This window comes from Loxodonta africana, chromosome 2 (genome assembly GCF_030014295.1).
Source record: "Loxodonta africana isolate mLoxAfr1 chromosome 2, mLoxAfr1.hap2, whole genome shotgun sequence".
Taxonomy (NCBI): domain Eukaryota; kingdom Metazoa; phylum Chordata; class Mammalia; order Proboscidea; family Elephantidae; genus Loxodonta; species Loxodonta africana.
The window spans coordinates 5021318-5165496 of NC_087343.1; positions in this window are offsets into that span (position 1 = coordinate 5021318).

The following is a 144179-nucleotide window of genomic DNA, read 5'->3' on the forward strand; positions in this document are numbered from 1 at the left end:
TTAATGCACTTCCGATCCAAATTCCAATGTCATATTTTAAGGGGATAGAGAAACAAATCACCAATTTCATATGGAAGGGAAAGAAGCCCCGGATAAGCAAAGCACTACTGAAAAAGAAGAAGAAAGTGGGAGGCCTCACCTTACCTGACTTCAGAACCTATTATACAGCCACAGTAGTCAAAACAGCCTGGTATTGGTACAACAACAGACACATAGACCAATGGAACAGAATTAAGAACCCAGACGTAGATCCATCCACGTATGAGCAGCTGATATTTGACAAAGGACCAGTGTCAATTAACTGGGGAAAAGATAGCCTTTTTAACAAATGGTGCTGGCATAACTGGATATCCATTTGCAAAAAAATGAAACAGGACCCATACCTCACACCATGCACAAAAACTAACTCCAAGTGGATCAAAGACCTAAACATAAAGACTAAAACGATAAAGATCATGGAAGAAAAAATTGGGACAACCCTAGGAGCCCTAATACAAGGTATAAACAGAATACAAAACATTAGCAAAAATGATGAAGAGAAACCCGATAACTGGGAGCTCCTAAAAATCAAACACCTATGCTCATCTAGAGACTTCTTCAAAAGAGTAAAAAGACCACCTACAGACTGGGAAAGAATTTTCAGCTATGACATCTCCGACCAGCACCTGATCTCTAAAATCTACATGATTCTGTCAAAACTCAACCACAAAAAGACAAACAACCCAATCAAGAAGTGGGCAAAGGATATGAACACACATTTCACTAAAGAAGATATTCAGGCAGCCAACAGATACATGAGAAAATGCTCTCGATCATTAGCCATTAGAGAAATGCAAATTAAAACTACGATGAGATTCCATCTCACACCAGCAAGGCTGGCATTAATCCAAAAAAGACAAAATAATAAATGTTGGAGAGGCTGCAGAGAGATTGGAACTCTCATACACTGCTGGTGGGAATGTAAAATGGTACAACCACTTTGGAAATCTATCTGGCGTTATCTTAAACAGTTAGAAATAGAACTACCATACAACCCAGAAATCCCACTCCTAGGAATATACCCTAGAGATACAAGAGCCTTCATACAAACAGATATATGCACACCCATGTTTATTGCAGCTCTGTTTACAATAGCAAAAAGCTGGAAGCAACCAAGGTGTCCATCAACGGATGAATGGGTAAATAAATTGTGGTATATTCACACAATGGAATACTACGCATCGATAAAGAACAGTGACGAATCTCTGAAACATTTCATAACATGGAGGAACCTGGAAGGCATTACGCTGAGTGAAATCAGTCAGAGGCAAAAGGACAAATATTGTATAAGACCACTATTATAAGATCTTGAGAAATAGTAAACCTGAGAAGAACACATACTTTTGTGGTTACGAGGGGGGGAGGGAGGGAGGGAGGGAGAGGGTTTTTTATTGATTAATCAGTAGATAAGAACTGCTTTAGGTGAAGGGAAAGACAACACTCAATACATGGAAGGTCAGCTCAATTGGACTGGACCAAAAGCAAAGAAGTTTCCGGGATAAAATGAATGCTTCAAAGGTCAGGGGAGCAAGCGCGGGGGTCTGGGGAACATGGTTTGCGGGGACTTCTAAGTCAATTGGCAAAATAATTCTATTATGAAATCATTCTGCATCCCACTTTGAAATGTGGCATCTGGGGTCTTAAATGCTAACAAGCGGCCATCTAAGATGCAGCAATTGGTCTCAACCCACCTGGAGCAAAGGAAAATGAAGAACACCAAGGCCACACGACAACTAAGAGCCCAAGAGACAGAAAGGGCCACATGAACCAGAGACCTACATCATCCTGAGACCAGAAGAACTAGTTGGTGCCCGGCCACAATCGATGACTGCCCTGACAGGGAGCACAACAGAGGACCCCTGAGGGAGCAGGAGATCAGTGGGATACAGACCCCAAATTCTCATAAAAAGACCAAACTTAATGGTCTGACTGAGACTGGAGGAATCCCGGCGGCCATGCTCCCCAGACCTTCAGTTGACACAGGACAGGAACCATCCCCGAAGACAACTCATGAGAAATGAAAGGGACTGGTCAGCGGGTGGGAGAGAGACGCTGATGAAGAGTGAGCTAATTATATCAGGTGGACACTTGAGATTGTGTTGGCAACTCTTGTCTGGAGGGGGGATGGGAGGATAGAGAGAGAGGGAAGCCGGCAAAATTGTCAAGAAAGGAGAGACTGAAAGGGCTGACTCAAGAGGGGGAGAGCAAGTGGGAGTAGGGAGTGAGATGTATGTAAACTTACATGTGACAGACTGATTGGATTTGTAAACGTTCACTTGAAGCTTAATAAAAGTTATTAAAAAAAAAAAAAAAGTTTGAAATAGAAATACCACATGATTCAGCAATCCCACTCCTAGGAAGATATCCTAGAGAAATAAGAGTCATCACACCAATAGACGTATGCACACTTATGTTCACTGCAGCATTGTTCACAGTAGCAAAAAGATGGAAACAACCTAGACGCCCTTCAACAGACGATTGGATAAACAAACTGTGGTATGTACACAGAATGGAGTATTACAGAATGATAAAGAACAACGATGAATCTGTGAAGCATCTCATAACATGGATGAATCTAGAGGACATCATGCTGAGTGAAATAAGTCAATCAAAAAAGGACACATATTGTATGAGACCACTACCGTAAAAACTCATGAAAAGGTTTATGCACAAAAAGAAACAATTTTTGATGGTTAAGAGGGAGGGGAGGGGTGGGGATGGAAAAACACTAAATTGACAATAGTTAAGTGCTAACTTTGGTGAAGGGTAAGACAGTACACTATACTGGGGAAGCCAACACAACCTGTACAAGGCAAGGTCATGGTAGCTTCACAGACACAGCCAAACTCCCTGAGGGACTGAACTGCTGGGCTGGAGACTATGGGAACCATGGTCTCAAGGAACATCTAGCTCAACTGGCATAACACAGTTTATAAAGAATATGTTCTACATTCTACTTTGGTGAGTAGTGTCTGGGGTCTTAAAAGCCTGTGAGTGGCCATATAAAATACTCCACTGGTCTCACCCCTTCTGGAACAAGGGAGAATGAAGAAAACTAAAGATACAAGGGAAAGATTAGTCTAAAAGACTAGTGGACCACATCTACCACGGCCTCCACCAGACTGAGTCCAGTAAAACTAGATGGTGCCCAGCTACAAACACTGACTGCTCTGACAGGGATCTCAGTAGAGAATCCCACACCGAGCTGGAGAAAAATGTAGAACAAAATTCTAACTCAGAAAGAAAGACCAGACTTGCTGACCTGAAAGACACTGGAGAAACTCTGAGAGTATGGCCCCTGGACACACTTTCAGCTCAGTAATGAAGTCACTCCTGAGGTTTACCCTTTGGCCAAGGATTGGAAGAGGCCCATAAAACGAAACAAGACTAAGGGGGCACATCAGCCTGGGGACAAGGACTGGAAGGCAAGAGGGATCAGGAAGGCCAGTAATAGGGAACCCAAGGTTAAGAATGGAGAGTGTTGACATGTCGTGGGGTTGTTAACCAATGTCATAAAACAGTGTGTGTACTAACTGTTTAATGAGAAACTAGTTTGTTCTGTAAACCTTCATGTAAAGTACAATTTAAAAAAAGAAAGAAATCAAAAGACTCATCGCATTGGGTAAATATGCTGCAAAAGACCTCTTTAAAGTGTTGAAAAGCAAAGACGTCACCCTGAATACTAAGGTGCACCTGACCTGAGCCATGGTGTTTTCAATATGCGTGTGAAAGCTGGACAATGAATAAGGAAGATAGCAGAAGAACTGATGCCTTTGAATTGTGGCTTCGGCAAAGAGTATTGAATATACTATGGACTGCCAAAAGAAGGAACAAAATCTGTCTTGGAAGAAGTACAGCCAGAATCCTCCTTAGAAGCAAGGATGGCGAGACTATGTCTTACATTCTTCGGACATGTTGTCAGGAGAGATCAGTCCCTGGAGAAGGACGTCTTGCTTGGTAAAGTACAGGATCAACAAAAAAGAGAAAGACCCTTAAGGAGATGGATTGACACAGTGGCTATAACAATGGATTCAAGCATAGCAATGATTGTGGGCATGGTGCAGGAACCCAAAAAAACCCAGTGCCCTCGAGTCGATTCCGACTCATAGCAACCCTATAGGACGGAGCAGAACTGCCCCATAGAGTTTCCAAGGTGCATCTGGCGGATTCGACAGGACCAGGAAGTATTTTGCTCTGTTGTTCATAGAGTCACTATAAGTCAGGACTAACTCAACGGCACCTAACAGCACCAATAACAATGTATTATTTAACTAATATTCCCGGAATATTATTTTTTCTCAACTGAGGCTTCAGTGAACATTAAATAAACCAGTAAAACCAGTCGCTGTTGAGTTGCCCCAACTCATGGCAACCCCATGTGTGTCAGAGTAGAACTGTGCTCCAAAGGGTTTGCAATGACTTATCTTGTGGAAGTAGATTGCCAAGCCTTTCTTCCGAGGCATCCCTGGGGAGACTCAAACTCCCAACAGGCTTCCGAGCATGTTAATTATTTGTATCACCCAGGGACTCTGACTGTTGAATGGAAAGATGAAAAGCACTCCTTTGTACATGTCCAGACAGCTCGTGTCTCCTGCTGCCAGCTGAGCCCAGCCCTGCAGTGGCTGAATGCAGGATCACACCCCTCTGCACAGAGGGGTCGAGGTCTAGTCTTGTCAGCAGGGCTAGGATGGTTTTAGAATTCAGTGTGGACTCCGTCATTAGGCTTGATGGAGGATGATTGAAGCCACGCACTGAAAGTTGCCCAGTGTTTCTGAAAATGTTTTAGCTTAATAAAAGGTAAGGCAGGTCCACTCAGATGCCCACCTCAGTGAAGACATGCCCTCCACTCAGATGCCCACCTCAGGGAAGACAAGGCCTCCACTCAGATGCCCACCTCAATGAAGACACAGCCTCCACTCAGATGCCCACCTCAGTGAAGACATGCCCTCCACTCAGATGCCCACCTCAATGAAGACACAGCCTCCACTCAGATGCCCACCTCAATGAAGACACAGCCTCCACTCAGAGGACCACCTCAGGGAAGACACAGCCTCCACTCCACGGGGCCTCTGAATTTTACTTCCTTGGGAACACACCAGCAACAAGCAAATGAAGTACTTTGCCATGTTATTACCCACCTACAAGTTAAAAGGTAGAAAAGCAAATACCAAGTAGGATATGTTTACTCTGAAACGGCTACACGTAGCCCTTCCTGGTAATAGAGGGTGGCGTTTGTTCTCTAGTAACTGTCTACAGAAAATTCCAGCAGGAGCTTGGTAAACTCTACCTTGCCCTGCATTCTCAGATGCGGAATAACCTAAAGGGAGTCTCTAGTGAAGCGTGATGGTCTGAAAGGAAGCAGCACTGGGCGGGACAATGCAGTTTTCCTTTCGACAACATCAAAAATTAGCTGTGTTGATCAGTCAGTGGCTGAGCCAAGGGTCCTTCCTGGGCTTTGATTCCTTGTGGGCGTGGAAAGGAGGAACGTGTCTTTCCCACCCGATCTGCACAGGTGTTGTAGAGACAACGTCAGGTCAACATTGAAAAATAAAAAGCATGATAAATCTGCTGTATTATCAAAAGTGAAGGAGTCTGGGTAGCACACATGGCTAAGTGCTGGGCTACTAACCTAAAGTTTGGTGGTTCAAACCCACCTAGAGGTGCCCAGAAGACAGGCCTGGCAACTTGCATCTGAAATGTAACAGCCTTGAAAGCCTTGTGGAGCTCCGTTCTACTCTTGCACACATGGGGTCACCAGAAGTTGGGGTAAACCAGATGGCAACCACAACAACATTAAGACTGAAACTGCCAGGTACCACGTTTGTATCCAAATGCAGTGTTCATCCCTGTCTCGGAAGTTCTGTAGTGAAAGGCTTGAGATTTTTAAAATGGGGTCTCTTTAGAATCCCTACAAGAAATCTGCACTGAGGGACTTCTGGGGAAAATGCGGGCACTTCGTTCAGCCTTTATGACTTCAGCACACCCACATGTCTCCAAAATTATCCGCAGGGACTCATGTGATTTATTGATAAATAAGGTTAATGGCAGGCAATTTCCAGTGACCACAGGGTATCATAAAATGCAATTCCCGTGAATTCAGACCCACCTCGGGAGGTCATGCAAATTTGTGCTGATTTGTTCAAAGGCGGATTTTGAGGAACCTGAAATTTCAGCCTGAGCCTTGCTAAGCCTAACTGGAGAGCCTGTGTGTTTGTGCACTTATGTAACAGCAGTACACAGAACAAATTTTCAAAGAACTAAGAGAGCAGAACTAGTCAAGGCTCATATAATTGAGATGCTGGAGCCCTGGTGGCATAGTCATTAACAACTCGGCTGCTAAACAAAAGGTCGGCAGTTTGAATCTACCAGCCGCCATTTGGAAGCCCTATGGGGCAGTTCTACTCAGTCCTACAAGGTAGCTGTGAGTCGGAATCGACTCAATGGCAAGAAGTTTGTCTTTTTTGTTGCTTTTTTTTTTTTTAGTTCCTTCAATTAGGAAGAGGGTGATTGCGGCCCTCACCTTCTCTGTGAGCTGCCGCTATGCGTCGAGGGTTTCTCAGTGGTGCAAACAGTTATTGCACTCGTCTGCTAACAGAAAGGTTAGAAGCTTGAGTCCACCTAGAGGCACCTTGGAAGAAAGGCCTGGTGATCAACTTCAGAAAAATCAGCCATCCAAAGCGCTGTGGAGCACAGTTCTACTCTGATACACACAGGGTTGCCATGAGTGAGAGTCAATTCGATGGCAACTCTTTCTTTTATTTCTTGGTGGGGACTAGTTTGTGTAAGGTGAGGACTTCGTCGTTGCTTTCAATGCTTTGCATGTGAGAGAGAAATCAAATGGTGCTTGAGGGGCGAAGATAACTTTTAAGCAAATTGTGTGAATGTTTATTCATCTGAAACGGTCATATGACAATACTGAGAAGACAATTCTGGCTTCAAAAGGGCAAAAGCAGGTAGCAAATCACGGCAGCCGCAGAAGAACTTCAACTTGTCTGTTGCCCTTCTTTCTTTTGTCCCAGATTAATATCTGATACAGGTGTGGAGACCCGACATTTCCAGTCAGGTGTGCACGGTCGCTTCACTATTCTCTTTCCTGTTTTGTGTTTATCAACTTTAAAAGAGTAGAGCAAAGACCAAGAGGAAGAAGGCAAAGGAGAAGCCATCATGATGGCAAATGTTGGCACAGACGCCGATGCAGGTCAAGGCAGGAATGTCACAGGAGGCTGGGTTTTTCTTGCTCCTCTGAGGTTGGTGCCATGAACGTTGCCAACTGGCAAATATATCCACCTCCAGCGGCCCACTATCAGGATGTCATTCAAAAATACAGACTCCTAGGTCACAGCACAGACATACTGACCCAATATATCCTAGAATCCGGTGCAGGAATCTTCATTTTTTTAAAAGTTGGCTCTAAAGATGAACTATATTTAAAAACCACCGTAGAAGCACTTCCAGGGTAGCCCACGAACTATGTCTACAGTGATGCTGTTGTTGTTAGCTGACATTAAGTCAGCCCCTGACTCATGGTGGCCCCATGCACAGTGAAACAAAACACTGCCTAGTCCTGTGCCATCCCCATGGTCAGTTGTAGATAAAGCCATTGTGACCCATAGGGTTTTCATTGATTTTTAGAGGTAGACCACCAGGCCTATTTTAGTAGACCACTGGTCTATTTTAGTCTGGAAGTTCCATTGAAACCTGTTCAGCAACACAGCAACACGCAAGCCTCCTCTGACAGATGGGTGGTGCCCGTGCATGAGGTGTATTGGCCAGGAATTGAACCCTGGTCTCTTGCATGGAAGGCAAGAATCCTACTACTGAACCACCACTGCCCCCATGCCTAAAGTGGCTACATTACAAACGGCCATTTGATAGCTCTGCTCTAAGCCTGGCCTCCACCATTATGAGCAGATAGTATCAGCCTCTCAAGAGCCACCCAACAGAGCAGAGAGCTTCCCTGACTGAGAAGCAGCGCCCACACTCCCTGGACACATGGTTCAGCACATTCTTTAACCTCTCTGTACCTCAGTTGCTTCATCTATAAAAAGTTGGCACATTTACCTGTGTAACAGGGATATCGTGAGGAGAAGATTAGACAAAACTCCTTTAAAGTTCTAGAAAGGAACAATGTCACTTTGATGACTAAGGTGTGCCTGACCTGAACCACAGTATTTTCAGTCATCTCATATGCATTTGAAAGCTGAACAATGAGCAAGGAAGACAGAAGAATTGACACATTCAAAGAGTGGTGTTGATAAAGAATGCTGAACATACCATGGACTACCAGAAGAACTAACAAATCAGCCTTAGAAAAAACACAACCAGAATGCTCCTTAGAAATGAGGATGGTGAGACTTCAGCTCACTTACTTCGGACATGTCACCAGAGAAGAGCAATCGCTAGAAAAGAACAACATGTTTGGCAAAGTCGAGGGTATGTGAAAACGAGCGAAACCCTCCACGAGATGGATTGGCACAGTAGCAACAACAAAGAACTCAAACATACCAAGGATCACGGAGATGGCCTGAGACCGGGCAGTATTTCATTCTGTTATGCACAGGGTCACCACGAGTCGGGGCTGACTCTATGGCACCTACAACAGGAACAACAAATGAGACACCTGGCTGAACGAATGACTCCCACAGTGGATGCTTGGAAAAAGGTTAGCTGTCCTTCCCTCAACCAGAAAAAAGACCAAATAAACAATAGCGTATATGTACAGATTATCTCTCTATGGTCTTTTAGCTTTTAAGAGCTCTCTACAAATAACATTTGCATTCCTTTGTCTCCGGAGTAAGACATTACCTGTTTTTCTTGTATCACCTTTTCCAGACAATATGCCAAAGGTTCCTTTATTTTGCAGAATATCTTCCTAAGTTAGCCAGTCCTTTTCCTTCTGAACATCTAAAATCATCAAACAAAATATGTTTTGTTGGAAGTTAATTGAGTTTCCTTACATAAGGTGGCCCTGCTGTCGTGTTGCTTTTTCTGTTGTAGAAAAGGGTTACGTGACAGCTCTACAGAGGTCTGCAATCTAGATGCTTTATGAAGGAAGAGCACTTTAAAATGCTGGTCAGGAGGAACTCCGGTTAATTCGCAGCCCTTGATGCGTCCTTAAAGCTGCCGTTTCTCTGTCGGTGCCAATATGGAAATCTGCTTGTTTCCTCGGCTGTCTCTTCAGATCTCCTCAAGGGTAATGAAGTATGTGCCCAGTGGAATACTCTAAAACCCCACATTATTCTGATTTATACACTTTCCTTACATCAATTCACCAACCTAAGACCATCAAATTCATTGTAAGTGACAGAGTTAGATACCCAAGACACTTTTATCATCCTTTTGGGGAAAAAATTTGAAAATCTGTCAATTTTCAGTTTCTGTAAATAATCCGCAGAGCTGCAAATTATACTTATTTTTTTTCCAGACTTTTAGGGTTGACATCACTGAAGTGTCTAGATTCCTCCAACGTTCTCCTCTAAAACAGTACAGATATCTAGGTGTTGCTGCTTCACTGGCAGCCACACCATAATTTATGGTCTCACTTCTGGTTTAACACGATGTCCCAGACAAAGAAAGCTCTAATTTACAGCTACAAAAAGGCTTAACTGTGACTCCTTATTTTCCTGAGGATTTTGTTTAAAATATTGTCCTTTTGTAAAACCATCTGACCTTGGACAGTATTATACATTAGTCACCTTCACATGGGATTTGGGCCCTGCTTAGAATATGGCCTCAAAAACATCCCCTATCGATGTCTTCTGGATCCCAAAGACAACAGGAGCCCATCAGAAGAGTTTATGGGACTGCTGCTGCCCCGCGTGCCGATGTCTTCTTTGTTTCTAGGATATCAGATAAAAACCTCAAGTCTTCCTTAGGTGGACACAAGCACCTCCCTCTTAACTAAGTGGCTCGGTGGTAGAATTCTCACTCTCCACGTGGTAGAGCCAGGTTCCATTCCCGGCCAGTACACTTCATGTGTAGTCACCACCTGTCTATCGTGGAGGCTTGCTTGTTGCTAGGATACTGAACAGGTTTCAGCAGTGCTTCCAGACGAGGAAGAAAGGCCTGCCAATCTACTTCCAAAACTCAGCGAATGAAAACTGCATGGATCACAACAGCCTAATATGCAACCAATTATGGAAATGGTGCAGGGCTGGGTAGTATTTTGTCCTATTGTGTGTGGGGTCACCAGGAGTTGGGGGCTGACTTAATGACAGCTACCAACAATGATTGTGAGGATGGTGCCGGACCAGGTTCTGTTGTACATAGGGCTGCTATGAGGGGAAACAACTCAACAGCACCTAACAACATCACCATCAACAACAATCCAAAGCTGAACTGAAATATACATATAATTTACATAATTTAAAAAAGAAAATATATGTAAGTATAATTTAAAAAAGAAACAAAACCAGCCTCTCTCTTTTGTCATCCTTTCTCACCTGAGCTCAGTCCAGTCTCTTGTCTTCTCTCAGTATAAAATTCTCAGCAGAGGAAGCTCCCTTCCTTGGTTTCTACCAGCTGCTCATCGCTGGGACATCTGGTCTCTGCTTACACCAGATCACAGTGACAAGAGCGAGACGCTGACCCCCAGCTCTGCCTGGGCGCTTGTCTGGGCACTTCAGGTAATGAGGCAAGCGCCATTACCCTCTTCTCCAGCTTTAGCGACACGCTCGGAAATGTTAGGAAACTTTACTACAGGCGGCTCAAGGGCTGTTCCTTGTCTTGCATTGGGTTGAATATTGCATGTGCAAAAAAGAGAGGAATCAGTGTTAACAAACCCATAATCGTGATATAAACAAAAACCAAACTCATTGCCATGAAGTCGATTCTGACTCACTGCAACACTATAGGACGTAGTAGAAGCACCCCACAGAGTTTCCAGGGAGTGGCTGGTGGATTTGAACTGCTGACCTTTTGGTTAGCAGCCGAGCTCTTAACCACTGCACCACCAGGGCTTCTATCAAAATGTATACCACCTTCCTCCCAAAAAAACCCACTGCCAACCAGTCGATTCCAACTCATAGAGACCCCAGAGGACAGAGTAGAACCACCCCATTGGGTTTCCAAGGCTGTCATGTTTACAGAAGCGGACTGCCACATTTCTCCCACAGAGCTGCTGGTGAGTTCAAACTGCCAGCTTTCCAGTTGGCAGTCGAGTGTTTAACCACTGCTCCACCAGGGCTCCTGATGATGACACCAGTGGCTCCCAAACACCTATTTTTTGGAACCAGACTGAATTAGCTTTATAAGAAACACTTAGGGAGCTTGTTAAAATTACAAATTCCTGAGCCTGAACCTCAAACCTAGAAATTCTGACTTTTAACCTGGCAAGTGGCCCAGGAATCTATTTTTAACATAAATTCTTTGGTGATGCTGAAAGGAAGCCAGCTTGGGGAGCCCCCATACACATGGTGTGGTTTTCTGGGGGAATAGCCCAGTGGTGGTCACTGTTGGGTGTTACTCAGGACAGTCAGACCCCACAATGATAACTGTGGTTATTTCTGAGATGGGGAACTAGGGCAGGTTTCTTCACTTTGCTTTTCACATTTGTCTTTATTTCAGATTAATAATGAGCACTGGATATTTCATAATCAGAAAAAAAAAAGGTTGCAAAACAATAAGCTCAGGGTCTAAAAAAGGAATTCATAAAGGCTAAAATATAATAAAGAGACTAAAGCTTGACACACTTCAAGACAATGTAGACTTTGTACAAATTGGCTGTTGGGAGGGTATGTTAAAGAATTTGGTGTTTACGAGCCTGTTTACTGGAACATGTGCTGAGAAGATTTTATTTTATTTTAAAATGTAGGAGAGCCTTTCTTAACATTTTTTTATTCCTGAGGAAAAGTATTTGCCACAGAAACAACTCGTCAAAGAGCGATTCATATGGATATTGTACACACAGCCTACAAGCACCAAAAATACGCCCGGGCCAAGGCTGCAGGTCTTCTCAGAGATGAAACAATTCCTAAAGTGACTCGTATTCCCCTCTGTATGTCCAGGTCCACAGAGGAGACTCCTCCTACTGCTGAAGTGAACCATGGCCATGTGAACACTGTGGCCAAGGAAGAGTAAAGACAGCATGTGTGTCTCTGCCAGGCAGAAGCATTGAGGTGCTGGTGCAGCCGCCCCATTTCTCTCTCCTCCAGCTGTGATGACAGTGGAAGCACATGTAGAAGTGCAGGGGCCACATGATCCAAGCAAGTAGTCCAAAGACCTGAGACCCAGCAGGGAGGGAGGTGCCCTGGACAGGCACTGAGACCCCTGGTAGGCTTTGTCCATTGTCTTAGTTATCTAGTGATGCTATAATACAGAGACACTGTATCAAAAAAGAATTGGTCATTGTTCAACTATTTCAGGAAGTAGCATATGATCAATAACCAATAGTACTGAAGGAAGAAGACCAAGTTCCACTGAAGGCATCGGCAAAAAACAGGGCTCCAGAAATTGACAGAATACCAAAAGGGATATTTCAATAAACGGATGTAGCGCTGGAGGTGCTCTCTTGTCTATGCCAAGAAATTTGGAAGACAGCTACCTTGCCAACCGACTGGGAGAGGTCCATATCTGTGTCCATTCCAAAGAAAGGTGACCCAATAGAATGTGGAAATTATCATTAATATCACATGCAAGTAAAATTTTGCTGAAGATACTTAAAAAAATGGTTGCAGCAATACATTCACAAGGAACTGCCAGGAATTCAAGCCAGATTCAGAAGAGGATGTGGAAGGAGGGTTATCATTACTGATGTTAGATGGATCCTAGCTGAAAGCAGAGAATACCAGAAAAATGTTTTCCTGTGTTTTATTGACTATGCAAACGCATTCGACTATGCAGATCATAACAGATTATGAATAATATTGTGAAGAATGGGAATTCCAGAACACTTAATTGTGCTCATGAGAAACCTGTACATAGACCAAGAGGCAGTCATTCAAACAAAACAAAGGGATACCACATGGTTTAAAAATATGAAAGGTGTGCGTCAGGGTTGTATCCTTTCAGCATATTTATTCAATCTGTATGCTGAGCAAATATTCTGAGAACCTGGACTATATGAACAAGAATGTGGCATCAGGATTGGCAGAAGACTCGTTAAGAACTTACGATATGCAGATGTCACAACCTTGCTTGTAGAGAGTGAAGAAGACATTAAGCACTTACTAATGAAGATCAAAGGCCACAGCCTTCAGTATGGATTGCATCTCAACATAAAGAAAACAAAAATCTTGACAATTGGACCAATAAGCAACATCATGATCAAAGGAGAAAAGATTGAAGTTTTCAAGGATTTCGTTTTACTTGGATCCACAGTCAATGCCCACAGAAAGTCAAGAAATCAACTGACATATTGCATTAGGCAAATCTACTGCAAAAGACTGCTTTAAAGCCAAGATGTTACTTTGAGGACTAAGGTGCATCTTACCCAAGCCATGGTGTTTTCAATCACCTCATATGCATGTGAAAGCTGGACAATGAATAAGGAAGACTGAAGAAGAATTGATGCCTTTGAATTACGATGTTGGTGAAGAATATTGAATATACCATGGACTGCCAGAAGAAAGAACAAATCTGTCTTGGAAGAAGTGTGGCCAGAATGCTCCTTAGAAGCAAGGATGGGGAGACTTTGTCTTATAACCTTTGGACATATCAGGAAGGACTAGTCCCCGGAGAAGGATATCATGTTTGGTAAAGTAGAAGGTCAATGGAAAAGAGGAAGACCCTCAGCAAGATGAACTGACAAAGTGGCTGCAACAATGACTCAAACATAGCAAGGATTGTAATGATGGCATGGAACTGAGAAGTATTTTGTTCTGTTGTACATAGGGTTGCTATTAGTTGCAACTGAGTCGAGGGCACTTAACAACAACAGCAACAACAACAATAAAAGTGAAAACATGGCTGATGAATTTCTACTCTTCTCAGTAACTGTTTCTTCTTTTTTCTTTGTTAAAAATTGTTTCCCAAGAATTTGATGTGTATAAATTCAGTTCTTCAAACTAACATGGAAAAGGGTATGTTGCAAACGGCTTTTATCATTCATTAGATTATTTAACAAGCACTGTTGCTGCTGAAGTCATGAGTGGGGTGCTGTGGGGGATTCACAGTGGAACCTGGGCTGGATCTAACCAGGTCTACATGAGGACAGGCAACATGGACATAAATAAAGACAATCAAAGCCCATTGTTTAAGCGTTAACTGAGAAATATCTGTACTTACCTCATCCAACACCCTGATGTTGTTGTGGTTGTTCAGTTGGAAGCGAGAGGTCCAACAAGAAGCACATCACCTCCTGTTTCCTGGCAGCCGTAATTCCTGCAACATCTTCCTTACGTATTCTTTCTAGAATTTTCCATCTCCATTATGCCTGTGCGGCCACCATTTTGTTACTCAAATCATGTATAAGCCCTGTTTCCCCATAGCTCAGGGGGTCAGATCTGAGGAACTTCCTCCCAGCTCCTTGCTCTGTGCATTGCAATAAAGCTGCTTTCTCTTTCTCAAAGGCCAGTGTCCAGATAACTGGCAGGTCTGAGCATGCTGGACAGAAACCACCTTCTAGGGTTTGGCAACACCACCTGCCTGTCAATTTGTCCTACTGTGGTGGCTTGCATGTTACTGTAATACTGGAAGCCATGCCACCATGTTTCTAATATCAGTAGGGTCACCCAATGTGGACAGGTTTCAACAGAGCTTCCAGACTAAGACAGACTAGGAAGAAGGATCTGGCAATCTACTTCTGAAAAAATTGGCCAGTGAAAACCTTGTGAATAGCAGCTAAACACCCTGATACTCACCCAAAGTCTCCCGTTTTTCTAAAGCATAGGAACATATAGGAACAGTCACTTTCATTACTCATGCTACTATCCTATATTATGATTAAAAAAACAAAAACAGCTACCACTGAGTCAATTCTGACTTATAAAGATCACATGTGCATCAGAGTAGACATGTGCTCCGCAGAGCTTTCAATGTCTGTGATCTTTCAGAATTAGATTGCCAGGCCTTTCTTCAAAGGTGCTTCTGGGTGAATTCGAACCACCAACCTTTAGGTTAGTAGCCTAGCACTAACCATTTATGCCACCCAGGGACTTGTATATTATGATTAAAGTGATTTTTTTTTCCTGTTTAATTAAAATGAAAACTCAATTTAAAACATCTTTTCATACAGATTTTTAAGGTAAAATCAACTGCGGTTAGACCAGAAGTGTTTACCATTTTATTCTCAATAAAAGACTAGGTTTATAAAAAAAAAAAAAAGAGTTGAAGAAATTCAAGTTTTCCTTCTTCTTCATTGAGATGCACTTATGGTCCGCACAGTGAAAGACAACTATAAATTCACGGTATGCGTGGGCTAAAAGAGTCTTAAAAAGTGTCATTATTTATATCTTACTGTAATAAAGACATTGTCTGGGGAGAAGAAAAACAGCCTTAAGCTGTCAAACCTGGTTGGCATAATTATTAATGAAAAAAAAAATTGAGGTTTTCTTCCCGCTAAAACACAAAATGAATTTATCATTTCACACTCTCAGTTTCACAGAGTCCCCAGAACTTTTTTGTGCTGGAATAATCTGTCATTTAGTTATTGTCACCAAGCATGCCAGGGGCTCGAGACTCAAGGACTGGTCACGGAGGCTGTAAAAATATGCACGACTGAGGTGAGTCTCGTCACACTTTCTCAATGACAAATCCCTTTGGCCTTGAAGTGGCAGTGAATTGTATCCTGCAAAGTGATTTTCTTGCATCAGTATTTTTTTTTTCTTCTTTCCAAGTAGACGACAGAAGAAAATGGAAAAGCAACATCCAAAAGCTAGATGCTAAAGTGGGAGATGCCCCTTCATTCCATATGCGTGCAGTGGTATCTGCTCTGTGCCAGACATGGTGCACAGTCCCTGGAATATGAAGATCAATCAACAAATATGATAGAGACCCTTCCCTCAGGAAGCCCAGAGTCTAGAGGAACACATTGTGATTTAAGGCAACCACAAAGGCTGGTTGATGTTAACTGGCTGAGTTGTTTGCCTACTTGGCTGCCGACTGCTGCCATCACAGAAATACAGTAAGTGGTGGCTTGTAAGAACAGAATTTCATCTTGTCACAGTTCTGGAGGCTAAAAGTCCAAATCAGGCTCTCAGCTGTGCTGACTTCTGAGAGCCTCTCTCCTAGTTTCTGGTGTTTGCATGCAGTCCTTGGTGTTGCTTGGCTCCTTATTGCTCCTTGACATATACCTTCCCCCCGTGTATGTCTGTGTTTATTCTGTTCTTTTTATAACTCAGAAGTGATTAGGATCCACCCTACACACTGGTATGATCTATTAACATAACAAAAGAAAACCCATATTTCCAAGTGGGATCACATCCACAGGTACGGGAGCCAGGAATTCAGCACACATTTGGGGGAGACACAATTCAATCCATAACAGGTGGGCAAGGCTAGTGCACAGAACATGTTCCTTAAAAAAAATCCCACTGCCAAACTCGTTGTTGTCAAGTCAATTCCCACTCATAGTAGCCCTATAGGACAGAGTAGAGCTGCCCCATATGGTTTCCAAGGAGAACCTGGTGGATTCATACTGCCAACCCTTTGGTTAGCAGCCGAGCTCTTAACCACTAGGCCACCAGGGCTAGCACGGAGTCAGATTCCACCCTGAGTTTCTTTGACAACAGGGCAAAGAGCAAAGTGTGATCATTCACAAGAATACTTTTCAAGCATTTTTTGGCAGAAAATTCTGTTTTAATTTTTCCAATGATTTATTCCAAATAACCCCAAACTATGAAGTAGATTCAAGCCAAAATACCCCCTATTTAAATGACTGAACACCCTCCCTCCCTGCACATCCTTGTGTTTGAACTCATCAAAGTGGTTCCTGCCTGGGGTCTTTGCATTTATGATTCCTTTCCCTAGGGCGTCCTCACTGCAGGTATCCACCTTGCATGCTCTCTCTCTTCCTCCAGGAGTCTGCTCAGGTGACTTGCCACTCCCAGTTTCCCTTACACTGGGCCACTTTATTCCATAGCACTGGGACTCTTCCACATATTAGGTGTTCAGTCCAGTTACTACCATCGTTGGACTCAGGGCAAGAGTATATATGGCGGCCCACACACCATATGTGGGGATGATGTAAAGCAAACTAACAAAGAGTTCAATGGAGCATGCTCCTACCTGAACACAGGTAACTTCATAATGAGCCACTAAAAAAGAAAGCATGAAGCTGTTATTTCTAAATGATTGCAAGTCATCAGAACATCCCAGGCAACTGAAGTTAATGACCGTGGTTCACATCTAGAGTGTTCTGTTCATGGGTCAATGCTGCTGGCATTGGTAATAAAAGAACTTACACATATAATTTGTAAATTACAATATGTTCATTTTATATGATTTATTTTTCTAGTCTATTTTAATTTAATGTTAACATAACTGATGCTCTATAGACAGTAATAATCTAAGGGAAGAGACAATAAAATATTACTGTATTTAAAATGTACAAAAAGTGTGTTAAAGAAAACATAAATATTTTGAAAATTTTTAAAAATATTTTACAGATACTTAAAAAATGTCATTTCTATCCTCAATACCTAAAATTTCTCAAATGAAAAGGTAACAGTAAAAATTGTAACTGATGACTGAAAATTTTAAATAAAAAGTTAAGATTGTTAAGCTGAATTTCTTTAATTTTTGAAAATTTAATGAAAATTTATTAGATATTTTTATAAAAAATATAACTAGTATTCAATGTCCTTTTTGTTGCTAAATAAAAATGAGTCACATTTCTGAGTTCTCTGCTGTGTTAAGCTAACCACGTGAATTTAGCCTCAAGGCATATTTCGTTCACCTGCCAGCAAAGTTGTTCTGATGGAATTCTGTATTTGCTGCATCTCTTCTCCCTGAGCAATTATTAAAACGGGGGTGAATTTTTGGTGATAATTAGAGTGATTTCTGTGACTTGACATATGCTACATTGAAGTCATAATTTTTCTCTGGGGGAAAAGTAGTTTCTGACAATTCTTTATAATTTTATATTGCTATGGGTTTATTAATCTTTCCAGGTATACAAAACCAGAGCATTTCTTTTCTGTATACTTGTATCCATATTGTTCTGTTATCCGTAGTCTGATTTTCAATAGCATAAGCAAGACCTGTGGGCTAAAGTTCCTCTTTAGGGGCTCCTAGTACCTGGGATAAAGTTGACATCTCAGAAGAGCGGAGATTCTTCTCAGCTGTGGGGGAAAGAGCTGTGTGCAAGTGTGCAAAGGTGGAGAGGGGGTGGGGACACCCCTCCCATGGAATTTCATCCTGAGAATGACTGTCTGTAGTGGGTATTATCTACACAGAAACGCACTCAATACATCCCTCATGTAAAGACAGCATTTTAACCAAAAATGGGCAAGCAGTTATGTTTTGAAAGCATTTGGGAAATAGATATTTGGAAATGCTTTCATCCATGCGATTGGAATCACTGTGGTGGTATTGCTGAAGTGATGTATTACCTTTGAAAACATTTATATCTACACAGTTAAAAAATTGGAAACCAATTTCTTCCCTGTTTAGTTATCTTTGAAATGATGGCTTTCAGTGAACCTAAACCCATTTGTTAAAACATTAAAACACACACAGTCTGATTACTTTGTAAGGCAAATTGATTGACATTACACAAAGCTGAAATTTAATGGCCTCATTTTAGTAAAACTTTGACATAGTTGATGAGTGTTATAATTTAATAAGTTCAGACTTATTTTGTTTAGAACTGTATATTCCTATAAGATGTCATTTGAATGAAACTGGTAATACCCTAGAAAAATATAACTTTGAAAACCATATAAGAAGTGAAGAATCCAGAGAGTCCTCACCTTGAATTTGTATTTTAATCTATTATCAAATAAAACTGTGTGCTCAGTGGGCTTCGCCAGAGAATTATAACAATATTTTAGAAAAAATAAATGTTATACAAACTTCCACAGAATAGACAAAGACAGAACGCTTGCTGGCTAACTTTATGAGACCAGCGTGTCCTTGGTAGTGAAATCTAATAAGGTTATCACTAGAGACAAAAATTAGATACCAGTTTCACTCATGAACCTAAATGCAGTAATCTTAATAAATGTAAACAAAAGAAATCCAATAATACACCGAAGAGAATAAGCCATTATGGTGAAGCTGGGCTAATTTTGATAATGAAGAGTTGTTTTAACTTGTTAAAAAAATCAGTCAATACAAGGTGCTATGTTAATGCGATACAGATGAAACAACTCGTGATTTCTCAATAGATGCAGAAAAATTGTTTAATAAAGTTCAACAAATATTTAGGGTGTAAACACTTAGTGATGAAGGAATAAAAGAAACTTCCTAGTTTGATAAAGATTATTTACCACTTTGGAAAACTATTTGATATTATCTTTCTTGGCACAGTAGTTAAGACTTCAGCGGCTAACCAAAAGGTTGGCGGTTGGAATTCACCAGCTGCTCATTGAAAAACGTATGTGGCAGTTCTACTCTGTCCTATGGGGTCGCTGTGAGTCATAATCCACTCGATAGCAATGGGTTTTTGAGTTTGGTTTCTAAGTTTGAAATTTTGCAAACCTATGACCCAGCGAATCTAAGTACACAGCCTAAGGGAATATGGCCCCAGTGCATGCAGGGTCCAGTAAAAGAAGATTCATAGAAGCACAAAAGCAAAAAAAAACAAAGGAAAAAACCCAAAACTGGAAATAACCCAAACATTGCTTGTAGTAAAATGTGGGGCGTCTGTTACATGGACGCAGAACTCCTGGGGTGCAGGCAAAATTCTACTTCTTGACCAGGATGTTAGTGAACTGGGGGTTAACTGCAAAATAATTCGTTTAGCTGTACATTTGTGTGTAATAAATTCTTTCTTGTGTTGTATTTTATACAAAATAAAAGTTTGTGAAAAGTAGTATGACATGGGTAACTGCCAAAACAACAAGCGCAAAATGATGACACTCTCAGTCAGTCTAAAACTGGAAGTACTCACCACCTACAATCCGGGATATTCTAAAGTGGTGCCTTGGTGTTATTGTGTGCCCTCCAGTCAATTCTGACTCATAGAGACCCTATGGGACAGAGTAGAACTGCCCCATAGGGTTTCCAAGGAGCAGCTGGTGATTCCAACTGCGGACTTTTTGGTTAGCAGCCTGAGCTCTTAACTGTGATCTCAGTTGGAAGACCTGAGCTGCAAGAATGATGGATAAAACCACTGATCACCTTTTCCAGTGAATCTAAATAAACTTTGAATCCACGAAGAAATAACAATAAGAATCCAGGCCATTGAAATAAATCCCTAGAACTAGAAGACATATTAATAATTGCACCTAAATCAGGGCGATGTGACTCAAATGAAAGATTGTAAAGTTCTTATACTATCTACTAGGAAAGTGAAGATAGGGACTAATTTTAAATGTTGGTAAGTAAGCATTTTTAAATCATGTAGGGTTACTATGAAAGTGATAGGCATGATGAAGTATATTCTATACAAAAAGAGGAAAAGAGATGAAATAAGAAATAATGGAAAAACGAGAGAAAAAAAGGAGAAAAGGCAGGGAAATAGAAAGCACAGAATGAGATGGAAGATAAATGCAAAGATAGCACTAATTACAAAACAGGGATTAAAGTCTCCATTTAAAGGACTAAAATCATGAGATTAGATTAAAAAACCAATTCAATATTGGAAGCATATTAAAAGGATGGAGAAGCTGGTCCAGGCAAACATCCAACAGAATAATAAGGTGGCTAGATTAACATTAATCAACATAGAATTTAAGGGAAAGAGAGCCATGGCCAATGATAAAACGATCAATTAATAAAGAAAACATAGTAATTCTACACCTTCACTATTAACCTGAACCACTCTCTTAATTCCTGAAAATAGCCTGAACTAGAAGACCAAAACAGAACCCTGGTGGCACAATGCTTAAGAGCTCAGTTGCTAACCAAAAGGTTGGCAGTTCGAATCCATCAGCCACTCCTTAGAGACCCTATGGGGCAGCTCTACTCTGTCCTATAGGGCCTCTATGAGTAGAAATCTACTCGATGGCAATGATGCAAAACCCTGGTGGCATAGTAGTTAAGAGCTACAGCTGTTAATCAAAAAGTCGGCAGTTCGAATCCACCAGGCACTCCTTGGAAACTCTATGAAGCAGTTCTACTCTGTCATATAGGGTCGCTATGAGTCTGAATCGACTCGATGGCAGTGGGTTTTTTTTTGGAAAAGACCAAGTCCAGGCAGAGTGAGAGTTTTGCCAGTGATGGTGTAAAGGCAGCTTCTCTCTTGCACCCTATTGGGTTCAGCACGTAAATGAGTAAATGGGGCGAAAACAGGAAGTTTCTGCCCAAATGAGGCCTTCCAAGTGAGGTCTCTGTGGAGAAGATTTAGGGTGTTGCAGTGTCGACTCATAGGGTCACTATGAGTCGGAATCGACTTGGTGGCACTGGGTTTGGTTTTTGGTTTAGTGTTATAGGTCTAGCAATTGGACAATTGAATTGCTCAGAGGTCTTTTGGTTTATACAACACCCATTTCAGCAACTATTTACTGAACACCTCTTACGTTTTCTTTACGTTGATTGTAATCCATATGGAAGGCTGTGGTCTTTGACCTTCATCAGTAAGTGCTTCAAGTCCTCTTCACTTTCAGCAAGCAAGGTTGTGTTATCTGTATAACGCAGGTTATTAATAAGTCTTCCTCCAATCCTGATGCCCCATTCTTCTTCATATAGTCCAACTTCTTGGATTATTTGCTCAGCATACAGGTTGAATATGTATGGTGAAAGGATACAACCCTGAGGCACACCTTTCCTGACTTTAAAACAATCAGTATTCCCTTGTTCTGTCCGAACAACTGCCTCTTGATCTATGTACAGGTTCCTCATGAGCATAGTTATGTGTTCTGGAATTCCCATTCTTCCCAATGTTATCCATAATTTGTCGTGATCCACACAGCCAAATGCCTTTGCATAGTCAATAAAATATAGATAAACATCTTTCTGGTATTCTCTGCTTTCAGCCAAGGCCCATCGAACATCAGCAATGCTATCCCTCATTTGATGTCCTCGTCTGAATCTGGCTTGAATTTCTGGCAGCTCCCTGTTGATGTACTGCTGCAATAGCTTTTGAAGAATTGTCAGCAAAATTTTACTTGCGTGCGATATTAATGATATTGTTCAGTAATTTTTGCATTCTGTTGGGTCACCTTTCTCTGGAATGGGCTTAAACATGGATCTCTTCCAGTTGGCTGGCCAGGTAGCTGTCTTTCAAATTTCTTGGCAGAAATGAGTGAGCGCTTCCGGTGCTGCATCTGTTTGTTGAAACATCTCAATTCGTATTCCATCAGTTCCGGGAGCCTTGTTTTTTGCCAAGGCCTACGGTGCAGCTTGAACATCTTCCCTCAGTACCATCAGTTCTTTATCACGTTCTATGTCCTGAAATGGTTGAACGTCAACCAATTCTTTTTGGTACAGTGACTCTCTGTACTCCTTCCATCTTCTTTTGATGCTTCCTGCGTCGTTTAATATTTTCCCTGTAGAATCCTTTGATATTACAGCTCGAGGCTTGAATTTTGTCTTCAGTTCTTTCAGCTTGAGGACTGTCATGCATGTTCTTCCCTTTTGGTTTTCTATCTCCAGATGGAAAACCCGTCATTATAATACTTTGTCTTCTTGAGCTGCCCTTTGAAATCTTCTGCTCAGTTCTTTGACTTCATCATTTCTTCCTTTTGCTTTAGCTACTGGATATTCAAGAACAAGTTTCAGAGTCTCTTCTGACATCCATTTTGGTCTTTTTTTCCTTCCTGTCTTTTTAATGACCTCTTGCTTTCTTCACGCTTGATGTCCTTGATTTCATTCCACAACTCATCTGGTCTTCAGTCATTAGTGTTCAATGCATCAAATTTATTCTTGAGATGGTCTCTAAATTCAGGTGCGACATACTGAAGTTGTATTTGGCTCTCATGGACTTGTTCTAATTTTCTTCAGCTTCAACTTGAACTTGCATATGAGTAATTGATGGTTTGTTCCTCAGTTGGTCCTTGGCCTTGTTCTGACTGATGATACTGAGCTTTTCCATCGTCTCTTTCCACAGATATAGTCGATTTGATTCCTGTGTATTCCATCTGGTGAGGTCCATGTGTATTGTCACCATTCACATTGATGAAAAAAGGTATTTGCAGTGAAGAAGTCATTGGTCTTGCAAAATTCTATTATGTGGTCTCTGACATTTCTTTTATCACCAAGGCTGTATTTTCCAAATACCGTTCCTTCTTTTTTGTTTCCAAATTTGCATTCCAATCACCAGTAATTATCAACACATCTATACCTATATAAAAAACAAAAAACCATTTCCTTTAAGTTGATTCTGACTCATAGCAACCCTATAGGACACAGTAGAATTGTCCCATAAGGTTTCCAAGGAGCACCTGGTGGATTCAAACTGCTGACCTTTTGGGTAGCAGCCATAGCTCTTAACCACCGTGTCACCAGGACCCTATGTAGACATTAATTATCACACAACTACCTTGTGCTGTTTGCTATGGCAGCCTCTTAGTTTTCGTCTAGAATAAGACTTTCAGTCTCATGCATGTTACCCACATTTGAATATTTGTGCTCCATTTGCTTTGCACTGAGCATCCATGGTAGGAATGCAAACATACATTTATGTTATACGAAGCACACAATGTTTTAATTATGAGTTTCTCTGCTGCATAGTATTTAGAAATGGGTGCTCGAGTTCCCATAGCCTTGTTTATTTAAACAAGCATTCCCCTCAAGGGTATAGTTACAATAAATTATTCAGAGGTAGGGACCTGAATCCTTGCTTAATTAAAAGCTCTGGAAACATCAATTGGATCAGGAGTCATTTGAACACAGTCAGACACCCACACAGAGAAAGCAATTTATAAAGCAAACGGGGGAAGGATGCTTGGGAATTAGATTGCCTGCTTCTTGCTCAACCAGAACAAGCCACCAATGGTTTTGTAATCTCAGACCTTTCAAAAATAATCCAGGTAAGGTCAGAAAGTTCCTATCAGCAGTGGCACCAGGGGAAGGTAAGGTAACACATAATATTTCCCGTGTTAGAGTCTGCTGCTTCAAATTTGGATCATCCCGAGGACTTGCACTGCTGCCTGCGTGCTCCCCAGGTGGCACATTCACCAGCTTTCTGGGGAAAAAAGCAAGCAAATTTCAAAGATGCAAGAAGGACACACTAGTGGATTAGCACCAGCATTCTCTGAGCTTGTTATTGTTGTTAGATGCTGTCAAGTCAGGCCGCTACGCACAAAGCAATGAAATGTTGCCCAGTCCTGCACCAGGGTGATCAGCTGTGGATCGGACTGTTAAGATCCATAGGGTTTTCACTGGTTGATTTTCAGGAAGTCGATTGGCAGGCCTTTCTTCCTATCCTATCTTAGTTTGAAAACTCTGCTGAAACCTGTTCAGCATCATAGAAACAAGAAAGCCTCCACTGACAGACGGGTGGCAGCTGCTCCTGAGGTGTATTGGTCGGGAATTGAAGCCGGGTCTCCTGCATGGAAGGTGAGAATTCTACCACTGAACCGACCATGTCCTCAGCTTTATAAACAGCCCCCGTTGCTGTCGAATCGATTCCAACTCATAGCCACAAAGAATATTCATATTTCTGCCCTTCAAAATCCAGACAGTGCAAGTACTGATTCTGGGAGTTGAACACTCTCTAAGTGAGCAAAAGTGCTTCCAAGCTGACGCTTAAAAATACTTTTTGAAAGGGTGAGATCTTATGTGTCCTATGCCACCGATTTATCCTTATGATGTCCATGAACAACGTTCTCTTGTCTGTGGAAATAAGGAATTCCTGAGCAATCTGGGCAAAGAAACACACCAGATAAGGCTTCTGAAGGGCTGTCACCTCCTTTCAATGCTATCCCTCTATTTCTGAATGTTGTATGGAAACCTTTGAGAAACATTAAATATTTTGCCTTCTGAAACTGAGTTTTCTGTTTTTAGTAAAATGATGTCTTTTTGCTATGTGTGAGGTCACTAAGAACACCAATTTCCGGGTTTATCTATCAATGAGGAAAGCATGGGGCATTTGGATGGATCTTGGTTGAGCCCAAGTCATACCCAGACACATGATTTTACTGACAGCAACTTCACTTTCTTGTGATTTGCAGTTTTTTAGTAGGTTTGCATGGAGACACTCGCGAATACATGATCTCCTGGACCAGCTACCCTGGTTCTCTTCCATAACCAATTTGCCAGGTCAGAAACCCAAGGAGACTTCTCCCCAGCTCTTTGTGTATACTCCAGAGAGTGCTCGTCAGTGACCGGCAGCTCTAAAACATACAGCGTCACCATTTCTGCCAGTGGCACTGTCCTTCTTCAAGCCTGCAGGCTTTATTTCTCTTCCACATCATATTATGCTGCTGGCTGTAGAGTGTAATGGAGCAGGGATGGCTTTCAGGAACGTGACAATTTCTATAGCGTGTTTTTTTTATTATTATACTTTACTCAGACTTATCATTATTAACTGAAAGAAGGTTTTACAGATCTAATTGTTGATGGTTTTTTCTAAGATCTTCTCACATGATTTACTTTCAACAGAAGTTGAAGCCTAAACAACAATAAAAATCTGCCTTTTCAAGGTGCCAGCAAGTCAGAATTTCCAGTAAGGAACTGATCTAATGAATTAGCGGTGTCTTTTTTTTTTTTAATCTCTGTCAGTGTCCTTTCTATTCAGTGCTACTCACTTCTAGGACATACCCAGTTTGATTCAAGGAGATCCTGTGAGAGACACCACATCAAAGATGCAGTGAAACCCACGTGAAATTGTGCACTACAAATTGGTAAGTAAACACAATTAGGCTGTGGGTACCTTGCTTACTGTAAGCCAATGCATACAGTGCTTACCGGTTAATCCGACCCTGAGAGACAAGAATGTAAGACAGAAGTACCTTCAGCCACCAGGCTTCAGATAAATTGTTATGATCTAGCAACAGCAAGCGTCACTCTCCCAGGATAAGTCTCCACTTCTGAAAGGCTCTCTGGCTGCTGGTACAATACCATAGGACCAATGGCTCTGAAAGGAACCGGGATACACAGCACACTATTTACCTGGGAGGGTCTGGGGTAATTCATGGCTCAGTCCCCAAAGTCTGAGGTACGGGCTGCATTAGCGGGAGGAAAAGCATTCCACACATTCTCTGTTAACTTAAACCCATAGGTACCACTTGCTTGCGGAGACTTGGGGAGTTTCATGGTGTGCTCGATGCCCTCCACAAATAGGCACGAGAACACCATACCGTACCAGTTACCTTTGAAGAGATTCTCACTCACGGCAACCTCACGTGTGTCAAAGTAGAACTGTGCTCCATTGTGTTTTTGTTGTTTTTAAAATTAAAACAAAATTTCACTGTTGGAAATATACAAATAACCCATTTGATAAGTCAACAGTTTTCATTCCACAAGGTTATCAATGGCTGATTTTCCAGAAGAATATCACCAGACCTTCTGAGGCACCTCTGGGTGTACTTGAACCTCCAGCCTTTTAGTTAGCACTGAGCGCATTAACCGTTTGCAGGACCCGGGGACAATGGGCATAAGGATAAAAAAAAAAAAGGACCCTCAAAACACACCAATGACTTTATCTGAGGTTTTATAAATTAGGGTCATCCTCATCTAAAGTCACGGCTTAGTTTGAATTTTGATGATGTCTTTTTAGAAATAACACAACTAAAATCCACAAGCTTTTTAAAATATGAAGCAAAAGGAGCAAATAAGCCAGTAGGTGACTTTTCTACTGAGAGCACATGGGGTGCACTTCTATAGTCATTTTGGGAGCAAGGACTGTTAGGTGGCTGGCTTCACCCAGAATCTACAAAGAACTGGGAAAACTGGGCCCTTCAGAGCTGTGACATCTTATCATATTGGATGAGTCCATACCAGACAGCAACATTTTCCTGTTTCTTTTTACAAGTCAGCACAGATTCCTTCTTTCTGTCTTACAGCTGCTACAATGTTTTATAGTCCCCGGGTGGCTCAAGTAGTAGTAAGTGTTCTACTACTAACCAAAAGGTTGGTGGTTCAAACACACCTAGAGGTACCTCAGAAGCAAGGCCTGGTTATCTACTTCCAAAAAATCATAGCCTTGCAAACCCTATGGAGCGGTTCTACTCCGCACACATGGGGTGACCATGAATAGGAGCTGACTTAACAGCAACTAACAACGATACGATTATTTTATGATTCTATTTGCCTTTATGGTGTTCCTCCCTAGATTTGCATGTTGTCCTGAGTCCCCCCCCTTCCTCCCCATCTCCACTCCTTTCCTGCTGCACATTCTCACAGTGAGTGACCTGTTGCTATTCTAGGCTCTTCTGGCCCCTTCCCCACTTCCATCCCTACCCCACTGATGTCACCTCTGCACTCACACCTTGCTTTCTCTGTTCTACCTCCTTTCCCTTGGATTTGCTTCTTCCCACTGCAAACTCACGGGTTTCCACCATCACCAAACAAGAACGTTCCTTTCTTTGGACAAGTCAACCAATCGTGTGACAGCTATGAAATCCCACCCACCTTGGTTCTGTTTGCCTTCCAGGTTCCTGTGGAGCCAGGTAGCTGAAGGTTCTAGACGGTGGTGGATTCTGACATGCCTTGAAAGCACATATTTACACTAAAATTCTGTCTTCCATTTAAGTTGATGTTCTATTCATTCTGAGACTAAATTGCCGGATACTGACCATTCTCGAGCATGGTCCCCAAGCAACACTGTCCGGGAGCTCGCCCTGGGTGGACCCCTCCTCCTCCCCAGACATTGCTCCTTCATTCTGTGATCTGACAGAGCTCATGCTGCACCGTCTGTGCAGAAGTCCATGGCAGCATCCCATCATGGCTTCCCCTCCAAGCTCTGGGTCTTCTCTTGCCTTCTCTCCTCCATTGCTCTCTGTGGACCCATCTGCTCCTGCTCCGATATATAGGACTCAGCCAGTTACTTTTAGTTGCCAGCACCTGTTGGCAACTGGGTCAGGCTCACACAATAAAAACATTACTAAGATTACTTCTTTGATAAAAGTATTGATGTAAGTATAAGGGCTTACTTCTCATGTGCTAGGCACTGTTCTAAGTGCTTCATACACATCAACTCATGGACACATTTCTATAACCCTGTAAGATAGCCACTCTCATCATCATCACCCTCTTCCCCAGAGGAGGAAACCAAAGCTCAGAGAGGTTGCCTGGCCCAGGGCCACACAGTTAAAAGAGACGAATGTGGTTGTGGACCAGGCACTGGCACCACAGTTAGTGTGTGTGGACTCTCTACCATTCCGCCTCTTCTGCTAGGAGCTCGTGCTTGTAAAGATGGGAAGATGGTGACTAAGATTGGGGCACAGGTTTCCTTGGGGTGATGGCCCATCTGGCCTTGCCTCAATGCCCGTTGTCTAGCCTTTGCTCCCCTCACCTCCTCTAGATAGTCAGATGGACGTACGTGTCTGTGATGGACTTTGGACGCCTTGGTATGCTTTTCCTGTAGTATCACGTCCTCATGTTTTGGTGATCCGTAGAATTGAAGCATTCAAATTGTGGTGTTTGGTGAAGAACACCGAATATAACACAAACTACCAGAAGAATGAACAAATGAGTCTTAGAAGAAAAACAACCAAAATGCTCCTTGGAAGCAAGGATGGTGAGACTTCAGCTCCCCTACTTTGGACGTGTCATCAGGAGGGGCCAATCACTGGAGAGGACATCATGTTTGGTAAAGTAAAGGGTCAGAGAAAAAGAGAAAGACCCTCAGTGAGATGGACTGAAACAGTGGCTGCAACAATGGGCTCAAACATACCTACAATTGTGAGGGTGGTGAGGGACTGGGCAATGTTGTGTTCTGTTGTCCATAAGACCACCAGGAATTGGTACCCACTCAGTGGTAACTAACAACAATGTCACTTCTTTTGTCTTACTTTTTACCCAAATAACCTCGCTCACTCAGGCAGACATAAAAATGAGACCCCCCACAGGCTTATCAGCACCTCCTGGGGAACCATATGTAAGACTCATTCATGCACACCTACTCTGAGTCTCTGCCTGACAAGGAACCCCGTGTGCTCCAGCTTCATCCTGGGTCAGCCCATGGTGAGATATGCTAACATGCTGCTCTCTGACCACCCTATGTAGTACATCTCCCTGCCCTCCCACCCCCCAGGGCACTCTCTATCCTCCTGACCCTGATCTACGTTTCTTTTTTCCTAAAGAGAAGGGATTTTTGTCTGGTTTACTTATGATGAATCCAAGAGTCTAGAACCTTGGCACCTGGTAGGCACTCAATACATACTTGTGCTAATGTGTTAACAAATAAAAGTAACCCTCAAGTTTTCATTTTGAGAGGGACCATCTGAAAATTGGCTCTGAGTGGAGATTATAGGCATCGAGGCAGGCTGAGGGTGGAGGCAGGTGAGAAAGCAGGATGTGAAGGGGAATTGTGTACGTGTATTGCAGTGCCTGCCAAACCTTATAAGCCAATGGGCTAGTTCATTGCGGTAGGGGACAAATAATTTTGTTATAATGGGGTTTGTTTTCCCTCATTACTTCCTTTCTAAGTTCTTAAGGACTATTTTATAGTTTAGCCTAGCCTATTTCATCTTCATGAAAGAGCAGATATCTCACTTTCTCTGCAAGGTGTTAATAAAAGTACACCCCAGAAGTTCTGAGAGATGTTTTAGTGGCTCAATGGGCCAGGGTTGGGAATACTATTTCTAAAACTTACAAATGTGAACTCCAGTGCAGAACATGGTCTCATTTCTACGTCTACCTGAGTTAGCCTGGCTGTTTTGGGCAAAAAGTATGACAAAAGAAATGCTATTGGCCAAGACCTCTGAGATTATTTTAGGAAAGTTGTGAAGAAAGTGAAGAAAAGTGCATTTGTGTATAGAAAATCACCCATTCTCATATGAAGAAACACTGACACTAAAATATGAGATCCTTTACACAATATTTTTGAAATTTCTAGCCATCTCTGACTTTTACCAAATTCCTCCTTGTAGAACAGCTTTGAATGGAAAGGCTGCTGATGCAAAATGACTTTCTTACCCACCCTTTCTGCTCTCCGTTGTCCTAAAATTACTTTAGACTACCGATAATCCTTCCACAGTTGCCCAGATCAGAGTCAACTCTACTGGGATATACAATCCTGAAGAAGGTGGTATGAATCCGAAACATCCTCTGACAAGCAGACGGCATCAAGAACTTCTCCTGTTGTGCTTATTGTTACTTCATCATGAGAGGAAGTGGAATTGGGGGAAGAATAGATATAACACTTGGGTTTCTAAGGTATTTGGGAAAGCCTCTCTCTTCGAACTGGGCTTGTATCAGGTTTTACTGGACCCCTGTGGTCTGGGGGATATCATGCAGCTAATAAATAGTTCTATATTCTTTCAGTGAAAATGCCGACACCCTTCCTCACATAGCCCTTGTTGCATGCCATGCATTGCTATGAACACTTTATGTGAAATAACTTATTTAAATAACCCCAGAGAGCTTTCTCCCCTCAACACAAGAAACATGGGCCCTAAAAAAAATCATGTTTTCTTGGTCAAAATTGCTCCAAAGAATTCACATAGGGTTCTCGTCTTAATGGTGTTGGTTTCTCTCCATTCTGGCGAGCAAGCTCAAAGTCCTCCGCATGCGAATTTGTGCCACTGCTCACCTCCTCTGAGTTAGTTGCCGCAGGAGAGATGTGCCATGTAGTTGTAATTATCATTTACATCTACTGGAGGAAAAATCAACAGACTGAAATATAAATGTTTTCTCCTAAGCAGGCCATTTCAGAAATTGGGTTAACTTTTTATCTACTTGCCAATGTCAATCTTCTAAATAAAGGATTCTGCTGTTCTGTGACGGAGACATTTCAAAAATTGGGTTAGAGGTTGCAGGAGTAACATCAGAATGATGAGGGCAACCATTGCCCCTCAAGCAAAAAGGACGAACTAGAAGCAAAATTTGAGAAGAGAATATTGATCTTCTGATGTGCAGATGCTCACTGAAGTGCGGGCACAGATAAGCTGTCAGGTCTGCTTTCCTCATGAATGCCCTTCATCTCTCCTAATTCTGAGAAGGAAGGGCAAGTTTGGCTGCATGTGGGGAAGATGATGCAAATCCGCCCCAGGGCCACCATCTGGAGCATAAGAGGCTGACTGCGTGTAAACTGTAAACGTGTAACATGTAAACCACCATCGTGTGATTGTCCTAGGGGATCCCAATTCTTCAAAGATCTTGAGGATCAGCTGCTGATTCTTTAAAGGAAATGGCAGCAGTCTGTGGTGAACATTTCTGTCCCCTTCAAATTAACAGGATGAGTGAGAAACTGCAAACCAGAACTCCGTTAAAGATGAAGTTGCTGGTTGGAGCCGAGTTAATCCCAACTCATGGCGACCTTACATACAACAGAATGAAACATTGCCCAGTCCGGCATCATCCTCTTGACCACCATCATGTTCAAGTCCATTACAGCAGCTATTGTGCCAGACCGTCTCACCGAGGGTCTCCCCTGCCTTCATTAGCCCTCAACTTCACCAAACACGATGTCCCGTGGTGATTGACCACTACTGATGATGTGTCTAAAGCAAGTGAGTCAGACAACATTCTGTGGTGATCCACAGGATTCTCACTGGCTAATTTTCAGAAGTAGAGGTCCTTCTTCCTCATCTATCTGAACCTGGAAGCTACACTGAAACCAGCCCACCATTGGTGACCCTGATGGTATTTGAAATACCAGCGGCTTCCAGCATCACAGCAACACACAAGCCACCACAGTTCCATGGTAAAGATGTAGATCCAGGGTTAAAACAAATAAGCAAAACTCTTTGCCCCTTAAAACCTTCTCTCATTAAACCCAGAGACAACACTGAGTCTAAAAAGTGTAGTATGAAGTACCATGCTTCCAAACCATTGTCAACAATTCTCTCCTTGCAGTGGGCTGGGCACCCCTTTCATGAGGCTGTGATGCAGGTGTCTCTTGGTCAGGTATGCAGGGAAGAGAAAGTACATTTTTATTCGTTCAGTCACAAGGAGGCTGCATATCTGGCATAACAAAGAGAGAAACCAGGTCCTTTTTAATTAGAGGAAAAGCAGAAAGACTTTAATGTGGGAACGGTGTAGCCAAGGATATGTCATCATTGCTACTTAGGAGCCGTAATTGCTTTTCTCTTGAACCGCCTGCTGCTTCTAGAGTAGCAGTCGACTTAATTTAACATGAGACAATTTAGGATGCCATTTCTGTCACTGACTAGAGAGACACCACCTTAGGGACAAAGTCAGCTTTGCTTTTAAGAACCGCTTTTTTAATGAATCCAGTTTTTCTTTTCTTTTTTTGGCAATACGCGTCTCCATTCTTGCCATCATTTCTCTCACATTGTAGTTTGTATTCTGTTATCATTTAAGCCTCATTTACTCGCTCATCTTCATTAAGCATGAGCAGAGGCAGGGGTCCAGCTAGATTAATCTATATTTTTTTGAATCAGGTATCTGAGCATAAGGACTGTGAGGATGGCGCAGGACCAGGCAGTGTTTCATTCTCTTGTACATATGGTTGTTATGAGTCGGAACCAACTCGACAGCACCTAACAACAACAACACAACATCCATTCTTTTATTCCACAAAACTTTTTTGGAATGCCGCTTATGGGTCAAGGGTGGGGGTGAAGATGGACAGACAGAGCCTGCCCATGGCAAGGTCTGCAGTGGTGGAAACATAGAGTCACTCAAGGAGGCACAGGCTGACTCGTGGTTCAATGAAGATCATGTTGATACATTGAGAGTCGAGAAGGCTTGCACCTCAGCACGAGAGGTCGTTAAGTGCCTCCACAGGAGGCTGTTTTAGTGGAGCCCTGGAGGGGGATTCAAAGAGGCTGGCACAGAGCACTTGGGGTCCAGAGGATTAAGAGATGTTGGACTAAGACAGGGAGGCAAGAGGGACACGCCACACTCAGGAAACTGCATGTAGGTTTGTGTCTCTAAGCTACGAAGGACTGTCCAGGGCAGGAACAGCAAGTGGAGCAAGATGACAACAGGCCCTGTATCAGTCACTGGGGAGTTCCATCTTCATCTGGAGAATAATGAAATCCTGATGGAGAAGCTCATGTCAGTTTTGTTTGGAAACTTCCATTGCCATCAACCTGGGAGATGAACTGACATGAAGGTTGAGGGGATGAGCAGGAACGATATTTAACAACACAGAGAAGTAATTGGTTCTGAGCCTTGGTGGGGTCATCAGGGCAGGAGAGATCACCTGTACTTGAAGAAGGGATCAGCACTGGAGAGAGAACAGGTGAAGAGGTAAAGAGAGCAATCACCATTTCTCAGGTGGTTCCCAGGAAACAGCAAGCATTGAGGAAAACAGATTTTTGCCAAGATAATTCCTTTTAAGAGAAAGGTTAGGAGGAGTGCATGTTCTGTTATGTTAAAAAGATTTGGAGTGACTACAGAGGCTCATTAAGGAGCCCTGGTGGTGCAGCAGTTAAAGTACTAGGCTGCAAACCAAAAGATCTGCGGTTTGAACCCACCAGCTGTTCTGCGGGAGAAAGATGTGGCAGTCTGCTTCTGTAAAGATTGCTGTTGTTGGTAGGTGCCGTCGAGACAGTTCCAACTCACAAGAACCCTATGCACAACAGAACGAAACACTGCCTGGTCCCGGGCCATCCTCACAATTGTTGTTATGCTTGAGCCCATTGTTGCAGCCACTGTGTCAGTCCATCTCATTGAGGGTCTTCCTCTTTTCTGCTGACCCTCTACTTTATCAAGCATGATGTACTTCTCCGGGGACTGATTCCTCCTGACAACATGCCCAAAGTATGTGAGATGCAGTCTCACCATTCTTGCTACCAAGGAGCATTCTGGTTATACTTCTTCCAAGACAGATTTCTTTGTTCTTTTGGCAGTCCATGGTATAGTCAATATACTTGGCCAACACCAAAATTCAAGGGCGTCAATTCTTCTTTGATCTTCCTTATTCATTGTCCAACTTTCCCATGCATATGAGGTGATTGAAAACACCATGGCTTGGGTCAGGCACACCTTAGTCCTCAAGGTGACGTCTTTGCTTTTTAACACTTTGAAGAGGTCCTTTGCAGCAGATTTGCCCAATGCAATGCGTCTTTTAATTTCTTGACTGTTGCTTCCATGAGTGTTGATTGTGTAACCAAATAAAATGAAATCCTTGACAACTTCAATTTTTTCTCCATTTATTTTGATGTTGCTTATTGGTCCATTTGTGAGGATTTTTGTCTTCTTTATGTTGAGGTGTAATCTATATTGAAGGCTGTGCTCTTTGATCTTCATCAGTAAATGCTCCAAGTCCTTTTCACTTTCAGCAAACAAGGTTGTGTCATCTGCATAATGCAGGTTGTTAATGAGTCTTCCTCCAAACCTGATGTCCTGTTCTTCTTCATATAATCCAGCTTCTCAGAATATTTGTTCAGCATACAGATTGAATAAGTATGGTGAAAGGATACAACCCTGACGCACACCTTTCCTTACTTTAAACCATGCAGTATCCCCTTCTTCTGTTCAAACATCTACCTCTTGATCCATGTACAGATTCCTTACGAGCACAATTAAGTTCCAGAATTCTCATTCTCTGCACTGTTATTCATAATTTGTTATGATCCACACAGCTGAATGCCTTAGCATAGTCAATAAAACACAGGTAAACATCTTTCTGGTATTCTCTGCTTTCAGCCGTGATCCATCGGACATCAGCAATGATATCCCTGGTTCCACGTCCCCTTCTAAATGTGGCTTGAAATTCTGGTGGTTCCCTGTCTATATACTGCTGTAGCCGCTTTTGAATAGCCTTCAGCATAATTTTGCTTGCATGTGATATTAATGATATTGTTCAATAATTTCCACATTGGGCTGGATCACCTTTCTTGGGAATAGGCATAAATATGGATTTCTTCCAGTCAGTTGGCCAGGTAGCTGTCTTCCAAATTTCTTGCCATAGACGAGCGAGCACTTCCAGTGCTGCAGTCATTTGTTGGAACATCTCAATTGGTATTCTGTCAATTCCTGGAGACTTGTTTTTTGTCAATGCCTTCAGTGTATCTTGGACTTCTTCCTTCAGTACCATCGGTTCCTGATCATACATTACCTTCTGAAGTGGTTAAACTTTGACCAGTTTTTTTTTGGTACAGTGACTCTGTGTATTCCTTCCATTCTTTTGATGCTTCCTGCATTGTTTAATATTTTCCCTGTAGAATCATTCAGTTTTGCAACTCAAGGCTTGGATTTTTTCTTCAGTTCTTTCTGCATGAGAAATGCTGAGCATGTTCTTCCCTTTTGGTTTTGTATCTCCAGCTCTTTGCACGTTATCATAATAATGTACTTTGTCTTCTTGAGCTGCCCTTTGAAAACTACTGTTCAGCTCTTTTACTTCATCATTTTTTCCTTTTGCTTTAGCTACTTGACATTCAAGAGCAAGTTTCAGATGATTGTCCAATTAGCAATGACCAAAACCAGCCCATTTCACTCACTAATGCCTAGGATATCGATCTTTATTCCATTTCATTTTTGACAATTTCCAGTTTTCCCAGGTTCACACTTCGTATACTCCACGTTTCTATCATGAATGGATGTTTGCAGCTGTTTCTTCTCATTTTAAGTTATGCCACATCAGCAAATGAAGGTCCCGAAAGCTTGACTTCATCCACGTCATCAAAGTTGACTCTACTTTGAAGAGGCAGCTCTTTCCCTGTCGTCTTTTGAGTGCCTTCCAACCTGAGGGGCTCATCTTCCAGCACTATATCAGACAATGTTCCACTGCTGTTCATAAGGTTTACACTGGCTAATTCTTCTCAGAAGTAGACCTCTGGGTCATTCTTCCTAGTCTGTCTTATTCTGGAAGCTCAGCTGAAACCCGTCCTCCATGGGTGACCCTGCTGGTATTTGAATACCATTGGCATAGCTTCTAGCACAGCAGCAATACTCAAGTCTCCACAGTATGACAAACTGACAGATATGTGGAGGTCCCTAAAAATTACAACCTTGTAAACCTACAGGCAGTTCTACTCTGTCCTATAGGGTTGCTATAAGTCAGGAATGACTCCATGGCAATGGGGTTTTTTGGTTTAGAGAGGCTTAGAAGGCTGGCCCTGTATAGAAGTTCCAGGTGACAGAAAGTTCTCTGTCATCTCTGGGTCAAATCTCCCTCTACACAATGATATATGTGATTGCACTTAGGGCTAACCAGATTGTCCAGGATAACCTCCCGATCTCAAGATTTTTAACTTATTCACACCAGCAAAGTCCTTTTTGGCCAAATAAGGTAGCATTCACAAGTTCTGGAGACTAGAACATGGACATCCTTGGGGGACAATTTCAGGCCACTGCCATGACCTCTAGTCTCATCTCTTCCAAGTCATTTGGGCCCTCACTCGCAGCTCTGCCATCGCCTGCTCAGAGCACGTCTTTCACTACCGGGGCTATTTTCTGATGGCATTCTCTGCACCTGACATCAAACACTTTATCCAAGGAATGGCATGGACATGCAGAAAAGTGTTTACAGATGTTTGCAGATGCAATTGCTGACATTTGGGCTTTGAAGTTTTCATCAAACTTTCTCTCACTCTGCCCATTTCACTTTGTAATTGCACAGAACCTACAATTGCTTCTTCTCTCTTGTGCTTCTCAAACTTTCCTTCTCTGCTCATGCCCATTCCTGGTGGAACCCAAGGATCAGGTTTGTCAGTATTTTATGGCTCTGCTCTTCATCTTTAACAAGCAAGTCAGGGACATGAAGAGATGTAGACTCATAAATTATGAAAACTATAGGAAAAAAATCAATAGGCTCTTTCCTATTGTCTCTATCTTTGTGTCTGAGCTATAACTACAAATTCTTCTAAAGACCTTAGCCAGAATTAACTTCCTCACATGCATTTTTTTTAAAACAAATTGGTCCACTAGCACAGTAAAGCCAGTTGTGTGGTAAATTTGTAAAACTATAGAAACAATATTTCAATGCTTATTCCATCACAATGGTGCAGAGTACTGTATTGCTAAAAGTCTATATTCTGTTTTGTGTATTTTACAACCATTTGCAAGTGAGAATATGAGTTTTACTCGTAACAGCATGATCAGTTTTAATTTTTTTGTTTGTTTGCTTTTCTTTTATTCAAGGGGAGAGTCTCCTTGTTGAAGAAGTGGTGGTTCCGGGGTAGGATTTTTGCCTTCCAAGAGGGACACCTGGGTTTGGTTCCCAGCCGATGTACCTCATGTGCAGCCACCACCCATCTGTTAGTGGAGGCTTGCATGTTGCCATGATGTTGAACAGGTTTCAGTGGAGCTGCCAGACTAAAATGGAGTAGAAAGAAAGGATTGGCAATCTACTTATGAAAAGTAGCTAATGAACACTCTATAGATCACAATGATCTGATCCCCAACCAACCAAGGGGATGGCACAGGACTGGGCAGCATTTTGTTCTGTTGTGCATGGGGTCGCCATGAGTCAGGGGCCAACTTGACAACAGCTAATAACAACAACAAGTCCTTGCTGGGGTTGAGTATATCCTGCTCCCAAGTCTGAATTTCCTACTTCAGTCTCTCTCCAATTGAGGCTTGCTGCACACAGCTGTATCTTTTCTGTTACTTTTCTTGCTGAATTTCTGCTGCTTCTTGAATCCCCTACTCCACCCCACTTGTTTCAGGGATAGGACAGGTCTGGAGAAGGGGTATCAGAGTGGCACCCATCAGGGTGATTAACACCAAGACTGGGCATCTCTGACCAATGGGATGCCTGTATTTGCATGCATGAAATAACTGTGGGACAATCAACGAAGACATTCATGGGGAAAACTCTGTGCATCAAAATGCTGCGAGTGAGTCTGAGGACCCCCTTCCAGGGGGAAATGACATCATCTGCTTTGAAAGCTACGGCAAAAGGTTGAGACACGGAATTACAAGGCCTGCAGCAGCTGGAAGGGCCCAGGAGATGATTGTGTTTGAAAAATGATCCTAGTTTCTGAGGACATGCCCAAAGCACCAAATGAAAAATAAGGGGAAGGATACTAAGTTGATGGAGACAACTGGCTCTTTGCTATGTCGTGTGTACGATGTGATCTCTGCACGAAGGTGTTATTGTTGAGCTAGCATGCATCATTACACACAGTGCTTGTTAGTGGTAATAATTAGGCACAGCTTCCATAGTTTGCTCAAATCTCTCACAAATTGAAACATTACCATTGATTTTTAGATTTCTCTGGGCCCAGACTATGGTCCATAAATTCTGTATAGTTCTCCAGTCTTCAGCAGCAATGTCTTAGTCATCTAGTACTGCTATAACAAAAATACCACAAGTGGATGGCTTTTACAAAGAGAAATTTATTTTCTCACAGTCTCGTAGGTTACAAGTCTAAATTCAAGCATCAGCTCCAGGGGAAGGCTTTCTCTCTCTGTTGGCTCTGGAGGAAGATCCTTGTCCTCAACCTTCCCCTGGTCGAGGAGCTTCTCAGGCACAGGAACGCTGGGCCCAAAGGACGTGCTCTGCTCCCGGTGCTGCTTTCTTGGTGGTATGAGGTCCCCAACTCTCCGCTTGCTTCTCTTTCCTTTCATCTCATAAGAGATAAAAGATGGTGCAGGCCACACCCCAGGAAAACTCCCTTTACATTGGGTCAGGGATATGACCTGCGTTAAGGGTGGTGTTATAATCCTACCCTAATCCTCTTAACATAAAATTACAGTCACAGAATGGAGGACAACCACACGATACTGGGAATCATGGCCTAATGAAGTTGATACACACATTTGGGGGGGGGCATAATCCAATCTGTGACAAGCAATACTCATTATTAAAATATTTTGACAATGAAAAACAGCATTTAAAAATAATAGTTATTTTTAAGCAATACCAGTTTCTTAAATATTGACAAGAAAAAGAAAACTGGCAGAAGAATACAGATTTTCACCAATAGTTCTATTCATAGCAAGGCAGAGCATTATGAAGAAGACAAATCACAGTGTTACAAATAAATCCAATTGAATCTGTTGTTAGTTGCTGTCAACTCAGTTCTGACTCATGGCAACCTTATGTGTAATAGAAGGAAACGTCACCCGGTCCTGAGCTGTCTTCATGACTGTTGGTGTGTAGGAGTCCATTGTTGAGGCTATCGTGTCAATCCATCTCATCGAGGATTCCCCTCATTTTCTCAGACCCTCTACTTTACAAATATGGAAATAGAACTAAAATAAGATATAGCTTTAGTACACTAGGAAGAGGTATTGGGATGCTTGTACCTCTTTTGTTGGATTTTCTCCACGAGGGAATGGAGGAACATGCCAATGACCGTCTTCTGGCTTTAAAGAAAAACTGAAAAGTATTTCACCATTTCATACCAGAGCATATACTTAGCTAAGGCAAACAGAGGTGCAGACTTAGGGATTATGGGTTATATTTCACAGGATGTAGCAACAATTTCTGAAGCCTTTGTGTCCCTGATCCACAAAACACTTTCAAGGACAATTTTAATAAAAGAGAACAGAATACCAGTAAATGTTCTAGCATAAAGGTTCACATTAGATGTGAAAATTAAAAGAGAAAATTCTGTAGATGACCTCAAATTTTACTACTCTATCAGAACTAGAATATTACAGAACAGTGTTAGCTTCTCTTCAACTACAGGTAAAAAGAAACATTTTATGCATTTTTATTTTTCTGAGATTTTGTTCACCAGAAGTTGGGAGGCCTGAGTTTTCAAGGACGTGCACTAACACTCCATTATTTATCCCAGAGAGAGAGAGAGACCCAGTACACTCCAATCTTACAGTAGGTAAAGACAAAGAACAAATTTTGCAGCTGTAACACCATCTTGAAAAGCAAATTCCCAGATCAAAGGGTGTGGGATCTGCTTAAGGGCTTTTGCCTCAGAAAATCCATTATCTTCCAGAATCATTGCACCCATTTGCCCTTCCATTCCCATTCACTCCACCATGTTTACATACACTCTTGAATCTTTTGAACACCTGCCTTTGTTTCCAGCACAATGTACTTCCTATTTCCAAAAACACATCACTATATCTGGGCTGACACAGAGAAGTAGACAAACACATTTTACCTGAAAAATGGATTTCTATTTGACTTCAAAAACCACCAGGTAGAAGTTTGCCTCTGCAGTTTTCATTTCCTGATTAGATTTGGCCCAGGTCATTGCAAGAGTTGGTCTCCACTGAGCAAAAATAAGATGTGAATAGTTGGTAGCATTATTACAAATAAATAAAGAAATAACACAACCACTTCATGTGATAAGGATACATTTTTACATCTGATGCCATTGGTAAGGTGGGTGCAGCACAGCTCTCCCAATGTTGCCTTTCCTGAATCCCCACGGCAGGTCATCCCAAGCTGACATTGGCTGGAATGTGGAGCGTCAGTTACGTCTGCCACAATCATAGAACTGCACATGATCCATCTGGCCGTCCTTAGTGATGATGGCAGTCCTACCACTCTGTCATCCCTGGATAATGTCCAATGATGGGGCAGCCATCAGGCCATCAAGCTCCAACTGGCAGCCTCTGCCATCCTGCCAAGACTAATATTCGGCAACATCAGAATGCGACGTGGATAAAGTAAACCAGGCTCACAGAAAGTGCTACAAGTCTCTAACCCTCTGGCCCTTGGGATCTACTTTACTACTAATAGAAGTCAATGAGAGAAACGTATGTTTTGAAAAACAGCTAAATATTTCAGTTAATTAAATTTAAATGAAAGTTAGCAACAGAGTTCAGAAAACTTGAATGCCCATTTCTCCCCTATGGCATCCCTTTGCTCTGGCTTTTCTGTCCTCAGAATAAACACAAAAATGCAAAAATGCAAACCCTTGGAAAAAACGAGGGTGTTTTTGTGTTTTTGTTTTTGCAGGAAAAGTACTGCATTGGGAAAGTTATACAATCATAAGCTTGTTTTAGGTTCTCCTTCCCAACCTATCAGGAAAAAAAAAAGTGCTACTTCAATAGAAAAGAATGATCATTTTTTTCAACAATAATATCTCCATGTTAACAGGCACTCTGCTATAACAGTTATCTATGTGCAGAAATTTTAAGGACTGAGTAGTTGAAATACTGTTGGAAGTCAATTTTAGCACTTTGGCTTTAAGATGCAAACCAACCAAAAAACAAAACTAGTAGATATAAATTGTAAAGACAATGCCAAGTACGAATTTGGCTTCCATGTTGTTGTTGTTGTTGTTGTTGTTGTTGTTGTTGTTGCTAGGTGGCAACAAGTCAGTTCCCACTCGTAGCAACCCTACGCACAACAGAACGAAACACCGCCCGGTCCTGCGCCATCCTCTCAATTGTTGCTGTGCTCGAGCCCATTGTTGCAGCCACTGTGTCAATCCATCTCAGTGAGGGGCTGCCTCTTTTTCACTGACCCTCTACTTTACCAAGCATGATGTCCCTCTCCAGGGACTGGCCCCTCCTGATAACATGTCCAAAGTATGTGAAATAAAGTTTCGCCATTCTCACTTCTAAGGAGCATTCTGATTGCATTTCTTCCAAGACAGATTTGTTCCTTCTTTTGGAAGTCCATGGTATATTCGATATTCTTCGCCAACACCACAATTCAAAGGCATCAATTCTTCTTTCGTCTTCCTTATTCCTTGTTAAGCTTTCACAAACATATTAAAAACACCATGGCTTGGGTCAGGCGCACCTTAGTCCTCAAAGTGACATCTTTGCTTTTTAACACTTTCAAGAGGTCTTTTACAACAGATTTGCTCAATGCAATACATCGTTTGATTTCTTGACTGCTGCTTCCATGGGCATTGATTGTGGACCCAAAAAGAATGAAATTTTACTTGGGTTTTACTTTGGAAACATGTTGCCACATTTTTTCTGTTTTTCTGGACAATAATGAGGCCCTGTTTCAGGCTACAACCCCATGTGGAGCTAATATCTCTAGTCACCCTTAAGTTACTTGAGGTCAATGGATGCATCCTTTCAGAGCCAGGCTATTCCCCAGTGTTCCTCCAATGATGAAAATTCTTCTCCCGAAACTTGCCAATACGTTAACTTTCCTTCAAGACCACGATATTGTACCCACCAAGTAGAAATTCGTGCGCACATTTCTAAAGCCTTCCGACCATTTTTCCTTTGGTCATTCCATTGTAGACATTGCCAGAAGGAAGCCCCGAGGTTTCTATCTCTTAGGAACCTCTTTCTTCCTATTTTGATTTCACCATGTGAAAAACTGCCTTGATACGCCTTCAGTTTTCCACCAAAGCGCACACTGTACGTACTGACATGCTGACGTTTGGTGCCAATTTGACAGTCTCTTCAACCACTCACATCCTCGATGACTGACAGTTGAAATAATTACCTTTATACGTCTGAAGTTAAGACTGATAAGGGTGTTTGTTATCAGAGATTTACCTAGAGAGCCCACGGGTCATTTTTTAGGGATGGAGGCTAGATTTAACTAATAGCGCTTGAAGGATAATCCTTCTTGCATTTTATCCCTCAAAAAAATGTTCATACCTGATTGGAATATCCGATAATCAGAGTGGAATTTGCAAAACCAGAATAAGAAACTCAGAAATAAATGTTTAAAACAACAGAACTTGTACCGTCCTTGCAGTATGCAAACTAGCCTCCTGGGCTGGGCCATTTAGTAGGATTGATGGAATCCTAAAATAATGCTAGGTTTACAAGGTTCAATTCTATTTTTAATCCAAAGAGGAAAATGAGGTTTTAAAGAGAAGACCAGATTTCCCTTAAGCACTGACAGTAAGTTTCCACATCTTGCTATTCAAAATTGATGGCTTAATCCCAAATGCCTTAGGAAAAAAAAAAAAAATCTGACAGTAAAGCAGGGTAGGATCAAAGCTGGCCCTTATTCCTGAGCTTGAGAGTTGCAGAAGTCAGTCTCCCTGGGTGTTAATATTTCAAGTTTCAAGGACTGAGGATGCAGAAGGCCTGCCTGGAGAAGGAAGCTGGGGCATCTCTGGAGTCTCATTCCAAAGGATTCTGAAAGTTTTTGCAAGCAGCTGCCTCCACCATGAAGCTTTCCACCAGAGGGCAAAGGGACTGCATTCATTAAGCTTCAGAACAGGAACAAGTCCTGAAATGTTTCACAAAAACTTCTAGGTTTTGGAACTTAACAAAAACAGTTTTCAAATCCTATTCAACACTCAAATGGGGGGAAAATGAATAAATATATTAGCCTTGTGCTGGGTAACACTGAAAACAAAACAACACAAAACAAGCCTGAGCTGGTCTTGGGAGGACAGCTCTTCACCACTGTGAATGCCAGTCCCATAGAGAGCCATCTCAGAGCTTCTGAAATGCCTCCCTTATGTAGTAAGGCTGATCCACAGCCATTTATAAGATTGTTGTTGTTGTTAGTTACCACTGAGTCGATTCTGACTCATGTGACCCCATGTGACAGAGTAGAACTGCTCCATAGGGTTTTCTTGGCTGTAATCTTTACGGAAGCAACTCACCAGGCCATCTTATGAGACACTTCTGGGTGAGTTCGAACTGCCAACCTTTCCACTAGTGGTCAGGGCTTAACCATTGGCGCCGCCTAAGGAATCCTCGTTTATGAGATGTCTGATAAAATTTCCTTCTAGCTAACATCTTTAATAAATCTCTGCCAAGACTTCTATGTCATCATGATGGACATTGTAATGGCGTGGCATTTGTGATGGCCAGAGAAGTGCAACGTCCTCACCTCTGAGATTCCAGAGCTATCCTGGAGCTCAGTGGAGTGGTTACACAGGTGTTCAACTTTAAAAATTCAACATGACCCACAGGCTGTGGACGTAGGACCTGGGTGACAACTGCTTTTTCTCTTTCTTTGTAAAAATAGTCCTTTTATGGAAATAACAAGGAGCCCTCGTGGCAGTTGTTAAGCTCTTGGCTACTAGCCAAAAGGTTGGTGGTTTCTCCATGGGAGGAAGATGTGGCAGTCTGATTCCTTAAAGATTACACCCTTGGAAGTCCTGTGGGACAGTTCTGCTCTGTCCTGTAAGGTGGCTATGAGTTGGAATTAACAGCGAGTTTTATTAAAATCACACATGAGTAAATTAACATAGACTTTTATTTCAGTTGTGGTTTAATACATGCACACACATATATATCAAGTTATATACATATGATATTTTTATGTAAATGACATGCACCTTCTGCATTTGTTTGCCTACCTCTCCCTCTCCCTGGAAAAAAATTAGCATAGCGTGTTTACAAAAATACACCCCAGGGGAAAGGATTCACTGGCAAACAAATGTAGAAGGTGTGTGTCATTTGCATAAAAATATGGCACATATTGAAATGAAAAATGTTACACATATAAGTACATACATATCCATTTCAGCATTCTTCACATACAATTCAGTGCCATTGTGTTCATCATGTTGTTCAACCATCGCTATTGTTTCCAATTCTTTTCCATCACCCTTAAAAGAAGCTCATCGTCCCCTAAGCAATTACTCCTCCTCCCCTCTTCCTCCCACCCATCCCTTGTAATCAGTAGTAAATTTTGGTCTCTGTACATTTGCTTGTTCTGGATATTTCATATAAGCCAGATCATAAAATATTTGTCTTTTTGTGACTGACATTTCACTCAACATGATTTTTAAGGGTTCATCCACGTTGTGGCATGTGTCAATATTTCATGTCTCTTTATGGCTGAGTAATATTTCAATGTATGTATTCACCACGCTTTGTTTATCCATGCATCTGTTGATGGACACAGGTTTTTCCCACCTTTTGACTATTGTGAAAAGTGCTACAAATAAACTTTGGTGTACCTGTGTCTGTTTGTGTTCCTGCTTTCAATTATTTTGGCTATATACCTAGAAGTGGAATTTTTGGATTTATGGCAACTCTATACTAACTTTTCAAGGAACGGCCAGACTGTTTTCCACAGCACCATTTTACAATCCCACCAGCAATGGATGGGTGTTCCAAATTTTACACACCATTGCCAATTTTTCTCAGATCCGGTGTCCTCACTTGTAACTGAATGAAGACGGCAGACAGGGTGAATGATAATGAAGGAAGACTGGGTGTCACATCTTGAGAAGACAGTTTATAATAGAGATTAACACTCAAGCCAGATTGTTTATATTTTAACCCTCTCTCCACTACTTAGTTGCAGAAAACATAAGCAAGTTACTTAGTATTATGGATTAGATTGTGTCCCCAAAAAATATGTGTTGTAAATACTTAACTTCTATGCCTGCAGTTATAATTCCATTTGGACATGGGTTGTTTTGTTATGTTAATGAGTCAGGATTAGTGTAGGGTGCATCTTGAGTCAATCTCTTTTGAAATATAAAAGAGATTAAACAAGCAAGTTAGGAGACAGAGATGGGGGACGAGAGATGCCAAGCCATGTGAAGATTTCCCAGAAGAAGCCTGGAAGAGACAAAGACTTCCCTCCAGAGCAGACAGAGAGAGATGCCTTCCCCTAGAGCCAGCATGCTGATTTTGGACTTCTAGCCTCCTAAGCTGTGAGAAAATAAACTTCTGTCTGGTAAAGCCACTCATTTGTGGTATTTCTATTACAGCAGCACTAGAGAAATAAGTTTTCTTTGGTTCATGTCTTTCTTCAGTTTTGGGAACTATAGATTATGTTTGTATTCATTTAATGATCTCTTAAAATTTTAAAGTTACGTACATAAACGTGGAGACCTGGTGACAGTGGTTAAGAGCTAAGCTGCTAACCAAAAGATCAGCAGTTCGAATCCACCAGCCTCTCCTTGGAAACCCTATGGGTTAGTTCTACTCTGTCCTATAAGGTAGCTATGAGTCAGAAGTGACTCAACCACAACAGGTTTGGGTTTCTTTTTATAGTGATAAACTAACTACCTTCCAGCTCCTCACCAAGTTTTCTGATTAAAGTATATACAACAATGATTCCTTGAGTAACCTGCAACCATTCGTTTGTCCACTGAATACCTAGAGTAAGGGACCTCCTACAAATCTGCAGGAAAGAAGGTAGACATCGCAACAGAAAATGGGCTGACACTTTGAAAACAAGAAATTCCAAATGAACTACAAATATTTCAAGATGTACCCACCCTAAATTATGATCAGGAAGATGAAAATTAAAACTGCAGTGAAGTTTTAATATACCCACTAGAAGGGTTAAAAATAAAAAAAAGATGGAAGGTACCATGGGTTGGTGAGGGTATGGAACAACTGAAACTCTCGTAAAGTACTGATGGAAGTACAAACTGACATTAGCACTTGGAACTATCTACTAAAGTTGAAGACACATACGTTCTACAAAAAGCAATTCTACATCTAAGAATTAAGCACAAGTAAGCAACAGACCCCCCCCCCAAAGTGTCTGTCAGTTTGTCATACTTTGGGGGCTTGCGTGTTGGTTGCTGTGATGCTGGAAGCTATGCCACCGGTATTCAGACACCTGCAGGGTTACCAGTGGAGGGCAGGTTTCAGCTGAGCTTCCAGACTAAGACAGAGTAGGATAAAGGGCCTGGCAGTCTACTTCTGAAAAGAATTAACCAGTGAAAATCTTATGAATAGCAGTGGAATATTGTCTGATATAATGCTGGAAGATGAGCCCCCCAGGTTGGAAGGCACTCAAAGATGACTGGGGAAGAGCTGCCTCCTCAAAGTAGAGTCAACCTTAATGACATGGATGGAGCCAAGCTTTCAGGACCTTCATTTGCTGATGTGGCATGACTCAAAATGAGAAGAAACAGCTGCAAACATCCATTAATAATTGGAACCTGGAATGTACGAAGTATGAATCTAGAAAAATTGGAAATTGTCAAAAATGAAATGGAACACATGAACATTGATATCCTAGGCATTAGTGAGCTGAAATGGACTGGTATTTACCATTTTGAATCTGACAGTCATATAGTCTACTATGCCAGGAATGACACCTTGAAGAGGAATGGCTTTGCAGTCAACGTCAAAAAGAACATTCCAAGATCTATCCTGAAGTACAACGCTGTCAGTGATAGGGTAATATCCATGAGCCTACAAGGAAGACCAGTTAATACGACTATTATTTAAATTTACACACCAACACCTAAGGCCAAAGATGAAGAAATTAAAGATTTTTACCAGCTTCTGCAGCCTGAAATCGATCGAACATGCAATCAGGGTGCGCTGATAATTACTGGTGATTGGAATGTGAAACTTGGAAATGAAGGATCGGTAGTTGGAAAATATGGCCTTGGTGATAGAAATGACGCTGGAGATTGCATGATAGAATTTTGGAAGACCAATGACTTCTTCATTGTAAATGCCTTTTTTCACCAACATACATGGAGATTATACACATGGACCTCGCCAGATGGAGTACACAGGAATCAAATTGACTACATCCATGGAAAGAGCCAATGGAAAACTCAATGTCCTCAGTCAGAACAAGCCTTGGGGCCAACTGCAGAACAGACCATTAATTGCTCATATGCAAGTTCAAGTTGAAAGTGAAGAAAATTAGAGCATGTCCACAAGAGCCAAGGTATGACCTTGAGTATATCCCACCTGAATTTAGAGACCATTTCAAGAATAGATTTGACATGTTGAGCACTAATGAAGGAAGACCAGACTAGTTGTGGAATAACATCAAGGACGTACATGAAGAAAACAAGAGGTCATTAAAAAAAAAAAAAGAGAGAAAAGGCCTAAATGGATTCTGAAACTTGCTCTTGAACGTCCAGTAGCTAAAGCAAAGGGATAAAAATGAACAAGTAAAAGAACTGAACAGAAGATTTCAAAGGGCAATTCAAGAAGACAAAGTAAAGTATTATAATGACATGTGCAAAGAGCTGGAGATGGAAAACCAAAACAGAAGAACACACTCCTCATGTCAAGCTGAAAGAGCTGAAGAAAAAATTCAAGGGTTGAGTTGAAATAGTGAAGAATTCTATGTGGAAAATATTACATGATGCAAGAATCATCAAAAGAAGATGGAAGGAGGGAAACACAAAAAACCCAGGGACCTGGGGCGGAGCCAAGATGGCGGACTAGGCTACCTCGGATCCCTCTTACAACAAAGACACGGAAAAACAAGTGAATCGATCACATACATAACAATCTACGAACCCTGAACAACAAACACAGATTTAGAGACGGAGAACAAACTAATACGGGGAAGCAGCGATTCTTTCCAGAGCCTGGAGCCAGCGTACCAGTCAGCGGATTTTCTGGAAAAACTAGTTTCCCAGTGATGGCTCGGAGACAACAATCCATATCAAACCACTTAAAGAAGCAGACCATGACAGCTTCTCCAACCCCCCAAACAAAAGAATCAAAATCTTTCCCAAATGAAGATACAATCTTGGAATTATCAGATACAGAATATAAAAAACTACTTTACAGAATGCTTAATGATATCACAAATGAAATTAGGATAACTGCAGAAAAAGCCAAGGAACACACTGATAAAACTGTTGAAGAACTCAAAAAGATTATTCAAGAACATAGTGGAAAAATTAATAAGTTGCAAGAATCCATAGAGAGACAACATGTAGAAATCCAAAAGATTAACAATAAAATAACAGAATTAGACAACGCACTAGGAAGTCAGAGGAGCAGACTTGAGCAATTAGAATGCAGACTGGGACATCTGGAGGACCAGGGAATCAACTCCAACATAGCTGAAAAAAAATCAGATAAAAGAATTAAAAAAAATGAAGAAACCCTAAGAATTATGTGGGACTCTATCAAGAAGGATAACCTGCGGGTGATTGGAGTCCCAGAACAGGGAGAGGGGACAGAAAACACAGAGAAAATAGTTGAAGAACTCCTGACAGAAAACTTCCCTGACATCATGAAAGACGAAAGGATAGCTATCCAAGATGCTCATCGAGCCCCATTTAAGACTGATCCAAAAAGAAAAACACCAAGACATATTATCATCAAACTCACCAAAACCAAAGATAAACAGAAAATTTTAAAAGCAGCCAGGGAGAAAAGAAAGGTTTCCTTCAAGGGAGAATCAATAAGAATAAGTTCAGACTACTCAGCAGAAACCATGCAGGCAAGAAGGGAATGGGACGACATATACAGAACACTGAAGGAGAAAAACTGCCAGCCAAGGATCATATATCCAGCAAAACTCTCTCTGAAATATGAAGGTGAAATTAAGATATTTACAGACAAACACAAGTTTAGAGAATTTGCAAAAACCAAAGCTACAAGAAATACTAAAGGATATTGTTTGGTCAGAGAACCAATAATATCAGATATCAGCACAACACAAGGTCACAAAACAGATCATCCTGATATCAACTCAAATAGGGAAATCACAAAAACAAACAAATTAAGATTAATTAAAAAAAAAGTAAATACACATAACAGGGAATCATGGAAGTCAATAGGTAAAAGATCACAATAATCAAAAAGAGGGACTAAATACAGGAGGCATTGAACTGCCATATGGAGAGTGATACAAGGCGATATAGAACAATACAAGTTAGGTTTTTACTTAGAAAAATAGGGGTAAATAATAAGGTAACCACAAAATGTATAACAACTCTATAACTCAAGATAAAAACCAAGAAAAACGTAACAACTCAACTAACATAAAGTCAAGCACTATGAAAATGAGGATCTCACAATTTACTAAGAAAAACGCCTCAGCACAAAAAAGTATGTGGAAAAATGAAATTGTCAACAACACACATAAAAAGGCATCAAAATGACAACACTAAACACTTATTTATCTATAATTACCCTGAATGTAAATGGACTAAATGCACCAATAAAGAGACAGAGAGTCACAGACTGGATAAAGAAACACGATCCATCTATATGCTGCCTACAGGAGACACACCTTAGACTTAGAGACACAAACAAACTAAAACGCAAAGGATGGAAAAAAGTACATCAAGCAAACAATAAGCAAAAAAGAAGAGGAGTAGCAATATTAATTTCTGACAAAATAGACTTTAGACTTAAATCCACCACAAAGGATAAAGAAGGACACTATATAACGATAAAAGGGACAATTGATCAGGAAGACATAACCATATTAAATATTTATGCACGCAATGACAGGGCTGCAAGATACATAAATCAAATTTTAACGAATTGAAAAGAGAGATAGATACCTCCACAATTATAGTAGGAGACTTCAACACACCACTTTCGGAGAAGGACAGGACATCCAGTAAGAAGCTCAACAGAGACACGGAAGATCTAATTACAACAATCAACCAACTTGACCTCATTGACTTATACAGAACCCTCCACCCAACTGCTGCAAAGTATACTTTTTTTTCTAGCACACATGGAACATTCTCTAGAATAGACCACATGTTAGGTCATAAAATAAAGCTTTGCAGAATCCAAAACATCGAAATATTACAAAGCATCGTCTCAGACCACAAGGCAATAAAACTAGAAATCAATAACAGAAAAACTAGGGAAAAGAAATCAAATACTTGGAAACTGAACAATACCCTCCTGAAAAAAGACTGGGTTATAGAAGACATCAAGGAGGGTATAAGGAAATTCATAGAAAGCAACGAGAATGAAAATACTTCCTATCAAAACCTCTGGGACACAGCAAAAGCAGTGCTCAGAGGTCAATTTATATTGATAAATGCACACATACAAAAAGAAGAGCCAAAAGCAGAGAACTGTCCCTACAACTTGAACAAACAGAAAGCGAGCAACAAAAGAATCCATCAGACACCAGAAGAAAACAAATAATAAAAATTAGAGCTGAACTAAATGAATTAGAGAACAGAAAAACAATTGAAAGAATTAACAAAGCCAAAGGCTGGTTCTTCGAAAAAATTAACAAAATTGATAAACCATTGGCTAGACTGACTAAAGAAATACAGGAAAGGAAACAAATAACCTGAATAAGAAATGAGAAGGACCACATCACAACAGAACCAAATGAAATTAAAAGAACCATATCAGATTATTACGAAAAATTGTACTCTAACAAATTTGAAAACCTAGAAGAAATGGATAAATTCCTGGAAAAACACTACCTACCTAAACTAACACATTCAGAAGTAGAACAACTAAATAGACCCATAACAAAAAAAGAGATTGAAACGGTAATCAAAAAAACTCCCAACAAAAAAAAGCCCTGGCCCGGACGGCTTCACTGCAGAGTTCTACCAAACTTTCAGAGAAGAGTTAACACCACTACTACTAAAGGTTTTTCAAAGCATAGAAAATGGCGGAATACTACCCAACTCATTCTATGAAGCCACCATCTCCCTGATACCAAAACCAGGTAAAGACATTACAAAAAAAGAAAATTACAGACCTATATCCCTCATGAACATAGATGCAAAAATCCTCAACAAAATTCTAGCCAATAGAATTCAACAACATATCAAAAAAACAATTCACCACGATCAAGTGGGATTTATACCAGGTATGCAAGGTTTGGTTTAATATCAGAAAAACCATTAATGTAATCCACCGCATAAATAAAACAAAAGACAAAAACCACATGATCTTATCAATTGATGCAGAAAAGGCATTTGACAAAGTCCAACACCCATTTATGATAAAAACTCTCACCAAAATAGGAATTGAAGGAAAATTCCTCAACATAATAAAGGGCATCTATGCAAAGCCAACAGCCGATATCACTGTAAATGGAGAGAACCTGAAAGCATTTCCCTTGACAACGGGAACCAGACAAGGATGCCCTTTATCATTGCTCTTATTCAACATTGTGCTAGAAGTCCTATCCAGGGCAATTAGGCTAGACAAAGAAATAAAGGGCATCCGGATTGGCAAGGAGGAAGTAAAATTATCTCTATTTGCAGATGACATTATCTTATACACAGAAAACCCTAAGGAATCCTCCAGAAAACTACTAAAACTAATAGAAGAGTTTGGCAGAGTCTCAGGTTATCAAATAAACATACAAAAATCACTTGGATTCCTCTACATCAACAAAAAGAACATCAAAGTGGAAATAACCAAATCAATACCATTCACAGTAGCCCCCAAGAAGATAAAATACTTAGGAATAAATCTTACCAAGGATGTAAAAGACCTATACAAAGAAAACTACAAAGCTCTACTACAAGAAATTCAAAAGGACTTACTTAAGTGGAAAAACATACCTTGCTCATGGATAGGAAGACTTAACATAGTAAAAATGTCTATTCTACCAAAAGCCATCTATACATACAATGCACTTCCAATCCAAATTCCAATGTCATTTTTTAAGGTGATAGAGAAACAAATCACCAGTTTCATATGGAAGGGAAAGAAGCCTCGGATAAGCAAAGCATTATTGAAAAAGAAGAAGAAAGTGGGAGGCCTCACTCTACCTGATTTCAGAACCTATTATACAGCCACAGTAGTCAAAACAGCCTGGTACTGGTACAACAACAGACACATAGACCAATGGAACAGAATTGAGAACCCAGATATAAATCCATCCACGTATGAGCAGCTGATATTTGACAAAGGCCCAGGGTCAGTTAATTGGGGAAAAGATAGTCTTTTTAACAAATGGTGCTGGCATAACTGGATATCCATTTGCAAAAAAATGAAACAGGACCCATACTTCACACCATGAACAAAAACTAACTCCAAGTGGATCAAAGACCTAAACATAAAGACTAAAACGATAAAGATCATGGAAGAAAAAATAGGGACAACCCTAGGAGCCCTAATACAAGGCATAAACAGAATACAAAACATTACTAAAAATGACGAAGAGAAACCCGATAACTGGGAGCTCCTAAAAATCAAACACCTATGCTCATCTAAAGACTTCACCAAAAGAGTAAAAAGACCACGTACAGACTGGGAAAGAATTTTTCAGCTCTGACATCTCCAACCAGCGCCTAATCTCTAAAATCTACATGATTCTGTCAAAACTCAACCACAAAAAGACAAACAACCCAATCAAGAAATGGGCAAAGGATATGAACACACACTTCACTAAAGAAGATATTCAGGCAGCTAATAGATAACATGAGAAAATGCTCTCGATCATTAGCCATTAGAGAAATGCAGATTAAAACTACGATGAGATTCCATCTCACTCCAACAAGGCTGGCATTAATCCAAAATACACAAAATAATAAATGTTGGAGAGGCTACGGAGAGATTGGAACTCTTATACACTGCTGGTGGGAATGTAAAATTTCCACTTTGGAAATCTATCTGGCTTTATCTTAAACAGTTAGAATTACCGTACAACCCAGAAATCCCACTCCTCGGAATATACCCTAGAGAGAAACAAGAGCCTTCACACAAACAGATATATGCATACCCATGTTTATTGCAGCTCTGTTTACAATAGTAAAAAGCTGGAAGCAACCAAGGTGTCCAATGGACGAATGGGTAAATAAATTGTGGTATATTCACACAATGGAATACTACGCATCGATAAAGAATAGTGACGAATCTGTCAAACATTTCATAACATGGAGGAACCTGGAAGGCATTATGCTGAGCAAAATTAGTCAGAGGCAAAAGGACAAATATTGTATAAGACCACTATTATAAGATCTTGAGAAATAGTATAAACTGAGAAGAACACATACTTTTGTGGTTACGAGGGGGGGAGTGAGGGAGGGAGGGAGAGGTTTTTTTTACTGATTAATTAGGTGAAAAGAACTGCTTTAGGTGAAGGGAAGGACGGTACTGAATACATGGAAGGTCAGCTCAACTGGACTGGACTGGACCAAAAGCAAAGAAGCTTCCAGGATAAACTGAATACTTCAAAGGTCAGTGGAGCGAAGGGCGGGGCTTTGGGAACCATGGTTTAAGGGGACTTCTAAGTCAATTGGCAAAATAATTCTATTATGAAAACATTCTGCATCCCACTTTGAAATGTGGCATCTGGGGTCTTAAAAGCTAACAAGTGGCCATCTAAGATGCATCAACTGGTCTCAACCCACCTGGAGCAAAGGAGAATGAAGAACACCAAGGTCACACGACAACTAAGAGCCCAAGAGACAGAGAGGACCACATGAACCAGAGACCTACATTATCCTGAGAACAGAAGAACTAGTTGGTGCCCGGCCACAATCGATGACTGCCCTGACAGGGAGCATAATAGAGAACCCCTGAGAGAGCAGGAGATAAGTGGGATGCAGACCCCAAATTCTCATAAAAAGACCATACTTAATGGTCTGACTGTGACTAGAGGAATCCCGGCGGTCATGGTCCCCAAACCTTCTGTTGGCACAGGACGGGAACCATCCCCAAAGACAATTCATCAGACATGAAAGGGACTGGACAGTGGGTGGGAGAGAGATGCTGATGAAGAGTGAGCTAATATTAGGTGGACACTTGAGACTGTGTTGGCATCTCCTGTCTGGAGGGGGGATGGGAAGATAGAGAGAGTTGGAGGCTGCCAAAGTTTTCACGAAAGGAGAGACTGGAAGGGCCGACTCATTAGGGGGAGAGCGAGTGGGAGTAAGGAGTAAGATGTATATTAACTTATATGTGACAGACTGACTTGACTTGTAAACGTTCACTTGAAGCTCAATAAAAGTTAATTAAAAAAAAAAAAAAAAAAGAAGATGGAAGGAATACACATAGTCATTATAGCAAAAAGAATTTGTCAACGTTCAACCATTTCAAGAAGTAGCATATGACCAGGAGCCAATGGTACTGAAGGAAGAAGCCCAAGCTGCACTGAGGCCACAGGTCAAATACAAGGCTCCAGGAATTGACGGGATATCAGTTGAAATGTTTCAACAAACAGATGCAGCACTGGAAGTGCTCACTTACTTATGCCAAGAAATATGGAAGACAGTTTCCTGGCCAACTGACTGGAAGAGATCCATATTTATGCCTATTCCCAAGAAAGGTGATCCAGCTGAATGTGGAAATTATAGAACAATATCATTAATATGACATGCAAGTAAAATTTTGTTGAAGTGTATTTAAAAGCAGTGTGTAGACAGGGAGCTGCCAGAAATCCAGGCTGGATTCAGAAGAAGATGTGGAACCAGGGATATCATCGCTGATGTCAGAATGATCTTGGCTGAAGGCAGAGAATATCAGAAAGATGTTTACCTGTGTTTTATTGACTATGCTAAGGCATGCAACAGTGTGGATCATAATAAATTATGGATAACGTTGCAAAAAATCAGAATTCCAGAACACTTAATTGTGCTCATGAGGAATCTGTACATAGATCAAGAGGCAATTGTTCGGACAGAACAAGGGGATACTGAGTGGTTTAAAGTCAGGAAAAGTGTGTGTCAGGGTTGTATTCTTTCACTATACCTATTCAATCTGTATGCTGAGAAAATAATCTGAGAAGCTGGACTATATGAAGAAGAACAGGGCATCAGGATTGGAGGAAGATTCATTAACAGCCTTCAACATGCAGATGACACAACCTTGCTTGCTGAAAGTGAAGAGGACTTGAATCACTTACCGATGAAGCTCAAAGAGCACAGCCTTCAGTATGGATTACACCTCAACATAAAGAAAACAAATATCCTCACAACTGGACCAATGAGCAACATCATGATAAACAGGGAAAAGATTGAAGTTTTCAAGGTTTTCATTTCACTTGGATCCACAATCAACACCCATGGAAGCAGCAGTCAAGAAATCAGAAGACACATTGCACTGGGCAAATCTGGGGCAAGAGATCTCTTTAAAGTGCTGAAAAGCAAAAATGTCACCTTGAAGACTGAGGTGCACCTGTCAAGCCACAGTATTTTCAATTGCATCATATGCATTCAAAAGCTGGACAATGAATAAGGAAGACAGAAGAGTTGACGCCTTTGAATTGTGGTGTTGGCGAAGAATATTGGGTATACCATGGACTGCCAGAAGAGCAAACAAATCTGTCTTGAAAGAAGTGCGGCCAGAATGCTCCTTACAAGCAAGTATGGCAAGACTGCGTCTTACATACTTCGTACATGTTGTCAGGATGGATCAGTCCCTGGAGAAGGGCATCATGCTTGGTAAAGCAGAGGATCAGCAAAAAAAGAGGAAGACCCTCAACAAGACAAATTGACACAGTGGCTGCAACAATGGACTCAAGCATAACAACAATTGTGAGCGTGGCCCAGAACCAGGCAATGTTTCATTTTGTGGTGCATAGGGTCGCTATGAGTCAGAACTGACTCGATGGCACCTAACAACACAGCAAGAGACATGTACAAACTGCTTACAGCAGCAGTATTCACATTAGCACCAAATGAAAACAACCCAATTGTCCTTGAACAATGTATTGGGTAAATTATGATATATTCTCATAATGTTCCTATATAGCAATGAAAAGAAAAAAAAATCTATAATGGCACAGATGGATTTCACAAACACAGTGTTGAGTGAAATGAGCCAGACACAGAAGAATATATACTGGGCGATTCCACTGATGCAAAGTTCCAAAACAGGCAAAACGCACGTACAGCGTTAGAAGTAAGGGTACTAGTTAGTTCTGGGGAAGAGGGAGAGAATACCAGGGAAGGTCCAAGTGGTAGTGTGAGTGCTGGGAAGAGTCTGTAGTGACCTGGGTGGTAATTACATGGGTATTTGCTCTGTCATTGTTTGTAAAGCCCGGTGACTATTTTATGCAATTTTGTTCGTATATAAATGGAGGATGAGATAGCAGAATGGCTTCATTCATTCATCCATTCATTCATTCATTCAGCAAATATTTATTAAGCACCACTTATGTGACAAGGAGCCCTGGCGGTACAGTGGTTAAGCACTCAGCTTCTAACTGAAATGTCAGCAGTTCGATCCTACTAGCCTATTCTCAAGTGAAAGATGTGGGTGGCAGTCTGCTCCCATAAAGATCATAGCCTTGGGAACCCTATGGGGCAGTTCTACTCTGTCCTATAGGGTCACTGTGAATTGGAATCTATTTGATTGCAATGGGTGTTTTGGGGGAATTACATGGCACCACTGTGCTATGCACTGAGTTTAATATAGTCTATAAGATGGACAGACTTATCTCCTGTGTAGATCACAGAAGCGTATCTGTGAAGGGAGGAGGGAGAGAAAGAGCAGGAAGGGGATTTATTTAAGGTGGAAACAACGGGAAAATGTTTGCACGACTTTGAGAAGGAGCCGATAGCCAGGGATAAGCACACTATCTTGAATGGAAAGCTCTGAATTTAAAACAGAATATTCTACATAGTACCCCCCCCATAATATTGATTTTAATGGCCTCTCTCTTTTTTTTTTTATCTTTATAGGAATAAAAAATTTGAATTTGGGAGCAAAATATTCCCCATTGCTCTGTTGTTGCTTTTCCCCCACACCCTCAGCATAACCTGACGCCAACACAGGGTCATGCACACACACTCACACACAACACACTCACATGCACTCACACACTCATACATGCACATACACACACACCACACACACTCTCACATGCGCAGGCACTCACACACTCACGCACACACGCACGTACACTTGCTGAGAAGAAGGAAAAAAGTAATTAAAAGAGAAGGGAGAGCGAAGACTTCAGTGCTGGACTGGTATCGCGTAGAACACATTCACCTGCAAGACACAGACGCTGAACTAACAGTGGCTTAACAAGTTAGGATACCTTCTTTCTCATCCAACAAAGAATCTGGATGTATTTAGCTGCTGGTGTCAGTTCAGGGGCTCACTGATGAGAGCCACCCCCACAGCAGGAAACACTGCCACAGCTGCACTCACAGTGCCATATTCAAGGCACAAAGATGTGGGCGAGGGACAGCGCCATCTGTAGTGCCTCTTCTTCAAAAACCTCCCTTCAGTTACCTTCACATCTCATCCACCAGAACTGGGGCACGTGATCCCTCCTAGGTACAAAGGCCACCACCTGTCTGTCAGTTTGTGGCGCTGTGGTGGCTTGCACATTACTGTGATTCTGGAAGCTATGCCATGAGTATGTCAAATACCAGCAGAATTACCTACGATTTCAGCAGAGCTTCCAGGCTGAGACAGACTAGAAAGAAAGGCCTGGAGATCTACTTCCAAACCAGCTAATAAAAGCCGTATGAATCATAACAGAACATTGTCTGATACGGTGCTGGAGGATGAACCCCCTAGGCTGCAAGGCACTCAAAATGCACAGTGGCCACAACCATGGACTCCAGCATACCAACAACCGTGAATATGGTGTAGGACCAGGTGACGTTTCATTCTGCTGTGCGTAAGGTCACCATGAGTTGGCGTCAACTCAATGGCAACTAACAACAACAAGTACAAGGGAGGCTGAAGGAGTTCATATCTTACCTGGGATAGGGCACGTGGCTGATCCAAGCAACACCAGGTCATGCTAACGGGAAGAAGGCGGGGGTGGATAACGGGCACTTTCTGGTTCAGGACTCCTGCTACAACCTCCCCTGCTCTTCCAGCCTCCTTGCTCCTGCTCAACTAACCCACCTTTCCCAGGGGCTGTGGATGTTCCATTTTCCTGGAAAACTAGATGTTAAATGAGCTTGTTTACGTTGACCTGACGAAACAATTATTATGTATAAGAGAAACTTGCGACTGAATTCTTGAAATGCACTCCGTTTGCACATTTTAGAATGTTTACCTTTGAGTTACGAGAGAGGAGTCCAGTGTCAACTTGCAAAGTAGCTAATGCATTCCTTCATTACAGATGTTGTTGTTGTTAGGTGCTGTCGAGTCGGTTCCAACTCATAGCGACCCCATGTACAACAGAGTGAAACACTGCCCAGTCCTGCACCATCCTCACAATCGTTATGTTTTAGCCCATTGTTGCAGCCACTGTGTCAGCCCATCTTGTTGAGGGTCTTCCTCTTTTTTGCTGACCCTTTACTTTGCCAAGTATGAGGTCTTTTTCCAGGAACTGGTCCCTCCTGATAACATGTCCCAAGTATGTGAGATGAAGTCTTGTCATTCTTGCTTTTAAAGGGCATTCTGGCTGTACTTCTTTCAAGACAGATTTGTTTGTTCTTCTGCCAGTCCCTGGTACATGCAGTTATTATTACAGATATCTGTTGCCGTCGAGTCGATTCTGACTCATGGCAACCCTATAGGACAGAGTAGAACTGCCCCACAGAGTTTCCAAGGAGCGCCTGGTGGATTTGAACTGCTGACCTTTTGGTTAACAGCCATAGCACTTAAGCACTACGCCACCAGGGATTCCTATTATTATAGATAAGTGTCCATATTTAAGAGTCTATGCATTTTGTGAGTACAGTAGGTATTCCAGGTATTCCTTGTCCCATGAGTGTGTAAGGTTTACCAGCTGTCATTGCAAAAGTAGTTTAGCAATAAAGAAAAAGATAAAACAAGTAAAATTAAATCATCAGGGTAAACAGAAGTTATTCAAATAGGCTTACTTATATGAAAGGATATGAAATATCTTTAATCTTCTGACAGTCTTGGATTACTAATGAACAATATCTATTAATTCTCCTCTTAGTCAAGAAAGTATCGAACATAAAAATTGGCTTCTTAAAAATAGAATGAGTATATTTAGTGGCTCTGAATTATAAACCTGAAGATAACTTTTTTTTTTATCAGCAAAGGAAAAAAAACAGAGTCAGAAAAAGAAGTCTTGGTGATTTGTATTCCCATTCATTTTGTCATGTAATCAGAAAAAGTGAAAAATAAATAATAGCTTCCTACACATTTCTTTCCATAAAAGATATGTTTCCAAGGAAAGGACAATTCAAAGCTATAAATAATTAAGTACAGTATGCCTTCCCTTTGGTTTACACATGAGTAATGACTCTTGGGGCATGTGCACATATACAAATAGACATCCTAAATAACAGAAAATTGCTCTTTTCTTCTCATCACCCCATGTTATTGTATTTTCAATCAATAGTTAAATCATAGTCAGTCAAGAGATCATTATATCAGGCAATTTTGCCAAACTCACAAAGATATCTTAGATGTACCAGAGTTAAAGTGTTCATTTCCTGTGGATTGACTCATTTGCCTCCCAGACTTCTTTATCATATAGTGCTTTATAAAAATGTGTTCACTGAATACGTTTCTCAGAACTTAAATTATGCTATTCACATAGATTAAATCTGTAATAACACCTATTCTTCAGTTCCACTCCCTGATGCAAAGCTGGCTAGTCAAAGCCCTCAGAACACAGAGAGCCGTTCAAGGACGTTTCTGTGGAGAGATCAAGTGTCTATGTGCATCTATTTGCTTCCGGCAGCCTAATTTTTCTTGTTGGAAAGTTGCTACACTTAAATTTAGAGTAATTTTAATGTAAGTTCTGTTGAATATACGCCTGAACCATGATTATTTCCTCTAACCATGTTGTCGAAAAGGTATTGTTTGCAGGAAGAACATTAACAATAAAAATGACCAAAAAAAAAAAAAAGCCCACAAGAGAAACATGAAGGAATGTGTGGGGTCTTCATTGTGAAACTTTATGATATAATTAGCACTCGATAAGTTTGCAAGCTAGAACCCTTCAAATTCAAGACTTAAAATTTTTAAATATGTAAACATTTTCATGAACTATTACATCATTCTCATGTTCTTTCCATTACAGTAGTGGAAATCTTTTTTTTTCCCCCTCATGGAAATCATCGTATTTGAAATAAAAATGCATACATACCTACGAAAACAGGAAGTGAAAAAACAGAGATCGATCAAAGCCAACTATTATGCTAACATGCTAATGTTTATATAGGACAATTGAACCCATAAGCTTCATTTCATCACCCATAAGGTAGGGATAATATTACTTTCTTCATGTGTTTGTTAGATGATAGAATGAAATAAAGGAGAAAAAGTGTTATTCTCAGTTATACCTGAGAAGTGACACCATACAATAGGCACTTCTTAGCAGATCCCATTGATTGAATACAAATTGTGGTATTATAGGTAATTATACTTGTTTTCTTTATGAATGTTTAATAATTGATATGGATTACTCTTATAGTTGTAAAAGTTGACATACTTCCATTTTGAAATATAGATAAGTATAAGCCCTGTTCCTCTGTCTATGGCTCTGAATAAAAGATCTTTTGCTCATAAGAACAATAACCTACTCCAAAATGTGTAGTTGTCTGTCCAAAGCATATGTTTTGATTATAAAATACCTAATTCATTCTTAAACTTCATAAATTTCATAATAAGATGGCTAAACAGCTTCCACAAGAATGAATAAATCTGTTTTGGAAGAAGTGCAGCCATGTAAGCCTTAGAAGCAAGGATGGTGAGACTTTGTCTCATGTATTTTGGACACGTTATCAGGAAGGACTAGTCCCTGGAGAAGGACATCATACTTGGTAAAGTAGAGGGTCAGTGAAAAAGAGGAAGACCTTTATTGAGATGGACTGACACAGTGACTACAACAGTGGGCTAATACATAAAAACGATTGTGAGGATGGTGCAGGACCAGGCAGTGTTCTGTTATACAGAGTCACTATGAGTTGGAACCAATTCAACAGTGCCTGACAACAACAATTTGATTCTCCCAGTATTTCAAAAGTTACCTAAACTTCTTTGATTTTACAGCTGAGGACACTTCTGCCTACCTGAGCCCAGGAAAAAGAGACTGCCAAAAAATCCGGCAACCCCATGTCCTATTGAATAGAACTACTGCATAAGATTTTCTCTGTAATCTTTACGGAAGCAGGTTGTCAGGCCTCTCTTTGGTGGTGTCATTGGGTAAATTCAAACCACCAACCTTTTGGTTCACAGCCAATCGCAACCTGCCTGTGGCACCCAGGCTCCTAAGAACAACCATAGTGGTTAATGATGTGAGACCAGGAGCTAAAGCAACACATAAGATCCTGAGTAAGGTGCTTAATATCCTCGTATGTAAAGTTGACATAATTATTTATTTCATAGGTGTTTATGATCGTTAAATGATATCATCCACGTAATAAGTTCTACACATTGGCTGGCACATATTAAGGTCTCAATAAATAATGACTTCCCAAATGCTTCCTATGAAATTGATGTTAGCCAGGCACATGTCCTTCCTTTCACCCTGAGTCATATGCATCAAACATGAAATGGAATCAAAACAGCTAGTATGAAAACCACCACCCAGGGGTTGGCTGTGCAAGTAGTGAAACACAAGGTGTCTTCCTCCTCATGCTACCTGTATTCCTCTCCAGATTCCAGAGTAGTAAGGTATAGTGGTGTCCCTTCTATGTCAACAAGCAGACAACCCACTCTCATGGAAGGTGAAGAAAAGACACAAGTTGATCTGATTAATCAAGGCTAGCTCTAATCCTGAATTTGAAAGGATAAAATGGGAATCTTCAAGGATCACATGCAGTCCACACCGACTCTCCAGTTGGGAGAAGAGCCCAAGCGAGGGGTGAATAATGCATTTACCTTGATGGTTCTCTCTGCCCCTACATCTTGGAAACTCAACATGACACGTCATGTCATGTGAAGCCAGCACCCTGATAGAAATATGATGGAATCTCGGCATCTATGACATTCAGATATCTGAGTCTATTACTTCATTTTGCCTGGGTTCATCTCCCAGGGGGAGCCTCTCCTCGGAGCTCAAGTCTGATCATGGGCAAGCGCCAAGTCTCATTCCTCCTTCACCTGCACAAACTGGTCTTCAGACTGAGGTTTCTGTCTTGAGCCCTCCTCCATCCACTCATGGTGATAATATTGGACTGCACTTTACCTTGTTTTTCATCTCAGTTAGAGGTAATTGGATTGTTCTCATCACACCTTTCAAATCTGTGACAGTCTCTAGGGTGACCATAATAACACTTTGCCACTTATTTGAAAGCAATAATTCTTAATTTTCACAGATGAGAGAAAATAGATGGAACAGTTCTGCAAAACAGGCAAAAATGAAATCCCATCATATCCTAATTACAGGTAAAAAATTAATTAGGAAGGTGGCCAAGTGTTTTTTCCATGCCTTTTTAAATGTTTCAGCAAAGCTAACTTAAGAGGTCACCTTCAAGTATATAAAGATAATGACAAAAATCCTTGGGGAACAATGTAATTTTCAAAGTCATAAATAGATTTTTTTTTCCTTCGGTCTTCCTTATTCACTGTCCAGCTTTCACATGCAATCCTACATAAGAGGAAAAATCCTAGGAACTCTTTGTTTCTTGATAGACAGAGACTCTGCAGCCCCTCAAGCCTCCTCTCTTACCCTCTCTTCTTTGGTTGTCACCCTGTCTCATTTATATCATTCATGGAAGTTCAGCCCTTTCCCATCTCAGAACCTCTGTCTTTGCTGTACCCAGGATTGGGATTCTTTTCCCACACTCTTCTCATCTTCTTATCCCATGGACTGCAGTTTTAGCCTACCTCTACAGACACTTTCCCTGTCTACCCTGCCCAAGCAACCCTAACCTGCCCAATCCCTCCCTATCATCCCTCCATGTGTATTCCTTCACATCTTTGATGGCAAAAGGTTGACATCCTACATATTTTTGTTTTTATTGTTAGGTTCCAACTCGTAGTGACCCTATGCACAACAGAATGAAACACTGCCCGGTCCTGAGCCACCTTCGCAATCATTGTTATGCTCGAGCTCATTGTTGCAGCCACGGTGTCAGTCCACCTCCTTCAGGGTCTTCCTCTTTTCCGCTGACCCTGTACTCTGCCAAGCATGATGTCCTTCTCCAGGGACTGAACCCTCCTGACAACATGTCCAAAGTATGTAAGATGCAGTCTCGCCATCCTTGCCTCTAAGGAGCATTCTGGCCGCCCTTCTTCCAAGGCAGATTTGTTCGTTCTTTTGGCAGTCCATGGTATATTCAATATTCTTCGCCAACACCACAATTCAAAGGCGTCAATTCTTCTTCGGCCTTCCTTATTCATTGTCCAGCTTTCACATGCAATCCTACATATATATGTGTATATATATATGTGTGTGTGTATATATATATATAAATTCTATAATTACAATTACATACTTCTTCTCCTACAGCCAAATTTCCATTAGGTGAGTTTATTCCCCTCCCACATTTCAGCACCTAGAACAATGCCTAAGCCACGAATGACCAGCTGCCTTAGAGTCAGCTGACTCATGGAGACCGCGTGTACATCGGAGTAGAACTGTGTTCAGCAGGGCTTTTAATAGCTGATATTCCAGAAGTAGGTCACCAGACCTTTCTCCCAAGGTGCCTCAGGGTGGACACAAACCTCCAATCTTTCAGTTAGCAGCTTAGTGCTTAACTGTTTGCACCACCAAGTGGCCCCTGAACCATAGATAAAAAAACAAACCCGTTGCCGTCAGGTCAATGCCAACCCATAGTCACCCTATAGGAGAGAGTAGAACTGCCCATAGGGTTTCCAAGGAGTGGCTGGTGGATTTGAACTGCCAACCTTTCAGTTAGCAGCCGAACACCTAACCACGATGTCACCAGGGAACTACAGATAGTGGTTGATAAATGTTTGTGTAATGAAGGAATAAATGAATCACCAAGAAGACCACATGCTCACCATTTCCTGACGATTCTGAAGCAGCAATTCACATGAACTTATAGCCAAGCATGATGATGCATCTGGTAGCATTTATAGGATACAACGCTTTTTATACATAATTTATTTTATTTTTATCATTGTTGTAGAGAATATACACAGGAAAACATACACCAATTCAACAAATTCCACATGAGCAATTCAGTGACACTGATTACATTCTTCAAGTTGTGCAACCATTCTCACCTCCCTTGTCAGAGTTGTTTCTCCCCCATTAACATAAACTCACTGCCCTCTGAGTTTTTATCTAATCTTTCCAGTTGCTGTTGCCGATTTGGTCCCATATAGATAGATCTTAAAAAAGCACAAAGCTGAAAGCAGACGTTCTTCTCTAGTTAAGCTAAAATATTGTTTGGTTTTAAGAAAACTTCAGGCTTTAAACAAGTAAGTTGAAGACTGACCCCATTGTTGGATAACTTATTTCTTCAGGCCTGCCTTTCCTGCTTGTTTCTGTACTGCATGTAGGAGCTGGAGAGGGGCTCCTGGTCCAGGTTCCTGTCAAGGAGAGTAACCTGATCAGAGCCTGGTGCTGTGGGGAAACACAGAGGGCTTATAATCTGGAATTCGAGTCCATCTCCCTGGCCCGAAACTGTGATGGGCTGTGAGCACCTTCTTTTTCAGGCTTTATATCTAGAAAAATTTGGAGGCTGGAATAATTCTGGACTCATTGAGAGACTTGTCCAGCAAAGAACAAGACTGTAAGACTTGACCACATCCCACTCCTGACATCTCCCCAAGGCAAATCAGAGTTAGAGCATACGTTGCCTTCCCTCAGAGACTGTGGCCAACGGACCATCTCAAGCAGGCACTTAGCCAAGAGTCTCATCACTGATGGTGAGAAGCCTCGGGGGGTAACATTCCACTCCGCCACATTGCGCTGTGTGAGTAAGCAAGCCTCCCTTCTGCACTTTAGGGGCTAGATGACATCGTGTGCTTCATGCATCTGTAGCCAACAGCTGGGCCCAAACCGTCTGGTCAGATGCAGCTTATAGTAAAAATTTGTATTATATGGAGTGTAAATCGTAATTATGGATAGCATCAAATCATTGTATACGCACATGTGTGTATGAACACATGTCACGTATACATCCATGCACACACAAATGCATACAACAAATATTAGGAAAAACATTCTCTGCCTTCCACTGATGAATTTAGACTCATTAAACACGCATTAATCTAACTAAATGCTCTTTTTAATTTTCAGAATAAATTCCAAAGCTCTTTACAATTTTCAATACAGGCATTTTAGTTAGTAATGACAGTGCAAGCCCTGGAGCTCTGCTGACTAGGTTTGAATCCCAGGCCTCTTCCGTCTAGATGTGTGCTCTTAGGCAAGCACATATTTCTTCTCTGTGCCTCAGTTTCTTTTTCTTTAAAATAGGGATAACAATAATATTTACCTCATAAGGTTGTTTTAAGGCTAGAATGAGTTAATATTTATAAATTAAATAACTTGTTACACATAATAAACATCACAGATGATTGTTAAGCAAAGAAAATATCACGATTCTCAAATTGGGTACTATTACCCATATGCCTATCACCATCCATTGGTTCGCCATACTGTGGTGGTTCCTGTGTTTCTGTGATGCTGGAAGTTATGCCACCAGACTTTCAAATACTAGCAGGTTCACCCATGGCAGACAGGTTTCAGACTAAGTCAGCCTAGGAAGAAAGGCCTGGTGATTTCTACTTCTAAAAATCAGCCAGTGAAAGTCTTACAGATCATAATAGAATATTGCCCAATATAGTGCTGGAAGATAAGCCTCCTAGGTTGGAAGGTGTTCAAAATGCACAGTGGTCACAACAACAGACTTGAGCATACCAGTGATCATGAGGATGGCGCAGGACCGAGCAGCATTTCATTTTGTTGTACATGAGGTCACCATGAGTCATAGCTGACTCAACAGCAACTCACAACAACAAAACTAGCCAAGTGTACGTGGAAACATGCCTCGAGGTACCCAGCACCACAGGGAGCACACCAGACATCTTTCCGAAGTCTCTATTTCATTCCACAGTAAGTAACAGAAAACACTATTTTTATTTTTAAACAAACACAGGTGTATTACCAGTAGGCATTTTAAGATAAAATATGAGCTTCAAATAAACCAAGAGATTCATTTCCTGCAGCTAGGTCCTCAGGCTACACTGCAAAACACTCGTTCCTGCCCACAATGTCTTCCATTCTTTTCCTACAATTACCCAAATTCCAATCAGACCCTTGGCTTTCTGGAACCACTTCACACTCTTCGTGATTTTGTCACCTCTGCCAGTAATAACCATCATCTCCCAATACAGCTCCAACTTCAAAACCCACAATACGTTTTACTTGCTATGAGGGCTTTCTCTGGTATGTCATACGTAATCTCCACTGTTGTAAATCTTTCATGGTAGTTGGCATATACAGTATAATAACATCTGTATATGCACTCACACTTCCTGCTTCTCCTGTTAGACTGCAAGCTCCTTGAGTTCAAACATTCTTTTCACCATTTTTGTATCATCCTTCCCTCGCCCAAAGTGCCTAGTACAATGCCTTATATATAGTTCGTTTAATGTTTGTTGGAGTGACTATAGCCCACACCTGGGTTACCACAGGGCAATTAGCAATTTTTCATTTATTGTCACAATGACATCACTGGATAGACAAGTACATCTAACGGGTTATTGACTACAATTCCATGAAATTGCCAAGAACAAGAAGCTATAATTAGTTATCTGAACATAAACTAGTAATGCTCGGATAGACCCAGTCTGTGGTCCTCAGGGGGTCTGTTGGCTTGGCTCAGCATCTGCAAAAAAGAGTGATTTGATAAAGTAAGCAACACCTTTAATGAGCAACCTATTTACAAGCAGGTCTAGTTCATAACTGGGCATGAAAATGAAAACTAAACAGTCTCCCTGGGAGGCATATTGACAGGTAATTCCAGATTTAGCTGTGTCCTTGGAGATTCTACTATCCTCACTTTTGTTCCACTGACTTTGTTTGGAGTTAGTTGACATCAGGGTTTATAGGAAAGAACACAAGAACGTCAACTGGTTTTACAACCAATATTTCCTGAGTACGTGCACTATGTACTAAGCACTGAGATAGATAATGGGGAACCAAAAATAATCAAGATGGAACTTATTCTGAGTCAACAGTGAGATTTAGACAACTAAACTGACAAGTAAACACAGGGTGATGTATATTATTATAGTGGATGTACCATTTGCCAGGAGAATACATGGGAACTAGAATCAACAGGGAGCCCTGGTGGCACAGTGGTTAAGAGCTCGGCTGCTAAACAAAAGGTCAGCCATTCAAATCCACCAGTCACTCCTTAGAAACCGTATGGGGCAGCTCTACTCTGTCCTATAGGCTCGTTCTGAGTTGGAATCGACTCGGTGGCAATGGGTTTCTTTGTTTTTTAGAATCAATAGGACTTGGCTGTTGGTTGTAGGGTATAAGAGGAATCAAAGAGAAAGCCCAGGTGTTTGTCTTAGTCACTCAAGGAACACTAGAACAGCAGAGCATTGGGAGTAAAGTGGAGGATGAAGATGGTGCCTTTGATGTTGGACAGGTTGAGATTGGAGAGCTTTCAGGACATGCAAGTAAAAATGAACAACAAAAAGCTCAACAACAGGTCAGGAGCTGAGAGATCCACAATAAAGACACAGATTTCTTAGAAAGCAAATAATGGTAATTGAAACACCAGGAGCACTTGAGATAGGCATGAGAAAATACCTGCAGTGAGATGGCAATCAAAAAGAGGGCCTTGAGAAAACAGGCATTTAAGGGTCAAGAGCAAACAGAGTAAAGAGACAATCTCAAGAGGTAGGAAGAAAACCAAGTGTGAAATCGTGGAAATCAAGGGAGGCGTTTCAAGAAGAAAGGATTGATTATGCACAGCTAGCTTTTTTTTTTTTTTTTTTTAACACTACTCAGAGGCCAAGAATGATGGAGACAGCAAAGGGACCATTGGGTTTAGCCTCAAGAAGTCCATGGTGGCCTTGATGAATGAAATATCAGTGGAGTGATGGGGACAAAAGTCAAAAGGAGTGGGTGGATGAGTGACGGGGCATAAGCAAAATGGAGATGTCAAGTATAGACGGCTCTTCTCGGAAGCTTGAGTGTGAGGACAGACGTCTCATGGTCACTAGAGGGGGCCTTGAATACAAAGAAACAAAGAATTTTTAAAAAACAGTAATTGGTCCTTAAATATGTATTTAGGGACAATAACCAGTATTAAGGAGCCCTGGTGGTGCAACAGTTAAGTGCTCGGCTGCACCAGAAGGTCGGTGGTTAGCATAGGAGAAAGACCGGGAAATTTGTTCCTGTAAATATGACAGGCAAGAAAACTCCATGGGACAATTCTACTCTGTCACCTGAGGTTGCTATGATTCGAAAATGATTCGATGGCACCCAATAACAAAAAGGAATAGGAAGGAAAGGTGAAAAGGCAAGAGGAAGAGGGCGCAGTGCACAAAGTGAAGTTCCTGAGGAAACAGGAAGGAACTGGCCTCAAAGCATGGGGAGGAAGACGTTTAGGACATTGGATCAATAGGACTTAGTCACAGAATGCAGTGGCTCACAGAGAAGTAAAATACAAAATCAGAAAAGTGGACAAGTTCATTGAACCCAGATTTCTTAGCCTACTAACATATAAGAGGTCTGGTGCTATGAGGGAAAAGTGCACTCCAGAAGACTGGAAGCTTCATATTAAGACCTGGCTCTGCCTCTGACCTTCTAAGAGGTCTTGGAGAAATTACATCACCTTTTCCCCTCAATTTCCTCATCAGAAACAGGAGAGGTTAGACTGGCTGTTGTATATAGTCTCGCCTGATACTGGCTCCTTTTCACAGAAAGTCTAACCTTGGAATGGCTCTGGTCCAGCCTCTCCTGGTTCTTCCTTGTCCCTTCACCCTTGTTTGAGCAGATGTGGAATGTTGGCTGCAGAGCTGGAAACACCCAAAGGCTGGAAGGATGGATACTCTTTTTCTGCATCTGTTTCCTAGACGCAGGTGGGGATTCTGGACTTTCTTAGGTCTCAGAAGGTTGGGCCCTGATTTCCTAAAACTGATCCACTTAGTGGAGAAGTCAATCATCACACTAACTCCATGAAGTTGATGCAATTATAATCCTCATTTTTTACATAAAAGGAGATGGGGTACAGAGATATTAAATAACTTGTCCGAGATCACACCGTTTTTAAGAATTGCCACCAGAATCTGAGTTCACATCAAATGTGCCTTACTACCATCCACCATACCTATCTCTCGATATTTACAAAAGTGCTTGTAACTTCACCTAATGTGGGTCACAGGAGCAGAAAGCAGGGGGGCGGTGGTCAGGGAAGAAGTCTTGCCTTCCTCTGGAGATAGCACATCTGAGGTAGATCTATTAAGGGGAATGAACTGGGGAATCGGTCAGGGGCAGATCATGAAGAGTCATGTTTGACATGTTCACAAATTTTGATTCTATCCTACAGATCAGGGGAAGAAGAGTGAAAGGGTCATATTTGTCTTTAACGTCTCCCTGGCTCCGTGAGGTGGTTGATTTCAAAGAGGAAAGGCAGGCACCAAGAAGGCTCAATAGCAAGCTATTGCAAACATCAGGGTGAGAGGTAATGAGAAAACTTGCAGGTAGGTAGCATTGAGTGAGATAGAGAAACCTTTAAGGGTAAATTTGCAGACTTTTTTTTTATAGAGCTACTGGATGTAAGGAATAAAGAAATGCAAAAAAAAAAAAAATCAGGGTAACTCCCATCTTTCTGGCTTCATTAAATGGATGGGTGGCAATACTCCCAAAAGAGGTAGGAGGGAAAACAAAGTTGATGTGGGAATGTTGAGTTTACCATGGGTCTGTGGGAAGTCTTGATGGAGATATAAAACAGAGAGTTGGATAAACCATTCTGGAACTCAAGGATTCCATTGATGGAATTTGTTCCTATTCCCTGAAACTTGGCTCTTGTTCTTGACACATTGGTTTAGACCCTACTTGTTTTGCCCAACAAACTTCCCCCAGTCAGTGTTTAATAGTATTTCCATTTTCACGTACAAATATTTTCTCCACCAATTGTTCTAGTCTGGATGAATAGTTCTCAGTCTAGACCTGGTGATACCCAGGCATGAGCTCTGGACATACCCAACCAAGATGTCTCTAGGGTGCAGCCCAAATATGGGTACAAAATGAGTGCACTCTGCATCCACACCTAGAAGACACTGGTTTTGCCAGCATCTAAGTGGACTCAAACATACCAAAGAGCAGAGATGGCAGAGGACCAGGCAATGTTTTGTTCATTTCTTTCATTCGTATGTAAGGTTGTCACGAGGTGGAGCCAACTCGGTGGCAGCTAACAACAACAACAAAGTCCTGTTTCGCTAGGGGCCATGTATTTCTAATAGCAGGGGAGGGAGCTTCCTCCCTGAGCTTCTGCTTCATCTTCAGGTCTTCCAACAGCTAGCTGAACACTTCTTTCTTCCTCTTCCAAAGTTCAGTCACTCAACTCATGTGTTCTGTCTCATCAAAACTCGCTTGCCTTTTCTCATAGTAAAGCATACATGTTTGTTGGGCATGACCAGTTTTTCCAGATCCAATAGCTAGTTTGTCCTTCTCCTGGTTTCCTTCTATGACAGGAGTGTCTTGACTTCTCTTGGGGCTTCTTGCCCCACAAAAATACAGAAACCTGCAAACTGTGTGTGATTTGAGGCAGGGGATCACAGCTCTCCTGAGGCAAAGCCACCAACCAGTCTAAGAACTCATGGTCTACAGTCTTGCTTCTCAGGTATGGACAGATATCAGTAACATCATCTGAGAACTTGTTCACGATGTGGAGTCTCAGGGCCCGCTGCAGACCCACTGCGTTTTAACAAGGTCTCCAGGTGATTATATTCATATTACAGTTTGAGAATCACTGCTCAAAAAGTTTTACAGTAAGAAAAGTAGTTTATATACATAGTAATGTGCACAGTAGATGATTCCAATTCGGTCTTGTCCACAGAAAATTAAGCAATTCTAAACCTGGAAAACTCTTTAGAAGAAATTGGGAAATAAAAGGAAACTGTATCACCAATTTCTGTCACAAAGAATATAGATAGATAGACAGAGATAGATGATAGATAGAGATAGATAGATAGGTTAGACAGACAGGCAGGCAGGCAGGCAGGCAGGCAGGCAGGTGGGCAGGCGGGCGGGCGGGCGGGCGGGCAGACGGACAGACAGACAGACAGACGGATAGATAAATTGTGTCTTAGTTATCTAGTGCTGCTGTAACAGAAATACCACAAGTGAGTGGCTCCAACAAAGAGAAATGCATTCTTTCACAGTCTGTGAGGTTAGAAGTCCAAATTCAGATGCCAGTTCCAGGGGAAGGCTTTCTCTCTCTGTTGGCTCTAGGGGAAGATCCTCATCATCAATCTTCCCTGGACAAGGAGCTTCTCAGCACAGGGACCCCAGGGTCCAAAGGACACACTATTCATCTGGCTCTTGTTTCTCGGTGGTATGAGTTCCCCGCGTCTCTCTGCTTGCTTCTCTCTTTTATATCTCAAAAGAAATTGACTTAAGATACAACCTAATCTTGTAGATTGAATCCTACCTCATTAACATAACTGTGGCTAACCCGACCTCATTAACATTTTAGAGGTAGGATTTACAACACATAGGAATATCACATCAGATGACAAAATGGTAGACAATCACACAATACTGGGAATCATGGACTAGCCAAGTTGACACACATTTTTGGGGAGGACACAATTCAATCCATAACATTCCACACTTTGGCCCCCCAAAATTCATATCCTTGCCACATGCAAAACACATTCACACCATCATGATAGCAAGTCTTAAATCAACTCCAAGTCCAAAATCCAAAAATTCCTCTTTATCTGTGAAGTCAAGAATACAGGCTGTCTGCTTCAAAACTATGATGGTGGAATAGACAAAAGCTAGACATTTCCATTACAAATGGGAGAATTGGAGGGAAAGAAGGGATAATAGGCATCAAGTAAGCTGGAAGAACACAATACATTACCCATCAAGGCTTGAAAATAATCCTCTGCTCTCTGAGACCATTTAGGCATAGCCCTGCCCTCCAGACTCCAGGTGTCAGCCACGCTTTCTAGATCCTGAGTGGAGGCCCCTTAGCCCTGGGCTTCAGCTCCACTTCCCAGGCCCACCTGGAGGGCAACTCTGCTCCCAGTCCTGCAGCATCTTCACGATCGCCAGCATGTTCGAGTCCATCGTTGCAGATACTGTGCCAGTCCATTCACTAAGGGTCTCCCTTACCCTCATTGACCCTCTATTTCACCAGACGCGATGGCCTCCTCTAGCAGTTGGTCTCTCCTGATGACAAGTCCAAAACAAGTGATTCATAATTTTTCATTGGCTGATTTTTGGAAGCAGATCACCAGGACTTTCTCCGTAGTCCATCCTAGGCTGTGTCTTGGTCACTGTCATGGATTGAATTATGTCCCCCCGAAAATGTGTGTATCAACCTGATTAGGCCTTAATTCCAGTATTGTGTGACTGTCCTCCATTTTGTGATTGTAGTTTTATGTTAAGAGGATGAGGGTGGGATTCTAACACCATCCTTACTCAGTCCCCTCCCTGATCCAATGTGGAGGGAGTTTCTCTGGGGTGTGGCCTGCACCACCTTTTATCTCTCAAGAGATAAAAGGAAAGGCAAGCAAGCAGAGTTGGGAACCTCATGCCATCAAGAAAGAAGCATGACTAGATAACTAAGACAGATTTGGGTACCGAGAGTGAGGTGCTGCTCTAACAGAAACCTAAAACGTGGAAGCAGTTTTGAAACTGTGAATGAATTTGGAATAGAATTTGGACTTCAAGCCTAGTGGTACTTCTGTTATAGTAGTAACAGGCATTTAGTACTGTCACAACAGAAATACCACAAGTGGATGGCTTTAGCAAAGAGAAGTTTATTCTCTCACGGTCCAGTAGGCTAGAAGTCCAAATTCAGAGCATCGGCTCCAGCAGAAGGCTTTCTCTCTCTGCCAGCTCTGGAGGAAGGTCCTTGTCATCAGTCTTCCCTTGGTCTGGGAGCATCTCAGAGCAGGAACCTCAGGTCCAAAGTACACGCTCTGCTCCTCGCACTGCTTTCTTGGTAGTATGAGGTTCCCAACTCTCTGCTTGCTTCTCTTTCCTTTCATCTTTTGTAAGATAAAAGGTGGTGGAGGCCACACCCTAGGGAAATTCCCTTTACGTTGGATCAGGGATGTGACCTGGTAAAGGTGTTACAATTCAACCCTAATCCTCTTTAACATAAAGTTACAATCACAAAATGGAGGACAACCACAGAATACTAGGAATCATGGCCTAACCAAATTGATATTCCCTTTTTTGGAAGGACATAATTCAATCCATGACAGGCTGTAAGATCAACTGAAACCTGTCCACCATGGGTCACGCTGCTGGCATTTTAAATACTGGTGGCATATCTTCCAGCATCACAGCAATGCACAAGCCTTCTCAGTATGACAAACTGACAGGTGGGTGTTTGGCAGAAGCAAAAGAGGCTAGAATTCTTTATCTGTGGCCCTTGCTGACCTGGCGTCCTCTGCCCCTCCCCTTCCCATCTTTACAGTACCAGTATTCCCACTGGGCATCCTTCTCTATTAAAATATCCCTGGCTTTCCTATTAGAGGAGCAAAATCAAGGTTACCCAAATAGCTCCATTTACTGTTCCTTGAACTTCAAGCACTAAATGGGCAAAAAATGATGTTCCTTCAAAACAGTTCTGTATGTTCTGACCATATGATCCCAATTAATGTTTACGAACTTCACACACCAGATTAAAATCTGTATTTACTTCATTTTCTTGGGGTGAGATGACCTTAAAGGGTTTGACCTTCTCTGAACGTGGGCCCCAGCTGACAAAGCATGTTCATCACAGCACAAGATGAAGGAGACGCTTCTTTCCCCTTGAGCAGTTGAAATCTACAGCAGCCACTTGGTATATATACTTTAATTAGATATTTTTATTACTCTGTGCTCTGAGACTTTTTGTGAAGGGTACGTTTTTTAAGTCTAATGGTAAAAAAAATAGTGGTATTTCACTGTTTAAATTTACACAACAGAACACAGGTGCAGGACTTTTTCTATTTGGACTTCAGTGTCATGGCTGAAGGTGTCAAAGGTGGTTTTCAAGACTGAACGTTAGAGAGGTGGGTGGACAAAATAGGAGAAAAGACAGCAACCTTCATGTGACCTCTGAGTCACAATCGTTCTCCTGCATCCTTGTATCCAAAGCTCTGAAAGGCAGTGTGGGAGAGGAGGAACTCATGCGTTGAGAGTTGGCTACCAACTATTTGGTCCAGATTATGTAGGTAAATTCTGTGATTTCATTATTGAATTCCCCTGGACACAACAGGCTGTGGCATGCTACTTCCTTCTGTCTGTTCCAGCTTTCCTTCTTAGAAGGGACACTCAGTAAACACTCTCTTCCCAGGACACTGCCTTCATCCACGTACAAAAACCTCCATGACTGAGGACATTTCTCTACCTCTTGCTGAAAGTCTCCTCCCAACCATCTTGAGTGTAACCTTCATAGCCTCTCCAGCACCACGCACACACACATAGTCTGAAAGACACTCAGAGACATTCAAATGCTGGATGGAAATGCTTCATGCTTTAATAAACTTCAGAGTTCAGTGAAAAACATAGACATAGGTGAAAGTATTACCGTCTGTACAGTGTCGTTGTTGTTAGTTACTGTCAAGTCAGCTCCGACTTGTGCTGACTTTTTGCGTGACAGAACAAAACACTGTCCAGTCCGGCACCACTTTTATGATTGTTGGTACGTTTGAGTCCATCGTAGCAGCCATTGTGTCAATCCATCTCGTGGAGAGTTTTCCTCATTTTCACTAATGCCCTACTTTACCAAACATGATGCCTTTTCTAGCCATTGGTCTTTCCTGATGACTTGTCCAACATAAGTGAGATGAAGTCTCCCCAGCCTCAGTTCTAAGGAACATTCTGGTTGTATTTCTTCTAAGACTGATTTGTTCATTCTTTTGGCAGTCCACAGTATATTCTTTATTCTTCATCAACACCACAGTTCAAATGTGTCGATTCTTCTTCTGTTCTTCTTTTACATTGCCCAGCTTTCACATGTATTTGAGGTGGTCGAAAAGGCCATGACTTGAGTCAGGTGCACCTTAGTTATCAAAGTCACATCTTTGCTTTTTAACATTTTAAAGAGATCCTTTGCAGCTGATTTTCTCAGTGCAATACTGTTGTTCGTCTGAGTTGCAAGCTATGGGTTTTTACTTTCTTGGCTTGTGGATGTGTTTTTTCTTTTAAGGCAAATTTAATCATATTGAAAATATGAAGCTACAAGTGATTTGAAGAGGACAAAGGTGCTCAGAACTCGGTAAACACATGGATTTTTTGGTCTAAGACAGTCCCCAGAGAAAAAATGCTAAGGACCGTTTAACCGGGCAGCCCCAAACCCACAAGATATTTTCCAAACTCACACCTGCTTCCGTCCCATGTATGCCTACTATGAGTAACTTGTTTTTCTTTATTCTTATTTTAGCATTTCCTTCCCAAGTTCACTATTGTTTTTCCTCTACTACTTTCAGTAAATACACCCTGGGTTTCTGTACATATTCACCCCTGCCCACTCTACCTGTCTTCTTTGGGGAGTTACCTGTCATCTCTGAAGAACTGTTATTGTTGTTTCCTGTTTCATTTAATGCCAGCATAAGCTATTTCACGTGTTATGTAGTGCATTGTTGCTCAACAATGGAACACTGAGAGAGGTGGAAGCTAACTAGGCTCTGTATACCTACTTCAGAACAGGAAAAAAAAAACTGACAATAGCCTTGGAAGCTAAGAATTATCATTTATTGTATTCTGCTATTCATGAATGTATTCAGATGAAGAGTTGAAGGCAATTGCTGGGAAATTAACATAAACTGAGGTTTCCTACATTGTCTGCAGTTTGAAAGTAGTACTTTTTGGGACAGAAAGTCATAAGGCATTATTACTGCATGTTCCTTTTGGCTGAAATTAATTATTCACAGAACTACTTCCCGTCTCTTTGATGCTATCCTCCTGAGACAACAACTAATTCATTCTTCCTGCTTTCTTCTCCACTGGAGGCACATGCCCCTGGGACCTGGTGTTCTCCATATGTGTCTGCTGTTCTTCATAGATCTGAATTGTCAAACAGTTACTCAACGTCCTCAGCAACTCTAACAAACTGGCCAAAGGTTGAAAATATAAATGGGCAAAAAGCATGCTATGTGGACAACAAACGATAGAGAATGTGGTGATGTTAACCTCAATGGAAACACCAAAAATTACGAAACTGAATGGTAGCTGAGCAGCGATAACATAATGGCACACATACAGACGACCTGCATTTCTCAAGCATCACGACTAACTGGCTTGTCATTGTTAGCTGCCCTCGACTCATGGCGACCCTAGGTACAACAGACTGAAATGCTGCCCGGTCCTAAGCCATCCCTATAGTTGGTTGGGGAACAGACTGTTCTGATCCATAGGGTTTTCACTGGCTGATTTTCAGAAATAGATTATCAGATCTTTCTTCCTAGTCTGTCTTAGTCTGGAAACTCAGTTCAAACATGATTAGCATCATAGCAACTTACAAGCCTCCACTGACAGGTTGGCTAGGACCTGAACTCGGGTCTCCTGCATAGAAGGCGAGAATTCCACCACTGAACCACCAATGCCCAGTGGCTACTTGGCTATACTTAAGAAATATTGAGGGTTCAAAACATTTCTTCTCTCAGAATCTGTTGTCTGTCTGGAAACACTGGTCTAATCAACCAACTTACCACAAAGATCACTTCCATAGCATCGAAAATAAGAACACAGTCTTCATGGAATATTTCCAGCACAAAACACCATTGTGTGAGGGGGGGAAAAAGATCTTATTTTGGTCATGTCTTTTCTCCTACTAAAAAAGTAAAATTAGGTTTTACTCCTAGGTTTTAAATAGATGCAAAACCAAAGAAATTTCCTTAATTGCAGGCTAATAAGCCACATTAAAACCCCTTGCTGTTGAGTCAATTCCGACTCCCAGGGACCCTAAAGGATAAAGTAGAACTGCCCCATAGGGTTTCCAAAGAGCAGCTGATGGATCTGAACTGCCAGCCTTTGGTTACCAGCCATAGCTCTTAGCCACTAAGCCACCAGTGTTTCCAATAAGTCGCGCTGGGTTCAAACATTTAAAATTGTTTCCTCATATTCTAATTTTTCCTACATTTTAGCTCTGTATCATTGTGTTTACAAATTCTCAGGTTCCTACCAGCCCTTCTGAAATAAAATTCTTTCTAAAAGAGTGTAGCCTTTCTGTATTTAAATTAATGATTTAAAGCAGAGCCGATATACCAGGAAAGTGATGGTGGATTTTGTTACTGATGATATTTTATTTTTGGATTATACTAAAAGCTTTACTTTTAGTTTCCAAAGAGGGTAGGAAAACTATCTGGGTTAATTTTTACAAAAATGTTTTTAAAAGAAAAGTTTGTTCTGTAAAATTTTGGTCAGTTAAAAATAATCAAAACTCAACGAAATTTGAACATAAGGTTCATTGTAAGCAGTTGTTCATTTTGCATACAGGGAGACCATTATTTTGACTCCAGAAAAAGAAATGGATTGAAAAAGGTAGGTATAATGACATTTACAAAGAGAAGAAAAAAAAAAAACCCTTTGCCATCAAGCGTATTTCAACCTACAGGACAGAGCAGAACTAACCCCAGGGATTTCCAAGGAGCGGCTGGTGGAGTCAAACTGCCAACATTTTGCTTAGCAGCCGTAGCACTTAACCACCAGGTCACCGGGCTCCATGAAGAGAAGAAAAAAAAAAAAAAATGCCATCCAGTTGATAACGACTAAGACAGAGTAGAATTGCCCCATCGGGTTTCCAAGGAGTGGCTGGTGGATTTGAACTGCCAGCCTTTTGGTTAGCAACCAAGCTCTTAACCACTACATAACCAGGGTTTCCATGTAAAGGGAAGAGAAGGAAGAAATACAGAAGATCAACCACTGGTTAATGATTGCCAGTGATTGACTGAGCCCTTCAGTCCAACATGCTAAGGGATAAAAAAAAAATCAGGTCACAATATGGTCGCTGCCCCTCCACCCAGCCACATCTTTTCAGATTCAAATTTAGTAAGCCTGGCTTCCAACTGGAAAGAAAGGATTTGCAGCTTCAGATGGAAAAAAAGGCAGCTGGAGGAGTAATTCTGGTCAGAGATCTTTTTTAAGTGCATATTTGGTTCTGTAGGTAAGAAAAAACTTAAAATCAAAGCAAGATGTCTGTTATTAATTTTCCTATTCCACAGGTCTGACGTGGAGTATGTAAAGCATTACCTCTCCAGAACTTGAGGATAAACAGTTTATCTTATTAAGTAGATTAAATATGTCTTCCAGGGTATTGTTCCAACTATTAAGTTAGTTAACTTTTTTCATTCTTAATAATATAAACATCAATATAATTTTTTCCTACAAATGCTCAAAATTCGATTTATGTTCATCTTAATTAGTGAAAACGTAATACATGTATTCACCTCTGACCTGAAAAAAATACAAGAGGATTTAATCAAAATAAGATTCTTTCGAAGTCAAGCGTGTTTTAAAGAACTAAACAAACATTGTGTACATATTCTCTTTACTTGTAAAGGGCTGAGGGTCAGCAAGGGTATGCAATTTTAAAGCAGAGTCTCAATTGTGATCACGTACAGAGAAGAAATCTCTTCTCAAAGGCTGTTAAGGCTTCAGTCACTTTTTTGAGGACTTATCAGGCTGCACCACTTGCAGAGGCAATTCAACTACTCCAGTCTCTACATCGTCAGCCACCCCCTCAGGCCACTTGAACTTCTTCCCTGGGCGACCTTCACAGCCACAAACAGCCTGACCAGAAAGCTTGACATATGAAAAGAGCCCTTAAATAGCTGTAATCTCAGCCTCATATCATCTTAAATCAAGGACAGCCTCTCATATCCTACAATTAGAGTGTTCTAGTTTAAGCCCTCATGAAGCTTAATCAGACCATTTACTTTTCATGTGTCTGACCTGAAAAGGTTATTAAAAATGTAAATTACCAAGTTACCTAGAGTATTCCAGGTTCGTCCAAATCTCTAACTTCTTTTCTCACAGAGTAAATACTCTACAATACACACTTTATAAAAAAAGTAAAATAATGTTATGTGCGTAGGTTCAAGTATGAGGGTGGTTTTCTAAATTTTTTTTTTGCGCAATAACTACTAAAACAATAATAGAAATAAACTGTCTTAAAGCCACTTGTAATGACACCAATGAAATCAATCAACTGTCACCACTTGGAAAAAACATTTTTTGAATCGAGTGAAATAACTGGTCGTGATTAACGCTTGACGGGGGAAAAAACTTCAGATAATCTCCAAGTACTAAATTCATGTGGATTTAAAATAACAACAGAGTAGCTTATGGCAGACCTATATTCCTGATAAGAACTACTAAGAGGCCAATTAAATTTTAAAAATTCCATCTCCTAGAAGTCATCGGGAAAAGCCACACAGAAAGATTAGACATCTTACCTGATGAGATTTAGCACCAGAATGTTGGCCAATACTGGACATGGGGCAAGGGACAGAAGACCCTGCCATAGGGCTTGAGCAGAAGCTGCTACTAAAAGGCAAATAAGGCAACAGAAATGTTGGTAGTCTCATAAGACCGTAGAGATTAAAATTGGATGCAAGAGATGACAGAACTATCATGAGAAGGGAAGGGAAGAGAGCTCAATCCAATATTCCGCCAGTTTCATGCTCAAGAGAGTGAGACAAAGAATTCAAATGGAACTGAGTGTTTGGCAGTCTTGTGATGTTAAAGAAAGAAATGTTAGTTTTCGTAATTAGCTAGGAGAGAGTCACAGTGAACACTCCAGACTATCAAACAAGAAATTGGAGGGTTATACTTACGAGCAAGCATGAAGCACAGGAGACAAAGATTTTCAAAAACTACAACCTTGATTCAAGGCAGCTTAGTCCTTGACTGGTTCTCAGTAATCAGTCCCCATTCCATCTGCCTTAAGTAGAAATTAAACCCCCTCTAGAGGAAGAGAAGAGAAGCATCACCCAGAGGCTCTACAATTTTTCACTCACAATGTCCAGCATTACGAGGCATGTAAGAGACAAGACCAAGTGAATAAAAAGCAAGACATTAGAAAGAGACCCAAATATTATCAGATATTATAGGTATGAGGGAAACCCTGATAGCATAGTGGTTAAGAGCTACATCTGCTACCTAAAAGATGAGCAGTTCAAATCTACCAGACACTCCTTGGAAACTCTCTGGGGCAGTTCTACTCTGTTCTTTAGGATCACTATGAGTCAGAATCAACTCAGTGGCAATGGATATAGTTACTAGAAAAGGACTGTAAGATATTCTTGATTAAAATGATCAAGAAAATAGAAAAAAAGATGGAGAAAAATAGATGAAAAAATGATAATTTTGGAAAAAGAAATGTAATTTATAAAAAGAATCTATATTTTAGAACTAAAAAAAAAGTAAACTAGGAACTCAGTGAAAAGATTGAACAGCAGACGCAACAGAAAAGAGGACTTGTGGGTTATAAAATGAATCAATAAAAATAGTTAGACTGAAGCATACAGAGGGAAAGGTAGAGAAAATACAAAAACAAACATGAGACATGTGGGATACAGTACCATGATCTAACATAGAAATAACTGGAGTACCAGAAAGAGAAGAGAGACAGAATGGGGTAGGAGCAACATCTGAAAAGAAACAGCTGAGGGTTTTCCAAAACCGATGAAAGATACCAACCCGCAAACTCAAGAAGCTCTGAATCATCCAAGCAAAACAAACAGAAAGAAAACCACACCTTGACAAATCAGTGCAAAAAAGCTATTTAAAAAAAAGACCAAGAGAAAATCTAAAAGCAGCCTAGGCTGGTAGGGATTAAGAGGAGGTGGAATTGAAATAGAAAGGCTGAATTTTAAATAAATAGAATGGAAATCAGAAGACAGTGGAATCATGCTTTTCAAATGGGGAAAAAAAAAAAAAAACTGCCATCCTAGAATCGTATACCCAGCAAAAATCACCTTTTAAAATGAGGAGAAAAAAGAGATGTTTTCAGACAAAATAAAAGTGTGAGGAAATATTTCACCAGCAGACTGTATTGAAATAAATATTAAAGACAGTTCTGAGAGATGAAAAATAATGCTAGAGAGATATGCAGAAATACAAGAAGGAAAAAAAGAATAGAAAGAATAATGCATTGTTGTTGTTGTTAGGTGCCATCGAGTTTGTTCCGACTCAGAGTGGCCCTGTGTACAACAGAACAAAACACTGCCCAGTCCTACACCATCTTCACAATCATTGTTATGCTTGAGCCCGTCGTTGCAGCCACTGTGTCAATCCACCTCATTGAGGTTCTTTCTCTTTTTCTTTTTTTTATGAATTTTCTTTTTTTTAATGGTACTTTAGATGAAGGTTCACAGAAAAACTAGTTTCTCATCAAACATTGTTCTATGACCTTGGCTTTCAACCCCACAACACGTCAACACTCTCCCTTCTCAACCCTGGGTTCCCTATTACCAGCTTTCTTCTTCCCTCCTGCCTTCCAGTCTCTGCCCCACGGCTGGTACACCCCTTTAGTCTTTTGTTCCATGGGCTTGTTCAATCTTTGGCTAAAGGGTGAACCTCAGGAGTGACCTCATTACTGAGTTGAAAAGGGTGTCTGGGAACCATACTCTCGTGGTTTCTCTACTCTCTGTCAGGCCAGCGAGTCTGGTCTTTCTTTTTGTGTTAGAATTTTGTTCTACATTTCTCTCCAGCTCTGTCAAGGACCCTCTATTGTGATCCCTGTTAGAGCAGTCAGTGGTGGTAGCCGGGCACCATCTAGTTTTACTGTACTCAGTCTGGTGGAGGCCGTGGTAGATGTGGTCCTTGAGTTCTTTGGACCAATCTTTCCCTCGTGTCTTTAGTTTTCTTCATTCTTCCTTCCTCTGGAAGGGATGAGACCATTGAATATCCTAGATGGCTGCTCACAGGCTTTTAAGACCCCAGACGCTACTCTCCAAAGTAGAATGTAGAACATATTCTTTATAAGCTCTGTTATGCCAACTAAGCTAGATGTTCCCCGAGATCATGGTCCCCACAGCCTTCACCCCAGCAATTCAGTCCATCAGGGAGTTTGGATGTGTCTATGGAGCTACCATGACCTTTGTTTTACAGGTTGTGCTGGCTTCCCCAGTATTGTATATGGTCTTATCCGTCACCAAAGTTTCTACTTATCTATTGTCTATTAAGTGTTTTTCCATCTCCACCACTACCCTCCCTCATAACCATCAAAGATCATTTCTCTTTGTATGTAAACCTTTTCATGAGTTTTTACAGTAGCAGTCACATACAATATTTGTCCTTTTGTGACTGACATTTCACTCAGCATAATGTCCTCCAGATTCATCCATGTTATGAGATGCTTCACAGATTTATCATTGTTCTTTATTGTTGCATAATACTCCATTGTGTGTATGTACCACAGTTTGTTTATCCATTCATCTATTGAAGGGCATCTAGGTTGTTTCCATCTTTTTGTGTTTGTGAAAAATGCTGCAATGAACATGGGTGTGCATATGTCCTGTGACGGCTCTTATTTCTCTAGGATATATTCCTAGGAGTGGGATTGCTGGGTCATATGGTATTTCTATTTCTAGTTTTCTAAGGAAGTGCCATATCATTTTCCAAAATGGTTGTATCATTCTGCATTTCCACCAGCAGTGCATAAGAGTTCCAATCTCCTCGCAGCCTCTCCAACATCTGTTATTTTCTGTTTTATTGACTTGTGCCAGTAACGCCGGGGTGAGATGGTATCTCATTGTGGTTTTGATTTGCATTTAAAAAAAAATTTTTTATTTAATGGCTAGTGATGGTGAGCATTTCCTCATATGTCTGTTGGCCACTTGAATGTCTTCTTTGGTGAAGTGTCTGTTCATTTCCTTTGCCCAATTTTTAATTGGATTATTCGTCTCTTTGTTGTAGAGGTGTTGGATTTTCTTATAGATTTTAGAGATGAGACCTTTATTTGATTTTTAATAGCTAAATTTTTTTTCCCAGCCTGCAGGTTCTTTTTTTACTTTTTTGGTGAAGTCTTTTGATGAACATAACTGCCTAATTTATAGAAGATCCCAGTTATCTAGCTTATCCTCTGGAGCTTGTGTGTTGTTGATTATGGTTTGTATCTTGTTAATGCTGTGTATTAGGGCCTCTAGCATTAATCCTATTTTTTCTTCTATGAATTTTATAATTTTCACTTTATATTTAGCTCTCTGATCCATTCTGGGTTAGTTTTGGTATATGGTGTGAGGTATGCGTCCTGTTTCATTTTTTTTGCAGATGGACGTCAAGTTTTGCCAGCACCATTTGTTAAAAGGCTGTCTTTTTCCCATTTGATGGACTTTGGGCCCTTTTCAAAGATCAAGTGACCATAGGTGGATGGATTTACATCTGGGTTCAAAATTCTGTTCCATTAGGCAGTGTATCTATGGTTGTACCAGTACCAGGCCGTTTTGACGACCATAGCTATATAGTAGGTTCTGAGGTCAGATAGCGCGAGTCCCTCCTACTTTGTTCTCCTTCTTCAATAGTGTTTTACTTATCCTGGGCTTCTTTCCTTTCCACATAAAGTTAATGATAAGTTCTTCCAGGTTCCTCCTCTTTTCCACTGGCCCTCTACTTTACCAAGCATGATGTCCTTCTCCAGGGACTGGTCCCTCCTGACAACATGCCCAAAGTATATGAGACATATTCTTACTATCCTTGCTTCTAAGGAGCATTCTGGTTGTACTTCTTCCAGGACAGATTTGTTCATTCTTTTGGCAGTCCATGGTATATTTGATATTCTTTGCCAACATCACAATTCAAAGGCATCAATTCTTCTTCAGTCTTCCTTTTTCATTTTCCAGCTTTCACATGCATATGAGGTGATTGAAAACACTATGGCTTGGGTTTGGCACAACTTAATCTTCAAGGTGACATCTTTGCTTTTTAACACTTCAAAGAGGTCTTTTGCAGCAGATTTGTCCAATGCAATGCATCATTTGATTTCTTGACTGCTGAAAAAAAAAAAATTTTTTTTTTTTTGTTTGCTTCCATGGGTGTTGATTGTGGATCCAAGTAAAATGAAATCCTTGACAACTTCAATCTTTCCTCCATTTATCATGGTGTAAATGTGTGAGTAAACCTAAATTATTGTTAATAGTATAACATAAGAAGTAGCTATCTTTTCTGTTAAGGACCAGATAGTAAATACTTTACTCTTGCAAGCCATACAGCCTATGTTCTGACTACTCAACTGTGCTATTGTAGTGCAACATCAGCCATAAACACTACGTAAATGGCATGGCTGCATTCTAATAAAATTTTATTTACAAAAAAAGGTGGCAGGCTGAGTTTGGACCATGAGCTCTTTTTCCCCAACCCTGGCATAAAGTAAAAGCAGTAATGCCTTATGGGGTTTAAAATACATATAAAACAAAAATTTATGATACTAGCAAAACAGGAGGGAAGGGTTAATAGAGTTAAAGTGTCCTGAGATCCTAGCTTTGCTGAGGATGCTGTAAAATTAATAGATGTATTTTCAGCATATGTAGGGTCATGTGAAAGTCAGAAGACAGTGAAATGACACTTTTAAAAGAATGCAGCATCAGGATTGAAGGAGGACTAATTAACAACTTACATTATGCAGATGACACAACTTTGCCTGCTGAAAGTAAAGAGGGCTTGAAGCACTTACTGGTAAAGATCAAAGACTTCAGTACGGATTACATCTCAACATAAAGAATGAAAAATCTTCACAACTGGACCAATAAACAACATCACAAAAATTGGAGAATATATTGAAGTTGTCAAGGATTTCAGTTTTACTCAGATCCACAATCAAGGCTCATGGAACCAGCAGTCAAGAAAGCAAATTGACACACTGAATTGAGCAAATTGCTGCAGAAGATCTCTTTATAGTGATAAAAGGAAAGATGTCACTTTGACTACTAAGATGCACCTGACCCAAGCCATGAGGTTTTCAGCTGCCCCATATGCGGTTAGTCTTTCCTGCTGATGTGACCAAAGTAAGCGAGTCAAAGTCTCACCATCCTTGCTTCAAAGGAGCATTCTGGTTTTACTCTTCTAAGCCTGATTCCTCTGATCTTCTGGCAGTTCATGGCAATTATTACCTTATGTGTAATCATGGAATGCTATTACTCTATTTGCTTTCTCGCTTTTTAAGGTGTTTGCGTATTTTAAATAAGTACTTTTGGGGTAATGAACCACTGGAAATATCTACAAAGAAATGTTTTCCCTCACTGGCATCTTAAAGGAAAGAAAAACTTTGTTGTCTTAGTCACAAGTGGATGGCTTTAACAAAGAGAAATTTATTTCTTAACAGTAAAGTAGGCTAAAAGTCCAAATTCAGGGCATCAGTTCCAGGGGAAGGCTTTCTCTCTCTGTCAGTCTTCTCATCAATCTTCCCCCAGACTAGAGCTTCTCCACACAGGGACCCTGGGTCCAAAGGACATGTTCTGCTCCCGGCACTGCTTTCTTGGTGGTATGAGGTCACCCCTCTCTGTCCCCTTCCCTTTCCTTTTTATCTCTTGAGAGATAAAAGGTGGTGCAGGCCACACCCCAGGGAAATTCCCTTTACATTGGATCAGGAATATGACCTGGTTAAGGGTGTTACAATTCTACCCTAATTCTCTTTAACATAAAATTGCAATCACACAATGGAGGACAACCACACAATACCGGGAATCATGGCCTAACCAAGCTGACGGATATTCTGTGGGGACATAATTCAATCCATGATATCTGTAGAGAATGGTCAGGAGTCTGAGGAAAAGACAAACAACTGAAAATTAAATCAAGTGGTTTCATAGGATGATTTTTTTTTTTTAGATAATAGTAAGGTCCTATGAATCTAAAATTCTATGATTGTAAAAGTTTTGCTTCAGCGAGACCATCTGGACTCATGCCTAATGCATGGAAGTAAAATCAACGTACCTGGGCTTCAGGTGACGTTTAAGTGCTTTGAATGTCAACTTTCCGAACCATCTCAAACAGGAAAAATAAAATCAGCTGCTCTTTTGCTTACTAACATATTGTTTACAGAAAGACTCTGAACTCTTCAGATCAACTACTATAGTCTAGAAGTCTAAGAAAGTATCATTATTAAACAGAATGCTAACTTGTAAGTTATGTAAAGAGTTCCACCAAAGGACCTAAAAAGAGATAAAAACAAAATTTACCTGTCGAAGTACTTTATGAACCCAATGAGTTTTCCAGATTCATCAATGTCTGCATTACTAATGATGAAAATAAATTCAATATACTCTAATAAACAACTGATATTAGAATGATTTCCTCTGCTGCCACTCAATCCCGACCATGGTGAGCTAAGCAATAAAACCAAGATGTAAAACAGACACTGCCAATTGCACATTTTTATAACGGACAAATTATAAGCCTAGAAAATGACTGCCAAAACCATTAAGTAAAGGACAAAGGAGCTGGCCGAATTCAAAGAGAGCTTTGTCTCCCCCCTAAGGAAAAATTTCTGCTTATAAATTGATTTTTCAAAAATTACTAAAATTAACTAATAAAAAATGCACGTTCCTTTCCTAATACATCTATGAATAAGTTAGCTAAATATGAAATCTTTTGAAAAGATATTTTACAAATGTTAAAATTAGCCTTTGTAAACACTTGAAGTACTTTCAGAGTACTTTAAAAAATGATTTGACTAACATTATTCATTTTATGTGTCCAAGGAAGAAAAGAAAATGAAGATTAATGACTCAGCATTTTATTCCCAATAATAAACCTCACATGCTATGTCTCAGTGTCCTGGGCCTGCCACAACAAAATGCCACCAAGTGAGGAGCTTCATTGTTGTCAGGTGCCATCGAGTCGGTTCCAACTCTTAGCGACCCTATGACAACATAACAAAACACTGCCTGGTCTTGTGCCCTCTTCACAATCTTTGCTATGTTTGAGCCCATTGTTGCAGGCACTGTGACAATCCCCCTTGTGAAAGGTCTTCTTCTTTTCTGCTGACCATCTACCTTACCAAGCATGATGTCTTTCTCCAGGGACTGGTCCCTCCTGACCACAGGTCCAAAGTACTTGAAGCAAAGTTGCTTTATCTTTGTTGCTTCCAAGTACTCTGGCTGCACTTCTTCAAGCACAGTCTTGGTTGTTCTTCTGGCAGTCCATGATATATTCAATATTCTTCGCCAACACCATAATTCAAAGGCATCAATTCTTTTCAGTCTTCCTTATTCGTTGTCCAGCTTTCACATGCATATGAAGTGATTGAAAACACCATGGCTTGGATAAGGTGCACATTAGTACTCACTAATTCTCTGCCAGAGAGGAGACAGATAGATAGTGTCTTAGTAATCTAGTGCTGCTATAATAGAAACACCACATGCGGATGACTTTAACAAAGAGAAATTTATTCTCTCACAGTCCATAAGGCTAAGAAGTCCAAATTCAGGATGCCAGCTCCAGGGGAAGGTTTTCTCTCTCTGTCAGCTCTGGAGGAAGGTCCTTGTCATCAGTCTTCCCCTAGACTAGGAGTTTCTCTGCTCAGGAACCGTGGGTCTAAAGGATGAGCTCTTGGTGGTATGAGGTCCCCAACTTTCTGCTTGCTTCCATTTCCTTTTATCTCTTGTAAGATAAAAGATGGTGCAGGCTACACCCCAGGGAAACTCCCTTTACACTGGATCAGGGATGTGACCTGAGCAAGGGTGTTACATCCCACCCTAATCCTCTTTAACCACAGGCAGAGATTATGATTTATAACATATAGGAAGATCACAAAATGGAGGACTACCACACAGTACTGGGAATCATGGCCTAACCACGTTGACACATATTTTGGGCGGGATGCAATTCAATCCATGACAAAGGTCATGATGTCTGTAAACTCCTTTCATTCTCCCTTCCTCTGTCTTTCCTGTGTTTTAGCATGTTCTTCCAGGTGACAGAAACCAAAACCTAAGAAGCTCAATACTTATTAATTTATTTATGTCTTTCATTTCTTTTCCAACATGTATTTTTAATCTCCATTTATGGACTAATCATTATTTTAAGCACTCAAGATACAATAGTGTAAAAGACAGACAGTATTACTTGTGCTTCTTGAGAGTATATTTTAGTGGGAGAAAATAAATGACAACTGAACATATAATGTCAGGTAGTGACACACGCCTAAAACAGAGGAAGGGCATAGGGAAATGGGTCTGCTTTAGTTAAAGCATCCTGAAATGACAGAGATGGTTTTGAGTAGACACCTAAAAGAAGTGAGAGAAGGTGTCATGCAAATACATGGCAAGAAGAAAATTCCAGGTAGAAGGAACAGCAAGTACAGAGACTCTGAGGGAAAACATTATTGAGATGTTTGAGGAAAAACAAGAAGACCAGTCAAGCTAGCATCAAGTGAGGGAAGGCAGAAGAACCGAGATTGTAGGCCAGAGAGATAGGGAGGGACCTAGGGACAGAGTCTTGGAGGTTATGCCGGTGATGCTGGATTTTAGTCTTCAGGCAACGGAAAGTCAGTGGAATGTTTTGAGGAGGGTGTAAATGGTCTGACTTGCATTTTTGAAGGATCTCTCTAGCTGCTATGTGAGGAACAGACTGTGGGGGCAGAGCTGGAAGTAGAGAAGCTGCAGCTGTTGGAATATCTATAATCTCTCAAGCAGGAGATGATGGGGTTGAGGCAAGATGGTCTCAGCAGAGATGGAATAAAGCAGCCAAACTGGAAAGACATTTTGCAAGTAGAACCAACTGAAATTACTGATGGGTTGGATGTGGTGTGTAAGAGAGAAAACCAGAACGGTGCCAAGCTTTTAGGTCTAAGGTAAGTGGTAGTGCAAAGTGCTAAGATGAGGGACTCTTAAGAAGGAGCAAGTTCAGAGGATACCACCGGTACTTCCTGGGTGTGCTCAGTTTGAGGCTCCAGTTAGACATCCACGCTCTCGGTTGGATACATGAGTCTGCAGTGAGGAGACAAGGAGATCCATGGAATTTAAAGTCGTGAATATGAGCGAAATTATCCACAGAGTGTGGGTAGAAAGTCAGGGATTAGCTCTAAGTTCATACCAACATTCAGAGGATCAAGCAAAGGGAACTGAGAATAAGTTGCCTGAAGTGGGACATAAGTCAGAAAAGCCACGTGAAATGAGTGTTTGGAGAGTGGGGAGTGAACAGGCTGCCAAAAGCTATGAGAGGAATGGACCAGGGCTTGGGAAGTGAGAGTCGTTGGTGGCCTTGATAATTATTCCAGTCGGATGGTCGGGTCAAAGAATGAGGCCTAATAAAATGAAACAATTATTATGAAAATTTCTATAAAGAGTACCAGAGAAATAGGGTAGTAGCTGGAGGGACAACTATGTCATGAGAGGGATGTCTTAAAGGGAGAAAATACAGCATTTTTATATGCTGATGCAAGTGACCCAGTAAAAACAAAAAAAAAAAAGCAAGATCTGATTATATAAGAGGTAGAGGGAATAATTTCAGGAAAAAAAATTTCAGAAAAACAAGGGAGAGGGTTCCAGTACATGGGGAGAGGGGAGAGCAGAGTTGGCCTTTGCTAAGACAAAAGGAATTAATTTCTTGTCCTCAGAGCGATGCCAGAGTTTATGGATATAAACTCGATCCACTCGGCTGACTTGGCAGCAGGAGGGTGATGAAGTTCTCTTCTAATTGCTCCTCTCTGTGAAATAAGGAGCAAGGCCATCACGGGAGAAAAACCTATGGGTATCAGATCTGTAGAAGTTCTGTAACTGGTGACCTTAAGAGGCTTCGTGGCAAATGAAATCTGCAGCACTAGCAAAGCCAGCTATACTGGATAACCCACTGATTTCCAATTTCTCTGTATTATGGAACTAAAACAAGCCCCTAGTCCTTTCTTTCCCTGGCCAATTCAAATGTATCACCTTCACATATTGTCCTGCTTCCACAGATCCACTTTTGCATTGCCTGTAGTTTTTATCCCCTCAGGTCTGCCACCAATGTCATTTCTGCCTGTCCAAACTCTCATTGTCATTTTTAGAAAAATCCAACCTTGCCCAAAGTTCACTTAAAGTAGGCTCTGCCCGGCCACTACTGCTCCATGAGGCTCTGTTTCTCCCCCAACATGCTGTCACGCAGCTGCCAGGTCTGGATTCTCTTTCTCTTTGGCCAATCAGCAGTCCTGCATCCTAGAAACAAACGCTCATCTGTTCAGTCCACCTATGTTCCTGCCACCTGCCTTCTTGCCTCCAGTCAAAGGAGGGGGGCTTGTAACTCAGCTGTTTACAGTGAGAAAGTCCTCTTAGATTGGGTGTCAGTTGAAAAACAAACATCCGCTTATGCCAAACACCTGAACACCTAGATAGTTCCTGCTTCCTTTCGCAGAGGGGCCCTTGGACTGCAGGCTGGGGAGTTGACCATTTGGCCCGGGCCAAGAGAAGTAAGTCCAAGGTGATAAGGAAGCATAAGGAAAGGACGGCATGAGCTGACTTACCCTTTCGAAGTGGAGATGGGGACCCAACGGCACCCAGAGAGAAATCCTTTGAGAGGTCAAAGCCAATTTTCCTCCAACTCCCTCCTTTTCTGTCCCCATTCAAGCTCCTCCCGTGACCATTTTCTACTTCTGTTTCTTGCTGTTCACTCTCTGTACAAACATATCTATTCCTGACAGTTAAAGCACATAAACGACCGGGAGCACTCAAATGTGAACTTTCATTTTGTACCGCACTCTCCAGCAGCGTTAGAGCTGTTAACTGTGGCAGGAAAAAAATTAGTTCTACATAACCTGCCTGCTGCCATACATTATTACTTTCATTGTTGTTGTTGTTGTTGTTAGGTGCCGTCAAGTCATTTCCAACTCATAGCGACCCTATGCACAACAGAACGAAACACTGCCTGGCCCTGCGCCATCCTCACAATTGTTGCCATCCTTGAGGTCATTGGTGCAGCCACTGTGTCAATCCACCTTGCTGAGGGTCTTCCTCTTTTCCTCTGACCCTGTACTTTGCCAAGCATGATGTCCTTCTCTAGGGACTGATCCCTCCTGACAACATGTCCAAAGTACGTAAGATGCAGTCTCGCCATCCTTGCTTCCAAGGAGCATTCTGGTTGTACTTCCTCTAAGGCAGATTAGTTCGTTCTTTTGACAGTCCGTGGTATATTCAATATTCTTCACCAACACCACAGTTGAAAGGCGTCAATTCTTCTTAAAACAAACCAAAAACCAAACCCAGTGCCGTTGAGTCGGTTCCGACTCATAGCGACCCTATAGGACAGAATAGAACTGCCCCATGGAGTTTCTAAGGAGTGCCTGGCAGATTCGAACTGCCGACCCTTTGGTTAGCAGCCGTAGCTTCTTAGGTCTTCCTTATTCATTGTCCAGCTTTCGCATGCATATGATGTGATTGAAAATACCATGACTTGGATCAGGTGAGACATCTTTGCTCTTCAACACTTTAAGGAGGTCCTTTGCGACAGATTTACCCAATGCAATGAGTCTTTTGATTTCTTGACTGCTTCTTCCATGGCTGTTGGTTGTACATCCAAGTAAAATGAAATCCTTGACTTTTTGTTACTTTCATTATCACCACCCAAATGTAAACTAAAATTTAGAAGAGTCCTTTTTGATTAAAGGGCATGGCTGATATAGGTGAAAGGAATACGGCAAACAGTCATACAGAAACTCTCAAAAAAAGAGTATCTAACTGGTTGCTGAATTTGATAGGCCAGATTTTGCTAAGTAGTCCCTGGGGGGGTATGAATGGTTAACACCCTTGTCTGCTAACTGAAAGTTTGGAGGTTTGAACCCACCCAGACACACCTCAGAAGGATGGCCTTGCAACCTACTTCCAAAACATCAGCCGTTGGAAATCCAGTGGAGCACAGTTCTACTCTAACACACAGGGTCGCCATTAGTGTGAGTTGACTCCACAGAAACTGGCTGATTGGATTTTGCTGAAAGTAGTTCTTGGCTTGGTAGGAAGAGGTGTGGCCCAGAGCAGAGTTATTCCACATGACTATCCAAGGAAGGGGAGCCCTGGTGGTGCAGTGGTTAAGAGCTCAGCTGCTAACCGAAAGGTCGGCAGTTTGAATTCACCAGCTGCTCCTTGGAAACCACATGCCACAGTTCTGTTCTGTCCTACGAGGGCTCTATGAGTTGGAATAGACTCAATGGCAATGGGATTTGGGGTTTTATTCATGGAAGAAATGACATAAAAAGTGGCCTCTCCCATGTGTACTGGGTCTGCTGGCTTTGAGGCCAAGTGAATAGCATCTTTATTTTGCCTCTTTCCTTTTCAGGGAACTCGATCAGAACTGACTTAAAATCACAGACATGTCACTTTTTTTTTAAATCATGTACTCAAGACCCAGTTGGTTTAGGGGAGGAGAAATAGTTTAAAAAAAAAAAAAGAGGGGGGGTCACATAGCTAAAAAAAACTTAAATCCTCATCTAGCTATTTATTCCCTTCTTCACACTTGTTTCTAGGCAGCAATTTCATACAATGATTTTTAACAAAATGTCCCTCATTCCCCAATCCACAGGAATCATCAACTTAGAAAAACTTGAGAATTGCACAAAGCAGGGGCACAGGTGGCGCAAGATGGCTTCCCAGCACGGAAGGAGCTTACAGCTCCTGAGGAACCAAGTATTTCAGTCCTCCACGAGACAAAAAGGGTTCCTTATATTTGTCATGTAAACACTATATTAATGATTTCACTGCAGACTCAAACACGTGTGGCCTCACATGGTTAAAAATTTAAACTGATATCAGATTCCATAGGCATCTACTTAGTTGGTACCTACAAAGAACAAAGTTCTTCAAACAGAATAATAAATATCGAACATTGGTCGTCTTATTCGCAGCCTCTGTTCATAATTGGTAAAGAAAAAAAAAATTTCAGACAAGCTAAATTTTGCAGACTTCAATTGCTTGGAGAAAACAATCCTATTTGATTAATTTTATTGAAAGCTTATGGATTGTAGATTTAGGCCAATCTGAGAGATTCTTATTAACTTCATTGATTTTAGACTTCATCTAATCTTGCCATCATTTTTCTATGTAGTCACGTACCCAAGAATTTAAGAAACAAGTAATATTCAAAAGCTAGTAGCACCAAATCTTTCTCCTCTATCCCCATTAATGTTTTTCTAGCTATTTTTTGGATAAAGTGGAAAATGTACTGGTTGTTTTATTATTTGGTATACTTTATTCTTTTGGTGATGCCCAAACCTGCCAGCAAACACACAGTTGTCCAATATATTTAAATTGCCTGAGGACAAGCACAAACCTATAAATCTTCATTCTGAGTCCAAGAACTGCAAATCTAGTCCATGTTCCCTTTGCAAACAGAAACTCAGAATCAAACCGTGCATGCTAACGAAGAGAGCCGAGTAGAAATGAAAAGGAACCAAGTGGCACAGAGGAATACAATGGAATACTTATTCTGAGTTTAGAGGAAGAGGTGGCCGTGGTGGACTGGAGAAAGCCTGGAAGGAATCAAAGTTGAGGAGGTAGTTGACCTGAAAGATGGGTGGGCCCTGGAGAGGTGGTGTGGGAGCTCATGTGCAGGAAGGTTTAGAGGGGAAGATCATTTTAGATAGGATGAAGAGGATTAGCAAAGCAAAGCACAGGAAAATATGGAACAACCTCAGAGGGCAGTGTGTAAAACCAGTTTGCCTAGAGGCAAGGATTCATGTAGGGAAATTGTTGTCATTGTTAGTTGCCACCAAGTTGACTCCAACTCATGACAACCCCATGTACAACAGAACAAATTGTTGCCTGGTCCTAAGCCATCTCATGATCTTGGTATGTTTAAGTCCATTGTTGTGGCTATTGTGTGTCGATCCATCTCACTGAGGTTTTCTCTCACCTTTGTTGGCCCTCCACTTTATCAAATATCATGACCATCTTCAGAGATCAGTCCCTCCTGATGACATGTCCAAACTAAGCGAGCCAAGGTCTTGAACAATATTCTATGACCCATAATGTTTTCATTGGCTAATTTTCAGAAGTAAATAGCCAGGCCTTTCTTTCTAACCTGTCTTAGTCTGGGAGCTCCAATAACCCTTGTCCATCACAGATGACCCTGCTTATATTTTAAATACTGGTGGCAAAGCTTCCAGCATCGCAACACACAAGCCACCACAGGTCAACAAATGGACAGACAGGAGGTGGATGTCTGGTACAAGGTTATGGGAATCCTTGGACACCAGGTTAAGAAAGTTGACATTTATCTTATAGATATGAAGGAAGTATTAAATATTTTGGAGTTGAATAATGGCATAATAAAGTATCAATTTAGGAAAATCAGACTCTCTTAGAATATGTCACAGAAAGGCAAGAAAGTGAAAGCTGATGTGTAAGTGTGAAGTTATATAACCACCTACAGCGAAATGATGCGGGAAAGAAGAAAAAGGTGGAAGGAGGTAATTAGACTTGGTAGCAGGATACACAGAGTGAGAAGGAAGAGTAAAAATAACAATGTTTTAACCTTCAGAGACTTAGAAAATGGTAATAATAAAGGAACTATGGAACTTGTGATAAGTGTCTTAAAAGAGCATGAGCTCACACTCAGAAGTGCTGAGTCTGAGATAATTTTAGAATCATTGGAAAGGTCCAGGGCGAAGTGAGCCTTGTGGCCTGGAGGGGGGAATAGAAGTCAGGGCAGGAAATTGATTTGGCAGTGTCACCTGTGTCATGATTCCCAGTATTGCTTATTTCCAGAGAAAGATCATCTACGATCGAAGGGGACAGTTTAACATGCCTGAGATATTTACAAACAATGGGACTTGATCCTTCCATATAAGCATTTGGAATCAGGTTCAATCTGATGGTCTTATGGGGAGCTTCCACCCAAAGTGGGAGGCAGGAAACCAGGGTCTTCTGCTCGTTGTAGTTCTGCTTGCCGGCTGTGGTGCTTATTGCAAACTCTGGCCATCAGCGGCTACAGATATAAATTGTGATAACAATGTCTTCCTTTGCTGAAGGCAAAAGGTTCCTTCAAGTCTTTTTCCTTGTCTGAAGCCTACAACATAGATAATAAGAACAGACAGGACTTCCAGTTAACCACGGTGGAGTGCACAAGTGACAAACTATGGTTCCTCCTGAGACCGTGCTAAATGAGATAAAAAACACATACAGCCCCCAAGATAAAGAGAACAGAAGGCAGACAACAGTGAGTGAAAGAGGTCAACAAATTTGGAGAGCTAAGGAACAGATGGGTGAGCGGTAACTGAGCGTAATGGAGAAATTGTAAACTAAGTGGGCACAATGAGGCAACTCCCATCACGTCCCAGAATTTAAAACGTATAAGACCTCAGTCACCGTCCTATGGAGGAACATCTGTGAATGGACCATGGAAGAAGCACCCCTTCCACCTCCACTCCACCCAAAAGCTAGAGTTTTTTTTCTTTTTTCTGAAGATGTTGAACCAGAGAGATGCTAAGCTTAAGGACACCAAGCACAGTCAAGGGCAGGTTGCCTTCCTGAAAATGAAGTAAAAGCCTAGAATCATGCTCTTCAATAGACCTTACAAAAGTGGTGGAAGTATTCTATACCTGACCCATCCAACTATTCAAAAGCCAACCTTGGTTTATATATATATATATTTATATATATATATATATATATATATATATATATATATATATATAATTTTTATTGTGCTTTAAGTGAAAGTTTACAAATCAAATCAGCCTCTCACACAAAAACTTATATACACCTTGCTACACAATCCCAGTTACTCTCCCCCTAGTGAGACAGCCCACTCTCTCCCTCCACTCTCTCTTTTCGTGTCCATTTTGTCAGCTTCTAAACCCCCTCCACCTTCTCATCTCCCCTCCAGGCAGGAGATGCCAACATAGTCTCAAGTGTCCACCTGATCCAAGAAGCTCACTCCTCACCAGCATCCCTCTCCAACCCATTGTCCAGTCCAATCCATGTCTGAAGAGTTGGCTTCGGGAATGGTTCCTGTCCTGGGCCAAAAGAGGGTCTTGGTGGATCTGTGACCACCAGGGTTCTTCTAGTCTCAGTCAGACCATTAAGTTTTCTGGTCTTTTTATGAGAATTTAGGGTCTGCATCCCACTGCTCTCCTGCTCCCTCACGGGTTCTCTGTTGTGTTCCCTGTCAGGGCAGTCATCGGTTGTAGCTGGGCACCATCTAGTTCTTCTGGTCTCAGGATGATGTAGCCTCTGGTTCATGTGGCCCTTTCTGTCTCTTGCAACCCTGGTTTTTGAATGCTTGACATGTGGCTAGTACAAATAAAGGACTGAATTTTTTATTTTAATTCATTAAGTTTAAATCTGAACTATAAAAAAAGATCAAAAGAGAATTGATTCATGCAAGCTGTGGTGTTGTCAAAGAATACTGAATATACTGTGAACTGCCAGAAAAGCAAAAAAAAAAAAACCTGTCTTGAATGAAGTATAGCCAGAATGCTCCTTTGAAGCAAGGATGGCAAGACTTTGCCTTGCTTACTTTGGACATGTCATCGGGAAAAATTAATTGCTAGAAAAGGATATCATGTTTGGTAAAGTAGAGGATCAGGGAAAATGAGGGAAACCCTCCATGAGGTGGACCGACATAGTTAGTGGCTGCAACAACGGGCTCAAGCATAACAACAATTGTGAGGATGGCACAGGACAGGGCAGTGTTTCGTTCTGTTGCACATAGGGTCACTTTGAATCGGAACTGTCTCGATGGCACCTAGCAACGAATTTTGAATGTGTGGATCATAACAACATAGGACAGAGAAACTCCAACTGATGTGTGGATTCTATGCAGAATATAAAACAAATGCACCCTCTGGGTGGTACGAACAGTTAACATGCTAGGCTGCTAACCTTAAGATTAGAGATTTGAATCTAGCCAGAAGTACCTTGGAAGAAAGGTCTGGCAATTGATTTGCCAAAAAAATCAGCCTTTGGAAACCCTGTGGAGCACAGGTCTACTCTGACCCAGATGGGGTCACCAAAACTCAGAGTCAGCTGGATGGCAACTGGTATAAAACAAATTATCCTGGGAGCACAAGCAGTCCAGACCCCACGGGAGTGACTTCCTGTGCAGTGATGAAGGGCAGTCCTGTGGTCTCATGTCCTCCAGTTCCACGGATGACCCTCAGTGGGTCTGGTTTCACAGTTTCATGGAGTAGGGCATATGACTATGAAAACTTTCCAATTTAGAGCAGCTTCAAATAAACATTTATTTAGAACAAGCAGATAATGAGCCATTATTTTCCTTTCTAGAACATCACGGATGTTCTTCATTAGACTATGTCAGATAGGAACAATTCTTTCATGTAGATGAGCTCACTTTTCAGACTTCCCAGGGATTTATCTGAACAAAGCTGAAGGATTTCTTCATAACCCAATCCTATAAACCATCGATGGGGTGGTACAAGTGCTGGGTGTATGCCCTGCACTCAGACATTTCATTGGAATGATGGCTTAATAAATACAGCCTTCTCATTTAAGTGGTTTACAAACAATAGGGTGCTTTTCCAAATTACTTTTGCCTGGGGTTTGCTTTTCATAAAATGCGTCTCAAGCTGAGTGAAACAACTTCGAGGTTTTAAAAGCAGAACAACATGACATATGTATTCTAAAATTTAGGCTCCTAGAAAGCATGGCAGATGGCACAGCCTTGCTTGCTGAAAGCAAAGAGGACTTGAAGCACTTACTGATGAAGATCAAAGATCACAACCTTCAGTATGGATTACACCTCAGCATAAAGAAAACAAAAATTCTTACAACTGGGCCAATAAGCAACATTGTGGTAAATGGAGAAGAGACTGATGTTGTCAAGGATTTCATTTTACTTGGATCCACAATCAACACCCATGGAAGCAGCAGTCAAGCAATCAGATGACACATTGCACTGGGCAAATCTGCTGCAAAGGACCTCTTTAAAGTGTTAAAAAGCAAAGACGGCCCTTTGAGGGGTAAGATGCACCTGAGCCAAGCCATGGTGTTTTTAATTGCCTCACATGCATATGAAAGCTTGTTAATGAATAAGGAAGACCAAAGAAGAATCCATGTCTTTAAATTATGGTGCTGGCAAAGAATATTGAACATACCATGGACTGCCAAAAGAACGAACAAATTTGTCTTAGAAGTTCAGCCAGAATACCCCTTAAATGCAAGGATGGCAACACCAAAGACACAAGGTAATTGTAAGCCCAAGAGACAGAAAGGGCCACATAAACCAGAGACTACAGCAGCCTGAGACCAGAAGAAATAGATGGTGCCTGACTACAATCGGTAACTGCAGTGACAGGGAACACAACAGAGAACCTCTGAGGGAGCAGGAGAGCAGTGGGATGCAGACCCTAATTTCTTGTAAAAAGACCAGACTTAATGGTCTGACTGAGACTAGATGGGCCCCAGTGGTCATGGTCCCCAGACCTTCTGTTAGCCCAAGACAGGAACCATTCCCAAAGCCAACTCTTCAGACAGGGATTGGATTGGACTATGGGATAGAAAATGATACTGGTGAAGAATGAGCTTCTTGGATCAAATAGACACAGGAGACTATGTTGGCATCTCCTGTCTGGAGGGGAGATGAGAGGGCAGAGGGGGTCAGAAGCTGGCCGAATGGACACAAAAAGAGAGAGCAGAGGGAAGAAGTGTGCTGTCTCATTAGAGGGAGAGCAATTAGGAGTATATAGTAAGGTGTGTATATAAATTTTTGTATGAGAGACTAACTTGATTTGTAAACTTTCACTTAAAGCACAATAAAAATAAAAAGAAAGAAACGCAAGGATGGCGAGGCTTTCTCTCACATGGACATGTTTATCAGGAGGGACCAGTCCCTGGAGAAAGACATCATGCTTGGTACAGTAGAAGGTAAGTGAAAAAAAGGAAGACCCGCAACAAGATGGAATGATACAGTGGCTGCAACGATGGGCTCCAGCATAACAACAATCCTGATAATGGCGCAAAGCCTGGCAGTGTCTCGTTCTGTTGTACAACACAGCAGCACCTAATGACAACAGACAGCAACAATCCTGATAATGGCGCAAAGCCTGGCAGTGTCTCGTTCTGTTGTACAACTCAACAGCACCTAACGACAACAGACAGCATCCCCAGTAGGATCAATATTGCTACATATTTTCAAAAGTAGCAAAAGGCCTGAATTCAAGTCCTGGCTCTAATTTTTGCTAGCCCTATAACCTTGCTCTGTTGGCATAGTGGTTAAATGCTTGGCTGCTAACCGAAAGGCTGGCTGTTCTAACCCATCAGCCGCTCCATGGGAGAAAGACATGGCAGTCTGCTTCCATAAATATTTACAGCCTTGGAAAACCAGTGGGGCTGTTCTACTTTGTCTTACAGAGTTGTTATGAGTTGGAATCAACTGGACAGCAACAGGTTTGCTTTGGTTTTATGACCTTGGGTGGGTCACCTAAGCTGCTTGAGCCCCATTTTCCTCCCCTTACAGATGAAATATTGTGCTATAAAGTCAAAGGTCTCGTAACAGTGAAAGTACTGTTGAAGAGAGGCCAAACCTGTTGCCATCAAGTTGATTCTGACTCATAGAAACCCTGTAGGACACAGCAGAACTGCCTCATAGGGTTTCCAAGGAGTGGCTGGTGAATTCGAACTGCAGACGTTTTAGTTAGCAGCCCTAGCTCTTAACGACTGCGTCACCAGGGCTCCAAAGAGAGGCCGGAGTCCAGCAAAACCATTAGTGAATCCTAACAGTGTGGACCTGTGAATGTTAATCAAGGTTTGGTTGCCTAAATACAAGTATGTCAGAATTACTTGTTTAATTTAACACATTATATTTAATACAATATAGTTACTATCTTCCTCAAAAGACATTCATCAACATTTACAGTGCATTTCCCTGCTTGCTTAAAGGCTCACAGAAAAATGCCTTTGGTATTGTATATAAAATTAGCAAAATGCCTCTTTCCAAAGCTATTTAAATAAATATCACTTATATTGGTCTCAACACACACACATAAAAACCCACCTTCAGAGTATACTTCATTACAAAATTTATTTCTGTTACCGATTTTGCCTGCTGGCAGTGAGTTCAGGGTTTGCTGAACTCAAAGAAACTGTTGTTTGTTTGTTTCCTGTGGGTATTCTCTGCAGTCTGTAATAACATAATGCCTAATTTTGGAAGCAATAACTGTTGCAAAGGCTACAATTGTCATTTAATTTAACGGTCTTTGCGATATTTTTAACAAGTGTCATGAAGGTCCCACATGGGGTCAGGGTCAGTGGAACAAGGCAGGAGCGAAGAGGTTTAAAAAGGGGGCTGAATTCAGAATGGAGGCTAAGAACAAAAGTGGGGGAGTCTTGAACGTAATTCATGCAGTTCTCAAACAAGAGCCCTTGGGGCTCACATTCCGAAAGGAAGTTCTAGAGCCTTCATGGTGAGCTTCCTGTGAGCAAAGACTGAGCCTCATAATTCTCACATTTCTCTGGACATCGGAACCAATTTTCAACATGACCCCCCAAAACCATTTTCCTGACTTCTCCAAGAGCCACCCAGGACAATGCTTCTTGAATTTCAATGTACGCTCAAATCCCCAAAAGGAAGGGGTCTTGTTAGCATGCAGATTCTGATTCAAGAGGTCTTGAAGGAGGCCCAAGGGCTCTGTTTCCAGCAAGCTCCAGAATGATGCCCGTGCAGCTGCCCCATAGCCCCACTTAGAGTAGCCAGATCCTAGGGAGTTTATTAAAAATACAATTCTGAATTGGAGGATGTCTTAGGCCGGGTTCTCTAGAGAAGCAATACCAGTGAAGCACATAGAGAGAGAGAAAGCGAGAGATTTGTATCAAAGAAATGACTCATGTGGTTTTATAGGCTGGAAAGTCCTAAGTCCGTGGACTCCTGACTCATGTAGCTGCAGGGGCTGACAAACCCAAGGTCAGCAGGTCAGATGGCAGCCCTCTGGCTCACAGGCCGCAGAGGTTGATGAATCCCAAGATCAGCAGATAAGCTGCTAACTTAAGACTCAAGAATTGGAGGTCAGATGACAAGCCAGATGCAAGATCCAGAAACAGCAAAACCCAACAAGTATTGCCAGAAAGTCCACATATATTGGATGCAGACCACACCCTCAAGGAAACTGTCTTTCAGCTGATTGGCTGATCATAACAGATCTCATCATGGAGGTGATTACATTATATCAGGTCTCATTAGGGAGGTCATTACATTATTACATAGCTGACAAACTGCATCATAACTGCCAAACCCCTGAGAATCATGGCCCAGCCAAGTTAACACACAATGTTAATCATCACAGAGGAGGAACTGAAATATGTCTGCAATTGCCTCCATGAACAACTGTCTCCTTTGCCATGAGGCCAGAAGAACTGGATGGTACCAGAACAACTTGATCAAAGATTTTATAGAAGAATTCTGATAAAAAGGGGGAAAATGTAAAACAGAACTTCAAATTCTCATGGAATCCACACTTTCTCAAGCCATTGAGGCTGGATGAACCCCCAAAACTATTACCCTAAGGAAGCCTTTAAGCCTTGAACCTTCAACCAGAGCTACACCACCTTGAAGTCATCTTTAAACCAAACAATAGCTTAGCTTAATTAGAAAAGAATATCCACTTTGAGAATTGAGTTCTTTTAAAGAGTAATCTATCTGAGAGCAAATTAACAAAAGCAACTCAAAAAGTTACAGCAGAAGCTAAGGGGGCAGTGGGTTTGTATTAGTGATGGTGAAACAATTTGGAAAAGGATATCAAGAAAGGTGGCACAACTTGAAGAATGCAACCAGTGTCGCTGAATTGTGCAAAAACTGTTGGATTGATGTATGTTTTGCTGCATATATCTTCACCAAAAATGAAATAACAACAATAATAAAAGAAATACAATTCTGAGACTCCTTCCCAAACTTACATAATCAGAATATCCAGGGACAGGGCTCGGGGATCAGAGATTCACCAAGTGTCCCGGGATGGAGGTTGCAGCAGCACCCACTTGGAAGCGGCGAGAAAGTTAAATATGGAATTCTGTCTAGCTAGTTCTCTTGCTGAGCCAAGATGCAGAGGTGTTTCTGCATCCATACCAAGGAGCCAGCAGCCTGGAAGGGTTGGAAAACAAACCAGAATCTGGATTCTTTGCTACGTTACCAGCTAATGGCCTTAGGCAAGTCACCTAGACACACATGGGCTCAACTTCCTGTCTGTGGAATGAGGACAATAGCATTTATCATTTACTTGTGAGGTTGTTGTGAGGGAAGAGGAAGACGAGGAGGTAAGAGGGGAAAGGAGAGGGAGATTTAGAACTCAGTGTTTAAAGCCATCTGGTTTGTAAGATGAGTACAGCCAGAAGGGGCCTTCACCATTCTTTGAGAACAAACTTATTCTCTCCCAGGTGAGGACACTGTGGTCCAGCGGGAAGTGACTTTCCAAGGCCCTACTGCTGGGTCTGGTCTCCTGACCCCCAAGCCACATTCTTCCATTATTCCACTCTACCTGGCAACCAGTGAGCTGTTTTTGTTTTGTTTTGTTTTGTTTTGCTTCTTTCTTAGTTTTTTGTTGTTATAAAAGTATAGGTAATACAACATTTGCCACATTGATGTTTTTCACTTGTACAGTTCAATGAAACCACTGACACCAATCATGTTGTGCAAACATTACCAACATCCATTGCCATATGTTCTATCCCCAAACAGAAACTTAACGAGCTGGTCTTGAACTCTGATAAGACCACGGAAAACATTCAGGAGCACACCGTTTCATTGCAATCCTGCCACAGCAGAATTTGGAATTCTCTCTGATTCTACATTTTAATCTTTGGTGTTGCTTTGGGTTTTAGTGTCCTTGAATTTCTCAGTTGCAAATAACAAATATTAAAAATAAATGTATATGCATCATTGCTTGTACTTTTGGAATAAATACCTGCCAGTGGCTTGGTTCTATGTGTTAACTGCCCCCGGACAACCTCATGTCTTTGCAAAATACATGCCCAACAGGGTGGGGCTGGGTAGCGTGACTCCACTGACAACAACACAGGAGCAAGCGTCACCGTTTGGTGTGTTGTGCGCCATCTTCGTCAATGAAATGCTCCTTTGCAGCCAAGTAGAGATTCGCCGACAACCCATTCTCCCACGTGTTGATTGTATTTCAGCTATTGCAAGTTGAAATACTTAGTCTCAAAATTAAGAAAGAAAGAACAAACATCTGGTCTCATTTATTTCTCATCATACATCAGACTATGTTCTTCAGAAAAATTAATTGTTGTGATTAGGAGCATTTTGCAAAGAAAAAGGTATATATGGAAATTTAAACAAAAGGAGCTGAAGTCATGATGGTGTAGGACCCCATTGGGTTGAAATCCTATACTTCATCAGCTTGAAGAACCTTTGAGAAATATATAAGGAGATGCTAGAATAATACTTTTAGTTACTGTTACGGATTGAGTTGTGTCACAAAAAATATCCGTTGGAGTCCTGACCCCTATACCTGTGGCTGTGATCCTATCTGGGAGTAGGATTTTCTTTGTTATGTTAATGAGGCCATGTCTGTGTAAACCAAGAAAACCAAACTTATTACCATTCATAGTGACACTATAGAACAGACTACGGTTTCCAAGGAGCAGATGGTGGATTCAAACTGCCAACCTTTTGGTTAGCAGCTGTAGTTCTTAATCACTGTGCCACCAGGGCACTGTATCAGTGTAGGGTGTGTCTTAAACCTAATCTCTCCTGAATGATATAAAGAGCAGCATAGGCACAGAAACAAGGGAGCACAAACAGGGAAGGTAAATGCCACGTGAGGATTGCCAAGGAACCAAGGATCACCAGGGCTATGGAAGCTCAAAGAGACAAGTAACAAATGAGTAAGCAAAATACAATTAAACCCTTTAAAAGAAGATGGCCTCTTTTGCATCAAGGCTCATGTTAGTCCTCCTGCATATGGGATGATATATGGAGTCAACTATCAGGATGCTGACATTGACTTTTGGATGAAGGGTAGAAGAATTTTTACAAACAAAATGTTATTTTTAATCTTTTTACTGTTTATAGGGGTCTAGATCCAAGCTCTCACAGGAAAACCCCCTTTAAACTTATGAGCTACTACCAGTGATAAACTACAATGTTGTGCCAATTAGTAAAATGATGATATTTTGTGAAAATCACAACAAAATACCCAGAGGCCAGCTTAACGGGGTATGTGTAGGACCTTTTGGAAGAAAACTAGGAACGGAACATGTTTCTTAAAGAAGAATAAAGGTGACCAGAAAATGTAAAATATGGAGTTAAAAAACTGACTGTTATAAATTATTTATAAATCTCTTCAAAATTAATTCAAACTCCCGATACTATATTTTAACATCACAAACTGAATGCGAAGTTCTTTTTCAAATGATAAACAAAAGTAAATAATTAAGAGAATACTGTAAGATTAATGAAGGAAATTTTCTCTACTAAATATAAATACTGAATATAAAATGCAATAAACAAAGCAGAGTGGAACTAGTAAAATATTAAAATAAGTTATTTCTGAGTGACAAATTCCTGGGTGATTGGATTTACTCCTTTATATGTTTCTCTGATCTCTGTATTGATGGATGGTGAATTTCTTTCATAATTAGACACAATATAACATTTTCTTAAAAGTAATAATGCTCCCCGGCTGTCATTACCTCCACTCTACATTCTCATTTGTATTTCTTTAATACGTTTATGTACATTATCTCATTCAATTCTCACAGCACCTCTATCTTTATTTTTTCTCTACTGAGTTAGTTCCATTAGTATATGTCTTCATTATCTACTGCTGCTATAACAGAAATACCACAAGTTTTAACAGACAGAAGTTTATTCTTTCACAGTCGGGGGGTCTTGAAGTTTGAATTCAGGGCAGCCCCCAGGGAAGATTTTCTCTCTCTATTGGCTCTGGGGGAAGGTCTTTGTCATCAATCTTCCCCATGTCTACGAGGTTCTCAGCACAGGGACCCTGAGACCAAAGGATGTTCTCCACTCCAGGAGCTTCTTTCTTGGTTGTATGAGGTCCCTCTCCTCTCTGCTCAATTCTCAATTTCATATCTCAAAAGAAATTGACACAAGATACAATCTCTTTCTATAGATTGAGTCCTGCCTCATTAGCATAACTGCCTCTAGTGCTTCCTCATAAGCATCATAGAGCTTAAGATTTACTACATGTAGGATGATCACATCAGATGACAAAATGGTGGACAACCACACTATACTGGGAATCACGGCCTAGCCAAGTTGACACACATTTTTGAGGGACACAATTTAATCCACAATAGTATATAAACGTCATCCCATCTTAAAAAAAAAAAAAAAAAAACTCTTCAAAATTAATTCAAAATCCCAATAGTATATTTTTTACATCACAAAGTGAATGTGAAGCTCCGGTCTCCCTACCCCTTCACAGCACATTTCTTCTAAAAAGAACTTTATCGTCATTGTCTCCAAACTCTCACATCTCATCCCTCCCTCCAACCATTCCAGTTGGTCTTTTCTGCTCATCACTTGACTCCTTTGCACTTGGAAAGGTCACCAGTGACCTCCGTATTACCAAGTCCAAGGGTCACTTCTCTGCCCTTATTTTACAAGACCTTTTCTCTATTTTAGCAACAATATTTGGAGCCCTGGTGGCACAGTGGTTAAGAGCTTGGCTGCTAACCAAAAAGGTCAGCAGTTCGAATCCACCAGCTGCTCATTAGAAACTCTATGGGGCAGTTCTCCTCTGTCCTATAGGGTGGCAATGAGTCAGAATTGACTCGACCGCAGACGGGTTTGTTTTGGTACTGGCGGTATTTGCTGCAGTAGGCCAGCCCAACTCTCTCGAAGCACTTTCCTTCTTGGTTTTTCCAACTCTACACAGCCTTTATTTTATACTTGATTGTATCATGTAGCTCATTACATGATTGTTATCTCTGTGCATTTGTGTCTTCCCCAGGTTGCTGTGAACTCCTTGGGAGCAGACCATGAATGACTCACTCATCCGCTTTACTCTTAAATGTAAAGGTATCATAACCAGGTAGTATTTCTAACATGCTGCCACATGCTGGCATATGTGAAGATTATGCAACATGACACTGGTCACCTCATCAACATTATAGGTGGGAGACAGAATTAATATCAATGAAATATTGAGCAAATAACACAAAGTCTCTTTGACAATTAAAGCTGCACTGATACAAACAGATCAGTAATTATATTGTTGTCGTTAGCTGCTCTCAGGTTGGCGCCAACTCACGGCGACCCAGTGTACAGCTGAACAAAACTGAATTAAACATTGTCTGCTCCTGCACCATCTTCATGATTACTGGTATGCCCAAGTTCATTGTTGCAGCCACTGTGTATTTTGAGTGGCTTTGAACCTAGGGGGCTCATCTTCCAGCACGATTTTAGGCAATATTCTGTTGTGGTCCATAGGGTTTAAACTGACTAATTTTCGGAAGGAGATCACTTGGCCTATCTCCCTGTCTTAGTCTGGAAGCTCCACTGAAACCTGCCTGCCATGGGTGACCCTGCAGGTATTTGAAATACTGATAGCATTGCTTCTAGCATCACAGTAACCCGAAAGCCACCACAGTATGACAAATTGACAGGTGGTGGCCAGTCACTATAGGATTAGTAAAAAGCCCATGTGGCAGAAACTAAGTGAGTCAAAGAAATAGCCTCACCTTTGGCCATCATGTTGGTTCATCCCTATGCACCTCGTGGAGATCGTTGTTGTTATTGTTAGGTGCTGTCAAGTCAGTTCCGACTCATAGCGACCCTATGCACAACAGGACAAAACACTGCCCGGTCCTGTGCCATCCTTACAATCATTGTTATGCTTGAGCTCATTGTTGCAGCCACTTTCTCAATCAACCCCGTTGAGGGTCTTCCTGTTTTCCGCTGACACTGTACCCTGGAAAACACGATGTCCTTCTCCAGGGTCTGATCCTTCCTGACAACATGTCCAAAGCATATAAGACGCAGTCTCGCCATCCTCGCTTCTAAGGAGCATTCTGGTTGTACTTCTTCCAAGACAGATTTGTTCCTTCTCTTGGCAGTCCATGGTATATTCAATATTCTTCACCAACACCACAATTCAAAGGCGTCGATTCTTCTTCGGTTTTCCTTATTCACTGTCCAGCTTTCACATGCATATGATGGGATTGAAAATACCAAGGCTTCGGTCAGGCACACCTTAGTCTTCAAGGTGACATCTTTGCTCTTCAACATTTTAAAGAGGTCCTTTGCAGCAGATTTACCCAATGCTATGCATCTTTTGATTTCCTGACTGCTGCTTCCATGGGTGTTGATTGTGGATCCAAGTAAAATGAAATCCTTGACAACTTCAATCTTTTCTCCGTGTATCATGATGTTGCTCCTTGGTCCACTTGTGAGGATTTTTGTTTTCTTTATGTTGACATGTAATCCATACTGAAGGCTGTGGTCTTTGATCTTCATTAGTAAGTGCTTCAAGTCCTCTTCACTTTCAGCAAGCAAGGTTGTGTCATCTGCATAACTCAGGTTGTTAATGAGTCTTCCTCCAATCCTGATGCCCCACTCTTCTTCATATACTCCAGCTTCTCGTATTATTTGCCCAGCATACAGATTGAATAGGTATGGTGAAAGAATACAACCCTGATGCACACCTTTCCTGACTTCAAACCAATCAGTATCCCCTTGTTCTGTCCAAACAACTGCCTCTTGATCTATGTAAAGGTTCCTTATGGGTACAATCAAGTGTTCTGAAACTCCCATTCTTCACAATGTTATCCATAATTTGTTATGATCCACACAGTCGGACGCCACAGACTAAGTGGAGATATAGTGGGTGTTAACCAGGAAGAGCTTGGCCGCTAAGCACTTGCACAGTGAGCAGGCAGGGTACAGACCCCATTAGGAGACAGCATGGCCCCTCCTTCATGGTGGGAAGGACTACCTGACACACTGTGGTGGATTGTTACCCCATGCAGGTCTAGCTATCAGCAAGGAATCAAGACTATTAAGCACAACAGTTTGTTGGCAGGTGTATTAACCATGAATCAATGAACAAATTACCTCCATAAATCACATCACTGAGCAGTGCCTTGGAGCCTATGCCAGGATTTGATAGGCCAAATCAATGACAAGCACAATAACAAAACTCTTCTTTCTAGAATCGTATAATTTATCAACAAAAGAGTTGGCCTTGTTTTCATTAGAAACCTAATTTCCAGGGTTTTATTTCCAGTATGTGATGAAAGTATGTCAAATTGAACCAAAATTGAATTTTTTTTTTAAGTTATACTATGCAGGTTGATAATTATCTCCCTTCTTACCATGCCCTTGGCATACTTGATTAGGACTTTAACTGTGTTTGTAAAGGTGTCAAATAACACCACGGACTTCTCTGATTCATTTCCAATATTTTTTGTCGGTCATCTTTACTGGACCAACAAAAATGGGATGCAGCATGGTGTGATCCTCAGGAGTAATTGGTCTTGGGAGGGAGAGGAAGAAAAAGAACAGAAGTTGGCTTGGATAGAAAGAAAAGTTTTGTTACCCATTTGCTGGTGCCCTATTTTTCACTTATAAGTGCCCTGAGGTTTCAAGTAGACACAGCCTCATGGGAACAAAGAAGAAATGTTCTCCCTATTAATTAGGAAAGCCTTTTTCAGACCAGAAATGGGTTTTCCAACAGAATGGGCAAGAATTCATCTCTCCAGCTCCTTCCACCGGCCTTCCTGAAGAATTGAGCATCCTTAGATGGTGCTTAGATGGGGCAGTTCTATTCTGTCCTATAGGGTTGCTATGAGTCAGAATCGACTCGAAGGCACGGGGTCTGTGTAGATGGTGCTAAGACATAATCTCTCTAAATAGAAAGCTAAAATGTCGTCAGTTAGGAGAAATCAGGGACTGTGATCTAGAGAGCCGCTCCCCCAGATCTTCAGATTTCTTAATTTAGGTCAGTTTTAATAATCAGATTCCAGTTTGCTGCCTAAAATTTTCATTATCTTTTGGAAAAAAAAAATGTCACCACTGAAGAATACATTGTTTGTTAAAAGTGCTCAGGGGAATGCATGTTGGCTAACTGGGTAGTAACAAGAATGTAATAGGGAGCAAAGTTCCAGACCAAAGGTTCAGGAATTGTTGCCACCACCAGCTACATACCTGCCAGTGAGGACGAGGCCAGGAACTCCTGTGGCCTCTGACTTCTTGAGCAACTCCACAGATGTTGCCAACAGGTTATACTGTGCATTAAACAACAACATATAAAAACTTTCTTCATAGTCCTTGCACTATCAAGGCTCAGGAGGGCCAACATCACTCATTCGGTGTGTGAACCAGGGCAACGTTCTTGGCTGACCAAGGTCTATTTGAAGTAACCAAGCCCATTCCATAAATGTTTTCTTTTATTACAGTCCATAAAACAAAACAAAGATGTCTTAGTTTCCTTGTGTTGCTTTAACACAAATACTGAAACATGAGTAGCTTTATAGAGCAGAAATTTATTTTCTTATAATTCAGAAGGCTAAAAGTCCAACTCAGTCTCAGCTACATGGATTCTTTCCTCGTAGCTAGTCCCAGGCATTCCTTAGTTCCTTGACTTGTAAACTGTCTGTTATGAATTGAATTGTGTCTCCTAAAAATGTGTGTCAACTTAGCTAGTCCATGATCCCCAGTGTCCTGTGATTGTCCACCATTTTGTCATCTAATGTGGTTTTCCTATAAATTGTAAATCCTACCTCTATGACGTTAATGAGGTAGGATTAGCAGCAGCTATGTTAATGAGGCAGGACTCAATCTACAAGATTAGGTATTGTCTTAAATCAATCTCTTTTGAGATATAGAAGAGAGAAGTGAGCAGAAAGACATAGGGACCTCGTACGGTGAAGAAAGCAGCGCTGGGAGCAGAAGCCAAGGTTCCCCCTGGGAGAAGCTCTACACCAGGGGAAGACCGATGACAAGGACCTTCCCCCAGCGCTGAGAGAGAGAGAAAGCCTTCCCCTGGAGCTGACACCCTGAATGTGGCTAGCCTACTAGACTGTGAGAGAACAAACTTCTGTTTGTCAAAGCCACCCACTTGTGGTATTTCCGTTACATCATTACTAGCTGACTAAGACATGGTCCTCACATCTGTCTGTCTTCTCCCTTTCCTGTGTAAACCAATCTGAGTTTTCTGTTGGTTGCCACCAGGTGTTACAATTGCTGTACTTACTTTCTACTGATAAATTTGGTAGACTTCAGTCCACATTCTAGTCCCTTTGTAAAAGATTATGAATATTATTTCAATATAAGAAATTCTACTAGAGTAAGTTTGTATTTCCCATGAATTTGATGATGCAGAGATTTTACCCAAAGTTATTGATGATACCACACATATCAGTGAGAATCCAGAAATCACACCAGTTATAGCACAACAGATAATTTAGTATAAAGAATTGTTAACTTGTTGTTGTTGTTGTTAGGTGCCTTCCAGTCAGTTCCAACATATAGCAACCCTATGTACAACAGAGCAAAATGCTGCCAGGTCCTGAGCCACCCTCGCAATTGCTACTATGTTTGAGCTCATTGTTGCAGCCACTGTGTCAGTCCATCTTGATCCTGGTGGTGCAGACGTTAAGTGTTAGTTTGCTAACCAAAAGGTAAACCCGCCAGCCGCTCTGTGGGAGAAAGATGTGGCAGTCTGCTCCAATAAAGATTACAACCTAGGAAACCTTATAGGGCAGTTCTACTCTGTCTTAAAGGGTAGCTATGAATCGGAATCAACTTGACAATGATGGGTTAATTGTTAACTAGATCTGTAAATAATTGTTAACTATATATAAAGAATTAGTAACTAGGTGACTGAAAAGTCAAAAAGAGCACACAGAGGTATCATTTAGGTAGCAACTGATGGAAGCAGCTATCACCTCTAGAGCTGAGGGTAAAATGAGAAAGGATTGGAATTATTAAAACTTGGGAGCTTGGAGGAAAGGCCCGAGGAAGCTGAAACTCAGACCTCTGATGAGGAGTTGCTGCTTTGAGATTGGAAGAAGCGTATCGGAGCATGGAGATCGACTCCCAGGACCTGTGACCTAGCTTTTGAAAAGAAGATGCCTACTGGATGGTACTGGTATCTCTGAGAAGGATGCAATGAGGCTGGCTCAGCAAAGGTTGGAAAAAAAAAAAAAAAACTGGATTCAACTCTTTCTATAGGAAGGAACTGCCACTGCCAGGGTGAAGAAATTTGCTGACTTGAAGATCACAAGAACAAAGCATACAGAAAGGAGTGAAACTTGTTTTCTCCTTCCAGTATCCAATCTTTCTCCAGCACCCTATGATGGCCAAGGGATCCAGCAGCCAAGGAATAACATGGGGTCCAAGGTCACAGCTCCGGCATCACAAAACAGAAGACAGAAAGGAGGGTTTGGAACTAAGTGACAATAAAACAACTCAGAGGGCCCAGCCACACTGGGGCCAAGATCAGAGCGCATGGGAAGAGAGATGATGGCAGGGAAACCAAGGTATCATGGTGCAATGGGCTCAGAGAAAAGACCTCAAGCTGGCTGTTTAGGAGATGCCCAGAAAGACACCTGCACACACTGTAGAAAGGTGAGAAAGGCTGGGAGGCCAGATCAGCTAACACATCAGCTTAGCAGGGAGCTAGGTTGCTAATGTGGAGTCCCTGGGTGGTGCAAATGGTTAACACGCTTGGCTGCACACCAGAATGTTGGTGGTTCGAGTCCATCCAGAGGCACCTCAGAAGAAAGGCCTGCAGACCTACTTCCAAAAAATCAGCCACTGAAAAATCTATGGAACACACTTCTTCTCTGACACACGTGGATCACAGTGAGTTGGAACTGACTCAACAGCAACTGGTTTTGAGGTCACTAAGGTAGGATAGGCAGAGTATTCTGAGCAAAGACATTACAGAAAAGGAGTTCTGTGATGGGGCCCTCACGTCCCCAACCCCTTGAAGCAGGACTGCAGCCTGAACATGAGCGCTTCCATGTTTTAGTGTAAGCTAAGAACCATGAGGACCAATAAGCGATACCATGATAAACAAAGAAAAGATTGAAGTTGTCAAGGATTTCATTTTACTCGGATCCATAATTAACAGCCATGGAAGCTGTTGTTGTTGTTGTTAGGTGCCGTCGAATCAGTTCTGACTCATAGCGACCCTATGCACAACAAAACGAAACACTGCCCGGTCCTGTGCCATCCTTACAATCATTGTTATGCTTGAGCTCATTGTTGCAGCCGCTGTGTCCATCCACCTCGTTGAGGGTCTTCCTCTTTCCGCTAACCCTGCACTCTGCCAAGCATGATGTCCTTCTCCAGGGACCGATCCCTACTGACAACATGTACAAAGTATGTAAGATGCAGTCTCGCCACCGTGCCTCTAAGGAGCATTCTGTCCGCACTTCCTCCAAGACAGATTCGTTCGCTCTTCTGGCAGTCCATGGTATATTCAATATTCTTTGCCAACACCACAATTCAAAGGCGTCAACTCTTCTTCAGTCTTCCTTATTCATTGTCCAGCTTTCACATGAATATGATGCAATTGAAAATACCATGGCTTGGGTCAGGCGCGTCTTAGTCTTCAGGGTGACATCTTTGCTCTTCAACACTTTGAAGAGGTCCCTTGCAGCAGATTTACCCAATGCAATGCATCTTTTGATTTCTTGACTGCTGCTTCCATGGTTGTTGATTGTGGATCCAAATAAAATGAAATCCTTGACAACTTCAATCTTTTCTCCGTTTATCATGATGTTGCTCATTGGTCCAGTTGTGAGGATTTTTGTTTTCTTTGTGTTGAGGTGTAATCCATACTGCCATGGAAGCAGCAGCCAAGAAATCAAAAGACACATTTCATTGGGAAAATCTGCTGCAAAAGATCTCTTTCAAGTGTTAAAAAGCAAACATATCACCTTGAAGACTAAGGTGTACCTGACTCAAACCACGGTGTTTTCAATTGCCTCGTATGCACGTGAAAGCTGGACGATGAATAAGGAAGACTGAAGAATTGACTCTTTCAAACTGTGGTGTTGGAGAACATTGAATAAACCATGGGCTGCCAAAAGAAAGAACAAATCTGTTTTGGAAGAAGTACAGCCAGAATTTTCCTTAGAAGCAAAGATGGTGAAACTTGGCCTTACATACATTGGACGTGTTATCAGGAGGGACCAGTCCCTGGAGAAGGACTTCATGTTTGGTAAAGTAGAGGATCAGTGAAAAAGAAGACAATCCATAATGAAATGGATTGACACAGTAGCTGCATCAATGGGCTCAAGCATAACAACAATTGTGAGGATGGCACAGGACCACACAGTGTTTTGTTCTGTAGTACATAGAGTCGCTATGAGTCGAAACCAACTCAACGGCACCTAACAATAACAACAACAAGAATCATTTGCAACTGGATTCAAAATAAACAAGTAGTCTCATTTTTTATATAAGAAATATTCATTAAATTAATGTATATTTAACCTTCTGTTGACTCAGTGAGAAAACTGTAAAACAGATATCTTTGAACTTATTGATTTTTCTATGCAATAAAGTTTTTGAAAGATAACTACATTTTAAAAGCCCTAAGTGGAGTTTGGAGCCCTGGTGATGCAGTGTTTAAGCTGCTAACCAAAAAGTCAGCAGTTTGAAACCACCAGCCCCTCCATGGGAAGAAGATGTGTGAGCCTGCTTCCATAAAGATTACAGCCTTAGAAACCCTATGGGGCAGTTCTACTCTGTCCTATAGGGTCACTATGAGTTGGAATTGACTCAATGGCAACAGATTAAGTGGAGTTTGAGGTCCCTATATGGCTCAAAAGGTTTGTGCTCGACTGCCAGCCTACAGGTTGGAGGTTCTAACTCACCCACCAACACCACAAAAGAATAAGCCCAATGATCTGCTTCCATTAAGATTAAACTCATTGCGGTCCAGTCGATTCTGGCTCATAGCAACCCTATACGACAGAGTAGGACTCACCATAGGATTTCCAAGGCTGTAATCTTTAGAGAAGCAGACTGCCACATCTTTCTCCCTTGGAGTGGCTGGTGGGTTCAAACCACCAACCTTTCGGTTTGCGACCGAGTGTTTAACCATTGTACCACCAGGACTCCCTCATTAAGATTACAGCCAAGAAAACCCTATGAGCAATTCTACTCTGCACACATGAGGTGGCCATGAGTTGGGATCAACTCAATGGCAACTAACAATAATAAAAACAACAACAAAGTGGAGTTCGTTTGTTGTGGTTCAAAAGGTCCATGTATCCTTTTTCTAGGAGGCAGCTCTAAGGCAGTGTGACATACTTTGGATGTGGGTCCAAACCTGTGTTGAGTAGATAACCATGAATGTCAAAAAAAACAGCTTTTTTTTTTTTTTAATTTAAAACCCAATCTAATTTGGTGATGGAATTCTTACTTCTCCCTCGTGGATCTCAATGATAAAGCATAATGGAAGGGAATATTCAGAGCGTGTTTGTTATCCCCACTTCCCCAGTAATTGGGGCACAATCTGCTGTCCATGTTGATGAACAGGCAGTGAGTGGAGAGACTGTGCCAATGAACACGTGCCTGGGGGGCCCTTTGAATGAGCCGCTGATTGGAAGGAGACCTAATTAAAGTCCTCTACCCCATATTCAAATGTCTTTACAGGAACAGTGAGTGTCAACTCCAAGGTGCCCTCCTTTGCTGACTCAAGAACCCAGTTTTTGCTAAGACTTCAATGATATGAAGCATGTTTTTTGGAGAATTTTGTTCATTTCCATTTCAATCACAGTAGGTGTCAAAACATTGCTTTCCATGGGAGACAGTTATTTTTCACTCTAAACGCTGCAATTGCATGACAAAGAACTTATAGGGCTATGAACTTTGCTCTAATCTCATATGTGCAGATCTCACACCACTTGTTTTCTGAAATGCGGGAACTGCTTGTTCAGTGAGACAGGGAGTTTGAGTTCTTTGCCCCCCAACCCCCACCACCACCACCGTGTCTCAGTTTTCATTCTGCATCTCACCCAGCTCATAAAGCCTCACTGTTTTGAAATCATAAAATCCCCTAGGATTTTCTGGAGAGTCAGTCACGTTGTGTGCAAACATATTGTGAAACAAAGAAATAACACCTTTGGATAGTTATCCTAAACAACATCAACAACAAGCATTCATTAAGTACATACTTCAGATTTTTTTTTTTTTTTTCAGATTAAGACAGAGCGCCCCCCCCCCACCCCCGACAGTACTGTATCCTTTACCTGGCTTCCTTCCCTACCGTGTTGTACTGCAAAATCCTTTCCTTTGCTTGGCTCCTCCCTCCTCAGCTTTGCATTTGAATCCTGCTTTTGCTTAAACCCCATTACACCTGTGCAGTGTGATTAAGAGTGTTGCTGACGTAGCTTGTATGAACTCTTTACTTATAAACCCCTTTAAAAGTAACCTGCCTGCCCACACTTGGCGAGCAGTCTTGGCAGCAATAAGCACCGAATGACTCCATTTCTTTGTACGATGAAATAATTGCCTTTTTGTTCTCCCACCTTGGTCTCTCGTTTATTGGCCAATACGAGTCATGCCTGGTAAGAACCTGGGGTTTCCACTCAATAACATTTCTGGTGAGCCAGACAGGAGTCATCTGCTTAGTTCCTGAGGGAAATCTGAAAACAGAACAGCCCCTATGTTTGGCACCACCAGGAGATTTCTCCTAGAAACCTTGGAGCAGCACTGAAAGCCACCCCCACTCCATGGGACCCAAACGATGGCTCTGTGAGCGACATGAAATGCACCTGGGTTGTTTGGTAAGTACCTAGATAAGGCCTTGGAAGAGCCCCAAGAAGCAGGAGGAATTGACCACTGAGGGCATAAAAGTCACAGGTACGTGTTTAGTTGGTGCACCAGGTTAGGTTGTACGAGTGTGCAAGTGCGTTTATCTAGAGGATGGAGAACATTCAAGGGATCCTGAAATGCAGCCCACTAAGATGCATCCTTAAGTACTGGGAACAGTGACTCGAAAAGATGTGGGTCTGGCAGCATGCTTGTTTGCTTCCCACTTTTGCCTTTTTGAATGTAAACTGAATAAAACCTTTCTTTCCGCTTTACTAAACTTTGTAGGGATACTAAAACCATGAATCCAGTAGACCTTGAGGAGACCTGTACTATGGAACAGAAGCCAGCAAAAAGAGAGGGCCTACGTTCTGGAACCAAGCATTTTCAATTCACCTCCTTTCGATACCCACAGGGTGAGTGCTCTCAGAAAACGAGCTTTTGCTTATTCTTTTTGTTATTTTTCTCATATTTTCTTAAGTTTTGTTCAGCACATTTCCTTGAAAAACTGGTCGTTTGATTAAGGAGAATTTTTTTTAGATTTTTGCTTCATCGTTTAAGAGTGGTATCTAGTAACCCTTGGTGAACTGCAGTGTAAGTCCAGATCTGGAAGTTTGAAACATTAAAGAGGTAATTCTATTTTCAAAGAGCTCTGAGCCACTGTAAGACACAAAAATTCGGGCATGGGTGGACCAGTAGAAGCCATTAGGGTGTCGCCAGCACTCATCACGTCCGTAAAAGACTTCCATGACAGGACTAGGTGGGCACAAGATAGGCTAGAGTACTAGGTTGCCTGCCACCCCCAAAAGAACACTCCTGCAACTAAGGTACACGTTGCTCTAAGCGCAACACTGTCCAAACCCTGCGGCCTTCCTCCTTAGGTTTCTTTTTGTGGCTCAGAGAAAACCTGGAAAGCAATGCTCCGTTTTGCCAAATTCACAGGGAAAAGTGGTAGTCCCCTATCTGTATAATGATATAGTTTCTCAATAAAGTATCACAATGTTAAAATTAAAATCATCAGTAGATACTTCACAATTGGAGGAACTAGTATTCTTAAGGTCTAAAATAAGAGACTAGGTCTCTAGCAATCAGAATGAATCAAGTTGAAAAACAAGAAAACCAAGAGCTTGAAACTTAGAGCTTGACATCTTTGACGAGTGAGCCTGAATTTTCTGTCCCCTGCTACCGAGACACTGGTTTGGGGCTAACGTCTAAACACGCTATGAACTGAGCGTACTACAGGTAGGTTGGATTTCAGGGACTGCTTTGGAAAATGAGTTTTCCTTTGTGTTGTCTCTTCCTCTTTGGGGAACTTTGCTTGATGCTCAGGCTTTGTCCAAAATTCTAATATTCTTCCATCTGAGGGCCTGGCAAGTTAATAAGTTTTATCTAGAACCTGTTTTTTCTATTGAATTGAGTCAATCTTACCAAAAATTGCTATATACATATCCTTGTTTTGTGTGGTATTGTTTGGTGAGTTTATGTGGTCTTTCCATTTCCTTTTGCTTCTGGTCCAGAGCATATGGCTGAAAATTGCTGTTTTTTGTAAGGTTATCTTAACTTTCTTTCCTCATCCAGGAAAAACTGGGTCTTGTTTCTGTCTTATGATTTAGAATTTTAGTAACTATATTGAAAAATAGAAATTTGTTTAAGTCAATCATAAAAACAAAGTCTTTCTAAGTAACAAGCTAGACATTACATGAAATGTGCTTCTTTTTTTTTTTTTTAAAGGATAATTTGGCTTAAAGTAAAGCAAACAGTTCCAGAGTATGAAAAAATAATTGCTAAAGGGTTCGGTATTTACTAGATATATAAAAGGTTGTGATAAAGTGAAAGCAAAACTTCTTTCCGAGGGAATAATAAAACAGAAAGAAATTAGTTATCTTCTGCCTTTGGAAATGCCTAGATCAATTCAAACATACGTAAATGGATCAGGATGACCCCCATCCCAGCCCCAGTCACCTAGACAAGAATTGATGGATTCATTTACAACACTGCTGAAGAGCTTTGGTATTTACTGAGTAGACAGCCTTTGAAAATGCCTTAATCAATTTAAACATATATAAATGGATCAGAATGGCCTAGTCTTCTTTTCTATGCCCTTATCAATGAATTCGTCACCTGAGCAGAGGACTTTGTTATTTCGAAAGCCAGTTGATAAAATCTTTAAGGGCTAAAATTTGATTGGGAAAATATGAGAAACAGTAAAAGTTGAATCAAAACTTAGAATGTTTAAACAGATTTTCTTTCAACAACAGTTTTATGTTCGATGGTATACAGGCTTGAAATGATTTCTAAGAGCCTTTAGGTAACTTATAGATGTTAATTTATGCCTATACCCAAGAAAGGTGATCCAACCAAATGCGGAAATTATCGAACAATATCACACACAAGCAAAATTTCGCTGAAGATCACTCAAAAGCGGCTGCCGCATATATTGACAGGGAACTACCAGAAATTCAGGCTGGATTCAAAAGAGGACGTGGAACCAGGGATATCACTGCTGATGTCAGGTGGATGCAGGCTGAAAGCAAAAATACCAGAAGGATGTTTACCTGTGTTTTATTGACTATGCAAAGGCATTCGGCTGTGTGGATCATAACAAATTATGGATAACATTGTGAAGAATGGGAGTTCCAGAACACTTAATTGTGCTCATGAGGAACCTGTACATAGATCAAGAGGCAGTTGTTCGGACAGAACAAAGGGATACTAAGTGGTTTAAAGTCAGGAAAGGTGTGCATCAGTGTTGTGTCCTTTCACCATATCTATTCAATCTGTATGCTAAGCAAATAACACCAAAAGCTGGACTATATGAAGAAGAACAGGGCATCAGGGTTGGAGGAAGACTCGTTAACAACCTGCGTTATCCAAATGACATAACCTTGCTTGCTGAAAATGAAGAGGACTTGAAGCACTTACTGATGAAGATCAAAGACCACAGCCTTCAGTGTGGATTACACCTCAACGTAAAGAAAACAAAAATCTTCACAACTGGACCACTAAGCAACATCATGACAAATAGAAAAAAGATTGAAGTTGTCAAGGATTTCATTTTACTTGGATCCACAATCAACAACCATGGAAGCAACAGTCAAGAGATCAAAAGACGTATTGCATTGGGTAAATCTGCTGCAAAGGACCTCTTTAAAGTGTTCATAAACAAAGATGTCACCTTGAAGACTAAGGTGTGCCAGACGCAAGCCATGGTATTTTCAATCGCATCATACGTATGTGAAAGCTGGACAACGAATAAGGAAGACTGAAGAATTGACACCTTTGAATTGTGGTGCTGGCAAGGAATAGTGAATATACCATGGACTGCCAAGAGAATGAACAAATCTGTCTTGGAGGAAGTACAACCAGAATGCTCCTTAGGAGCATCTTACATACTTTGGACATGTCAGGAGGGATGAGTCCCTGGAGAAGGACATCATGTTTGGCAGAGTACAGGGTCAGCAGAAAAGAGGAAGACCCTCAAACAAGGCGAATTGACGCAGTGGCTGCAACAACGAGCTCAAGCAAAACAAGGATTGTAAGGATGGCACAGGACCGGGCAGTGTTTCGTTCTGTTGTGCACGGGGTCGCCATGAGTCAGAACTGACTCGACAGCACCTAACAACAACATTGGTGCTAAATTGAATTAATAGATATTTGTCATAATTTAAGTTTATATACTTTTGCTTTTATGCCACAAGAATATATACATGTGTGCGTGTATTTGGATCTGCTAATGAGTGTGTTCATTTTTGCCATTTAAAGAGAATCAACATAAGATGTATGCAACAAAGACAACATTTAAGAGGTTTATTAAAAAGAAATTTATTTATAACGGTCAAAAGTTTTATCTGTCTGACTAAAGTTTAATTTATGAGATTTTTAGAAGCTTTAATATTAAAATATAAAACACGGAATTGGGTTTCTTGCTGTTAAAATAACAAAATTTTCTTTGATTTCTGAGCTGAAGAGTTAACTTATTCTTTGTGTATTCTGCCTTGAAGGCAGCGGTTCGGTCTCTCATTAAAATAAGATTCCTGAGCCAAAAACTAAGCCTCATGGCTTTTATAAATAAAGCCAAGGTTTTTACTTTAAGATCTTTTGTTAAATAACAAGTATCGTTTCACAGTCACTTATAATAAACTCCTGACAAGTCTGAAACTTCATGGAAATACACACAAAAAAAAATTAGAAAAGTGCTAAAAAGTTTTATTTAATAAATTACGTGAAGCTGTTGTCAAAATGTTGCTGATTCTCTTTGGGTGAAGATTTATGTGTTAGTATTTCCTCTCGTGTTTTTGCCGATATTAGAAAACCAAATGCATAATATAACACTATGTCGTAATTTTACTATTTCTTAATTGCTAACTTGGTAGCAACTTTATCAAAGCCAATGGTTTGAGAATACTCATCATTTACCTACGAAGGTTTCTTTTATTACTATTCAGGTATTTAAAGATTTGATAGTCTTGGTATATTCTTGGCGTATCCTGACTTGGTATATCCTGGTAGTATGTCTCAAGATTATTATGTATTATATCCGAAGCTCTTTAAAAATATAGTTAATGGTTATATTTAGACATATTTTTATCTAAAATTTTTTAACTGATTTTATTTCACCTTTATGTTATACCTGTAATTAAATTCTATCAGGTCTTCTACTATTAAGAATATTATTTTGTAAATTAATCACAGACATATTAAGTTTTCTCATCTGCAGATAAGTCTCTACTTTGCTGATTTTCTGAAAACTTTCGACCAGACTATCTCAAGAAAAAAATGGACTATGTTGGACTTACAAAAAGGACTGTGACTAGACTGAATCAAGATTCCCAGAATTCTTACGCAGAAACTGACTATGGCTGATCCAATATCACGTGGAACAGAAATCAACTACGTAAGACTGAGTAAATGGAAGAAAACTATGGGTTTTATGTGGGAATATTGCTGATATTTTAGAGTCATACTTTCTAGATACAAGAAACCATTTTTCTTTCTCCTAAACTATTTAACTAATGGATTTAGATATTGTAACTCTTGAATCAGAAGTTCTCTCATAAAAAACTGTATGGTGACACTGTTGCTTCTGAGAAAGTGGCCCATGACTGTTAACAAGTAGACCAAGGAGGGACAGCTTGCTCTCAAGAAGAACACTTAGTATGTTTTAAACAGATTAACTGAAGACCTCCAGCAGGAGAAGTTCATCCTATATCATCTTGTCAATCATGTATTCTCTAATGAAAATCTAGTTGTCACATGTGAATTTTTCTATACCTTCTGTTTCTGGGCAAGCTTTGTGTGTGATGGATCCAACTATACTGGTTTTAAATGATCCCTTTCCAACTGACAGTGGGTTTACGTGGGCAATCCCTTGTTTAGATTCCTGGTGAATGCATGGGCAATGAACTTCGAGAATTTTAAAATTACCTTTAGATATTCATAGTAACGATACTAGTAAATATTGAAAAGGTAATGTTAAAATTTTACACACTATAAAAACAGAGTCAAAAGGAACCCATTGGTCCGACACTCAGAGTGTGGTCAGTAGTTTTAATTCCCAGTTATGGTATAGCTGAATTGGAAAAAACCTGTAAGAAATTTATCAATCATTTTAGAACAAATAACAGACAAAATTGCTAATGAGATAAACACACAAGTGTAATCTCTGACCTAATAAACCAAGGTGACATGAGATAACAAAGTAGCCTTAAGACTTTTATTATCCCAAGAAAGCATAGTCTGTGCTGTAGAAAATACTTCTTGTTGCATTTAGATAAATAACACAGGAGAAGTAGAACAGGATATACATAGTGGTTACACACTGTCACACCCTTACAAACACCAGATTTATTTGGTTGGTTATCATCAGGAATAAGTACGTGGGCTAGACCACCACTGTAAGGGATAGTAATATTCTTAGTCTGGATCCTGATAGTATTAGGCATGACAAAATTTATCTTCTATTGAGCTAAAAGGAAACCCTGGTATCCTAGTGGTTAAGTGCTACGGCTGCTAACTGAAAGATCGGCAGTTTGAATCCACCAGGCACTCCTTGGAAACTCTATGGGGCAGTTCTACTCTGTCCTATAGGGTCCCTATGAGTCAGAATCAACTTGACAGAAAAGGGCTTTTTTATTGGGCTAAAATGTTGATGTACATTGAGTCTGCCCTCTCCAGCAATGTGATCAAGAATTTCACTCTTACTTAATATCCTGGTGAAGAACCAAATGGTATCTGGTGGAAAACCATCACCGTGAGTTTAAAGAGCCTGCCATGGCTGCCATTGAGGAACTCGACTAAGTCCAGGTATTGACCATCAATGTGTTATCTCTGATCTCCAATCAACAAGAAGGAATGATTTAGGAAATAATATTGAAGTCATTATGTCCTGTCCTTGACCATAGAGAATAAGACCTAGCTGAATGTGGACTCACAAAGACTCATAAAAACACATTAACTAGGCCCTGAGGTATAAAGACAATCTGGAAAAAAAATAGAATCTTTTAGGGAGAAATTCATGTAAACAAGGCATAAAAGCCACTCTTTCTCTTTTAATACGTAATAAATAATTATAAACCAACAAGAGGTCAATAGCCACAATTAAAGGCCTGGGTCCAATATTTGCCCCTCCCCAAAAATATTCTGAAACAATTCCAACTCAGCCTATAGTTCAAAATGAACTCTGGTCTTAAATGACCAATGTCCAAAAGAAATGGAGGAGTGAGACAGAACCCAACAGTGCTGTCTATGTTCTTTACTTGGTTTCCTCCCCGCAGAGTTGTATTGCAAAATCATTTCCTTTGTTGACTTCCCCCCTTCAGCTTTGCATTTGAACCCTACTTTGCTTGGCAGTTATCTGTAAACCCCATTGTGCCTGTGTTGTATGATTAAGAATGTTGAAGACATGACTCGTATGAACTCTCTACTTGTAAACCGCTTTACAAGTAACCTGCCTGCTTGGCAGCAGTCAGCACTGACTGACTCCATTTCCTTGAACAATGAAATAAAGGTGCCTTTTTGTTCTCTCACCTCAGTCTCTCGTTTATTGGCCGATACGAGTCATGCTGCATAAGAACCTGGGGTTTCCACCCAGTAACAAGATGGGAGTCTCTAGGTGGTACAAATGGTTAAGCACTCAACTACTCACCAAAAAGTTGGCAGTTCAAACCCACACAGAGGTACCTCAGAAAACAGGCCTAGCAATCTGCTTTGGAAAGGTCACAGCCTTGAAAATCCTATGGAGCAGTTCTGCTCTGCACACATGGGGTCGCCATGAGTCGGAGTTGACTCGGCAGCAACTAACAACGACAGATAGGACATCCGTCTAAGCTCTGGGGATCTGAGGTGAGTGACTCAGCTGCCACTACTGGAGATGTGTCTCTCAAGTTGATAACCTGAGATAAGAAATTATTCAGTTTTAAAAATGGGATAAAACTGGCAACAGGAGCTACAGGTACTAACCAAAGGGTGAGTTCTGGGGAAAGCTATCTTGTGACGGAAACTGCTCTCTGCCTTTTCAAAATGCAAACCAGCTAATCCCTGCAGTTTAAAAGTCTCAGCTTCAGTAAACGAGATGCATTCTGTTTTTTTTAAAGACACCTTGTTACTGTGATAAAGACAAGTTATTACCTGACTTAAACTTCTTGAGGGCAGACGCACTGTGACTTAACGAGCATTTATACTCCTTATAATCTCACGGCACCTAACAACAACATAATCTCACATATCTAATGTTTTCAGTATTATAGGCCTTCAACAAAGCATGTGTTTACACAACATTTTGTATTTATGGAGCATAATTTTATAGTTCATTTTATCAGCAAAACCTGTAACCCATTGTTGTTAGATGCCACTCAGTTAGTTCCAACTCATAGCAACCGACCCTATGCACAACAGAAAGAAACACAACCTGGTCCTGCACCATCCTCACAATCGTTGCTGTGTTTGAGCCCATTGTTGCAGCCACTGTGTCAATCTATCTCCTTGAGGGTCTTCCGCTTTTTTTGCTGACCCTCTACTTTACCAAGCATGATGTCCTTTTCCAGGGACTGGTACTTTCTGATAACATGTCCAAAGCAGGTGAGAAGAAGTCTCACCATCCTTGCTTCCAAGGAGCATTCTGGCTGTACTTTTTGCAAGACAGACTTGTTTGTTCTTCCGGCAGTCCATGGTATATCCAATATTCTTTGGCAACACCATAATTCAAAGGCATCAATTCTTCTTCCATCTTCCTAATTCATTGTCCAGCTTTCTCATGCATATGAGGCGATAGGAAACACCATGGATTGGGTCAGGCGCACCTTAGTCTTCAAGGTGACATCTTCGTTTTTTAACACTTGAAAGAGGTCTTTTGCAGCAATTTGGCCAACATAATACATTGTTAAATTTCTTAACTGCCACTTGCATGGGCATTGATTATAGATTCAAGTAAAGTGAAATGGACATTAAAGCAGGAGTGAGGGAGAAAAAGAGAAAGGCAGATACATAGAGATGAACCACATTGCTCCCTCACATTAAGACTTGCCATTCTCATCTCAGATACCCTGTCTCTCCCACCTCCAAAGTTCCTGAACACAAGGACACCACTGTCAATTTCTTATAGCATCATTTAGGTATCCGTGAAGATCATGTGTGCACCTTGCATTGAACTTATTAAAACATGCTATAATCTAAAGATAAGCCTTCTCCAAAAGCTAGAGGGATGCCACTTTGGAAGCTCCTTCTTGTCTGAAAGCTTCCATGCAATGAACTAGCTTTGCTTACTCAAAATCTGCAGCCAAATAAGCTTCCTCATTGGAGAGCTTGGCAGCCAGATGCTCAGGGAGAGCAATCCTGTAAGTGGATTGGCAATATACTCCTATTTTCCCTTCCTTGGCACCAGAAAGCTGGATGAACCAATCTGGAAAACCACAGCTCAGTCCAGTATGGCGTGTCACCAGGAACTTCTCTGTGTGCAGTCTCTTTGTGAACCTGCAGAGGAAGCACCTGCTCCTGCAGGTCACCCAGGCAGCCGGGATGGGAAGCAGGGCTCTCTTGGATTCTGTCGCCACTAGCAGGCAATGTTGCTTAGTTGTGCTGGGTCCGACAGGTACCCTGCCACAAGCCAGACTCACCAACCTTCCTTCTGACCTCTGCCAGAGGGAGACTCCAATAGCAAGAATTAAACATCCACGAGCCAGCTATGTCCAGTCAGGGGTGACTCAGCACATCAAGATGCCCAGAGCCCTTGGTACCTGGACCACAAGTACCACGCTGTGCAGACAGCACTTTGCTTTCTCCTCTGGATATTTCTATTCAATTGTCTGGGTCAGATTAGAGTAAAGGCCTGACTCCCTAACATCACGACCTTAAAACATAGAATGGTGATGTCTTGACAAGGGTCACCCTATTTATGAAAGGCAGAGAGAGTCACAGAATTGATTAGCAAGCATGAAGTAATGCGGGTCACCAAGCTGACAAGACATCTAAAGTCCAGCACTAAATATTTCTTTGTCCTACTGCCAGAACTCAGCATGGAGGGCAGTCTGGTGCTTAAAAAGAAGACAGAGGTTCCGCAAGAGTAGGCGGGTAGACAGAAGCCTGATACTTAAGAACATTGGCTCAGCAAGAATATCTGGCACCAGAACTGGCCACTCTACTGATGCAGAAAAGACCTAAGGAGTTTCCTTCAGCTGGGTGAGTGGGTGGACATTCTGAGGAAAGGTCCTGTCTGCTTGTTGTTTTCAGGTGCCGTCAAGTCAGCTCTAACTCATAGCAACCTTGTGTATAACAGAAAGAAACATTGCCCAGTCCTGCATCATCCTCACAATCATTGCTGTTTGAGCCCGTTGTTGGAGCCACTCTGTCAATCTAACTCATTAAGGGTCTTCCTCTTTTTTCTTGACCCTTTACCGAGCATGATGTCCTTCTCCAAGGACTGGTACCTCCTGATAACACATCCAAAGTAGGAGAGATGAAGTCTCACCATCCTTGCTTCTAAGTAGCATTCTGGCTGTACTTCTTCCAAGACAGAATTTTTTGGTCTTCCAGCAGTCCATGATATATTCAATATTTGTCCCCAACACCACAATTTAAATATGTTAATTCTTTTTCCATCTTCCTTTTCCACTGTCCAGCTTTCGCATGCACATAAGGCAATTAAAAATACCACAGCTTAGGTCACGCACACCTGAGTCCTCAAGGTGATATTTTTGCTTTTTAGCACTTTAAAGAGGTCTTTTGCAGAAGATTTGTCCAATGCAATAATACATCATTTGATTATGTGACTCCTTTTTCCATGGACACTGATTGTGGGTCCAAGTAAAATGAAATCCTTGACAGTTTCAATCTTTTCTCCATTTATCATGATGTTGCTTATTGGTCGAGTTGTGAGGATTTTGTTTTCTTTCTGTTGAAGTGTAATGCATACTGAAAACTGTAGTCTTTGATCTTCATCAGTAAGTACTTCAAGTCCTCTTCACTTTCAGCTGCAAGGTTTTATCATTTGGTTGTTAATGAGTCTTCGTCCAATCCTGATGCCACATTCTTCTTCATATAGTCCAGCTTTATGGATTATATGTTCAGCAAATGATTTCCTACTAAATCTGGCCAGTTCCTGCTGATGTGGAGGGATGGGACCAGTCTCCTTGCCGACAGGTCCATTCGTCCTAAAATAGTATCCCTCCCCTCCACAGCCCCCACTGGGTACCATAAATACTTGCCAGTTCCAATGTAATACAGCCTAATGGATTTCCTCACTTGAGTTTACACTAAGCCTGGAGTACATTCCAAGGGGAGATTCTGAGGGCAGCATCCACCCTTCTAACTCATCTTCCAGGGTGTCATCTTATTTGGGAGAAGGAGTATGAGAGGTTGGGGTCCTGCATAAAATACGAGGTATTGAACCAGTTCAGAACCCATTCTAGAGACTTTTGACAGTTGCACTTTAAATATTGGACTTTGGGTGAGTACATCCTTGGACCAGCTATCAGAAAGAGACCATTGAAAAGCCACCATAAAGATCCACTGGCAAAGACAGCCCCACCTTGGGAATGGTGGGCTATCCATGACCAGGTGCTGGTAAATATAGAAAGACTTAGACCTAGGAAGCTTATTCAGATTCAGTTTATTCTGCATTGGGGCCCTGGTTCCTAGAATCTGTTCAATCCTGACTCAGTTACACCTATGAAAATATGGACTGACCTAATACATATCTCACAGGTATATACTGAGTTAAGAGTTAACATATGTTCGAACACAAAACACATACACAGGAGAAGAGGCCTGGTAATGCAAATGGTTAAGCACTCGGCTGCTAACCGAAAGGTTGGCAGTTCAAACCTACCCAGCAGTTCCATGGGAGAAAGACTTGGCAATCCGCTTTCATAATGATTATAGCCCAGAAAACTCTGTTACATGGGATTGACTCAACAGCACCTAACAACAACAAGATATATAGGATGAATCTAAACCCTACTACCAGCCCCTTCTCTTGGTCATGGACCTGGCCTCTCCACTGGCACCAGTATTCTCTGGTCATGGCATAGGGCTCCCAGGACCACTTTGATCATGATCTTCCAGGAGCTTCACTGGGTCTTGTCTGATCCCACACAGAGACCCCATCCTGTGCACTTCCCTCTATCTTGTTAGTAGTGATCTCAGTCTTGTTTCATTGTCACAAATTCACACAACCAAAATTTCTCTGACATATGTCACTTCTGAGACAATTCACATATGTTGTTGTTTTTAGGTGCTGTTGAGTCGGTTCCGACTCATAGCGACCCTATGCACAACAAAACGAAACACTGCCTGGTCCTGCACCATCCTTACAATCATTGTTATGCTTGAGCTCATTGTTGCAGCCACTGTGTCAATCCACCTCCTTGAGTGTCTTCCTCTTTTCCGCTGACCCTGTACTCTGCCAAGCATGATGTCCTTCTCCAGGGACTGATCCCTCCTGACAACATGTCCAAAGTAAGTAAGATGCAGTCTCGCCACCATGCCTCTAAGGAGCATTCTGGCCACACTTCTTCCAAGACAGATTTGTTCATTCTTTTGGCAGTCCATGGTGTATTCAATATTCTTCACCAACACCACAATTCAAAGGCATCGACTCTTCTTCGGTCTTCCTTATTCATTGTCCAGCTTTCACATGCATATGATGCCATTGAAAATACCATGGCTTGGGTCAGGCGCACCTTAGTCTTCAGGGTGACATCTTTGCTCTTCAACACTTTGAAGAGGTCCTTTGCAGCAGATTTACCCAATGCTATGCGTCTTTTGATTTTTTGACTGCTGCTTCCATGGCTGTTGATTGTGGATCCAAGTAAAATGAAATCCTTGACAACTTCAATCTTTTCTCCGTTTATCATGATGTTGCTCATTGGTCCAGTTGTGAGAATTTTTGTTTTCTTTATATTGAGGTGTAATCCATACTAAAGGCTGTGGTCTTTGATCTTCATTAGTAAGTACTTCAAGTCCTTTTCACTTTCAGCAAGCAAGGTTGTGTCACCTGCATAACCCAGGTTGTTAATGAGTCTTCCTCCAATCCTGATGCCCCGTTCTTCTTCATATAGTCCAGCTTCTTGGATTATTTGTTCAGCATACAGATTAAATAGGTATGGTGAAAGAATACAACCCTGACACTCACCTTTCCTGACTTTAAACCAATCAGTATCCCCTTATTCTGCCCAAACAACTGCCTCTTGATCTATGTAAAGGTTCCTCATCAGCAGGATTAAGAGTTCTGGAATTCTCATTCTTCGCAACATTATCCATAATTTGTTATGATCCACACAGTTGAATGCCTTTGCATAGTCAATAAAACACAGGTAAACATCCTTCTGGTATTCTCTGCTTTCAGCTAGGATCCATCTGACATCAGCAATGATATCCCTGGTTCCACGTCCTCTTCTGAATCCAGCCTGAATTTCTGGCAGCTCCCTGTCGATATAATGCTACAGCCATTTTTGAATGATCTTCAGCAAAATTTTGCTTGTGTGTGATATTAATAATATTGTTCTATAATTTCCACATTCAGTTGGATCACCTTTCTTGGAAATAGGCATAAATATGGACCTCTTCCAGTCAGTTGGCCAGGAAGCTGTCTTCCATATTTCTTGACATAGACGAGTGAGCACCTCCAGCGCTGCACCTGTTTGTTGAAACATCTCAATTGATATTCCATCAATTCCTGGAGCATTGTTTTTTGCCAGTGCCTTCAGAGCAGCTTGGACATATATATAATATAGAAATTTCCAGTGATCAATGTTGCTCACTATTGAACATTTCCTTTGTGTGAACTCTATCTGCTTAATACCTCTAACATATTCCTTAGTAGTTCTTGGTCATTATCCACATTATGTTTAGGCAGCATTATCTTTACAAAGTTAGCTTAGAAATTAATTATTATGCCAATGCAGCCATCAGGCATTTTATGGCTAGCCCGACTTACTATTCAAGCCAATGTCTTAAACACAAGCTTGCACAAGCTTCTACTTTGCAAGAGACTTGGTTCTTTAAAGTAGATGTAACACCTTCCTAAGCTCCCTCTGGATGTCATATATAACAATGGCCTATTTGAATAAAGACCAGGGATTTGGTAGTCAGGAATACAGTGTTTCCAGACCTTTTTTATTTTTTAATTTCATGGTGCCCAGAGAAAATTATATTTTTCCAGCCCTTTGGCATAAATGTTGGGGCTGCTGACAGCAGGAGCTAACAGACTTGGGGGTCCAGCAGCTCCCAGAGCTGAGGGAATCAGTGTCTGCACATCTGTGAGTGGTTTGCAGCACAGAGATTGGGAGGGTCTTCTGGCTGACTGCCACTAGTGGCCATCTATCAATATGAGAGAAATAGGTAGGAGCCCCAGCCCTGTACCAGGTGCTGTGAGGGACACAGACACATCACAGAAGTGATGGCCATTCTTAAAAAGCTGACAACTTCATCAGAACATTGGAATGATCAGAAACAAAGCAATCAGAGCAAAACACACAAAGCGCGGATAACAACAAAACCAATGTTAAACAACGAGTGACTTATCAATGATGCTGGAAAAATTTGGAGCTCAGAAGTGGAGTAGGTAATGGAGGCTGCAGTGGAGAAGGTGAGGATTTGACAGGAGCTTTTTGTTGTTGTTGTTAGTCAAGTCGGTTCCAACTCGCAGCAACCCCATTTAAAACAGAACAAAATGCTGCCGGTCCTGCACCATTCTCACAATCTTTGCTGTGTTTGAGCCCAATGTTGCAGCCACTATGAAATCTGTCTCATTGAGGGTTTTCCTCTCTTTTGCTGACCCTCTACTTAACTAAGCATAATGGCCTTTTCCAGGAACTAGTCCCTCCTGATAACATGCCCAAAGTATGTGAGACAAAGTCTCGCCATCTTCACTTCTAAGGAGCATTCTGGCCATACTTCTTCTAAGGCAGGTTTGTTTGTTCTTCTGAAAGTCCATGGTATATTCAATATTCTTCACCAACACCATAATTCAAAGGCATAAATTCTTTGGTCTTCCTTATTCACTGTCCAGCTTTCACATGCATACAAGGCAGTTCAAAATACCATGGCTTGGGTCAGGAACATCTTAGTCCTCAGAGTGATATCATTGCTTTTAACACTTTAAAGAGGTCTTTTATAGCAGATTTTCCCAAAGAAATATGTCCTTTGATTTCTTGACTGTTGCATCCAGACTCACTATAGCATGGCAAATTAAATCTTGCTTAGTAACAATTGTCTGTGAGTCCCTCTAACTTCATGTGGATACACATGGGAGGGATAATAAAATCATATGAGTCAGAACGAACTAGACGGCATCTAACAACAACAACAACATAGTGAATCTACAGCCCACAGATTATCCTAAAGCTGAGTCTCCCAAGCTATAATGGTGAACAACACTTGTCACATGTTCAGCTTCCCAGACCCCACCGCCTGCCCCATGGAGATTCTGTGGGTCTGGGATGAGTTCCTGCAGATTAGTTTCATGATCAGGGAGGTTTGAGAAATGCAAGGTCTGCAAAATACTCATTGCCCTGAGGAAAGAAAGGTCTGGATAAATCAAAGTGGGCCTCACATAGCAAACCCCTAACATGTTTTCACAGGGTTTATGGGAGAATGGAAGGGGCCCTGGTTCCCCAATGTTTAAGCACTTGGCTGCTAAGCAAAAGGTCAGCAGTATGAATCCACCCAGTGGCTCTGTGGGAGAAAGACCCGGCCATCTGTTCCTGTAAAGACTGCAGCCAAGAAAATCCTATGAGGCAGCTCTACTCTGTCGCATGAGGTCACTGTGAATCGAAAATTGACTCAACGGCACCCACCAACAAACAACTTGGGAGAATGAAGATGATTTCTGAAAAACTTCACTAATCTGGAATACAGAGAGTAGAAGACTACCTGGAGTAAGTCCAAAATGTATCGCCAAAAAACCCACTGCAATCAAGTGGATTCCAACCCATTGCAACCCTACAGAACAGAATAGAACATCTCCATAGAGTTTCCAAGGCTGTAATCCTTACAGAAGTAGACTGCCACATCCTTCTCCTGTGGAGCCGTTGGCAACTTTGAACCACCAATCTTTCGGTTAGCAGCTGAGTGTTTTAACCACTGTGCCATCAGGGCTCTTTAAAAATATGTTTAGGGTGTTAAATCTACCTTTTGTCACAAAATGGATTCCTTTTCTTTAAAGATTAATGTAATAAGATTTTTTTTAATTAAATCACATCTTAAATTTTTCAGGACAGTGCCCATTTAAAACCTTGAGGTAATGCTGATATCATATCTTAAAATCTCCATTTAAAATTATTTTACTTTATATATTGGATTTTCTCAAAGAATGATTCACTTGAATGTTTAAATGAATGTTTTATTGTTTTCGAATACACTGTATATGCTTCAGGTTTAGTAGCAAGAAAAGGCCTACACCTCGTGGTGGATACATGGGAATTTCCGTTCTAAAATGATGAGAGTACTTTGACATCTGAGTTTGCTATAATCATAAAATGATAAATTCCTAAATATAATCAGCTTCTGAATATGTGGATTATGTTGACAGCGTTAACTGTAAACTCATCAAAACCGGCTGACATATCCTGTATACATATATACTTCTGATGCAATAGTCGAAATACTTATGAAAGAAAATTTACAATCTCATCATACAAAAAGTGACTATTTACCACCGAATTTTGTCACATGCATATTTTTCACAAAATTCTTCTCTGCCTTGACCAGTTCCCAAGAGTTATTCAAGAGTCGTATATATTTGAAACCACTATGTCCTTGTTATTATTGTCGTCAATTGCAGTTGAGGAGATTCTGACTCATGACGACCCCACATGTTACAGAGTAGAACAGGGTTTTCTCGGCTGTGATCTTAACAGAAGCAGATCACCAGGCCTATATTCCAACTTCCGTTGGATCATCTTTCTTGGGAATAGGCATAAATATGGATCTCTTTCAGTCAGCTTCCCAGGAAGCTGTCTTCCATATTTGTTGGCATAGACAAGTGAACTCTTCCAGGGCTGCATCCATTTGTTGAAACATCTCAATCGATATTCTGTCGATTTCTGGAGTCTTGTTTTTCACCAATGCCTTCAGTGTAGTTTAGACTTCTTCCTTCAGTACGGTTCGTTCCTGATTATACGCTACCTCTTGGAATTGTTGAACGTCGACTAGTTCTTTTTGGTATAATGACTCTGTGTGTTACTTCCATCTTCTTTTGATGCTTCCCGTGTCGTTTAATAATTTCCCCATGGAATCCTTCACTATTGCAACTCAAGGCTTCAATTTTTTCTTCAGTTCTTTCAACTTGAGAAACTCCAAGTGTGTTCTTGGCTTTTGGTGTTCTGTCTTCAGCTCTTTGCACATGTCATTATAATACTTTGTCTTCTCTAGCTGCCCTTTGAAATCTTTTGTTCAGTTCTTTTACTTCATCATTTCTTCCTTTTGCTTTAGCTGCTCAACATTCGAGAGCAAGTTTCAGAGTCTCTTCTGACATATATCTTGGTCTTTTCTTTTTTTCCTGTCCTTCCAATGACCTCTTTCTGTCTTCATGTGTGATGTCCTTTATGTCATTCTGTAACTCATCTGGTGATCCAACTGGATACAGAAATTATTGAACAATATCATTACTATCATACACAAGCAAAATTTTGCTGAAGATCATTCAAAAATGGCTGCAGCAGTATATCGACAGAGAACTGCCAGAAATTCAGGCTGGATTCAGAATAGAATGTGGAACCAGGGATATCATTGCTGATGTCAGATGGATCCTAGCTGAAAGCAGAGAATACCAGAAGTATGTTTACCTGTGTTTTATTGACTACACAAAGGCATTGGACTGTGTGGATCATAACAAATTATGGATAACATTGCAAAGAATGGGAATTCCAGAAGACTTCATTGTGCTCATTAGAAATCTGTACATAGATCAAGAGGCAGTTGTTCGAAAGAACAAGGGGATACTGATTGGTTTAAAGTCAGGAAAGGTGTGTGTCAGGGTTGTGTCCTGGGTTGTTTCCTTTCACCAGACCTATTCAATCTGTATGCTGGGCAAATAATCCAAGAACCTGGACTATATGAAGAAGAATGGGACATAAGGATTGTTATCTGCATTAAGTAGATAACAAAACCTTGCTTGCTGAAAGTGAAGAGGACTTGAAGCGCTTACTAATGAACATCAAAGACCACAGCCTTCAGTATGGATTATACCTCAACATAAAGAAAACAAAAATCCTTTCAGCTGGACCAATAAGCAACATCATGATAATTGGAGGAAATATTACTGTTGGCAAGGATTTCCTTTTACTTGGATCCACAATCAACACCCATGGAAGCAGCAGTCAAGAAATCAAAAGATGCATTGCATTGGGTAAATCTGCTGCAAAGGACCTCTTTAAAATGTTGAAGAGCAAAGATGTCACCTTGAAGACTAAGCCGAACCTTACCCAAGCCATGGTATTTTCAATCACATCATATGTATGTGAAAGCTGGACAATGAATAAGGAAGATCGAATAAGAATTGACGCCTTTGAATTGTGGTGTTGGCGAAGAATATTGAATATACCATGGAGAGCCAAAAGAATGAACAAATCTGTCTTTGGAAGAAGTACAACCAGAATGATCCTTAGAAGCAAGAATGGTGAGACTGCGTCTTACATACTTTGGACATGTTGTCAGGAAGGATCGGTCCCTGGAGAAGGATATCATGCTTGGCAAAGTAGAGGACCAGTTAAAAAGAGGAAGACCCTTGATGAGGAGGATTGACACAGTGGCTGCAACAATGGGCTCAAGCACAACAACGATTGTAAGGATGGTCCAGGACCAGGCAGTATTTCGTTCTGTTGTGCACAGGGTTGCTATGAGTCGGAATCGACTCGACAGCACCTAACAACAACAACAACAATATTCCAACTGTCAACCTTTAGGTTAGCAGTCAAGTGCAAACCATGTGCTGCATACAAGGACCTATGAAAGCACCATAGGCCTATAAATTAAGTAAGCGGAGAGGAATATTTTATCAGTTTCACAAATACATAATTCAACACAAGGTTTGCATATATTACATTAAAAATAAAAGATGAAACTTCTTCTACAAACAAACCCACAATCTTGGGATTTTACAGATGGTTTTCCATGTAACCATCCTCCCATTTAATAGAGAACAAAGCTGGAAGTGAGAGAAATTGAGGGATTTGCATTTGGTGGCACCAAAGATGGAAGAACCTGGGACAGGAACACCAGGACAGAAGCAGGGTCAGGGAGCCTGCAGTCTCAAGAAGCCCGGGATGGTGCCTCTGACTCCCTCTCCATTACTGGAACTCGTCGCCTGACAGGGCCCCAGTAAACACTGCTACTTTGGTTTGAATTCAGTCACTCAGTGGAAACCATTAAAAAGTTTGAGAACAAGATACCACAAAGCACGAAACTCACTCTCTAGGGAAAAGCATTCCTATAGACATTTCAGAAAGTAGAATCAACAGAGAAAATGGCAAATTTGTTTTTGCTCTGGAAAAGATGAGGGAGGGGGAGGTAGTACTGTGTCAGCACAGGCTCTGCAGATGTTGGATAATTTTGGGTCTTGTTTCTTCACAGAGAAAGCAAAATGTGGCCTCATTACAGTCAAGAAAAGGGTTATTTGAGGCCAGAAGCTGATTCATACTTAGTAAACATGCAGATATTATACGTGAATGTGGAAACCTATGCTAAAAATAAAAACAGAAAATTCTGTCCCATTTGTTGGTGCCTCGGAGGGGAAATTGGTGATCCCCAGCCTCCCATAAGGCCACACTGCCTGTGTTGTCCACCCCATGGGACACACAGAGGCAGCCATTGTACAGAATCCAGGGCTGCGTCCTCTTCCCAGCAGCCTCTTCATGACCATCTATAGCATCCTCCTCTGGGGTTTATTGGGAAGTTGCTTTCCCACTGACAGTGCATACTGCTGGCAGGAGGAGACCTGTATGACAGTGTGAAATGGAAAAAAATGGGCATGTGCTGAAAATTACTGTTTTTACAGGGTGTTGTATGACGTAGTGCTGAATCGATGTTCTTGGTATGAGAAATGTGGATTTTGATAAACAGTTTTTTGGGACATATTTGTCCCACTGGACTTGGGGTGGGAGTAGAATTAGTGAGACACATGAGTCCCTCTGGACTCTGAGGGTAGGGCTGATGGGATGAGGCAAGAGAAAAATCCATAGTACTGACCAAAAATTCAAACACATTTAATGATTCAACGCGCATTTCATTAGTGAAACAACAAAAAACTCAAAACAGAAATAACTGAGTCTTGAAAGGGGCAATCACTCTTAGCCCAGCATTGCAATAAGAGGTGTGATTAACAAAAATGCCTGTGTAACAAGCACACACACGCATACACACACACGGAACATCAAGTGGGGCCTGATGGGGGCATTGATGCCCGCTCCCCTCAGTCTCAATACAGATGCAGGAGCAGTCACGCCTCTCGGGGCACCCATCGGAGCTCCTAGTATGGATGCAGCTGCTTTGACTGGGATCACAGCACCCCAGAAGGCCCACCTTGCATCAAATGCACTGATTTGGGGACCCTCAAAAGCGAGCAAAGAAGTAAACCAATTGCCGTGGAGTTGATTCCAACTCATTGTGACCCCATGTGTGCTGAAGTAAGGTTTTTAATGACTGATTTTTCAGAAGTAGATCACCAAGCCTTTCTTCCAAGGTGCCTCTGGGTAGATTTGAACCTCCAACCTTTTGGTTAGCAGCCAAGCACATTAACTATTTATACCCCCCCAGGGGCTATCCAAAAACCCACCCCTCAAAAACCTGTACATACCTAACCCCTCAAAAACCCACCAAATGCACTGATTCGGGGACAATCAACAACGCACATTTTGGCAGTCTTTTATGTGGGGAACTCGGGATCTGAGGGCAACCTTGGCCTTACCTTCTTGCTTAGTTACTCACTAACCATGTGTCCTTGGGAAAGCTGGCTAATGTTTCAGTTTCCTGATGGGGTAATGATGCTGCCTACCTCATAGGATTACGGGGAAGAGTAAAAGAACTAACACGTGTGCATTGCTGGGCACAGATTACAAACAACATAGGGGGCAGTCGCAACTACTATTACACAATTCCTGTCCTTTAAGAGGCGTCCTTAGATGGTGCACAGGTAAGCACTTGGCAACTAATCGAAAGGTTGGCATTTCAAATCCACCCAGAGGTGTCTCAGACGAAAGGCCTGGTAATCTACTTCTGAAAATCAGCCATTGAAAACCCTGTGGAGCACAGCTCTACTCTGACACATACAGGGCCACCTTGAGTCGGACTAACTGCTTTTATCCCTTAAGAAGTAAACAAAGCACAGCTTTGAAAGAAAGAAAATACTCAGCTACTGTGTCCTTAGTAGCATGCATACCATCTGAAATTGTGACGTTGCGGAAGAATATTGAATATACTATGGACTGACAGAAGAACCAACAAACCTGTCTCGTAAAAAATGCAACCAGAATGCTCCTTAGTAGCAAGGATGGTGAGACTACATCTCGCATACTTTGGACATATTATCAGGAGGAATCAATCCCTGGAGAAGGACATTGTGAGTGGTAAAACAGAGGGTCAGCAAAAAAAAGGAAGACCCTCAACAAGATGGATTGACACAGTGACTGCCTCAATGGGTTCAAGCATAATAACAATTGTGAGGATGGTACAGGACCAGGCAGTGTTTCATTCTGTTGTGCATAGGATTGCTATGAGTCAGAACTAACTGGACGGCACCTAACAACATCTGAATCTGTCTTGCTTACTTACTGGTTTCCTTATTTATCCACTGGCCTACCCCTCTTTAGATCTCACATCTTCTCCACCACTCTCTTCCTAACATTAAGATCACTTCCTGGCAGACACTTACTGCCATCAAGTCGATTACAACTCGTAGTGACCTATAATACAGAGACTGCCCTATAGGGTTTCCAAGGCTGCAAATCTTTACGGAAGCAGACTGTCACAGCTTTCTCCCACAGAGCAGTTAGTGGGTTCGAACTGCCAACCTTTTGCTTAGTAGCTGAGTGCTTAAGCACTGCGCCACCAGACTCCGTGCCTGGCAGCAGTAGGAGCCAAATGTAATCCTTGTTGAATTAATGATTTCTCCTCTCTGACATTCTCTGACGTTTCTTCTATCACTGTCTATCTTCTCAGGAAAAATGTTAGAAGAAAAAAAAATTCCAGAGCTCAAAAAGTACGGAGAAAAACTCAAGTCCAACTCACTGTTTCCTGGAGATAAATAAAGCCTTTAAATGTCATCCTATTTCTCCCAGGTCATATTAGTAAGTATAAGCCTAACAGCAACAGTAGGAATAACAGCTAAAAGAAAGACCCTAAACCATTTCTCTCCTCAGGAAATGGGAAGCTCCGGAGAATGAGTTTCCTGACTCCCAGTGCCCTGGATACCACTTTTCGAATGAGGAAAATGCACCTTCCTTCTTTGTGGTGAGGACAAACCCATGCATGACCACACCACCCTACAAGTTAGGCATCTCCATCACCGCTGTACAGGCGTGGAAACTGAGGCTCAGTCCAGCTGTACCTGCCCCTTCCGGCATCTGGCAATTGAAAGAGGTGAGGCTCAGACTGACCTTCCAACTGCTAGTCCAGGGCTTCCTCCAAACACCCCAACTCCAGTGTCTCCAGGAGACTCCTTACTGCTCCCCACCACCCATGTCCACACACCCCAACTCCAGTGTCTCTAGGAGACCCTCCACTGCTCCCCACCACCCCTGTCCACACACACCAACTTGTGTCTCCAGGAGACTCCCAACTGTGCTCCACTGCCCATGCCCCACACATCCCTTAGCTTTGGTCAGATCCTTACTGAACACTCCCCTTTATCCACCTGGTCCTCTCCCCACTGCCTCCCCAGTCCTGCCAATGGAACTAAGTGTGGAATGGGGTGCTAACAGTCATCCTTCAAGGTCTAATGGCAGATCTCAAAAGATGGGCTAAGGGAAGAATTATCAAAATTATGTGAGAGTAATGGCAGGTGCAATCCACTTCATCTCCTTTCCTTCCTCCCCTCCTTTCATTTCTTTCTCTCCTTAAGGATCCCTAGAAGTAGTTGTGCCCCTGCTTTCTGAGAAGCATTTCACCAGTCTGTTAGTTCAGTGCAGGGTGGAACATGTGGAACCCAGCCATGAAGCCTTGTTTCTGGTCCCTTATTTCTGGGAGCCTGGCACTGGGGTGGCAGTTTTATCCTAAATTATTTCATCACAGGAGTCATAAATAGGGTTACATCTTGAAAGAAAGGGAGGGAAAGAGGGAAAAGAAAAGGAGAGTGAAGCAAGGCAAGCTCTCAAGAGGAAAAAGGAGAGGAGGCAGGGAGGAAGGGAAGAAAGAAAAAAACAGGAAGAAAGGGAGGGAGGGAGGGAGGAAGAAGAGGGAGAAAAGAAAGGAGGAAGGAAAAAGAAGAGGAGAGGAGAAGAAAAGAGGAGGAAAAACAGAGGAAGAAGGAAGGAAGAGAAGGAAAAAATAGGAAAGAAGGAAGAGAGGTGAGGTGAGGGGAGAAGAGGAAGGGAAGAATAAAAGAAAGAAAAAAAACAGGAAGAAATGAAGGAAAAGAATAAAAAGAAAGCCCTCTACATGGCCTGGGCCCAATTTTGTTTTTAGCTCTTAAAAAATATCTGACACGTGATAAGGAATTGGAAAAAAAAAAAAAAAAAGAGCAAACAGGGGGCATAGCCAAGGGCCCAAACAAGAGTGCTCTCTCCAGAGCCCCTGGGCACAGCATCTGAGACTCCCTCTGTGTAGCCCACAGGGCTCAGCAAACTGCCTGGTGCACAACAACGGATAAAATGCATGACTGTTACAGGAATGGGAACCTTGCACAGTAGTGTAGCCTTAGAGAAATTCTTTCAAGAAAAAGGGAGAAAAGTTTCATATCTTTTAACACGTTTTTGTTGCTAGTTCATCTTGATCCACCATATTTATAGAAGCCAGCAAGCATAGTGGGAACAAATAAGTCAATAAAACCAAGCCAGATGGCCACCCATTAATTTTGCTGCCTCTCTGTGGGCGTTACAGATTTATCTTTCAAAGTCTTACAGTAATCCGAGTGTAAATTCCCCTGAAGCCATTTGGTGTCTTGGCAAGTAAGCCAGATTCATGAATTTCTAAGAACACTACCCCCACATTAGCCCCTAAGTGATCGTTATATTTAAACCCATTCCAAAAAAAAAAAAAACTTCTGGCCCAAATGGTGAGGTAAGTTCATACTTCAAATCTTTCCCAACTCCTCCATCACCACCACCAAAGACAAAGGAATGACAAAGAATATATAACCAGAAGATGAAGAAGACATGATATTGTTGCTTGTTACCATCCAGTGCTCCAACTCATGGCAATCTTATGTGTAACAAAATAAAACATTGCCTGGTACTGTCACATCTTCAGGGTCGCTGTTATGTTTGAGTCCATTGTTGCAGCTATTGAGTCCATTACTTTGTCAATCCAACCCATTGAGGTTTTCCATCCTTTTTGCTGACCCTCCATTTTACCAAACATGATGTCCTTTTCTAGCAATTGGTCCTTCCTGATGACCTGTCCAAAGTGAGCTTTTAAGGAGCATTCCAGCTGTACTTCCTCCAAAACTGATTTTTCCTTTCTTCTGTCGGTCCTCGGTGTTCAGTATTCTTCAACAACACCACTATTCAAATGCATCAATTCTTCTTCAGTCTTTCTTGTCCTTTGTCCATCTTTCACATGTATATGAGGTGCTTGAAAATACCGTGGCTTGGGTCAGGTGCACTTTAGTCCTCAAAGTAACATCTTTGTTTCTTAAAACTTTAAAAAGTTCTTTTGCAGCAGATTTGCCCAATACAGTACGTCCATTTGATTTCTTGATTGCTGCTTCCAAGGATATTTGATTGTTGATCTAAGTAAAATGACACCTTGACAACTTCAATTTCTTTTCTCCATTTATCATGGTGTTGTTTATCAGTTCACTTGTGAGGATTTTCATTTTCTTCATGTTCAGGTGTGATCCACAATGAAGGCTGTAGTCTTTGACCTACGAAACTAGGCAAGCATCTCTGTGGACCAGAAAAGGAAAAGAAACACAAAAGGGAAGTTGAGGTTGACCCTAAACCTACTACTCTCTTGCTCTGTAGGCAGTTAGAAGGATGAGAAGGGTGATTCCCACAAGGTAGTTGGGTGTCAAAGCTAAGTTTGCATCTCCAAATGGTTTGGCTCAGACTCCCTTTCCCATAATGGAAGGATGAAAACAGGAACAAACGTTCTATAGCTGACATTATCTAGGAAGGCAAGAAGAAGCCAGCCCAGATCACAAGCACCCAACCTGAACCTTAGCATCCCAAGGCTGTCATATGTCTACATCAGTGATATACCTAAAATCACCATGAAAGCAGCAAGACACTCAGCTCTGAATTGTGGGCTCTGAGGAAATAAGATGGAGGCAACCACAAAACACCTATGGAAGGTAGGTGAAGAGAGAAGAGATGAAGATGAAGGGGGAAAGAAGGAGAATGAGGATACCAAGATGAACCTGCAAATCACTAGTGAGAGACATTCATGCTAAGAGTGATATCCAATAAAATCACCCACATGAAAATGAAATGATCCCAGATGAAATAAAAATAACAAAAATGTGAAAAGTAATTTTAAAACAAGAAGACTTTTGATATTCAGAAATAAAAGGAAAAAATAGCATCTGTGAAAAAAAATGTGTTGTTGTTTGGTCCCGTTGAGTTGGTTCCAACTCATAGCAACCGTATGCACAACAGAATGAAACACTGCCCAGTCCTGCACCATCCTTACAGTTGTTGTTATGCTTGAGCCCATTATTGCAGCCACTGTGTCAATCCACCTTGTCGAGAGTGTTCCTCTTTTTAGCTGTCCCTCTGCTTTACCAAGCATAATGTCCTTCTCCAGGAACCGATCCCTCCTGACAACATGTCTAAAGTATGTAAGACACAGTCTTGGCCTCCTTCCTTCTAAGGAGCATTCTGGTTGTGCTTCTTCCAAGACAGATTTGTTCATTCTTCTGGCAGTCCATGGTATATTCAATATTCTTCGCCAACACCACAATTCAAAGCCGTCAATTCTTCTTCTGTCTTCCTTATTCATTGTCCAGCTTTCACATGCATGTGACGCGATTGAAAATACAACGGCTTGGGTCAGGCACACCTCAGTCTTCAAGGTGACACCTTTGCTTTTCAACACTTTAAAGAGGTCCTTTGCAGCAGATTTACCCAATGCAATGCATCTTTTGATTTCTTGACTGCTGCTTCTGTGGGTGTTGATTGTGGATCCAAGTGAAATGAAATCCTTGACAACTTCAATCTTTTCTCCGTTTGTCATGGTGTTGCTTATTGGTCCAGTTGTGAGGATTTTTATTTTCTTTATGTTAAGTTGTAATCCATACTGAAGGCTGTGGTCTTTGATGTTCATTAGTAAGTGCTTCAAATCCTCTGGAAAAAATAGACATTCTGAAATAAAAACATAATCACTATGAAAAAGAGCTAATTAAGAATCCTGGAAATTAGAAAAAGTTTTTAATTAGAAAACACTCAGTAAACAAAATAAGGTCTAAGACTTAATAAAATTTTTTTTTTAATAAAAGGATTAGAAAGTATTTTTAAAATTCACCCAGAATCTAGAACACAGAAATAAAAGGTATAAAAATATGAGAATCATGGAGAATCTCCAGACACGTCGTGGTGTAAATGTAAAACATCATTGCTGTTCAGAAAATCTTAAAAGCTACCAGACTGGAAATACTGATTACCTACAAAGAAACATGCAATTAGTTTGAAAGCTAATGTTTCATCAAAGGCAATGAATGACAACCGGTGAAGGATGATAATAATATCTCCAAAGAACTTAGGGAAAAGAAATATCAGGCAAGAATTCTTTACCCAAATTATTTTTCTAAGTCAGAGGAAAATAAAGACATTTTCAGAATTTAAAACTAAAAGAGTTTATCACCACCATTTGACCCTTTTAGTATTTAAAAAAAAAAAAAGTGGCCATGGAGTCGATTCCAGTGCATGACAACCCTGTGTGTATCAGAGTAAACTGTGCTCCACAGGGTTTTCAATGGCTGATTTTTCAGAAGGAGGTTGTCAAGTCTTTCTTCTGAGGTGCCTCTGGGGGAATCGAACCTCCCACTTTTCTGTTGTTGTTGCTAGGTGCCATCAAGTCGGCGTTGACTCATAGGGAGCCTATAAACAACATTGCCCTGCCCTGGGCCATCATCACAACCTTTGCTATGCTTGAGCCCATTGTGGTAGCCACTGTGTCAATTCATCTTGTTAAGGGTCTTCCTCTTTTTCACTGACTTTCTCCTTTACCAAGTATGATATCCTTCTCCAGAGACTGATCTCTGCTGATAACATGTCCAAAGTACATGAGACGAAGTATCGTCATCCTCTCTTCCAAGGAGCACTCTGGCTGTACTTCTTCCAAGACAGATTTATTCATTCTTCTGGTAGTCCATGGTCTATTCAATATTCTTCGCCAGCACCATAACTTAACAGCATCAGTTCTTTGATCTTCCTTATTCCTTGTCTAGCTTTCGCATGCATATGAGGCGATTGCAGTCAATTTTTTAACTGCTTGTGCCAGAGCACTTTCTTTCTATAAAACTAAAAAAAAAAAAAAAAAAACCCATTGCCATCAAGTCAATTCCAACTCATAGGAACCCCATAGGACAGAGTAGAACTGCCCCGTAGGGTTTCTAAGGAGCAGCTGGTGGATTCGAACTGCCAAACTTTTGGTTAGCAGCCAGCTCTTAACCACTTCACCACCAGGGCACCACCTTTCTATGTAATAGTCTATTAAAGTGTATTAAACTAATGAAGTGTATACTTTAAAAAGCAGAAAAGTAAACCTATGGTGAAGTAATGGAATTCAAGAAACAATTGTGAGCATAGAAATTGATGAACTAAATTGAATAACCTAATTAACTACAAGTTGGAATTGACTCAACAGCAATGGTTTGGTTTGGTTTTGGTAATTAACTGTGAAACTCTTAAAAAAGGGAAATGAAGGGAGGAACAGCAAAGGATTTGGGGGAGGCAAAGCTAAAACATACCAAAATCTTTTCCTTTTTTAGGAGAAAATAAATAAGAGAAGTTTAGACTTTATAAGAAATTTTTATGTTTAATATAAACCAAGAAAACCAAACCTGTTGCCATCTAGTCAATTCTGACTAGGGGCGATACAATAGGACAGAGTAGAACTGCCCCATAGGGTTTCCAAAGAGAGGTTGCTGGATTCGAACTGCTGACCTTTTGGTTTGCAGCTGAGCTCTTAACCACTGTGCCACCAGGGCTCCATGTTTATGTATGTTCCTTTAAAATTTTAAGAGATCATTAAATGAATACAAACATAATCTATAGCTCCCAAACTCAAAGAAAGACAGGAACCAAAGAAAACCAGATCAATCCAATAAAAGACAGGAACAAGGAAAGAAAAAATAAAAAGCAAGCAAAAAACACGCAAAAATGGTAATACTATTCATCATAGACTAGCCTAGTCCATAGGTGACACAAATCGTTAATTACTCGAATACCAG